At 54.6% G+C, this 112,769-nt stretch overlaps 11 protein-coding genes across 26 annotated transcripts; 6 read left to right on the top strand and 5 right to left on the bottom strand.

Annotated features, from left to right (window-relative positions):
- Positions 1-2,413: 2,413 nt before the first annotated feature.
- Positions 2,414-5,705, bottom strand: DAND5 (DAN domain BMP antagonist family member 5). The gene is made up of 2 exons (XM_060626875.1): positions 5,379-5,705; positions 2,414-2,659 (listed from the first exon to the last, which is right to left on the bottom strand). Exons 1-2 carry the CDS (start codon positions 5,703-5,705, stop codon positions 2,414-2,416), a joined length of 573 nt encoding a protein of 190 aa, XP_060482858.1.
- Positions 5,706-16,598: 10,893 nt separating this feature from the next.
- On the top strand, positions 16,599-18,844 carry GADD45GIP1 (GADD45G interacting protein 1). The gene is made up of 2 exons (XM_060630396.3): positions 16,599-16,985; positions 18,486-18,844. The coding sequence occupies exons 1-2, from the start codon at positions 16,636-16,638 to the stop codon at positions 18,802-18,804; spliced, it is 669 nt and encodes a 222-aa protein (XP_060486379.1). The 5' UTR covers positions 16,599-16,635; the 3' UTR covers positions 18,805-18,844.
- Positions 18,845-19,365: 521 nt separating this feature from the next.
- Positions 19,366-25,541, bottom strand: RAD23A (RAD23 nucleotide excision repair protein A). Its single transcript, XM_060630395.3, has 9 exons — positions 25,347-25,541; positions 23,805-23,966; positions 23,451-23,632; positions 23,257-23,312; positions 22,996-23,123; positions 22,671-22,749; positions 22,423-22,553; positions 20,220-20,384; positions 19,366-20,139 (listed from the first exon to the last, which is right to left on the bottom strand). The coding sequence occupies exons 1-9, from the start codon at positions 25,416-25,418 to the stop codon at positions 20,026-20,028; spliced, it is 1,089 nt and encodes a 362-aa protein (XP_060486378.1). The 5' UTR covers positions 25,419-25,541; the 3' UTR covers positions 19,366-20,025.
- Positions 25,542-27,438: 1,897 nt separating this feature from the next.
- On the bottom strand, positions 27,439-31,361 carry CALR (calreticulin). Its single transcript, XM_060630393.3, has 9 exons — positions 31,191-31,361; positions 30,721-30,822; positions 30,313-30,516; positions 29,779-29,873; positions 29,480-29,689; positions 29,287-29,400; positions 29,057-29,200; positions 28,310-28,402; positions 27,439-28,219 (listed from the first exon to the last, which is right to left on the bottom strand). The coding sequence occupies exons 1-9, from the start codon at positions 31,279-31,281 to the stop codon at positions 28,019-28,021; spliced, it is 1,254 nt and encodes a 417-aa protein (XP_060486376.1). The 5' UTR covers positions 31,282-31,361; the 3' UTR covers positions 27,439-28,018.
- Positions 31,362-32,623: 1,262 nt separating this feature from the next.
- Positions 32,624-42,337, top strand: FARSA (phenylalanyl-tRNA synthetase subunit alpha). Its single transcript, XM_060630392.3, has 13 exons — positions 32,624-34,673; positions 36,728-36,865; positions 36,948-37,046; positions 37,130-37,248; positions 38,178-38,270; positions 38,355-38,483; positions 38,560-38,675; positions 40,286-40,370; positions 40,466-40,565; positions 40,657-40,825; positions 40,928-41,005; positions 41,156-41,270; positions 41,941-42,337. The coding sequence occupies exons 1-13, from the start codon at positions 34,527-34,529 to the stop codon at positions 42,077-42,079; spliced, it is 1,527 nt and encodes a 508-aa protein (XP_060486375.3). The 5' UTR covers positions 32,624-34,526; the 3' UTR covers positions 42,080-42,337.
- Positions 42,338-45,775: 3,438 nt separating this feature from the next.
- On the top strand, positions 45,776-60,552 carry SYCE2 (synaptonemal complex central element protein 2). Of its 6 annotated transcripts, none has more exons than XM_078443339.2 (5): positions 45,776-45,884; positions 46,540-46,655; positions 57,414-57,588; positions 59,036-59,224; positions 60,378-60,552. In XM_078443339.2, exons 1-5 carry the CDS (start codon positions 45,870-45,872, stop codon positions 60,423-60,425), a joined length of 543 nt encoding a protein of 180 aa, XP_078299465.1. In that variant the 5' UTR covers positions 45,776-45,869; the 3' UTR covers positions 60,426-60,552. The 6 variants fall into 6 exon arrangements, with proteins under 6 accessions (XP_078299465.1, XP_078299463.1, XP_078299461.1 ...); XM_078443337.2 differs by having other exon boundaries at positions 57,378-57,588; XM_078443335.2 differs by having other exon boundaries at positions 45,802-45,884; positions 46,522-46,655; positions 57,378-57,588.
- On the bottom strand, positions 59,714-65,932 carry GCDH (glutaryl-CoA dehydrogenase). 3 transcript variants are annotated; one of them, XM_060630390.3, is made up of 12 exons: positions 65,809-65,932; positions 65,593-65,722; positions 65,473-65,508; positions 65,037-65,180; positions 64,824-64,886; positions 64,384-64,554; positions 63,545-63,674; positions 63,247-63,463; positions 62,616-62,719; positions 62,228-62,353; positions 61,741-61,901; positions 59,714-60,288 (listed from the first exon to the last, which is right to left on the bottom strand). In XM_060630390.3, the coding sequence occupies exons 2-12, from the start codon at positions 65,681-65,683 to the stop codon at positions 60,215-60,217; spliced, it is 1,317 nt and encodes a 438-aa protein (XP_060486373.3). In that variant the 5' UTR covers positions 65,684-65,722; positions 65,809-65,932; the 3' UTR covers positions 59,714-60,214. The 3 variants fall into 3 exon arrangements, with proteins under 3 accessions (XP_060486373.3, XP_081647871.1, XP_081647870.1); XM_081791745.1 differs by lacking the exon at positions 65,473-65,508; XM_081791744.1 differs by lacking the exon at positions 65,809-65,932 and having other exon boundaries at positions 65,593-65,800.
- Positions 65,933-70,322: 4,390 nt separating this feature from the next.
- Positions 70,323-74,081, top strand: KLF1 (KLF transcription factor 1). The gene is made up of 3 exons (XM_060630372.3): positions 70,323-70,525; positions 71,310-72,183; positions 73,398-74,081. The coding sequence occupies exons 1-3, from the start codon at positions 70,439-70,441 to the stop codon at positions 73,571-73,573; spliced, it is 1,137 nt and encodes a 378-aa protein (XP_060486355.3). The 5' UTR covers positions 70,323-70,438; the 3' UTR covers positions 73,574-74,081.
- Positions 74,082-74,702: 621 nt separating this feature from the next.
- On the top strand, positions 74,703-77,303 carry DNASE2 (deoxyribonuclease 2, lysosomal). The gene is given in 7 exon segments (XM_060630373.3): positions 74,703-75,078; positions 75,205-75,382; positions 75,472-75,550; positions 75,898-76,062; positions 76,152-76,349; positions 76,754-77,094; positions 77,097-77,303. Coding segments are annotated over 7 exon segments (1,098 nt in total). The 5' UTR covers positions 74,703-74,983; the 3' UTR covers positions 77,139-77,303.
- A 266-nt stretch (positions 77,304-77,569) lies between these two features.
- MAST1 (microtubule associated serine/threonine kinase 1) lies at positions 77,570-105,094 on the bottom strand. 4 transcript variants are annotated; one of them, XM_060630362.3, is made up of 27 exons: positions 104,944-105,094; positions 101,260-101,291; positions 99,220-99,308; positions 98,674-98,749; positions 96,729-96,807; positions 94,701-94,861; positions 94,445-94,520; positions 94,061-94,270; positions 91,499-91,600; positions 91,275-91,407; positions 91,129-91,196; positions 87,965-88,050; positions 87,667-87,875; positions 84,560-84,698; positions 84,308-84,440; positions 84,006-84,171; positions 83,803-83,904; positions 83,529-83,651; positions 82,952-83,061; positions 82,151-82,329; positions 81,816-82,066; positions 81,277-81,483; positions 80,832-81,061; positions 80,387-80,509; positions 80,132-80,268; positions 79,012-79,199; positions 77,570-78,908 (listed from the first exon to the last, which is right to left on the bottom strand). In XM_060630362.3, exons 1-27 carry the CDS (start codon positions 104,980-104,982, stop codon positions 77,650-77,652), a joined length of 4,707 nt encoding a protein of 1,568 aa, XP_060486345.3. In that variant the 5' UTR covers positions 104,983-105,094; the 3' UTR covers positions 77,570-77,649. The 4 variants fall into 4 exon arrangements, with proteins under 4 accessions (XP_060486345.3, XP_060486346.3, XP_060486342.3 ...); XM_060630363.3 differs by having other exon boundaries at positions 101,260-101,288; XM_060630359.3 differs by lacking the exons at positions 101,260-101,291; positions 104,944-105,094 and adding an exon at positions 100,922-101,230.
- Positions 98,911-111,424, top strand: RTBDN (retbindin). Of its 6 annotated transcripts, none has more exons than XM_060630383.3 (9): positions 98,911-98,991; positions 102,812-102,946; positions 103,750-103,848; positions 106,376-106,592; positions 108,804-108,978; positions 109,557-109,623; positions 109,720-109,830; positions 110,340-110,436; positions 110,976-111,424. In XM_060630383.3, the coding sequence occupies exons 4-9, from the start codon at positions 106,578-106,580 to the stop codon at positions 111,201-111,203; spliced, it is 693 nt and encodes a 230-aa protein (XP_060486366.2). In that variant the 5' UTR covers positions 98,911-98,991; positions 102,812-102,946; positions 103,750-103,848; positions 106,376-106,577; the 3' UTR covers positions 111,204-111,424. The 6 variants fall into 6 exon arrangements, with proteins under 6 accessions (XP_060486366.2, XP_060486370.2, XP_060486367.2 ...); XM_060630387.2 differs by having other exon boundaries at positions 98,915-98,991; positions 108,788-108,978; XM_060630384.2 differs by lacking the exon at positions 103,750-103,848 and having other exon boundaries at positions 98,915-98,991.
- Positions 111,425-112,769: the final 1,345 nt, after the last annotated feature.

Genomic DNA, 112,769 nt, shown 5'->3' with positions numbered 1-112,769 from the left:
CTGGATTCCCAGCTACCAGATCCAAGAACTCAGTTCCCAGAATTTAAAATCCAGGTCCGAATGCCCAGAATCTAGAATCCAAAAATCCTATCTTCCAGAATCTAAAGCCAAGGACCCGGAATCCAGATCCAAGAACCCAGAGCCCAGAATCCTCCTGAGAGCCGACTCCTGCCTTCCCCAAGCCCCCCACACTAGACCCTGGGCCACAGAGGTTGTCGAGGGCAAGGACGCTCTGAAGGCACAGGAGACAGGCCCTGCGGTGACCCCACAGAGCCCCTCCCAGCTGCTGTCCCCGTGTGTTCACACACACACACTTCAACAGGATCTTACAGACCCCGCGCCCCAAAACACACAGCCCGTGACCATCACAGGCACAACACCACACACAGCGTGACACAACCTAAAGAAAAGAACCGCCATAGGCTCCTCTCCCCAGCGCGTGGACGCATGGGGGCCCTCGCACCCATACAGCCTCAGCGCCACCCCCAGCCCCCACCCATCCCACCAGGCTCAGACACACAGCCACCATACCCAGAGATCCACAAAAACCCAGGACCCCCAGGGTGTTGTGCTCCGCGTCCAGACACGCTCACAGAATTGTGGAGGCTGTCCACACACGCGCACACACACACACACGTGCTCCCCCAAGCATGGAGAAGCCCCGTGCCTTGGCAGCCATGCAGCCCCTGGGAACGGGACCCCCGGGACAGGGCTTGTCGTGCACCCCCGTGCCCACCCCAGCCCTCCCCTGCCCGGCCGGCTGGCGGGCTTTAATACAGATGCCAAACTCATAATTGTAACTGAGGGTGACAGGGTCACCTTGAGCCCCAGATGCTCGCGCGGTGACAGATGGCGCTGGCAAACCTGATTAGCGGCCCCCGTGCCAGCGCCTGTGGCACCTGCATCCCTCGCCCCTCCCCCGCTCCCCCAGCACTCATTACCCACCCATTACTGGGCCTGGGGGGGCGGGGGCCGGCTGGCACTGCCCAGGAGGGGGCAGGGACTCCGGGGGCCCCCTGGCACCAAGGCTCCCAGCTGGCTCCCCGGCTGGCAGGAGGTGGGCACAGCTGAAGGGGGGGAATCAGGCGCCTCGTGCCTGCCAGAGCGAGGGGTGCCCGCGGTGCCAGGGCTGAGCTGCCCGCTCGGACTCTGCCTGGGGTTTGGCACAGAAGCCTGGAGGGAGGGGGGGAGAGTGCGCCCCCTGTGGGCCCCTGGTGACCCTGCCCCCCACCCGGGGCCCTTGAAGCAGGGCCTTGGGAGCTGGCCGCCTGGCCCGTTCCCACCCCTCTGTGCAGGCCTGTAGGGTCAGAGGTCGCAGGCTCCCACGCCCTGCTGGCCCATCTGTTTCCTCGGGTCCCCTCCTTCTGCTCCCCTCACCTGGGGCCTTCCTTCCTGAGGCAGGAAGAGGGCTGAGAGGGGCCTGGCCGCCCCCCCCCCACCCCGCCCCACACTCCGGGGGGCATTTGGAGTCAGCCCTGACAGCGCCACATGTCCCCACGTCTGTGCCAGACGAGCCCATCTGCCAGGGCCCCGGTTCCAGCCGCCCGAGCCAGGCTGCCCTCATGCGCTGCAGACCCTGTGCCCAGCTAAGGAGGGAGCACCCCTGACGCCCACACCCCAACACAGGGCCACCCGTTCCCAGGGAGCCCCAGTTGGAGGAACACACACACACACACACACATGCACACACGCACACACGCACAACTGGGTTTGGCCAACCTTTATGGTTCCTGTTCAATACCACACTGTGCGTGGGGCTGTGTGGAAACAAGGGAGCAGGGCAGGAGGGGCGCTGGGATCACAGGGGTCCTGCCTCTGACTTGGGGGGGGCCCAAGTCTCCCCCAGCAGCTATGTCTGCCTCCCTGTCTTGGTTTCTTGGGGGGGGTCCCTAGGACGGGGTCATCCCTGTGTCTCCTGGTCCGTGTGGGACCATCTGTCCTCCCTGTAGCTGGGAGCGTGTCTTTCATTCTAGGAGAGGAGGTCCAGCCTAGGGGTCAACGTTGGGTGCCACACTGTCCAGGATTCGAATGCCAGACCTGCCACTTACTGCTGTGGGACCTGAGCGAGTGGCTTTGCCTCTTAGAACCTCAGTTTCCTTCTCTGTAAAATAGGGCGATACTAACCCCCATCTCATTGGGCTGCTCCGGGGATGACGTAAGTCAGTGTGTGTCAAACGCTTAGCGCAGGGCCTGGTAAACTGAGTGCTATGATTATGAGCGGCCCAGCCCCACAGCTGGGGACGTGCCTGGTGTCCCTGGGAGCAGGGCAGGGATGCTGGAGACCTGTCAGGCTGTCCCTGTGTCCCTAGTCTCTTGACCCAGCGTACATGATCCAGGTTGGCATCTTTCTGGGCACGTCTGCCCCCATCTCCCCAAGATGTGCACATTTGCGTGTCCCTCCGTCATGCTCAGATCACGCCTTCGGGCTGCACTGACATCCTTCAACCAGCACAGCAGACGTCTTCATCCGTCGACGGGAGCCGGGGCCGCTCGCCCGACACCACAGGACCACGGGTGTCCAGCGTTTTCGAGTGGGCACACAGCTGTTGCAAAGGACGAGTGGGGTGGGGTCCAAGCCGGGGACGTAGAGGGACGAACAGTGGCCAAAGCAGAGGTGGTTTCGGAGGTGAACTGCCGTGCAGCCGGGCTGGGAGATCACCTGGGACAGGGAGATCAGTGGAGTGTGGGGCCAGAATGGTGAGAATAATCTCCCATCCACTCCCACCCCACCTCGAGAGGCCAGGTTCAAATCCTGACTGCCATCGGCTGGCTGTGTGACTTGGGGCAAGCTACCCAGCCTCTCTGGTCCTGTTTCTTTACCTGTGAAATTATGGAAGTTCAACCAGGAAAAAGAGAAATCAACCTACCCTTTTTGTTGTTGTTGTTGTTGTTGTTGTTGTTGTTGTTAATGTTTGTTTATTTTTGAGAGACAGAGCGTGAGCGGGGGAGAGGCAGAAAGAGAGGGGAGACACAGAATCCGAAGCAGGCTCCGGGCTCTGAGCTGTCAGCACAGGAGCCGGATGTGGGGCTTGAACCCTCGAGCCTCGTTTGGTGCCCCAATCTACCCTTTCAACAGAAAGGATTAATACAGGGAAGGGCCGCTCCTCCTGAGCAGGAGATGATGATGAAGGAGGCACCTCTCGGGATAAGGGATTGCAGAAAGGGCTAGCATTACAGGAACCTGGTGGGGATTAGACAGAAAGCCCTAGCCTCTTGCCTAGCACACAATAAGCGTTCAGTAAAAGTCCCCCCCTATGGGGGCCCCTGGGTGGCTCAGTCAGTTAAGCATCTGCCTTCAGCTCAGGTCATGATCTCGAGGTTTGTGAGTTCGAGTCCCGCGTCGGGTGAGCTCGAGCCCTGGTTCAGGTGAGCCCCGCTTCTCTCTCTCCCTCTCTCTCTCTCTCTGCCCCTCGCTCACTTGCACTCTTTCTCTCTCTCAAAAAAAAAAAAAAATTCCTCCTCTGGTCCCCTCCAAGTAAGTGGCTCTATCAACTCGCCCCAACTTCTCTGCTTAAACCCTGTGTTCCTGCCGCCCTGCGAGCCCCGTCCTCCTCAGTCATCCTGCCCCAGCCACCCCGGCCTCTTCCCTATTCCGACACAGCACCATGCCCACCTCTGGTCCACTGGTCCATTGCCCTTGCTGTGCCCTCCACCTGAGTTCATCCCAACGCATCTTTTCTCAGAGGCGTCCCCAAGGGAAATGTCACCCCCCTGGTGGTCTTTTTCCTGGGGCTCGTAGTAATTTATAGTTGTGTCTCTTCTTTTAATGTTCCTCTCCTAGAATACAAGCTGCCTGGGGACGGGGACTTTCTCTCCCTTGTTTATGGCTGTAACCCCAGCAGGTGCATCATAGCAAAAGCTAACACTTACTGACTGAACACTAACACCATGCCGGGACCCATGCTACTCACCTTAGGTGAACTCTCTCTTCCCACAATGCTACAAGCTGGGGCCATTATTGTCCTCATTTACTGATGAGGGAACCCGAGGCTCGGAGTAGTCCCTCACCTAAGTCCACACAACTGCCAAAGGGGCTGCTGGCCCCGAGAACACCTCTGTGCCACCCCGGGGCAGTTGCCGCTCTGGGAGAGGGTACACAGCTGGATCCCAGGCCAGGGGTCCCCTCTGCTGGGCACAGTGTGCGTGGCTGTGCGGGGCAACTGGGGCACAATTCAGGGCAAGGTAACTGGCCCCAGGCCATGCAATCGCCACCGTATCACCTTCGGCGAAAGTTTGCTGAATGAATAATGAGCCAAGGGGGCTTGGGAACTGACACCCTGCGGGGCATCGTTCCAAACACCTTGCGTGCATTCACATCTGTCATTAAGTCTGTTTTGCCAAGATAGGAAACGAGGCTCAGAGAAGGGAAACCACTTCCCCTGGGTCACACAGAAGTCATCAGTTAACTTGAAGCCAGGTACACGGAGCACCAAAGCCCGGGTTATAAACACATGGCGTGAATTCCCACAGCTCTTAAAGAGCACTGACTGAATGCCCATAACCATATCTGTCTCGTTCTGATGCCCAACAGCCCTTAGGAGGCAGGCACTATTATTCATTTAATCACTCATTCATTCAACAAACACTGAGTGCCCACCGCGTGCCTGGCTCTGTTCACAGGCCTGGAGATGGGGATACAGAAGTGAACAAGGCATAATAATCCGTGCTCTGCTGGAGAAGACATCCTAGTGAGGGAGACATGATAAATGCAACCACAAAATCAGTTTTACATGTTAGGCGATGAGGTGTACTACAGTGAGAAATAAAGCAGGAAAGAAGGAACAGGTGAAAGGTGTTGCATCTTTGAATTGTGTCTGAGAAAAAACCTGAAGGAGGGAAGAGAAGGAGCCACAGAATATCTGGGGGTGGGGGAGTGGAATGGCAGAGGCAAAGGGAGCAGCCAGTGCAAAGGCCCTGAGGTAGATGTAGCATTGGTGTGTCCGGAGAAAAGCAAGGTGGCTGGTGTGGCAGGAGTGAAGTAGGTGAGGAGAAGAGCAGGAGGAGGCGAGGTCGGGGAGGTGACAGGGCCTTGTGGGCCCCGGGAGGGACATGGCTTTGCTCTGACTGGAGTGGGAGCCGTGGAGGGCTCTAAGCGGAAGAAGGAGGAAATCTGACTCAGGTGTTCACAGGTGCCCTCTGGCCACCAAATGGAAAAATAGGCCTGGGGGAGAAGGCAGCCATAGAAGGGCGGGAGACCAGGATGGAAGCAACTGCATGGTTGGGTAGGAAAGGCTTAGGCCTCATCTTCTAAGGGAGGAAACAGGATAAGAGATGTTTAGGTGGAGGGTGCGAGGCCGGACCCAGATCTGTGCAGGACCACAGTCTGTGCTCTCCGCCAGTGCTGAAGCTCGGCCCTCCTCTCCCCCTGCCACCCTCACCTGGGTGAACGGCACAGCCTTGCACCTCTCCCGGGTCACTTCGTGCGGGTCCAGGGGCAGAGACATGGTGGGGGCCGCTTCCTGCCCCTGCTGCAGACTACCTCTCCCCAGCCGGCCAGTTTTCTGCAGGCCCAAGAAGGCCTTCCAGCTGCTGAGGGCAGAGGATTGTACCTGGGAGGCTGGGACCCCTCGGCCCAGAGCCCGGGTGTCATTGGTGGCAGCCCAGAGCCGAGATGGGGGCCCCTGGGGTCCGGGCCTCCCAAAGCCTGTGGGCAAGTGGGCCCCACTGAGCAGGCTCAGGAGAGCAATCAGCTGGCGGAGGAACATCTGTCCGTCTGTCAATCTGGGACTGGGCTCAGGGTCCTGGGCAGTCGACCCTGCTGTCTGGTGGGTGGAACCGAGGCCCTTCGGACCTGCTTTAAACGGCTTTCCCCCAACCTCTGCAAACCCACGGTGGGGAGGAAAATAAACTGAGGCCTGCTGGGTTCCCACCCCTCCCCCCACCAGCCTGGCGGGGGGAGGGGAGGGGCTGGGTCTCCGGGTGTGTGGGCCGTGGGGACTGGGAAAGGCAAGTCTGGAAACAGGGACTCAGGGGCACGATGCCTGGAGGCTCTGAGGGGGCTCCTTTCTAGGTCTGGGGCACATCCATCCCTCCGTTTAGCAAAATCAGACAATTCCAGCCAGGCCTCTCCGGTTTCAGCCTGAGCATTGCAACTTTTTTTTTTTTTTTTTAATTTTTTTAAATGTTTTTATTTGTTTTTGAGAGAGAGAGAGAGAGAGACAGAGACAGAGACAGAGCATGGGTGCGGTAGGGGCAGAGAGAGAGAGAGACACACGCACGCAGAATCCGAAGCAGGCTCCAGGCTCCCAGCTGCCAGCACAGAGCCCGACGCGGGGCTCAGACTCGTGAACCGTTGAGATCATGACCTGAACCCAAGCCAGACGCTTCCCGGACTGAGCCACCCAGGCGCCCCAGCATTGCAACTTTCTGGCTGTGCAACCTCTGTGAAGTCCCTTCACCCCTCTGGGGGCTCAGCGTCCTCTTTGGTTCCGGGGATGAATATAATATGTTATTAACTCTCCCTACCTGGTGGGGCTATTCTGAGGACTCAAAGGAGATAATTTCCGCAAGCAGCTTACAATAGAGGCTGATACACAGTAGAACCATGAGTAAACTATGATTAACTTCATTATAGCTGTTTTTCCTTTAGCACCTATTAGAGGCCAGGCGTGATTCCCAGCCCTGGGGACTCGGGTTGGGGGGGGGGGGCAAGACAGAAATGGGTTCTCGCTGTGGATGTGACACTGCAGTGCAGAAAACAGGCAGTACAAGATACGATGATGTCAGGGTCTGAAGTGTTAGGTTATTTAAATAGCATGTGCCTTACAGGAGTCAGGGCGGGGACTTCTGCCCCCCAGGGTGGTCAGAGAAGGCCTCCCCGAGGAGGTGACATTTTTGCAGAGCCCCGAGGTGGTGCTGGAGGCGATGGGAACAGCCCGGTGGGGGGTGGAGGCTGGAGGGCTGGAAGCACATGAAGAGGGTGGGAGCCGTGTCCCAGGCTTTGGAGCCCCGGGGACGCCTGGGTGGGGGGCCGGGCCGGGCCCTGGCACCCCCGTAGCCCCCATTTCGCACCCAGGCGAGGAGCTGCCGGCGCAGGGGCCGTGAGAAGCCGCACGGCCGGTCCTTCCCGCGCCCCGCGGGGCTGCGAAGTGCGATGGGGCGCGCTCGCCCTCTGGCGGCGGCTCCCGGGACTGCGCGGCAGCCGCGCCCAGGGCATCTGCCTCCTGGACGCCCCACCTGGAAGGTGCGAGGGTGCTTCCCCCACACCCCGCTTCATCCGAGCTCCTGGGCGTCCCCCAGCCCGCCCCCTCGAAGTCCTCTAGACCCAGCTGATGCCCAGTGCTAACGCCCCAAACTTTGGAGCACCGTTGACCTCCTCGCTTTCTCTGACTGCACCCGCCTCCCCCCATCTGCTATGACGGCAAATCCCGTCTGCTCCAGAATCTACCTACGATCCGTCCACTTCTCACTCCTCTCTTCGCCCCCCGCCCAGACACGGCCCCTGTTATTTCCCCGCTTGAACCAGTACGGCCCCTCCACCCTGGGTTGGTGCTCGAGCTCCCAGCACCTCTCCGCAAAGTCTGTTCCCCCCACAGCAGCCAGGAGGCGCCGGTGAGCACTTGGGTCCGGGCACTTCTCTTTGCTCAGAACCTTCCAGGGCTCGCACCTCGCTCGGGTGACAGCCAAAGTCCTCACTGCAGCCCACAGGTGTCGCCCGTCTGCTCCTATCACCACCACCCCTTCCTCCTCTTTCCCACCCTCTCCCCCTTTCTCACTCCCTCCAGCCCCTCCAACTGCCCCCGCCCCGGCCTCCTTCGCTCTTCTCCGGACTCACCAGGCATAATCCCATAATACTACACAGTGGTACAGGGCTAAGGAACCTCTTTTTTTTTTTTTTTTTTTTTTACACGGAAGGATATCCAAGAAAATTAAGTTTACAGGTTTTTTTAAATGTTTATTGATTTTGAGAGACAGCGTGCAGAAGCTGGAGAGGTGCAGAGAGAGACACAGAGAATCCCAAGCAGGCTCCCCACTGTCAGCACGGAGCCCCACACAGGGCTCAAACTCAGGAACTGTGAGATCACGACCTGAGCCGAAATCATGAGTGGGTTGCTTAATGGAGTGAACCACCCAGGCGCCCCCAAGAAAATTGAATTTAAAGAAATATTCGGATGTCTATTACATGCTGACCTTTTGGAGGAGCAGAGTAAGAATTTACAAGCTGGGGGTGGGGGTGGCTTAGTTGGCTAAGCGACAAACTCTTGATTTCAGCTTAGGTCATGATCTCATGGTTCGTGAGATCAAGTTCTGCCTGGAGCTCTGTGCTGACAGCACAGAGCCTGCTTGGGCTTCTGTCTCTCTCTCTCTCTCTCTCTACCCCGCTCATGCACTCACACACTCTCTCAAAATAAATAAATGAACTTAAAAAAAAAATTTTTTTAAAGAATTTACAAGCTATGGTTTACTTGTACTTGCATTAAAATTTTTTTTAATGCATGTTAATTTTTGAAAGAGCATGAGAAGGGCAGAGAGAAGGAGATATAGAATCGGAAGCAGGCTCCAGGCTCTGAGCTGGCAGCACAGAGCCCAAAGCAGGGATCGAACCCACCAACTGAGAGATCATGACCTGAGCTGAGGTCCCTGCCTAACTGATTGAGCCACCCAGGTGCCCCTGCTTGTATTTGCATTTAGAGTTTACTTGTATTTCCATGTTGAAAAGAGCAGCAAGGTTTTCCTTTTAGGGAGGGGTTTCACTTTAGAGTTTAAAAACCCTTTTAAGCATACAAAACCGAAACATAAGAAAAGAAAAAAGCACAAATGAAAGCAATCTATATACCATTGTCCTGCCCTTTGCTTTTTAGGTGAACTATTTCAGGCATTCAAATAAGTATAGGTAAAAAAAAATATGACACCCCTAAAACATTTTTAAAAAATTAAAAAAGGGAAAAAAAAGGGTGCCTGGGTGGCTCAGTCAGTTAAGCGTCCTACTCTTAATTTCAGCTCAGGTCATGATCTCACGGTTCATGGGCTCAAGCCCCACATTGGGCTCTGTGCTGACAATGCAGAGCCTGCTTAGGACTCTCTCCCACTCTCTCTCTCTCTCTCTCTGCCTCTCTACCCCCCACATCATGCACACTCACCTGCTCTCTCGCTCTCTCTCTCTCAAATGAACTTAAAATTTTTTTTAATGTTTATTTATTTTTGAGAGACACAAAGCATGAGCAGGGGACGGGCAGAGAGAGAGAGAGAGAGAGAGAGAGAGAGAGAGAGAATCTGAAGCAGGTTCCAGGCTCTGAGCTGCCAACACAGAGCCCGACATAGGACTCGAACTCACGAGCTGTGAGATCATGACCTGAGCCGAAGTCAGATGCTCAACCGACTGAGCCACCCAGGGGCCTTAATGACCTCATTTTAATTACTTTCTTAGAGATCTGACTTCTAAATATGGTCACATTCTGAGGTACTGGCAGGTGGCACTTTGACATGTGAATCTCGGGGGGACATGACTCAGTCCAACAAGGACTGATACATGTTACAATATGGATGTGCCTCAAAAACCTGCAAATGACACAAATTGTCACAAACGGCTCCATTTATATGAAATGTCCAGAATTAGGCAAATCCAGAGAGACAGAAGGGAGTTTACTGGTTGCCAGGAACTGATGGGAGGGGGGACTGGGGAGTGACTGTTCATGGGTATGGAGTTTCCTTCGGGGGCGATGGGAATGCTCTAGAACTAGATAGTGGTACTGGTTGCTCGATATTGTGAATGTACTAAATGCCACTGGGTTGTTCACTGCACATGATTGATTGTATGCTGTGTACATTTTAATTTAAATGTAAATTAAAATTTCAACTTAAGACCTGCCCTCAGGGGGCGCCTGGGTGGCTCAGTCGGTTGAGCCTCCGACTTCGGCTCAGGGCATGATCACGTGGTTCGTGCATTCGAGCCCCGCGTCGGGCTCTGTGCTGACAGCTCGGAGCCTGGAGTGTGTTTCGGATCCTGTGTCTGTCTGTCTCTCTCTGTCTCTCAAAAATAAGTAAAGCTTAAAATTTTTTTTTTAATTTAAGACCTACCCGCAGAAGCCTTACCCCTTCTTTCCCCCTTGCTCCTTCCCCCCCATCCCTCCGGCCTGTGCCATCTGGCCGCTGCTGTGTGCAAAGCCCTGGCCAGCAGTGGGGGTGGGGAAGCTAGTTTGTCGTTTGTCGTCAAAGTGCCTGCTCTTAACTTCTAAGCTGATGTTTCCCAGAGTGGATCCGAAACCTCCTGACCTGGTAGGAAACTGCTGTTCAGAAATCCTGCACCATTGTGGGGACTTCCTTCCTCTTTCACCATTGTAGTTATTTGTGCGTCTCACCCACAAGACTGTGAGCTTGTCTTTGACTTTGAGGTCAAAGACCAGTTATACTTCATTACCTGTCTCTTCAAAGGTTCAGGAAGTAGAGAAGGTGACCACTGAGTTAAACCTGCACGACAAGAAAGAGCCTACCATATAAAGATCTTGGGAGACAGTTCTAGGCATAGAAACAACAGAGGTGATGCAAAGGCCCTGAGGCCAGTGCGGGTCTGGGACCACGTGGCCCCTCCTGCCACCTAATGGGTCTTTCTGCTTCTTCATGTTGCTCCACTCAATGTCTTTTCTTCTCAGCAGCCAGAGGAGAACTATAAATCACATCCATCTCTTCTCTGCTCAAAGACTCCCCATGGCTCCCCATTGCCCTTGGAATAAACCATATTCCTCACCATGGCCTATAATGCCCGCAGGGCTGGCCCTTGCCTATCACTCTTCACTGCACCTCCTTCCCCAACCCCCTTCGTTCACTGGACCTCAACCACAGTAGCCATATGTCCCTTGGCAAATCCTGGGGAAAGACTTGGATTTCTTGGGCACTTCAGGGAAACCTCCTCTCGTGGGCACAGGGGAACACAGATAGGGAGGCTCACTGCAGGATTATTTCTGCAGTGGAGAAAAATTGGAAACAAACGTCCATCAAAAGAGCCTGCTGTAATAATTATAGTTTATTCCTACCATGAACGATATGGAGCACAGATTTTTTTTTAACTTTTTTTTTTTTTAACCACTACGCTCAGTAAGAAATATACTTCAAGGCGCCTGGGTGGCTCAGTCAGTTAAGCGCCTGACTGTCGATTTTGGCTCAGGTCATGATCTCACAGTTTGTGAGCTTGAGCCCCCTGTCGGGCTATTCACTGACAGCACAAAGCCTGCTTGGGATTCTCTCTCTCTCTCTCTCTGCCTCTCCCTGACTCACGCACACTCTCTCAAAATAAGTAAACATTAAAAAAAAAAAAAAATTGGGGCGCCTGGGTGGGTCAGTCGGTTAAGCGTCAGACTTCGGCTCAGGTCATGATCTCACAGTCCGTGAGTTCAAGCCCCGTGTCGGGCTCTGTGCTGACAGCTTGGAGCCTGAAGCCTGCTTCAGATTCTGTCTCCCTCTCTCTGAGCCTCCCCCATTCATGCTCTGTCTTTCTCTGTCTTAAAAATAAAAATAAACATTAAAAAAAAAATTTTTTTTTAAATAAGACACATACTTTATACTGTGAACCAGAAGCAGATTATATTTTCCAAAGAGACCTCGACGATATGCCCCATCCTCTGGGCTCTACATACAATCTTTTGTACGTGACCTTGAAAATCCTTTGATTGCATGACAAAGTCTTTGATCCCTCCCCTTGAACCTAGACTTTGTGACTGGCTCCACCAATAGAATCAAACAGAAATGATGTCATGTGACTTCTTTTTTTTTTAATTTTTTTAACATTTATTTTTGAGACAGAGAGAGAGAGAGAGAGAGAGAGAGAGAGACAGAGCCTGAGTGGGGGAGGGACAGAGAAAGAGACGGAGACACAGAATCCGAAGCAGGCTCCGGGCTCCGAGCCGTCAGCCCAGAGCCTGACGCGGGGCTCAAACTCACGGACCGAGAGATCATGACCTGAGCCAAAGTTGGATGCCTAACTGACTGAGCCACCCAGGCGCCCCATGTCACGTGATTTCTGAAACTCAGTCCTAAAAACGCCACGCACTTCGGCCTGGTTCACTTGGGACCCAGCTACCATGTGGTGAAGCAGCCCAAATTGGTTCACACGGAGAAACCGCTCTGCAGACTACTCCACCCAACAGCCCAGCTGAGACTTCAGCTGGTGTCAATGATGAGACATGAAGGAAGGAAGATGCCTGCCGAAGATTCTGGAGGCTAGGCGTCAGGTCATTCAACTTCAAATTCTCCCCAGCGAGGGCCGCAGAAAGCATGGAACAGAGACAAGCCCTCCCCACTGGGCTCCGCCCAAATTCCTGATCAATAACACTCTTTGAGCATAATCAAAACGGTGGTTTGGGGCCAGGTTTTCTTAGCAGCGATCACGACTGGAACATTAGTATATCCACATACGTATATGTGGCAGAAAGTTTTCTTTTACCAGAGGATACTTACCCTTACTACATGTGATACAATCTGGTATTTTTATTCTACTCTTTTTTTTTTTCCTATTAAAAATAACCACTCTACATTCATGTTCATGGAACATTATTCACAGCAGTCATAAGGTGGAAGCAGCCCAAGGGTATGTCGGTGGGCGAATGAACAGACCAAACGTGGTAAACACATACACCGGGATATTATTCAGTCTTAAAAAGGAAGGAAATTCTAACACATGCTACAATGGGGATGTTATTGAGGACATCAGTCTCCGTAAAATAAACCAGCCACAAGGGGACAAATATTACATGTTTCTACTTCTATGAAATCCCTGGAGTTGTCAGATTCATAAGAGACAGAAATAGAATGGTGGCTGGGGCGCCTGGGTGGCGCAGTCGGTTAAGCGTCCGACTTCAGCCAGGTCACGATCTCGCGGTCCGTGAGTTCGAGCCCCGCGTCAGGCTCTGGGCTGATGGCTCAGAGCCTGGAGCCTGCTTCCGATTCTGTGTCTCCCTCTCTCTCTGCCCCTCCCCCGTTCATGCTCTGTCTCTCTCTGTCTCAAAAATAAATAAAACGTTAAAAAAAAATTAAAAAAAAAAAAGAAATAGAATGGTGGGTGCCGGGCTGGGGGAGGGAGGAATGAGGAGTTAGTATTTAACAGGGACAGTTTCTGTTTTGCAAGATGACCGATTCCAGGGATGGATGGCGGTAAGGGTTGCACAACCATGTGAATATGCTTGAAGACACTGAATAGTACACTTTGTTACTTTTTTAAAGTAATCTCTGCACCCAACACGGAGCTCGAACTCACAACCCGGAGATGAAGAGTTGCATGCTCCACCAACTGAGCTAGCCAGGCCCCCCTAAATAGGACACTTTTTTTTTTTTTTTTTTTTTTTTTTTTTTTTTCAACGTTTATTTATTTTTGGGACAGAGAGAGACAGAGCATGAACGGGGGAGGGACAGAGAGAGAGGGAGACACAGAATCAGAAACAGGCTCCAGGCTCTGAGCCATCAGCCCAGAGCCTGACGCGGGGCTCGAACTCACGGACCGTGAGATCGTGACCTGGCTGAAGTCGGACGCTTAACCGACTGCGCCACCCAGGCGCCCCCAAATAGGACACTTTTTGATGGGGCGCCTGGGTGGCTCAGTCGGTTAAGCATCTGACTTTGGCTCAGGTCATGATATCCCGGTTCGTGGGTTCGAACCCTGAGTTGAATTCTGTGCTGACAGCTCAGAGCCTGGAGCCTCCTTCAGATTCTGCGTCTCTGTCTCTCTCCCCCCCCCCCCCCCCGCCCCGCGCTCTGTCTCTCTCTCTCTCAAAAAAAAACCCGAATAAACATTTTTTAAAAATTAAAAAAATAAAGTGATGATGATGGGGTGCGTGGGTGGCTCAGTCGGTTGGGTCCCTGACTTTGGCTCAGGTCACGATCTCATGGTTCGTGAGATCAAGCCCTACCTCGGGCTCTTGGCCGACTGCACAGAGCTGTCAGCAATCCCGGTTGCTTGGGATCCTCTCTCTCCCGCTCTCTCTGCCCCTCCCTTGCGCACGTTCTCTAAATAAATAAATAAAAATTTAAATAAGTAAGTAAATAAAAGATCTGAAGCAATCCAGTCAAATGTTAATATCTGTTAAGTCTGGGTGATGACGCATGTGACTGTACTCATCTGTCCCTGTGAAATAATTCGTTAACACTATAAGTGACAATGCATAAAGCGAGGCTCTAGGATACATCAGAAACTGACACAAGTTGGGGAAGCAGCTCAGTCAGGGGAGCGGAGGATGGGAGACAGGTGGGCGTAAGACTGCTCACTGCAATCCTTTTTGTTGCTTGTATTTTTGTTTTTTTTTCACTTGCAAAATATAATAAATCTACAGGAAAGTATGCAAGCCACACATACACAGCTTAAAAAATACTTATAACTCAGGCGTCACTGTAGCCAAGAAAGAACCCTGAATACAGTCTATCTGGAGAAAAGCAAACAGAACAGGACTGCCCAGCCCAATGACCTGTCACGAAGTGGCCCCCTCCCCTTCCCACTCTGCCACGTGACCCACCAGATGCCTACTTGTCCCTGCCAGAGGTATCCCACCTGGACTTCCAGAATGATCGCTGCTGCCTTGCTTTCATCGGTCACCCCTCAAGGTGCGCATCCCTAATGACACCACTGGCTCTCCACTTTCTTTCTTTTTTTTTTTTTTTTTTAAAGTTTATTTATTTTTGAGACAGAGGGAGACTGAGCATGAATGGGGGAAGGTCAGAGAGAGGGAGACACAGAATCTGAAACAGGCTCCAGGCTCCGAGCTGTCAGCACAGAGCCCCCGACGCGGGGCTCGAACTCACGGACCGAGAGATCATGACCTGAGCCGAAGTCGGCCGCTTAACGGACTGAGCCACCCAGGCGCCCCTCTCCATTTTCCACAAAAAGGATGACTTGTGAAAACTTCGCACAACGAAAAACACCCCCTTGTGAAAAGGAATTACGTGGGTCCTGCTTGTTACAAATGATGTCCCTGGGAATCACTCGCGTTGCTGTGGGCGGCTGTAGTCTCTGCGCTTGCATTCCTGTGTAGTATTCTGTTGGTTGAAACATCAAAACCTAGGTCTCCGTTCTGCTGTGAATGGACTCAGGCACCCGCTGTTTCCGGTTTGGGATTGATACATACACGGCGCTGTTACGAGCTAGGGTTCTTCTCCAGGCTTCCTAGTTCACTGCGCAAACTGCGATTCATGTGTGTGATAAAATACATGTAACGTAAAATATACCATTTTAATCATTTTCAAGCGTCGTGTGCAGTGCTATTAAGCACATTGACATGGTTGTGCAACCACTGCCACTCTCCAGCTCCAGAATTTTTTCGTCTTCTCAAACAGAAACTCCGTCCCCCTTAAACAGTAACTAACGCCCATTCTTTGTCCTGCCAACCACCATCTACTTTCCGTCTCTACGGATTTGGTTCCCCCAAAGGACCTCATATAAGTGGAATCACACAATATATGTTCTTTTGTGACTGGCTTATTTCACTCAGTATAATGTCTTCCAGATTTACCCATGTTCTTCATCCCATTTCCTTCCTTTTGAAGACTGAAATCCTGTTTTTAAAAAGTAGTGTTGGGGCACCTAGGTGGTTCAGTCGGTGGAGCATCCGACTTCGGCTCAGGTCATGCTGTTGCACTTAACGAGTTCAAGCCCCGCGTCAGGCTCTGTGCTGACAGCTCGGAGCCTGGAGCCTGCTTTGGATTCTGTGTCTCCTGCTTTTTCTGCCCCTCCCCTGCTTGCGCTCTGTCTCTCTCTCTCAAAACTCAAAAACATTAAAAAAAATTTTGTGTAAGTAGTATTTAATTTCTGCACCTTGATCAACCAATTTAAACTTTTAAGTATGAAAAATTAAATTAAAAGGCATAAAGTAACAAAATATTTACAATAAAATTTAAGATCGAATTTCTACATAAATGTCTTAAATAATCATAGAACTTTAAGTGTTTTAAATAGAAATTTAAACATTTTAAACAATTGTCTAGGTAAGGTTTTACATAATTCTTTAAAATAAAAATCTTGAGGGCACCTGGGTAGCTCAGTCAGTTAAGCATCAGACTTCGGCTCAGGTCACAACCTCACAGTTATCGCGTTTGAGCCCTGCACTGGGCTCTGTGCTGACAGCTCAGGGCCTGGAGCCTGCTTTGGATTCTGTGTTTCCCCCTCTCTCTGCCCCTCCCCTGTTCACCTTCCCCGCTCACACACACACTCTCTCTCTCTCTCTCTCTCTCAAAAATAAATAATCATTAAAAAATAAATAAAAATCCTGAAATAGTCAAAATCAAATTTAAAGCATAAAAGGAAGCATAACAAATATTTAATGTTATGAACAATAAGTATTTAAGATGAAATTTAAACATTTTAACGAATACCTTAGATTCTAAATATTTAAAATATAAAGTAATATGTAGTTTAAACTTCACATGGAAGTCATATTTTTTTAAACATTTCATATTTACATTGTAAAATGAAAAATCAAATGCTACTTTAAGAATATAAAATGAAAATATAATGCGATTTTAATAAATAACTGGTAAAAAAAAAAAAAATTCTAAACTATACTTGAAGACGGATAAAAAACTTTTTACCCCCTCCTCTCCCCAGCCGGGAGCTGGGGCCACGGGGACTCCCCCTCGCCCCGCCCAGCCCGTCTCCGGACCTCGCGCGCAGGCAGTGTTGTGGCCAGCCCGGCCGGCCCGCGAGGACCCCGCACAGCCAAGATGGCGGCGTCCGTGCGGCGGGCGCGCAGCCTGCTAGGGCTGGCGACGTCCCTGGGCCGGGGCTCCCGGGACTACCGGGCGCCGCCGCCCCCACGCCGCTCGCCAGGGCCCTGGTGGCCGGACCCGGACGACCCACTGACCCCACGCTGGCAGCTAGGGCCGCGCTACGCGGCCAAGCAGTTCGCGCGGCACGGCGCCGCCTCCGGGGTGGCCGCCGGTTCGCTGTGGCCCTCGCGGGAGCAGCTCCGCGAGCTGGAGGCCGAGGAGCGCGAATGGTGCCCGAGCCTGGCGGCCATGCAGGAGTCGCTGCGGGTGCAGCGGCTGGCGGAGGAGCAGAAGCGTCAGGCCAGGTGTGTGCGGTGGGGTGGGCGCGGGGCTGCGGGCTGTGCCCTCTGCGGCCGGGCGGATGAACTGTTGTGCACGGTGCTTAACTCTATCCAGCGTCCATCGCAGGGGGGTTTGCGTGCTGCATGTAGATTTACCTGTATGCTCACCTAGCTACAAGACAGATGTTTGAGTAACAATTCGTTTAGCCACTCATCAAATCTTTACTGAGGGCCTCCTGGGTAAGGCCTTGTCCCAGGTGCCGGGGCACAGAGCAGAGAACAAAACAAGTTAAGTTCAGGTGGGGGCAGAGAACCATGAGGAAGAGAGATAAAATTGAGTTAAAAGTGTGCCTTGGAGAGCGACTTTGGTTTGCAAGACCTCGAACCTCGGTCTCTGAGGACTTGATAGTTAGAGACTTGAGTGGCCAGACATAGCTGTGGGGAGATCGTCGGGAGAGTGTTACTGGTACTGGGAGTAGCTGGTGCAAAGGCCCTGAGGTAAGAATATGCTTTAAGAACTGCCAGGAGGTCAGTGTGACTGGGGAAGAGTGGGAGGTGATGGGGCCTGCAGTCAAGGGCAGAGGTCAGACTTGGAGACAACTCTGAAGAAGACCTGAAGGATGCAAGACCAGGGGCATCAGGACGGTACCACTTCCCAGAGGGAGTGGGCAGGCAAGTTGGAGGAGCAGGCCAGACACGTTCCTAGTTTTCATTGTTCATGTCCTCACAATAGCTCTAAGAGGAAGAGGGGATCACCTTCATTTTAGAGATGAGAAACCGAAGCTTGGAAATTTGGAATCACTTGTCCAGTCACCCACGCATTGAACAGTGGATCTAGAATGTGAATCCCAGGCTCTACCCCATCCCAGCGGGATAACCCTGCCATCAGGCTTCAGATCTTTCACCTTCACGTCTCTAATCTTTAAAATGGGGCTGTGCCGCTTAACCAGCTGAGCCACCAGGCGCCCGTGTCATTATTTTTCATCTCTGATAATATTCTTGATATTGAAATCTACTTAATCTGGTATTAATATAGCCACCTTGGGTTTCTTAAAAAACAAACAAATGAAATAAAATGGGGCCGTGCCTCACAACTACTCATAGGACCGGAGGGAAAGGTCCAATCCATTTCTTGCCTTTACAACTGGGCCTGGCATACAGCAGGTGCTCAAGTGATGTCTGTAGGATGAAAGCGCTGTGGGAATGGCCATACGGTGTGTGGCTCTGGGACGGCTCAGTAGACAGCTCAGTGAAATGCTGAGTTGACTCTGGGTCTCCTCCTGGGGGTTCTGGGGATCTGGCTCTCCTGTGCTCAAGATCACACGCAAGTTAGTTCCTCTCTCCTGCCCGTTACTTCAGTTGTCAAGGATTTTTCCCGACAGTTTTAACGAGCACCGTGTCTTCCCAGTTTTTCATCTCCGCGGGGAAGTCAATGTGGGCAGACTAGGGGGTGGGCTGTGGGCAGACGGGCGCTCCTTTTCTGGCTGGGCGTCGCTGTTCTCACCGCCCCGCCCTCCGCCGCAGGGAGCAGCTCGTTGCCGAGTGCATGGCCAAGATGCCACAGATGATTGAGAGCTGGCGGCGGCAGCAGCAGGAGCGCAGGGAGAAGGAGCAGGCGGACAAGGAGCGGCGGGCCCAACTGCAGGCTGAGGCTCAGGAGCGCCTGGGCTACCACGTGGACCCGAGGAGCGCCCGCTTCCAGGAGCTGCTGCAGGACCTGGAGAAGCAGCAGCGCAAACGCCTCAAGGAGGAGAAACAGAGACAGAAGAAGGAGGCACGAGCTGCTGCGCTGGCCGCTGCCACAGCCGAAGACCCGGCAACCTCCGTGGCCCCCGGTTCCTGACTGGTCTTCTCCCAATAAAACCTGCTGCCTGATGGCCCCACCCCTGATTTTGTCCTCCTCTCTCATCAGGCCCCCTCCTGGGCCCCCTGGTTCCTTCCCAACACCTGGGGCCAGGGAATCCCCCACCTTTCCTGGCTCTGCTCACTCGGGGACTCTGGGCCCTGCTAGCTCAGGCTTCAGGGGGAGAAAGAGAGACGCAGTGGGGAAATAATGGAGGAGCAGATGGCAGAGGAGAAGAAGGCTTCTGTTTACCAACATTAATCTCCAGTAATTAGCCAATTACTAAGGGGGGAAGTGTAGCCAAAACAGACTGTGGTGCTGATGGGGAGGGGGGGGCGGTGGGCAGGGAGAAGCAGCCCTTCCAAGGCTAAATTGGGGCTGGGGCCCACTGCCTGGGAACGAGCTGGCCTCAAAGGAGGGTGTGGAGACGGGGAGCCCCAGTCTGCAGAGGCTGACAGACCACTGCCCCTTCTTGGCACCGCTGTATCATCTGTGCCCAACCGGCCCCCAGACCCAGAGGAGCCAGAGTAGGAAGCCCCAGTAGGCACACACCACAGGACGAGCGTTTAAAACTTTATTCGCTTCAAAACCTTTATCAGAGACACGTTCTGTCCTGGGGTGGGGGTGGCCTCGACCTCCGAAGCAGCTCTGATGTTACCCCCTCCCCAGGCAGGACAAGCCAGGCCTCCTCCTCCCCAGCAAAGGGATGCAGGCCAGAGGCCAAGGCCAGACTAGGGAAGGGATCCTTAGGCCTCCCGAGGTGCTCACCCGAGATGGAAAGGTTGGGCCACTCCAATGGAGGATCAAAGTTTGGGGCTCCAGCTTCCCCTCACCTTGGAAGAAGGCGGGCGGGGGGGAGGTCTCAGGGGCTCTTTGGGGGAGGGGGAAGCAGGCAGCTGCCTCTCCATCTGGCCGCAGGGAGCTGGGACAGAGGCCAAGAGGGGCCCATCTGTCGCCTCCAGTCCTGCCAGTTTCTTGGAGCAGGCAGGGCTGGGGCGGGGGATCAGGGACAGCTGTCTGGCCTGGGTCTTCTCAGGCCAAGATGGGAATAGGAGCCACTTTGGGAGGGTGGGAAGTTGGTTTTTTTTTTTTTTTTTAAGGTTTTTGATTTTTTTTTCCACTTCTTAAATAAACATGAATATATATATATTTTTTTCTTTTATAAAACTTTTTGGAGCTGGGGGGGGTGGGGAGGTGGGGGGGGGGCCTGGCCTCCCTGCATCACTCGTCCTCAAAGTTCTGACTCAGGAGGAAGTTGGCTGCCAAGTTCTCGTTCTTTTCACAAGCGAAGTAGGCCTGGATCACCAGGCTCTCTGGGAAGCCCAGGGCCTTCAACTGTGGGAAGATGGGCAGGTGTGAACAGGGGGTGAGGGCCCGGCCCACCAGGGAAGTCACCCCTCAGCCAGGCCTCTCACCCTCTCTATAGCTTCCTTCTCCTGTGGCGTCACCTGGATGTAGTTCATCTGCGGAGCCTCCTCACCTATGGCGCCCACCTCACCCTCCACGTCCGAGATGTCTGCCAGCTCCCCGGGGGGCTCGTTCAGCATCTGGATGAACTGCTCCTGGTGCCGACTGATTTGCTGTGTGAGACGGAGAAAACGAGACTGTGACTCCTAGCCCTTGATGCCTTCCTCCCCAGGTCCTTAGCCCTTTTTCATTCATTCAGCAAATATTTAAAGGGTGCCTGTTCTGGCCAAACAGCAACATAATGGTGGATATAGGCCCCATCCTGGTGGAGCTGATGTTCCAGGGTAGGAAGATAGACCGTGAACAAGCAAATGAGTGGATAACGATTTACAATGTAAACAGTGGCCCCAGCATTTAGTAGGGTAAACGCTGGGCTAGAAAAAAAACATTGCCTGCCAGGAAAGGGAGGTCTGTGATCTGTAGGAGGGGAAGGGAAATTTCCTCCAGATAGAACAATTAAGTGCAAAGGCCTGGAGGTAGAAATGTACTTGGCAAATCCCAGAAACAGAAGACCCGTGTGGCATGAACAGAGTAAAAGAACAAAAAGGGGACAAAACAAAAGATGAGATTGGAGAAGAAGGTGCAGGGACCAGACCTGTGTTCTGCTTTCTAGTATGAGGGAACACCACAGTGATGGTTAAACAGCAAAAGATGTGATCCATATACTTTTAAAAAACATTAACTCACCCAGGTGTTCTACAACTCTATTTACGTGTGACTTTATTTATTTATTTATTTCTGGGAGACAGACACAGAACGTGAGCGGGGGAGGGGCAGAACGAGAGGCAGACAATCTGAAGCAGGCTCCAGGCTGTGAGCTGTCAGCAGAGCGTGAGGTGGGGCTCGAACCCACAAACCGTGACATCATGACCTGAGCTGAAGGCGGACGCTTAACCAGCTGAGCCACCCAGGCGCCCCTATGTGTGACAGTTTTTAATTTCAAGGCAAAGAGTGCTTTTTTAGGAATCTGGCTCCTGGTGCAGCATGGACCATGGGGCGGTGCAGAAGCCAAGGCCTGGGTGGTGGCTGCCAGGAAACCAGTTGGGAGATGAGGTGGCAGCCACAGAGGTTGGGAGAAGGGCTGGGCTGAGTGAGATGTTCTGGCAAGACAGGTGATGGGTGACCCCAGCAAGCCCCCAGGGCCTGAGGCTCAAGCAACCCCAGGCTGGTCCTTGCAGGGAAGGGGAGGCATGAGAAGAGGGTCTGCTCTGAAGTCTTAGACCTCTAGAAAGCACTTTTAGGAGTACCTGGATTGCTCTCAGTCAGTTAAGCATCTGACTTCCACCCAGGTCATGATCTCGTGGTTTGTGAGTTCGAGCGCCGTGCTGGGCTCTGTGCGGACAGCTCGGAGCCTGGAGCCTGCTTCCGATTCTGTGTCTTCCTCTCTCTCTCCCCCCCACCTTCCCCCCCGCCCCAAAATAAACACTAAAGAAAATTTTAGAAGGATCGTAACATTTGGAGGTCCAGATTGGTCACGTCGATTTGGGGGACATCACTGCCCAAGACGATATGCAGGGAGGACTAAATAAAGACAACAGAGGTGTGCAGCCTGTGCCCTACAACATCTGGGGAAAGTAAAAAGGAGGAGCCAGGACAAGAGACGGAGTGAGAAGTGGAGAAGCAGCAGACGACAGGTCTTAAACCAAGAGAGGGAGACCTTCACAGAGGATCCAGAAAACCCTGTCACACCCAGGGGCCACTGCCCGTGTGCACAGGAACCTTCGACGGCCGGGTGGAGCCTCGTTGAGCACAGTGGTCCCAGAGCCAACTGGGACACGGTGGTTCTGGGCAGTGCCACGCAACCCGGTGGGCGCTTATGATGCACCAAGTGTATGGAAGCCAGACACAAAGGACCCAGAGGCTGGAGGCAGACACACACCACACCAGCTGCCAGACTACTCCAAACTTCTGGCATCTGCCTCCATTAGAGAGAAGGACAACAGCACTTACACCTCACAGGATGTTTGGGAAAATTACATGAAACCAAGCAGAGCATCATACTGCCTGGAGCATCAGGGGGCATCAGACCTGCTTTCCAAACAGAGACTCCCACATACCAGGCCAGGCCAGGCTAGCTTTCTGGGGCTGTGACACCCGCACGGGGAGTGGAGGTGGTGCCTGCCCTGGCTCCCTCCACCCCCAGGGCCGCACCTGCAAAAGCTGAGGATTCTCCTGGCCCAGCTGCTGGAGCAGGGCGGGCAGTAGTGCTGGGTTCTGCTGAATCACCTGCCGCATGTTCTGGAACTGGGGCTGGTCCCGCAGGAACTCCAGGGGGTTCTCTCCTGCCGGCAGGAGGAAGGTGTGGGGTCAGACGCCATGCTGGACTCCCAGAAGCTCGCGAGCGGGGGAGTCAGATGCCTTGACAGACACCCCACATGCACATCTCCCAACCCGCTCACCTCCTTCCGTGGCTGGCTGCTCCGACACCTGGCTCTCCTGGACAGAACCATGTTCTGGCTCGGGGCTCCCAGGAATTCCCTGTCAGGGGTCCTATTTAGTTCTAATGCGCAGATTGCCCGCTGCCCCCCTCCTGCACGCACGGCCCTGCCCTCCCCAGGCCCACCCCACCCGCTCATGTCCAAGCTCCTGCAGGAAGCCTTTCCTGGCTGGAACCACAACCCCAAAGCTTCTGAGGGCAGGTTTTGCCTCTCTCACCACCCGTTAAGGTATTTAAGCCCGAGTACTCCCTTGAGGCCTCCCCAGGAGGCAGCAGCCCCACCTCACCGTGAGTAGATACTCCACGGCTCGGTGGGGGTTGTTGTAGCTGGCTCTCAGGGCGGCCACGACCCGCTCCCGCTCATAGCCCATGGACATGATCTCTGTCAGCATCGTCTCATACTCAGAGCCAGTCACTGTGGAAGGAGCAGCAAGGCCTGGGTCACCAAGGAAAGGAAAGGGCAGCTCCCAGGCCCTCCCACACCCACACAAGGCCCAGCTGCTGGCTGGGGCACCCAACTGCTTCTGCCCTGGGGACCACCCACCCACCTAGCGTGGATGCCGCGTCTTCCTCTCGCCCGCTGCTACCTGAAGAGGGAACAGAGCTGCAAATTCAAGAGAGAGAAATCGGACCCTGACTTCCGGTGCTTGCCCTCCCCCAGATATGTGGGAACATGTATGAGGGCGTTGGAATGTACTGGGAGGACAGGGCCCAAGTTGGGGCTGCTGCTCCCTTGCCTTACCCTGACACAGACTCCGGGGATGTCGTGGGGACTGATTCCTCTGACGGGCTCTTGTCCTCTCTGGCAGTAGGTGAGGGCTGGGACATGCCTGAGGCAGGGGCCGGAGGGAAGGATGTGGAGGACTCCGGGGCAGCAGTGGGTGAGGCCTCTGGGGGTACTGAAGTGCCTGGGCTAGTTTTGGCCTGTGACACCCAGAAAAAGGAGCAGGCATCAATATCCCTATCTAGCCCCAACATCCCATCCTGTCTCTGCCCCGCCCTATTCATAGCTAATCTCTCTGGGGCACACAGGCTCTTTACCAACTCCCCAGCTAATTCACCCACCCCCCACCCCCAACCAGCACACTTCACCCACCTTGGTCACCATGACGACTACGAAGTTCTTCTCGTCGATGCGATAGTCCCTGATGGGGACGTCATCACTCAGGATTTTGCCAGCATAGATGAGCTTCTGTCCGGCCACGGGGAAAGCATCACGACCCTTCTCAGCTTCTATCTTCTCCTTTAGAACCTTCACCTGGAAGGAAGGGCACACTCATTGCAAACCTCAAGATTCTTTCTTCTGGGGGCAGCGGGAAGCGGAGGGAAAGACACCACAAGCTTCGATGGCACAGAGGCTAAGCTTCATGGTCAAGAACACCAGATTCAAATTTATTTGCTCATCCCACCATGCAACGGAGCATTTCCTCAACACTTATGACATGCCGGGCGCTGTTCTAGGTACTGAGCACAGAGCAAGGAACAAAACTCATCCGAAGTCCCTGCTTTCGTGGAGATAACACTAATGTGAGAAGAGGGAAACAAAACAAACGTAACTTCAAAAGATGTAAAGTATGCTAAACATAGAAGGAAAAAGAAGTAAGATTCTTCACTGCACGCTGATGACAGCGCTCAGTTTTTCCAAAAACGCCTTACGTACATACTATGTATACACATCACTTATAAAACCTCATTGCTGCATAAAACAGGTATCGTTAGCCTTATTCTATACTTGAGGAAACACAGACACAGAGAAAAAATTAAGTAGCTTGCCCAAAGTCAAACCGTTGGGCTAGTCAAAAAATGAGTGCTTCTTCCTCTTCTACAAAAAGTGTACTTCGATGTCTCCTTCATGAGCTAGTTGTGCAAAAAGTACCAAACAGAGTTTAGACACTCAATATATTTCTTAGGTCCTAAGTCTCTTTTCAACTAAAAACGCAGCATAATGTTTACGCCACGGGCTCTCACCTGAGGCAAAACCAAATTTCAATCTCTATTCTGCTATTACTTGCTTTTCTAATGGTGACAAAGTTTTCTCATTCCTAAATTTCCACATCTGTAAAACGTGGTGGATAAGTCAAGAGTGCTCAAATGACAAGCCTGTTTTGCAGATTTAGTTAGATTAACACTAAAACGCTCAGCGGCTGGTAAAGAACAAACCACCAACCAACAAACATGGATCACTGAAAGTCAAATGGTTTATCATTTTCATCGTCACTGCCGTCACTACTTGGAATCTCCTGGTCACTACTCCCAAATTCGGCCACCAACGTCCCAAGGAGACGCCTGCAAAGCTACGAACTCGGAGCTCCCGTCCGGAAGAGCGTGGCCTGTCCGGGAATCGGAGCCAGCGGCTCCAGCGACCCGCGAGGGCACTGACATTGGAGACGGGGCCTGATGGGTGCCCCGGGGGGTGGGGCCTCGTCCAGAGACCGGCCCACAAACGCCATCAGCACGAGTCGCTGGGGGCTGGGCCGAGAACCAGAGGGAGGCTCGGGAGCCAGGCGAGTAGGGAGGGGTGGGCAGGGCCCTGCCCGCGCCGTCCACCCCGCCCCTCCAGTCGGGAGCCCGTCCTCCCCGCCCCCACCCACCCCCGGCCCCCATCGTTCCCGCCCCCAGGCTCCGGTCCGGCTCCCACCGTCTCGTCAGGCTCCATGCGGATTTTGAAGGTCTGCTGCTGCAGCGTTTTGAGTGTGATGGTGACGGCCATGGCAGGGCCCGAGCGACGCGGCGGCCCCGGGATCCTCACACAACATGCAACTCACGCCGCCGCCATCTTAGCGCCCAGCCGCGCCGCGAGCCGACCGCTTCCGGGGCAGGCGGTGCGCGCGCCGACCACCAGAGCACGTGACCTGCGCGCGCCCCCTTAGCCTTGGTAGGCATGCGCAAGAGAGAGAGAGAGAGAGAGAGAGAGAGAGAGAGAGAGAGAGAGCGAGAGAGAGCCCTTTGGCCAGGCATGCGCAGACTACAGTCCGCGCCCGGGGTCAGGGCGAGCCGCTTCTCAGTCAGCGCGCATAACGTCACGTGGTTTCCTGCGAGTGACGCCATGCCCGTTAGCGGTGACGTCATACAGCCACAAAATGGCTCCGACGACCCCACTTTCGTGCTCCTATGAGTTTGTTGATTACATTGAACAGTTTTTCATGTACTTATGGATATTTATATCTCTTCCATAAAAACTTCATTTTTGTCTTCCAAATGAGTTTTATTCTGGTCTGGCCACCCTCACAGGAACCCTTACTCAGGGCTGGAAAAAATACTCCAAAGGTCACCAACAATTAAATAAAAATTCGAGAAACCACATTTGGCTGCGGAAACAGGAACGACTGGCATTTTGTGGCCTCATTCGTTACTGAGGGAGAGTTGGATTTTGCGAATGAACCTACAGTACTAGTTCCTGGGTGCCCCATCTCTCTCTTACTCCTTCCCTGACCACTTTGTTCACCCCAGTATCCCCAGTCTGACCCAATTATTTAAGTAAACTTTCACTTTTCAAGGCCTCCCTACACTGAATACAGAATCTCTCCACCAACTTTTCCTGGATACATCAATTCTAGAGGCCTCCCAGAGGGGTGGGGCTGGACCACAGAACACAGTAGGGTAAGCATGGTGAACCATCCAATGAATATGGACTTGAAGGATTGCTTAGCCTAAGCTGAATATGGTGTTTTGTGGGACTGGTTGGAAGCAAGGTTGGGCTTATCTCCCAGTTACTAGGTGGCCTTCCCATCCTGAATCACTTCCTGCCTCCAAACCTGCTCTTTAGTTTCCAAGCACTCAACCCAAGCACAGCACCAGGCAGTTACCAGATACCTCAGGCATTGCTCAACTGTAACAAGGTCCTGCTGTTCTTCTCCTCTACAGCACACCAAGCCTAGATGTTTCCACCAGAGGGCAAGCCGTTGAGGACTTCTTGCCTCTCCCCTGCAACAAGGGACATGAGCTCCAGCCTACTTACAGGACTTCAGTGACAGCCTTGTGGTCCCCAACAAGAGATGGGCCTAGGAGAGCCTCAGAGGCCTAGACTTCCTTGAACGGTCATCTCTGTACCATCCCCCCCGTGGGACCATCTCTTTCCCTGCAAGAATTTAAAGACCACCAGCCAAGTATTTACCACCTTTGAACCTATATTCACGATTATAAAAGGAATGGCTTTTAACACCAGCTGAGACTTTTACAATGTGGTTAAGGGGCTCCTGGGTGGCTCAGTTGATGATGCACCCGACGGCTCAGGTCACCATCTTGCAGTTTAGGAGTTCGAGCCCTGCGTAGGGCTCTGTGCTGACGGCTGAGCCTGGAACCTGTTTTGGATTCTTTGTCTCCCTCTCTGTGCTGCCCCACCCCCCTCACTCATGCTCACTCTCTCAAAAATAAACGTTAAGAAAAAGTCTTTTTTTTTAAAAATAAGTATATATGGATGAGTGTCCAATGGATGGCATGAAATGGTGCTAAGGTGTGGGTTCATAGCCCTGCTCTATCTCTTACTGAATTCTGGCACACAGCCTCAAACCGAACTGGTATTAGAAACAAACACCAATTCGGTGCAGAGACTCAACGAGTTCTCATGTGGAGTATCTGTAATGGCACTTAACAATTGCTCTCCTCCGACTGGTTTGGGGTTGTGGGGGTAAACAACAACTCCTATCACCTTACGAGACATTTAATCAACACTTCAGCTGCTGAAAAATGAGCCTTACTCGAGTCCCATCCCCCAGAAGGAGACACAGGAGGAAGACACAAAACTTAATTTAATAGAAATTTTGTTTGTAGTTCTTACATTCTCAGTGTGACCCGAGCTGGAACCCACTGCCCCACCCAGAAGTGGCCCAGTCCTGGGAGGAGGGGAGGAAGGGAGGTGGTGGGTAGGGGTCAGAGCTCAGGCCCTAGGAGCCCTGTTCTTCCTCAGTGCTGGGGGGGGCTGGGGATGCCACCCTCTTCTCCTGCCCCCCTCTGGGATCCAGGAAGGAGAGCAGATGGAGTCTCGGGCCTGGGGCTTCTCCTCCACATTCCCCTGCCCCCTCAGGTTGGAGGGGAACTAAGGGATCTGGGGAGAGAAGGGGACAGAAGAAGGCAAAGATGTCAATCAAGAAAGAGGAGGATCAGGAATAAGGACTAAGGAGAATCAAAGACAAAACACCAGTTTAAAAAAAAAAAAAGGGGGGGGGGACAAAACCAAAATCCACCCCAAATCACAACCCGCCTGGAAAAAATGAAAGTTCTCCAGTCTCATAGAGACATTATTTGGCGCAGCCGGCTCTGCGGCGGGAGCGCTCAGGCCTCAGTCCAGCCCTGGAGGCGGTGGTGTGGCCCCTACAGCTCGTCCTTGGCCTGGCCAGTGGCAGCATCTTCCTCCTCCTCTTCCTCCTTCTCATCCTCGTCCTCGTCCTCCTCATCCTTGTCTTCCTCGTCTTCCTTGTCTGCCTCCTCCTCTTCCTTACGCTTCTTATCCTCCTCTTCCTCCTTTAGTCTCTGTTCCTCATCTTGCTTGTCCTTCATCTGCTTTTCCGCCGCCTGTACACACACCACACCCGTACTTCAGGGCCGGGCCCCCACCCACCAGACCTGCCCACCCCCTAGCCCAGGATCAGACCCTGGTCCCACCTTCGTGACACCCCAGGTCTCGTTTCCAAACTCCTCTGCATACGCCTCGTCGTTGGTGATGAGGAAGTTGTCAAAAATGGTGCCAGACTTGACCTGGGGGCAGGAGGATGGGTGGACGGGTGGTCAGAGGGGACAACACTCCCACCCCCTCTGTTCCCAGGACCACTACACAAGGCCCTTCACTTTCTTCATCTGTAAAATGGGGTCTCGGTCCCTTGTTCAAATATCTTTCCAGTACCTTCTACCACCCAGGCACCATTCTAGGCACAGAATATTTGTCAGTGAATAAAACGTCAACCTGGTCTCTCTAAAATTAATCTTCTTCCTTTGATTTTTTTCTAAAAGTCACATTTATTTATCCGTTTATTTATATTCTTTCAGCAAGCTCTACTCCCGACATGGAGCTTGAACTCACGCCCCCAAGTTATCAAGAGTCGCATGCTCCACCAACCGAGCCAACCAAGCATCGGGGAAACTAATTTTCTAATGGGGTAATCCAATTAACTTCTAGTTGTTGAGGACAGTTGAACAAGCTCCTTTGCATAAAAGGACTGAAAATGGTAGCTGGCACATAAATAAGCAAAACCTCAAAGAGAGTGCTATGAGCGCTCCATAAGACAGACCACGAAATTCTTCAGAAAAAGCACTACTTTTGGATCAGACCAGCTCGGGGTTGAATGCTACCGTCCCTTTCCTCCTGGGTGACCCTGAACCTGTGAAGTGCTCCAGGTATCCCCTCGGTCTCACCTGCCAGAGATCTAAGCCCAGGACAGCAAAGTTTTCATAGGCATAGATGTTGCTATCAGGGGAGTACTCGGGGTTGTCGATCTCTGGGTGGATCCAAGTGCCCTTGTAATCTGGGTTGTCGATCTGCCGGGGCTTCCACTCGCCCTGCAGAAGGGGAAGGTAACCAGTGGGTGAGTGGGGGTCAGCATACTCCCCACTGTGCGTCCCCCCAACCCCGCTCAGAGCCCCACCTTGTACTCAGGGTTCTGAATCACTGGTGGTTCCCACTCTCCGTCCATCTCTTCATCCCAGTCCTCTGGCTTTTTAGCATCAGGGTCAGGAATGTGCTCGGGTTTGTCCCAGTCCTGAAGGTACACAGAGAGGTCAGTCAACCCAGCTGTCCTCTACACCCTCCATGTAGGGAGAACCTGCCCAAACACCAACCTCAGGCTTGGAGTCTGTGGGGTCATCAATCTTGGCCCGCTCGTCCCAGTCTTCAGGCTTCGCAGCATCAGGATCCTTTATCTTCTTGGGAGGCAAGAAGTCCCAATCATCCTCCAAGGAGCCCGACTCCACCTGGCTGTTGTCGATCTTCACCTCATAGGTGTTATCCGGCCGCACAATCAGCGTATACAGGTGTGTGAATTCATCATCCTGAAGAGAGTGGGAGATGAGTGGCCCCGCCCACCAGGCTGGCCTCTGACACTCCCCTATCCGCCTTTTGTCACCACCCCCAGTCACACCTTGCAACGAATGTCCTTGTTGATCAGCACGTTCTTGCCCTTGTAGTTAAAGATGACATGAACCTTCTTGGTGCCAGGGCCACAGATATCCGGGCCTACGTGAAGAGTTGGTCCAGTTAGAACAAGAGGATGCCCACCGTAGCAAAGCTCCCCGCTCCCCCCCCCCCCTTTACAAAGCAAGACTTGGTTCTTAAATACAGATCTGCAAAGGGTCACAACACAGGAATCAGCCTCTGACGGGCTCTAAGGGGCCGTAGGTGGAAACTTTCAAAAAGGAAATAACCAACCAACCAACCAGAGCTCTAGAATCTGATACAGCTAATATCAGGAAATAACTACATAAAACACCACAAATTAACAGTTTCACACCAACAAATAACAATGCAATCCTCTCGTTTCCCCTCCCAAGGCCAGCCTCAACTACATAAATACAGTCCATATCCTCAAAACTACCTGTCACCAGCTTTAAGGGTCCTTGACATTTAAGTCTCCCTGTAACTAATCAGAGGTCAGCACCAGGGCGGGGCCCCTCACCAAACATGATGTTGTATTCAGAGTCTCCGTGCATGTCCGTCTGGTCCAAGCCCTCTGGAAATAGCTTCACGTAGCCGCCCCCACAGTCGATGTTCTGCTCGTGTTTTACTGTGAACTGCACCACCAGCGTCTGGCCCTTGTTGCTAAAGGGCTCAAATCTGGCCGACAAGGCATAAAAGCGGGCATCCTGGCTTGTCTGCAGCCCTAGCAAGAGACCAGAGTGAGGTCATGGCTCAGCCCCAACCTCCATAGACCCTAAGTATTGGCCGTACAAACCACTGCCCCTTCCTCCCCCCCTGCCCTGCTCATGGGGATCCCAGGCTGTGTCTGTCGTGTGCAAGAGCTTCCTCCAGGAAGTCCCCCTGAATCCGATCACCGCCCCCCCCCCCAACTCCGCCAGGCTCTTACCTTTATCCTTTTCCTGGTCACCGTAGAACTTGCCGGAACTCAGAACAAATTTACCAAAATCTGACTTGTGTTTGGATTCAATCCAGCGGTCAGTCCACCCCTCTAGAGGATCAAAGGGGCAGGCTCAGTGCGGCCGTACTGACCCACTCCACCCCCACCGAATATCTGCCAGTAGCCTCAAACTGCTGCGGATTGGAAAAGGGATAACCCCCGACTGCCCCCGCCCCAACCTCTAGTTTGACACTTCGGATGGCTTAAAGGATCCTCTGCCAAACCCTAACTCACGCCGCGAGAGTCCGCTGCACCCTCGACGCTCCCCAAGGGACACACAACGGAGGATCGCCTGCGGCTTTAGTCCCCGGAGGCCACCGTATTGGCCCTCTAAGCAGTAATTACAAGCGACAACGCAGATCTAGGCTGGGGGACCGCTTTCGTCGTCGCGGCGGCCTCGAGGCGGGACCAGGCCTTACCTCCGTCCAGAAACTGCTCCTTGAAGTAGACGGTGGGCTCGGCGGCGGCCAGGCCGAGGAGGCCGAGCAGCAGCGGCACGGGTAGCAGCATGGCGGGCCGAGGGGGCGGCGGCGCGCGGGCCCTTTAAACCTCTCCTCCGGCGACGACTCTGCAGTAGGGACGGACGCTGCCGCCGGCCGCGCATTTTTATACCCTACTGTCTCTCAAACCAACCTGGCCCGGCCTCTTGTCCCGCCCTCCGCACCTTATGATTGGTCAGTGGTCACGGCCCTGACTTTCCATTGGGTCCTTGTCGTCTGAGCAGGTTAGTATGTGCCTCGGAACGCAGGGTTCCCAGATGGCCGATTTCTATTGGCCATACAACTGGCCAATGAAGGACGACCACGCGTTGTGGGGGCCGCCCACCGATGTGGTGGGGGCCTCGAGCCCCTCTGGCCAGGTCATGTGACCAGACCTCGACCCAACCCCGCCCTAGCCCGCGCGCTTAGCTCCCGATCTGGGAGTTTAAAGAACGCGCGCGAGTGCCGCTGTCACTGCTCAGGACCAGGGTCCTGCCCCAGCTCGCCTTCTCTCGTCCCCTCTGCGGGTAAGGGTGGGCAAGGTTTTCCCAGCCACTTTCTACCCTGCAGTTGGGGAGCCCCTACTGACGCGTTCGCTCTCGCTCGCCCCCGCCCCGGGCCACGGTGGGGCAGAGGGCGCCTGAGCTCAGAGGCCGAGTCCTTGGGTCTTCACTTCGTCCCGGTGCCACAGCCTTGCAGGCCAGAGAGTAAAATGTTAGCTCTCTCCCCTCTGGCCCCTAGTGCCCTGGCTGCCTGTCAGACTGCTGCTGTGTGACCGGGGCAAGTCACTTAGCATCTGAAGACACAGGAGCCCCTAAGAGGCTAGGAGGAGAAATTTTGGCTAGGTGCCGCCCTACAAAACCGCTTTCAGTGCTGTTAGGGTTGTCCTGGGACAGAGGGAAGGAAGCCCAGAAGGCTCCAAGATGTGACTATAGGCTGTGGTTCCCAGAGTGGGGTAGGGTTGTTCCTCTAATTGCGGCCTCTCCTTTACCCCTCCCTCAGCCAGTAAAGGGGTCGCTGCCTGTGGTCTCCCACAAACGGCCTGGCTTTTGCAATTAAACGGCTAAAGAAGAGAGGATGGGGGTTCCGTTGGGGAGGAAAAAAAGAGACAGATGGTGGGGAAGATAAAGTCCAAGGGAGATGGGCAGGACCCCTGAGTCTAGAGTCTTCTGAAGCCAAAGGCACGTGACTGACAGTGACAGACACCATCTCCCTGCCGCAAGCTGCAGGAAGCAGGAAGGAAGGCTGGGGGTTTCCCAAACCCTGAGCAAACAGGCTCTGGACCTGGGAACGTGGGCTTGGAAGGGGGAATCCTGGCAAAAGCGGGGGGGGGGGGGGTGCTTTGGGGATAGTGGTGGGGACTCAACCTGACCCCCCCCACCAATCCCTGGTCATGAGGAGCCCCAATCTGGGGTGGCCGCTGCAGGCCTGCCACTGACCCTCCAGCCTTCCCTCCCTCCCGCCATATGTCACGCACACATGAGCTTGGTGCTTCCTGCTCGATTGTAGACACTCTGACGGTTTTATTCACTTTACCATCCCCCAATGTCTCTTGCAGCACCTGGCACCCGGCAGGCTTAAAACCTACTCGCTATGTGACAGAAAGAAGGAAAGGCTCTTGGAGGACTTCAATAAACAAAACAGGAAGAAAGTGCTTTGAAGCTAAGAAGGGACTTTGAGGGACACACATCCTGAATTTTTATCAGGAGCTTATCGTAGGGTCAGGATTGGGTGATGTGCGTAAACCCATTTTCCAGGCTCCAATAGTAATCGTGATGGTTAAATGAGTACAGGTGTTCTGCTTAGAATCGCACTTGTCACGTGCTCCACACAGTTGACTCTTAGCAAGTACGTGTACGTGCGTGGGTAGTATTTTCACTTAAATAACCTGCGTTTATAGCATCTCTATCCAGGCAAGGAAACAGGCACAGAAAGATTAAGCGATTTGGGTGAGTGGCATAAATGGGATTAGAATCTACTTACACTGCCTACTATAATCTCCACTGGCCACACGTGACGGTGGACCATTTGAAATGTAGCTTGTCCCAACCGAGATGTGCCACAACCGTAAAAGCACTCATCAGATTCTGGAGACTTAGTATGGAAAAAGAATGTGAAGTATTTCATTAGTAATTTTATAGTAAGTATGGAAATAATCATTTGGACCTGGCAAGTGTGGTAAATTCTTCCAATTAATTTCACCCACTCTGTTTTTGACACTGCTACTAGAAAGCTTAAAATCAGATTTGTGTCCCGCATTCTATCTCTATGGGCCAGAAGTGGTTTCGAGTATGCATTATTGCCCTGACATTGATCTTCTCCGGGCATTCGGGGATGGGGGGTGGGATCGGAGGTGTTTACAGTTTCTGGCACTATCTCTAGCAACTGTTTGTTGCTAGAACATACCACCCTCTGGAGCCTCCATTTTCACGTTTGTGAAATGGCGATGATGTCAATATCTGTATCAAAGTTTTTGGGAAAATGAAAAAACACACCTGAAGCACTTAGCACTGGGCAGAACACACAGGGATGTCCATGTAGGTTAGCTGCTACCTTGACTGTAACTATTTTTAGTTGACTCCCTCTCCCCTTTGTATATAAGGATAGTCCCTACCTAGTCTCCCTTTAAAAACTTAAAAGGGCGCCTGAGTGTCTTAGGTAAGTGTCTGACTCTTGATATTGGCTCAGGTCATGATCTCACAGTTTGTGGGAACAAGCCCTGCCGGGCTCTGCGCTGACAGTGTGGAGCCTGCTTGGGATTCTCTCTCCCTCTCTCTCTCTCTCTCTCTCTCTCCCCCCCCCCCCCCCCCCCACTGTTTGTTTTCTCTCTCTTAAAAATAAACACTAAAAATTAAGGGGGGGGACCTTAAAAGTAGTTGACCAGGGAATGACTGTCCCTGAAGCCCACCACCTACAGCCCTCCCACAGGCCAATACAGAAAGGCAGGGGGCTCCTGGGCACAGAGACAGAAGTCCAAGGTCACACCACCTGCTGGAGGTGGGGCTGGGTGACACTTAAAACAACTCTGTGATTCTGTCCTTGAGGTTTGCAATTTGGCCTCTCTAGTCCACCAATCACCACTATTCCAGCTAGGGTGGAGGTGGGCACGGTGTCCCTCCCACCCCCTAAGTTTCCAGCGCCACACTGAAGATGGCGGCATTCTGAGCCCGGCACAAGGTCCGCCACGCTCAAGATGGCGACACACACTCCCGGCGCCGGTTCCGGTTCCGGTTGTTCAGGCTCCGGCGGGATACGCCGAGCACGCTGGGCACAGCCATGGCGGACGGCCCGGTGGCGGAGGTGCTGCTGAGGCAGCTGGCGGCGGCCGATGGCGGCCTGGACAGCGCGGAGCTGGCGGCTAAGCTGGGCGTGGAGCACCAGGCAGTGGTGGGCGCCGTGAAGAGCCTGCAGGCGCTGGGAGAGGTAAGTCGGGCCCGTGATGCCTGGCCTTCTCGCTTTTGTACCTGCAGTCCTCTTGCCTGGAAGGCACTGCTTCTTGAGGAGTCCTTCAGGAGTCCATCCTGGGGTGCGCGGGCAGGGAGTCGGAAACAAGTGAGAGCCCGGGAGCGCTGACGTTCCGTTCGCAGTAAATGTCCATTGAGAGAGAGTTGGCGGGGGCGAGGGGCACGATGGTGGACCAGGAAGAGGCGGTCCCTGCCCTCGCGGAGATTGCGATCTAACGAGGGAGACCCTCAGGTGACCTGCAGAGTGATGGAGGGAGCACAGGCAACCCAGAGGTGACAGCTGGCCCAGCCTGGGGAGTCAAAGAGAACGTCCTGGAGGAGGTGGCAGCCGAGTCGGGCCTCTGCACTGAGGAGGAAACCTTCAGGATCAACGGTGGGAACGGGAAACAGGCGTAGAAAGGCATTAGTAGAGCCAAAACTTACAAGGCCTCGTAGGTCTTTATCTCATGGGGGTACTGGGGGAGCTGGAACCAGTCAGATGTATGTGCTGTCTGCATCACTTTGGGGAAGGATTGGCAGGGGCAGGACTGGTGGTGAGGGGAGGAAGGCAGAGGCTGGCACATCCCCAGGGTAGAGGGCATGGTGTCTGGCTGTAGGGAGGCGGGTGGAAGGGAGAGGGGATTCCTGGCAAGGCAGGGGGAGCGTGGATGAAGCCCAGCCTTTTTGACTTGGACAAGTGAAAGGTGATAGAGCCATAAGAGGAGGTTCCGAGAGGCCTGTAGGCCCCCCAGGAGGCTGGATCCTCAAGGCTAGGAATCAGAAAATATAACTGGGGTATGTATTCATTGAGCTCATATTCTGTGCCCCACTTTGGTCTCAACTTAATTTATCATCTAGTCCTTGCCATAACCGGAGGATGATAGGACTGTTACGCCCGCTTTGCAGATGTGACAGTTTCTGAGCACTGGTCGGTAACTTGATCAGCGTCATGAGAAGGGACAGGCAAACCTGGACTTGAAATTAAGCATTCAGGGGAGCCTGGGTGGCTCAGTCGAACATCTGACTTCGGCACAGGTCATAATCTCCTGGTTCACGAGTTTGAGCTCCACATCTGGCTCTGTGCTTACAGCTCAGGGCTTGGACCCTGCTTCGGATTCCGTGTCTCCCTCTCTGTCTCTGCCCCTCCCCAGCTTGTGCTATGTCTCTCTCTCAACAATGAATAAACATTAGCAAAATTTTTAAAAGACAAAGAAATTGAGTATTCAGGCTGCAGATCCTGAGGTTATCAGTGCAGGAAAGGTATCTTGGGTGGGGTGACAGTACCTTGTTTGATGTGGAATTGACTTGTGCTGGTCACAGAAGGTTAAATAGTGGCTATTTAATGTGGTTCAGTCTAACAGCAGAGATGGTAATAACAACGATAGGAACAGTGGTTAGGATTTATGCAGCACTTGCTGCTTACTGAATGCGTTACTTGTCAAGAAAACTTCCTGTGGTAGAGCCCATCACACCCTTCTCTTGTGGATAAGAAAACTTGCTCAGGGAAGTTTAACAACTTTCCCAAGTTCACACAGGGAGTGAGGAGCAGAGCTGGGAATTAGAATGAAAAGGGAGCTAAGCCCTATGGGCCCCAGCCGGCCTTGCCCCTCTTTACATGACCTGGACCCATCCTTACCACGGAGCTTTGGGTCCCTGTGTGTAATGTGGACACGGGGGCCCTTCTCTGACACTCCGGGCGCTGAGATGTGAACACGTCAAATGTGGAGACAAGTCAATTCACCTGGGACCTTAAAAATCTTTCTTGGATTCGAAAGCAGTCGGGTTTATTTTTTGGCTAGGTAGCATTCTTAGCACTTTACCTCGCTCTGGGATGTGTGAGCCATCTCTCATTATCTGCATGTTACAGAAGGGAAACTGAGGCTCAGCAAGGGGCAGTCACTCAGCTGGGAAGTGGTGCAGCTCGGATGTGAGGCAGGCTTCGGGCACTCTGCAAGCCCAGTGCTGCGGTGAGGGCGTGCGTGCCTGGCTCTGAACCCTGTCTCTGTGCGTGCCCCCTCACCCATTTCCCTGCAGATCATTGAGGCTGAGCTGCGTTCCACCAAGCGCTGGGAGCTTACCGCTGAGGGCGAGGAGATAGCCCGGGAGGGCAGCCATGAGGCCCGGGTGTTTCGCAGCATCCCCCCGGAGGGCCTGGCCCAGAGCGAGCTTATGGTAAGGGCCTAGGGACAAGGCCCAGGGAGGTGATGGGGTCAGGTGGCCCCATGCTCCACTTACTGTGGCCTCACTCCCCCAGCGACTGCCCAGCGGCAAGGTGGGCTTCAGCAAGGCCATGTCCAACAAGTGGATCCGCGTGGATAAGAGTGCAGCTGATGGGCCCCGTGTGTTCCGAGTGGTGAGTCCCCGCGTACAGGCGGGCAGGTGTGCACATGGGCACCTGGCCCTCACGGTGCCTCACCCCTGTCATCATCACGGCAGGTGGACAGCGTGGAGGACGAGGTGCAGCGGCGGCTCCAACTGGTCCAGGGTGGGCAGGCTGAGAAGCTGGGTGAGAAGGAAAGGAGTGAGCTCAGGAAGAGGAAACTGCTGACCGAAGTGTGAGTGGGTGCCCCCTTTCCATCAGCCATCACCTGTGTGGCCCCGGAGGAATGGGGGGAGGGCGCCGTCCTGCCCACACTGGGGCAGTGCCGTCAGTGTCCTCCAAGCTGTGTTTTACCCTATGGTTGTCAAGCACTCATGCCAGGTTCGTGCCGCCTCAGGGCCTTTGCTCATGCCACGAGTTCTGCCGAGAACTGTCTTCTCTTAAGCCAAGCTTGCGCATCACACCTGTGCCTGTGTGTCACCTTAAAGAGGCCATCCTGACACCGATCTCTCCCTTTGAGTTCCGTAAAAGCTGCTCGCTTATACTTTCCATTGTGGGTGCCACGTTTATTTCCTTTACGGCTCTGATTTCAGTGTCTGAAATTGATTGAATGCTGGGACCTGCACAGGCTGGGGGCTCTGCTCTCACAGGGCTGATGTACCCTTTGAGCAGGTACCAAGTGGCATAGTGGTGATGAGAACACAGACTGGAGGAAGGCTGCCCAATCCAGGTCCGGGCTCCTGGCACTCACTGGTTGGGTGACCTTTGCCAAGGCATTCGATCTTTCTGGGCCTCAGGTTCCCCATCTGTAAAATGACCTCTTTTCACAAAGTAGTGGGATGATTGCAGTGGAAGAGAAAAGAGCCTGGCACGGGATAAACCCTTGAGACTTGACCTATTATTCTTACTCAGCTGGGTGCTTAAGTACCTTGAACAGGTCCTGGCACATAGTAGATTCTCGTTAAGTGCTTGTTGAACGAATAAGTGAACGGGCACAGCAATGTAGGTGTGGGCCAAATAAGAGAATTTCCAGTGACGATAAATGTTGGGAAGAAGATAAAGTGGAGCGACCGAGTGGGGAGTGTTGGGGTCAGCCTCAGGAGTTCAAGGGAAGCCTCTGGAAAGAGGTGACAGTGGGCAACCCCTCCTCTCCTCTGGCCTCAGGACCCTGAAGACCTACTGGGTGAGCAAAGGCAGTGCCTTCAGTACCAGCATCTCCAAACAGGAGACGGAGCTGAGCCCAGAGATGATCTCCAGGTAGGGAGTGGCCCCAGGGACTGGGGTAGGTCGGGGAGGGAGGGCAGCCCTCACCAGGCCCCTGTGCCCTGCATCCTCTGACAGCGGCTCCTGGCGGGACCGGCCCTTCAAGCCGTACAATTTCTTGGCCCATGGCGTCCTCCCAGATAGCGGCCACCTGCACCCTCTGCTCAAGGTCCGCACGCAGTTCCGGCAGATCTTCCTGGAGATGGGGTGAGCACAGGGCCGGGGGTGGGGCCGGCCCAGCCACAGGGCGCAGGCCAGATGGTCAGGCTTCATCTCCCTCCAGATTCACGGAGATGCCGACCGACAACTTCATCGAGAGCTCCTTCTGGAACTTTGATGCACTTTTCCAGCCCCAGCAGCACCCAGCACGTGACCAACACGACACCTTCTTCCTTCGAGGTAGGTGGGGTGGGCGCCACCATCAGAGGCGCCAGGCCCGGGCAGAACTTTTTGGAGTGGCGTACTTACTTTACGGAATAAACTCCATCCTCGCTGTGGCCCGCTGGGCCCGTTGACCTCTGTGACTTCCTCCCACGTCCTGTCCTGCCCACTTCGTGGCCCTGGCCCGTGCTGCCAGGCAGCTCTCGGCCAAGGACCATCTTCTCCCAGGTCTTCGAGGTGGGCTGCAGCATCAGACCTCTGCTAACGTGTCACCTCATAGAGGCCACCTTGACGTGCCTTTGTCCCCCCAAGTTCAAAACATCCCTTGTCCCTAGTTTCTAAGCTTGGTTCCCATTTTTTTCTTTTTTTCGCAGTGCTTAGTACTGTCTGAAATTGAATGACTTTCCACAGTGATTGTCATCGTCCCGCACAGGAAGGCAGGGGAGGCCACTGAGTTGGGTGCCTGTTACCCGGCCAGGAGCAACAGTGGCATTGCTGTCATAGTTACCATGGCCCCCAAAACTTATTAAGTACTCACCATACGCCAGCCGCTGTTCTAGTTCTCCTGCCAATTGTAGGAAGTACCGCTGTTAGCTCTCTTTTATAAATGAGGAAAGCGGGGTTCAGAGAAGGAACATCGCCTGCCAGGGTCACACGGCTTATAAGCGGTGAAGCTGGGATTTGATGTCAGGCTTTTCAGGTGCACCAAAATGATGTTTCTGGAAAGGGATCTTAAGAATTCGCATATTCACACAACAAGTGATTGTTCGGCCTCTCCTGTGTGCCAGGATCTTTATTAAACACCTGGGTTACCACAGGGCACCTGGGTGGCTCAGTCGGTTGAGCGTCCGACTTCGGCTCAGGTCACGATCTCAAGCTCCGTGGGCTCGGGCCCCACATCGGGCTCTGTGCTGACAGCTCGGAGCCTGGAGCCCGTTTCAGATTCTGTGTCTCCCTCTCTTTCTGACCCTTCCCTGTTCGTGCTCTGTCTCTCTCCGTCTCAAAAATAAATAAAATGTTAAAAAAAAATTTTAATAAACACCTGGGTTACAGCTATGAATGAAACAAGTTCTTGCCCTGGTGAGACTTGCATCCTGGTAGGACAGATGTATGTCAAATCCCGAGTCCTATGTAAATGCAGTCATGCAAGGTGGCAGTAAACACAGTGGAACCTGGCATGGAGGGGAAGGAGCTGTCCATTTAAAATCATGCCTTTGTTTAAGTAAAGGCCAAAGGACAGAAGGGAGAGAACCATATCTGGGAAGGAAAGTTCCAGGAGAGAATGGCCAGTGCAAAGGCCCTGAGGCTGGAATGTGCCTGGTATGCTGACGTATCAGCTGGGAGGCCCTGTGACTGGAGGGAGTGATCAGTTAGGAAGGAATGGGAGGTGACAGGACCGCATCACCAGAGAGCGAGCTTTGTCATCTCCCCCCATCCCCCCCCACCCCCACCCCGAGGGAGACGGAGGGCTCTGGGCAGAGGAGGGATGTGACTGGGATGTTCGCCAGCACCCTCTGGCTGCCGTGGGTGGCGAGGGTGGGAGCTGCACGTGTTGCTGTCTGTCCTCTGTGCAGTGGCTGTTTGAGAAATGCTCCTTGACTGACCAGGTGATGCTCTGTCCTGCCCAGATCCAGCTGAGGCCCTGCAGCTTCCAATGGACTACGTCCATCGGGTCAAGCGGACCCACTCTCAGGGTGGCTACGGCTCACAGGGGTGAGGCAGGCCCAGGGCTTCGGGGTGTCGGGATGGGGGAAGAAGGTCGGGGACCTGAAGGCCACAACGTGGCCTTGCCATTTGTCCTCCTGAAGGTACAAGTACAACTGGAAGCTGGAAGAGGCCCGGAAAAACCTGCTGCGCACGCACACCACGTCCGCCAGTGCCCGCGCCCTCTACCGCCTGGCCCAGAAGGTGCAGCTCAGCCTGGGCAGTGGGGGAGGCTGGGGGCTGTCCTACCGACCTTCTGACCTACTCCCGGGCCTGGCCTGCCTGTCGCCCCTAGAAGCCCTTCACACCGGCCAAGTACTTCTCCATCGATCGTGTGTTCCGAAACGAGACCCTAGATGCCACACACCTGGCCGAGTTCCACCAGATCGAGGGTGTGGTGGCTGACCACGGCCTCACCCTAGGCCACCTCATGGGCGTCCTGCGGGAGTTCTTCACGAAGCTGGGTAGGCAGGCGGGGCCACGGTGGGCGGTGTTAGTGGGGCCGAGGAGGCCATGGCCGCCAGGCTCATCTTCCACTCCTCTGTTCCCCTGCTTCCCCTGCCCAGGTATTACCCAGCTGCGCTTCAAGCCGGCCTACAACCCCTACACGGAGCCCAGCATGGAGGTGTTCAGCTACCACCAAGGTCAGGGTGGAACCTGGTCCTGGGAGGGGGAGGGATGTCTCAGGCTGCCTATGCTCAGCCCGGGTCCCTTTCACTGCCAAGCCCACTCCCAAGCTCACTGCCAGACCCAGCATCATCCACACGATCTGTCCTGTCCTTCTGCTTCTACAGGCCTGAGGAAGTGGGTGGAAGTCGGGAATTCTGGGATCTTCCGCCCCGAGATGCTGCTGCCCATGGGACTCCCCGAAAACGTGTCAGTCATTGCTTGGGGCCTCTCCCTGGAGCGGTGAGTGCCCAAACCACTCAGGGTGTCTGACTTGACGGGCCCGGGGGCCTGCAGACCTCCAGCACCATCCATCTATTCACTCAATAAGCCTTTAGTGAGCATCTGCTGTATGCTTGGTCCTGTGCGATGAGGATGACAGCACACATCCCTGCCTCTGTAAAGTTAGGGTCGTAGTGCAGTGAAAAGGATGATAATTAGTAAGATACATAAGTAAATCGAACAGGTAAAGTCTGGAGTGTGTCTGAGGCCGGTAAGTGCTGTAGAGAAAATGCAGCAGGGAGGATTAAGGAGACATGGTTGTCAGGGAAGGCTTCAAGGAAGAGGCGGTATCTGAGCAAAGACTGGAGGTGAATGGAGTAAGCCAGGGGAATATTGGGAAGGGTGTTCAGTCAGCAGGAACAGGCAGTGCAAAGGCCCTGAGGCGGGAATGTGTGTGCTGTGTTTGGAGAACACTGAGAAGGTCCAGGTGGCTGGAGGGAGTGAGTCAGTAGAGTGAGATGAGATGAGGGTGGGAAAGGGGCAGGACACAGGACACGCCAGGGCCTCGTGAGCCCTGGCAGCAACTCGAGCTTTTAGTCGAAGGAGATGGGAGCCATCGGAGAGGGTGTGATCAGAGGAGAGCGTGACCTGACGTGGCGTTAAAACCGTTTCCTCCCCTCCCCGCCCAAAGCCCAACGATGATCAAATACGGCATCAACAACATCCGGGAGCTGGTGGGCCACAAGGTGAACCTGCAGATGGTGTACGACAGCCCCCTGTGCCGCCTAGACGCTGAGCCGGGGCCCCCACGGACACAGGGCACCGCATGACGTGGACCGCCCTGGGATAGCCCGCCTTCCCTGAGCCCCTGCCGTCCAGCCCCTTTGCATCCCTGCCAGTGACCCTCTCGTATTTATGAGGCCTCTGTGAGGCCATCCCCCCGTCCCTGGTAGCTCCTCTTTCCCCATCTGCCCCACGGTCCCGGGGGTGGGGGTGGGGGGGGCAGGTCGCAGGTATGATCTATGAAGGTGGGCCCTAGGGAGCCCTGCAGGCCAGCTGCTGGCTAATAAAGTGGGCATTTGTCCTCATACGGTGCCTTTCCTTAGGGATGGAGGAGTGTGAGGAGCCCTTGGTGTGAGGGGTGCTGGGTTGGGGATCCTGGAACCTCAGGAGCCCCTGGCTTGCCTGAGCCTGCTCCATCCCCCTGGGGAGGACTGGCTCCATCAAGCATTTACCCATCGCCTGGTGGTGCCAGGCTGTCCTCTAGGTGAATGGAACAGAAGCCCCCCCCCCCCCCCCCCCGCCCCGGGCGAGGGGCATTTGGGAGGGGAAGGTCAGGGCAGGTGCCAAGATTCCCCCTGGGAGCCCAGCATGGTGGGGTGACAGGGGCAACTTTAAAACACCGCCCCCCTCCCCTCCTCTTTTTTTTAAAGAGCAGTTTCTGGCGCACGGCAAAATTGCGCAGAAAGCATGGCAATTTCCCCGTATACCTTCTGCCCCCGCGCGTGCACAGCCTCCCTTCTGTCAACATCTTCGCCGCCAGAGGGGTGCATTTGTTACAATGAATGAACTACACAGTCACCCGCGGTTGGTTCATGGTTTACATTGTGGTTCATGCTCGGTGTTGTACATTCTCTGGGTTTGGACAACGTAAGATGATGTGTTTCCATCGCTACGGTATCGTGCAGAGTATTTTCACTGCCCTAAAAGTCTTGTGCTCCGCCTGTTCATCCCTCCATCCTCCCCCTAAAAAGCTGCTCTTTTTATGTTAGGAAAAAAATTCTCATAAGGGGTACCTGGGTGGCTCAGTGGGTTAAGCGTCTGGCTTCAGCTCAGGTCATGATCTCACGGTTCGTGAGTTCGAGCCCCATGTCGGGCTCTGCTGACAGCTCAGAGCCTGGAGCCTGCTTTGGATTCCGTTGTCTCTCTCTCTCTCTGCCCCTCCCCTGTTCGAGCTGTCTCTCTCTCAAAAATAAGTGAACATTAAAAAAATTCTCGTAAGGGGGCGCCTGAGTGGCTCAGTCGGTTAAGCGTCCGACTTCGGCTCAGGTCACTATCTCGCGGTACGCGAGTTCGAGCCCCGCGTCGGGCTCTGTGCTGGCTGCTCAGAGCCTGGAGCCTGTTTCAGATTCTGTGTCTCCCTCTCTCTCTGCCCCTCCCCCGTTCATGCTCTGTCTCTCTCTGTCTCAAAAATAAATAAACGTTAAAAAAAAAATTAAAAAAAAAAAAAATTCTCGTAAGGATTTCACGGGGGCTCAGAATAGGGAGATGAGTAGGACAGAGCTTCGTGAGCCCACATTGAACGGTGAGTGGGATCTCTGTTTCTGTGCAGATATTTTAAAGCAAATCTCAGCCTCCACGTTGCTCACCCCACATCTTCAGGGTCAGTGCACTTTGGAAATGTGAACAGTTGTATAACCATGAAGCCGTCGTTAAACCCAAACAGTTGGCAGCTGAGGCCGTGGGCTTCTCCAGTCCCAGGGCCTGTGGGCACCAATCTCCCAAGGGCTACTTGGTCGATTTTTTTTCCTTTATTTCAAATTAATTCACTCATACGGAAAAATACTCATTCATGCAACAAATGTGCACCTCCTGAGTCCCAGCAACGTCCTGAGCTGAAGACCGCAAAGCTGACTCAGGTCCCTGCCCTTGAGAGCTGGGGGGGGGGGGGGGGGGGGGGGGGGGGGAGAAGGGAACACAGGAGGCATAAACAGATAAATGCAGAAATGGAGGGAGAGGTGAGGCCACAGAAAAATGAAGGTGGGTGGGGAAGGTGAAGCACATATAATGTTAAAATTAAGCCTAACAGGCGCCTGGGTGGCTCAGACGGTTGAGCGTCCGACTTCGGCTCAGGTCATAATCTCGCGGTCGGTGAGTTCGAGCCTCGCGTCAGGCTCTGTGCTGACAGCTCAGAGCCTGGAGCCTGCTTCGGAATCTGTGTCCCCCTCTCTCTCCGCCCCACCCCTGCTTGTGCTCTCTCTTTTTCAAAAATGAATAAACATTAAAAAAAAAAAAAAAGCCTAACACCATCTGCCCAGGTTGGATCAAATCGGCACATTGTATTTGTTTTGGGTCTTTCACATTTTAGATCCATGTGCCTAATGGTTTGAAGAGCCTGTGGGCTTGTCCTATCTCCTTTAGCCAGCACCTTGCTGAGATTGCTCCCTCCTAAACTTGGTGTTTCTCATTCTCCTGTGTTTTTAAGCTTTTGCTATTGTATATATTATTTTCACAAAACATGGTTGGACTTTGCTTGTCTTCAGAAGTTACACAGACGCTGCACCATTAAAAAAAAATTCCAGCAAATTGCGTGTTGCTTTTGTTCCCGGTCAGTGTGTACGTGTTTGTGTGTGCATGCTTAACAGTAAATCTTTGAGATTTTTCTCAGATAATCCTCAAATCTTCAAATCTGGTGCTGCAGGAAGCTACATTTTGCTTACATTGTGGCTTTGCCACAAGATACTAGTGTTAGCTGCTTTGTATTAAACTATTGTGTTCCATAGGTTTTTCTCTGAATCCCTTACGGTAGTCTGACGTTTTAGATTTCATTGCCTCAGTTACAGGCAAGTATGGATTTTGAGATTGAGTGGCAGTTTTATGCCGCCCCCTCCAGCCCCTCTTGCTGGTAAGAGAGCCCAGATTCAAGCCACGTTCTCCAGAATGTAGGTGTCAAGATGTGTGCCCGTCCTTGTGTGGCAGGAGACAGAGCCCTGCGCAGGATCCCTGCTGCCTCTCCTACCTGGACACTATGCCAGGTGTTTCAGAGAGCAGGTCCACCTTACCAGTGAACTGGAGCAAAATCCTAACCCCTTGCTTCGGCTCCCAGCCCAAACCTGCCCAACATTGCCACAACCCCTGTTTCTCCCTCCCCACTAGGCCTAGCTGCTCAAGCACACTTGAGTTTGCTCCCCTCAGGACCTTTGCACTGCAAACGCCTATTCAAATCCTTTGCCCATTTTTAAGGGGGGGGGGGGTTGTCTTATTATCCAGTTGTAAGAATTCTTTGTAGATGCTGGCTGTGAGTTATGAATACATGTTTTGCAAATATTTTCTCCCCATCTTTGACGCCCCAAGTGTCCATTATTACTGTTATTACTACCATTGTTCGTAAGAGATATGGGTCCGAGTCTGTAAAGGCCAGACCCTACCAAGCTTTTAAGAAGCTGACGGTTTTAGAGTGCACAAGTAACTCTGACTCAAGGTGGCACTGCATAAACTTTTTCACTTAAGGCAATAGGTCACAATCAAAGAACAGCAACCGTGAGGCCTTTTTCTTGCAAAGATTTCACGGGACAGCCCGGGTGAAGTGAAACCTAAGCGCTAACGCCGAGACAGCTCGATGCCCCCCACCCACAGAGCGCCCAGGATCCTCCCTTCTGGGCACACGCACGCCCAGAGACCGCCCCCTCCTCCCTCCAGGCGGCGCCCGCTGCGCGCGCAGCCCCTGGGACGGCCCAACCGCGGATTAACGGCCGACTCCGCCCCGCTGCGCGCGCAAGTTCCCAGAAAGAGGCGGAACCAGGCGCGCGTGATGCAGCACGTGCCCGGGGGGCGCGCGAGCCGGGGGGCGGGGCCGGCGCGTGCGCAGAGAGAGTGAAGGAGAAGGCGGGAAAAGACAGGATGGAGCGGCAGGGAGTACGCGGCGTTTGTTGCCTTCGCGTGGGCGGCGGGCGGACAGACTGGGAACGGCCGAGATCTCGGGCTTCCCTGGCGGACCAGAACCCGGCCGCTTGCCTCCTACCGTCGAGGCCACGCCTCGCCCGGCCGGGCCCCGATTTCTTGACTGACTGACCCGGCCCTGACTGACGGACGGGGGGGGGGGGGGGGGCCGTGTGACTGACACGGGCCGGAAGGACAGACTTCCACGCATGGCGCGTGGCAGGAGCAGGGTAGAGAAAGTCTCAGACACCCAGGCGCCGCACCCTTTTCTTTTCTACTTTTTCCCCTGCCTCTTCTTCCACGAAGGACTCGAGCCAGCACACACACCCCCAGTTAGGAGCCCGGGGCCCCCAGCGCCCCTCCCGGAGCCCCTGCCCTCACCCCAGCCCGCCCCGGTCTCCCCGCCTCCGTCCTCCGGCGCTCCGGGCGCAGGGCCGTCCCAGCGCACGTCCCCGACCTCGTGGTGCCCGTCCCAGCCCCGCGCGTCTCTCCTGGGGGGGGGGGGTCCCCGGCCTTGCGCAGCGGCACACGGAGGTGCCCGGGGTCGAAGGGACGGGAAAGGGGAGGGGGGGGGTCTGACCCCTTCTCGCCTTCCCTCCTCTGGCCTCTCAAGCGCTGGCTGTGCTCACAGGTCGACCTGCCCCACGTAGAGTGCAAGGACCCGGAGCCACAGCCGCTGGGGGACAGCAAGGAGCGGCAGCAGGACGAGGAGAACCGCGAAGAGGAAGCCGGTCGGGGGCCAGCCAGGTGAGGAAGCCCCCCCCCCACCCCGGCCCGACGGGGTCCACACCCTTCTCGTTCCCCCCGCCCCCCCCCCCCGGTTCTTCCGCGAGCCCCTGCCGGTGTCTGCTTTGGGTGCCTTTGCCCCGCGGAGAGGTCGCGCACCTGCTACGCGCCCGGCATGGTGCAAAGCGCTGGGACACAGCCGGGAGCTGACACTCGAGTGGAGGAGACAGACTGGGGGGGGGGGGGGGGAGCGGCGGGAGCGGGAGGGGATAGGGAGAGAGTGCCGGTTCAGATCAGAGAATCGCGGAAGTCTTCGTGGAGGAGGTGACGAGTGAACCCTGAGGGTAGGCAGAACTGTGCGGGAGGAGCCCAAGAGGAAGCTGGTAAGAGAGACAGACAGGTAATGGGACTTCGGGTGTTCGTTGCCCGTGAAAAGGTTTGAAATCGGGGGACACGAGGAGACGACAAGCCGGGCAAGGACTGTTGTTAATAAAGCTTTATTGGCACATAGGCACGCTCGTCTGTGGCTGCTTCTGCCCAGTCGAGTTTTTGCGGCTGAGACCACAGGGCCCCCAAAGCTGAAAAGGTTTACTACCCGGACCTTTGTAGAGGTTTGCAGTCCTCTGGGCGAAGGCATTAAAAGTGTCCCTCTGGCTGCCGTATGTAGAGAATAGATGGGCGAGGGCAGGAGTGGAATCTGGGAGACCAGTGAGGAGGGAGTCAGAATCATCCAGGTGCCAGGTGATTCCAACGTGGCCTGGGGTGATCTGCTGAGATGATGAGAAGTCGGATTCTGGATATATTTAAGAAGGTTGGGGGGGGGGGCGCCTGGGTGGCTGGGTCGGTTGAGCGTCCGACTTCGGCTCAGGTCATGATCTCACTGTCCATGAGTTCGAGCCCCGCATCCGGCTCTGTGCTGACAGCTCAGACCCTGGAGCCTGTTTCAGATTCTGTGTCTCCCTCTCTCTCTGACCCTCCCCCGTTCATGCTCTATCTCTCTCTGTCTCAAAAATAAATAAACGTTAAAAAAAAAATTAAAAAAAAAAAAGAAGGTGGGACGGACAGAAACAGCTAAGGGACTAGCTGTTGGAGCCAAAGAAAGAGCGGCATATCAGGGATGACCCAGACAGCTTTTCTCTCGCACATTTCTTTATTCACTACGTAAGTTTCTTTATTGAGGGTCGTCTTTGGCCGGACGCTGATGCCGAGCATGCAGCAGTGAACAAATCGGAATTTCTGCCGTCCTGGAGCTTTCTTTCACTGAGCAGTATGCACTTAAAGTTCCTCTGTGTCTTCTCGTGGCTCGATAGCCCATTTCTTCCCAGTGCTGAATAACACTCCATGGTCTGGATGGACCGCAGTTTGCGCATCCGTTCACCTGCTGAAGGACGTCTCGGTTGCTTCCACGTTTGGGCAATTCTGAACAGACCTGCTGTAAACATTCATGTGCAGGTTTTTGAGTGGACCTGAGTTTTCACTTCCTTTGGGAAAATACCGAGGAGCACAAGTGCTAGATCAGACGATAAGAGTATATTTAGTTTTGCCATGGGGCGCCTGGGTGGCTCAGTCGGTTAAGCGGCTGACTTCAGCTCAGGCCATGATCTCACGGTTCATGACTTCAAGCCCCGCGTCAGGCTCTGTGCTGACAGCTCAGAGCCTGCAGCCTGTTTCGGATTCTGTGTCTCCCTCTCTCTGACCCTCCCCTGTACATGCTCTGTCTCTCTCTGTCTCAAAAATAAATAAACGTTAAAAAAAAATTTAAAAAAAAAAGAGTATATTTAGTTTTGTCAGAAACTTCCAAACTCCTTCCAAAGGGGCTGTGCCAGCTTATAGCCCCGTCATGAATGAGAGAGTGTTCCTGTGGCTTGGCATCCTCGCTAGCATTTGGTGTTGTCGGTATTTTGGATTTTTCACCATTTTAATAAGTGTGAAGTAGTATCTCCTTGTGTTGACTTAGAGTTTCCTGAGGATATACGAAGTCAAACAGCTTCTCATTTGCATGTTTGTCATCCATATGTCTTTTCTGGTGAGCTGTCCAGATCTTTTGCTCATTCTTTAATCTGGTTGTTTATTTCCTTATTGGTTGTTTTTTTGTTTTTTTGAGAGAGAGAGAGAGAGAGAAAGTGCAAGCAAGGGAGACGCAGAGGGAGAGAGGGAATTACAAGCAGGCTACACACTCCGCATGAGCCCAGCGTGGGGCTCGATCTCATGATCGTGAGATCATGACCTGAACCAAAATCAAGAGTCGGACACTCAACCGACTGAGCCACCCAGGTGCCCCTGTTTCCTTACTGTTTCGAAGAGTTCGTTGTATATTTTAGACCAGTCCTTTCTCAGGCATGTATTTCACAACGATTTTCTCCCAGTTTGTGGCCTGTCCTTTCATTCAGTTTGTTCACTGTGTCTTTTGCAGAGCAGAAGTTTTTCATTTTAATCAAGTCCAACTTACCAATTTTTTTCTGTTGATGTTATATCTAAGAAGGTCCTCTAGATTCTTTCCTTTGATCTCTTCCGGAAGTTTTATAGTCTTGTGTTTGACATTCAGGTCTGTGATCTAGTTTTTGTGAAAGTGTGAGATCTGTGTCTAGTTTTTTTTCCCCCCTACCGCTCTCCAGTTATTTCAACACCATTTGTTGTAAAGACTCCTTTCTCCGTTGAATTTTCTTTGCTCCTTTGTCAAAGATCAGTTGACTGTATATGTGTGGGTCTATTTCTGGGCTCTCCACTCTGTTCTCTTGATCTGTCGTCTGTTTGTTCACCAATAGCACACTATCTGGATCACTGCAGCTTTATAGTAAGTTGAGGTCAAGTAGCATCAGTCCTCTGCCTTTGTTCTTCTACTTCAGTATTGTATTGGCTATTCTAGGTCTATTGCTGAGCTGATTTTCTAAAAGACAAATTAATAATAATGTCATTTCAATTGGTGGCAAGCGCTGTGAAGAAGCAAAATAGGGTAAGGACCAACTAGAGCGATAGGGAGTTTGGAGTAGTCGGGGAAGTTCTCTAAGGAGGTCTCGGGAGAAGAAACAGCCGCGAGGCCTCGGGGGCCCATATATGCCAGGCCGAGGATGAAGTCTCTGAGGTAGGAATAAGCTTGGTGTGTTCACAAAACAGTGATAAGCCCAGCATATCAGGCGTTGTGATTGGCAGCAGGGATCCCCTGAGTCCACCGGGCAGATGTGTTCATACCCTCCCGGTGCTTCCATCTGACCGAGAGGCAGATGCCGAACAAGCACTGACAAAGAAGAGATTGGGGCGCTGGGAAAACATTTCCCCCGGGGGCAGCCAGCCCTGAATAGGGAGCCAGAGACGGCGCCCTTGAAGAAGCAGCGCTGAATCCAAAGGTAAGGGAGAGTGGATGTTGGGTGGCCATGGGGGTCGGGAGGAGGAGTTTAGAAGAGTTCATGCAAAGCCCCTGTGCGGTTCAGGGAGCGGAAGGCAGGTCAGTGTGGCTGGGTGTGGGTGTGGGTGTGGGTGTGGGTGGGAGTGCAACAGGAACACCGGGGAGAGCTTGGCAGACGCCAGGTCACAAGGCGTTGTGTCAGCTATGGACTTATTCTGAGGACTTTTTTGGTAATAACTTTATTGAGATATAATTCACGTGCTTTACAATTCACGAACTTACAATGTACAATTCAGTTGTTTTTAGTATATTCACAGAGCTGTGCAACCATCACCACAGTCAGCTATAACCTTTTCTTCGCCCCAAAAAGAAACCTTGCACCCCTTAACCATCGTCCCCTAGTCTCTGCATCTTCCCCAGCCCCCTGGTAACCACTACTTTCTGTTTCCATGAATTTGCTTCTGCTGGACATTTCATATAAATGGAATCCTACACTTATGTGGTCCTTTGTGACTGGTTTCTGTCACTGAGCCCAGCGTCTTCAGGGTTTATCCATGTATCAGAACTTCATTTCTCTATGCGGCTGAATAATATTCTATATTATGGGATCCACCACATTTTATTTATCCATTCATTGGTTGGTGGACATTTGAGTTGTTTCTGCTTTTTGGTCCTTGTGAGTAATGCTGCTGTGAAGATCCATGTACAAATTTTAGTGTGGACATATATTTTTTCATTTCTCTGGGATAGATACCTAGGAGGGGAATTGCTGTGGCAGAGACGTGCCATGTTCTGGTTCCTGTATTCCAAAGACACTGGCTGCGTTGTGGAGAATGGGTGGGAGGGGATGTGAGTGGACACGGGGAGACCTCCCCTGGAGGTAGCATCTAGCAGGGCAGATGGAGAGGAACTCTTGAGAGGGTGGCAGGATCATTGAGTGAGGCATGAGGAAGGGGAAGAACCAAGGATGCCTCCCGGCTAGTGTGCTACGAAACAGTGAAAATGCCCGTGTGTCAGGCATTGTGATTGGCACCAGGGACCCTCCAGCTGTGGTGTGCTGGAGCCAGCGCCTCCCAGCTCGAAAGAGCTGGTTCTACACATCTCTTCCCAACATAGCACTTAGTGACTTTTTGTTGGTAGCTCGCGATTGGCTATAGTGGGAGTCTGCACCATGGAAATTGGCAAGCATTACCGATCAGACCTTTTTTTCTCCCCCACAGAGAGCCACTTGCTAAGTGTTTACTAGCACACCGCTTTAGACTGGTTTCCAGCAGGTAGTGGTTTCGGTGGCAGAGGCAAGAACACGGGTTCCATTTTACTCTTATTGAGCTTGAGGTGACTGGGGACATGCATGCGAACGCATCCAGAATACAGCCGGACTTGCTGACCTGGAACTCAGGGTGGGACAAGGGACTTCAGGTGGACTGTGGGTGTCACTGTTTCAGAGACAGGGGCAGGGTGAGTGAGCTCACCTGGGGAAGGAGTGAGACAAGACCAGGCTCGGGACAGGACTCTGAGGACTCTGGGTATAAAGCCAGCTTCTCCCCACCTCCCAGATTCCTCAGTTGTAAAGCAGGCTACAAGGTGGGGTGGTTTCTAGATGTGTATGATCAATTCAGGACCAGAAAAAAAGAAGGAAATGACTGAAGTCATTTGCTTGATAACATCTTCCTGCAAATAGCATGTTTAGACCTGGATTTAAGTGACAGACACAGACAATAGCATATCAAAGACTTCATAAGTTCCATAGGAGCTTTGGGCCGAAAAAACAGATGGATTAGAACCGGTGCAAGGGCCAATTAATAGATCAGCAGCAGACACTCAGTGACATGATTAAAATGTGAACACATTTTGGGAGAGAAAAGCAGAATGTGAAGAATGGGTTCAGTAGCTTTGAGTCAAACCTTCCCCCTTCCTGGCTGTACTTCAGCAAAACCTCATTTTGCCCAAGCAGTGGAGATTCTGTTGTGTTCCTCCTTGAATGTTTGATTAGCTTGCCTCCCCTCCTGGGCCTGCCGCCTGCGGTGGTCAGAAGTGGCTGGCGGATTGTTTACTTGTATATCTGTTAGAGGCCACGGAGGGAGGGCCCCGCCAGCGGGCGGCTCTGGCTCAGACGCCTGCCAATCACAGCTTTACCTGGAGCGAACAGATGGTCTCTTTACTTAGACCCATTTCCTCACCGTTCCCGGGCCCCCTGCCAGCGCGGGCCCTACTCGGGAACTGTGTCCTAATCCTCACAACCGAATTTGGGACTCCTTAGGAGGACAGATCGTAAAAGATGAGCGTGGTAAAGTGTTCACAGCCCCCACCCCGAGTCTCCCCCACTCGACCCCTCTGCGGGCCATGCACACCCAGCCTGCTTTGTTGGGCCTACTTCCATTCTCTGGCATCCATCCAGAGTTGGGCAGCAGAAGCAGGCCTGGGAATGGGGGAAGCCAATGAAGAGGACACTGTGCATTTTGTTTATTAAAGTTAATTGGTGAACGCAGGCCCAGGGAAGCCTATGATTCATTAGCATCCCGATTAATATGCAGCTGCTGAGTATTAAGGAAAATGAAATGGAAAGAAGGAAATCCCCAAAGGAGAGGTTGGAAAAAATCAGGAAGCTCTCTGCAGACATCTGATGCAGGCCTTTGTCCCACCACGAAATTTGAATGAGATGAATTCAAGTGATTTTTCACCATTTGCATAGCTGCCATGAAGCCCGCTCCAGCCCCATCCCTCGAGCCTGAGAAAGGAGCGACTTTGAACTGTCAGCAGCTCCAGCAGCTTGTGAGCAATTACATAAAAAGAAGCACCTGTTTTTATCGTTGATTTTAATTTCAGGATCCTTACACTGTCGGGACAAGGCAACTATGGGTACAAGGAAGTTTGTGAGCAGGAATGTTTCACCTGGCTCTGGAAGAAGTTCCTTCCTTTAAGCATTCATTGAATATCTGTGCCGCCTTGGGGATGTGCAGAATGCAGTCCCCATCCTGACCGTGCACAGTGTGCTGGAAGGATTGAATGTGTATAAACCATGGGAGTGTTGTGATCAGTAAGCGGAGGTGCTGTGGGTGCAGTAGCAGAACTCCGAATGGTGAAGTTGTATGAAGGGAAAGTCATTTCAGGCAAAAGCTGATGGGTTTGGTGAAGTTGTTGAAGGTTCCAAATTGCTCAGAGTGGAGGGTAGAAAGGGAAGGTGGCAGCTAGGGCCCTCCCTGGAAGGCCCTGTGTGCCGTGCTAGGGAATGTACTTGATACTGTGGCAGGTGAGAACTCTCATAAGCTGTCAGGCAGGAGTAGGACATCAAATTGCAGTTCAGAAGGTCCCTAGGGACCGGGTGAGACATGATAGGTGAATTGCACATGATGGAGACGAAATGATAGATTTGGGAGAGATTAAGGAGTTAGAAAGGAGGGCTTTCTCACAGGATGTGGAGGATCAGAGAGAAGCTGGACTCTAGACTCACTGCTGAGTTTCTGGCATGGGAACTAGGTGGCTTTTGGTGTCATAGGAGGATGTTGATACCAGCGTGCAAATTCGAAGGAGTTTCAGATGCTTCTGGGACAGCTAAGTAGAGAGGGTCTGGAGGTAGTCAGATATGTTGTTGGGAGCTCAGGAGACAGACATGGACCAAGAATAAGCTTGAAGGTTGTGGTAGCTTGAAGATGGATGGTAATGAAAGCCCTTGCTGGCCATTCATTTATTCCATGCCCCTTTACTACTGCTATCATGAAGCGTAGGTGAGTGACACATAGCCCAGTCCCCCAGAGACTATGGGGGAGAGGCTAAGGTGCAGTCGGTGACACGGTAGGTGCTGTGTGCACGTAACTCAGCCAGAAGAGAGTTTCTAGAAGAGGCAGGATGTAGGTAGGGAAAAGGACTGCCAGGGCATTCCAGCTACAAGGGTGCCTTTGGGGAATGACAGGTTGTGCATTGTGAGGTGGTGGGTTAGCAGGAAAGGCCAACAGGGAGGAGGTTTGAGGGTTCTGGCTTCAGAGCAAGGATGTGAACGATGGTGTAAAGGGAAGAGAGCAGGGCCAGCAACAGAGCCTGGGGATGCCACGTGATGGGAATGGCAGGGAAGGGTGGAGTCAGAAGGTCAAGGGACTTATGGTCTGAGGTATCTTCCAGGTGCCACTGGGGACTTTGGCAGGAGACTCTTCATTTGAGAACTGGGGCAGGAACAAGTGGGCTGAGAAGAGAGTGAGAGGTGAGACATGTGCTCAGAAAGTGTCAGCAGCTCTTTCTAGAAGAGCTACGTGGCTGTGAAGGGGAGGAAAGAGGAAGGTGGCTGGCCGAGGGATAGCTGGTGTCTGAGGGGAGGGGTATGGGTATGTGTGTTGTTTTAATACGTAAAACTGGAGATGCCATGCCTTGGAAAGGGCCAGCCCAGAAGAGAGATCAAAGGTACAGGAAGAGGGCAAGGTGCAAAGGGGATTGGGATCAGGAGCCTGGCAGAGGCATGGAACCCTTCACTGACTGCCAAGCTGGGAGTTTGGAAAGAGGAAGGGTAGTTGTGGATGCATTTATGGGGGGTGCAGTGGAGGGAGTTATTGGCCTGCACTGTTTCTGTGTCTGCTCAGCCTGAGGGGAAGCAAGTGTGGGATCAGGGACAGGAGAATTATGAAAGTTTGGAATGACTTGAGAGGAATGAGAAGGAGGAGACCAGAGCACAGGCAGGATTCCCAGTCCTAAGGACTCCCAGAGGCTCGAGAGCAAGACTCTGCAGTAACCCTGTTCACGGGATCATGATTTCGTCCAATGTCATTCAAGTTCCTGAGTTTGAGAAAAATACAGCACTTGGTTACGAGAGTCAGGGTGGAGTTTTGGTGTGGGTGTGACACAGGGTTGAAGGGAAGAGCAACTGAGGCCCCCAGCTGGAGACTGAAGTAATAGAGCCCCTGGTTTAGGCTGAACAGGAGGGCAGTCAGTGCTTGAGGTCTCAGGGAAATCAAACGCCAGGTTTTCTTGAACCTGTGTCCCCAACTTCATTACCATCATGCAAAGCATGCCTGTCTTTTTAGGAGCCATCCATTTTGTGTTTTTCACATGCATCCAAATGTTACAAAAGTCTGAATGTGAAAATACCAGTGTGGGGGTGCCTCACAGTCTCAGGGTTGTGAGTTTGAGCCCCATGTTGGGTGTAGAGATTACTTAAGAATAAAATCTTAAGGGGCACCTTAAGTCAGTCAGTTAAGCATCTGACTTTGACACAGGTCATGATCTCATGGTTTGTGCGCTCGAGCCCTGCTTCTCTCTGTCTCTGCCCCTCACTCACTTGAGTCCTTTCCTCTCCCCCCCAAAAAATAATAAATTTTCTAAAAATCTTAAAAAATAAGAAAAAAGTGACAGTGTCCAAGGTCTGAATTAATCTTCTTTTGCCTCACTTCCCTGAAGGAAAGGAGTAATCGCAAGCTAAGGGGGTCATAAACTCCTTTGGTAAACCTTTGTCCTACAGTAAAATGACTTTTTATGAGAATGCTCAGGAAGCCTTTAGTTGCTCTGTTGTTTTCTAGTTGACATAAGTCTTCGCTATAGATCATCTGCCTCAGGGACACACTTTCCCATCTTGATAAATGCACGCGTGTCCTGCCTTGGAGGCTGGTGAACTTGTATGTTTTGTACAAAGCCAGAGGAGGAAAGAATAGATCAGATGGAAGGTGTCCTTAATTCATTCGACAAACAATGGAAGATTTACTATGTGGTGAGTGCTGGGAATTCAGAGATAAATAGGACACAGCCCTCTGGCGGGGGGGGGGGGGGGTGGGGAAGGGATGTGAGTTGTGACAAGCACATGCAGTGATAGAGACAGGCACAGGGTCCTGGACACGTTCTCAAAGGAGCATTGGCCTGGGCTAGGCCTCATAGGTCAAGTCAGAGAGTCAGCACAAGCCAATGAGGCAAGAAATGATCTGGCAAAAGGAATACTCAAGGGCCAGGACACAACTGAAGTCTTGGGCCTGGGAACTTTCATGCAGATGAGAGCTCTGGACACCCAGGCTCTTGTGCTTAGGGATTTTACTGTGCTTGTATCCTGAGCCAAATGAAGAGCTTAGCCAGTCAGGAAACCACCAAGAAAAAATAGTTTTATGGGGGAAGCATCCAAAACTCAAGATGTAATTTTCTAAGGAATCGGTGCCTGGCTTGTGGTCTTGGCTGACCTTACGGTTGCTCGTCACCTGGTGTGTTTAGGAGCTGCTCTCTTGGCACCTCTGAGTCTCAGCCATTAAGACCTGGGAGGACCTCAGAGGGTGAAGAAACTGAGGACCCCAGGGGCAGCAGGACGTGGGCTGCGAGTCAGGCCACCTGGGTGCCATACCCAGCTCTGCCACACACTGGCAGAGAAAGTGACATAACCACGCTGAGCCTGTGTCCTCAGCTGTGAGGTAGGTAAAGATGATGAGTGGACCAACCCCAAAGCATGGTCAAGAGGATGCAGCACAGGCGTTGAGCTTAGCACAGTGCCTGACAGATGGAAGGTGCTTACAGATCAGATAAACCAGAGGTGAAGGACAAAAAGAAATGGGGCCCAGAAACAATGATGCAAGTCCCCCTAATCCTGTTTAAAGAAGAGAGAGATTTGGGGCACCTGGGTGGCTCAGTTGGTTAAGCATCCAACTTTAGCTTGGGTCATGATCTCACCGCTCATGAGTTTGAGCCCCATGTTGGGCTCTGTGCTGACAGCTCAGAGCCTGGAGCCTGCTTCGGATTCTGTGTCTCCTTCTCTTTCTACCCCTTCCCCACTCCTACTCTGTCTCTCAAAAATAAATAAACGTTACAAAATTTAAAAAAACAAACTCTTGCAGGTCTTGAGAAAGCAATCTATATGCAGACTCCTTTTAAAAAAATTTTTTAAATGTTTATTTTGAGAGAGAGAACACACACAAGAGCAGGGGAGGGGCAGGGAGAGAGAGAATCTCAAAGCAAGCTTCGTGGTATCGGTGCAGAGCCCAACATGGGGCTTGATCTCTCGAACCATGAGATCATGACCTGAGCCGAAATCAAGAGTCAGACACTCAACTGAATAAGCCACCCAGGCACCCAATATATGCAGAATCCTTCTAGATTTTTACAGTCTCTGCCCGGATCTATAGTTGTTTATATACTATAAATAGTTTAACTGATGCTTATTTCAAAGCAGCAAGTGGTATAATGAAATGACTGTGGGTTTTGGACTCAGGCAAATCCCCCTGTTCTGGAACCTTAGGTGGATTTTGTTTGCACCTCTGGGTCTGTTTCCTCAATTATAAAATGAGGATACTGCCCCTGCCTCTCAGGGCAGTGTGTGAATGAAATAAACAAGTGTCGCCCACAGGAGACACACAACACTGGTTCCCCTCCCACCACAGAGCTAATTCAGATCAGCAGCACTCTCAGGAGAGCTTGGTGTTGACCTCAGTTTCCTGTACTTTCAGAAGTCAGGTTTCTAGCCCCTCTATCGCCACCTCCAGTGCCAACCGCCAGCTGATGATGCTAGAAGGGAAGTCAGGACCCTACTTTTCCTCTCTGGACTCGAGCATCGACATCCTGAAGAAGAGGGCCCAGGACCTGATTGAAAACATCAACGAGAGCAGGCAGAAGGACCATGCACTCATGACCAACTTCAGGGACAGCCTCAAGATCAAGGTGACAGATTCTCCCACACACTGCAAAGCCCCGGTCTGCAGGGAGAGGGAGTCCTATGTAAAGGGTGAAAGGGGAGGGAACGAGCTGCTGCTGCTAAGCGAACTGCATATAGTACCACATGACAGGGCCAGGATGAGGAATGAAGGTCCCTCTTGCACCCACAGCCCAGCCGGCCCTCTTATTTCATGCCAGTGCTAATGGCCAGGGGAGTAGGGACTGAGACAGAGCCTTCATTGTCACACCCATTTGTCCTCCAAAAGTTGAATGGTTTGTGGGGTGTCTGACTGGCTCAGTCAGTATAGTCTGCAACTTTTTTTTTTTAATGTTTGTTTCTTTTTTTTGAGAGAGAGAGAGACAGAGTGTGAGCAGGGGAGGGGCAGAGAGAGAGAGGGAGACATAGAATCCAAAGCAGGCTCCAGGCTCTGAGCCATCAGCACAGAGCCTGACGTGGAGCTCGAACCCAAAAGCTGTGAGATCATGACCTGAGCTGAAGTCAGACGCTCAACTGATGAGCCACCCAGGTGCCCCTATAGCCTGCAACTCTTGATCTTGAGGTTTTAAGTTCAACCCCACATGGGGTGTAGAGATTAGCTAAAATTCTGGGGCACCTGGGTGGCTCAGTTGGTTGTAAGTGTCTGACTTTGGCTCAGGTCATGATCTCACTGTTCGTGGGTTTGAGTCCTGCATTGCACTCTGCTGTCAGCGCAGAGTGAATTCTGTCTCCCTCTCTCTCCGCCCCTCCTGCATGCATTCTCTCTCCCTCTCGCTCAAAAATAAAAATAAACATTAAAAAAAATTTCTATGATCCCACTACCCAGAGGCTACTTTGTCACATTTTCTTTTTGAGAGACAGAGACAGAGCATGGCGGGGGCGGGGCGCAGAGAGTGAGAGGGAGACACAGAATCCGAAGCAGGCTCCAGGCTCTGAGCCGTCAGCACAGAGCCCGATGTGGGGCTCGAACCCACGAACTGTGAGATCATGACCTGAGTGGAAGTCGGACGCTTAACTGATTGAGCCACTCAGGCACCCCTGTTACATATTTTCTCACTAACTTGTTTGAGTCTGTTCAATATATATATACATACATATATCTGGGTGACTCAGTTGAGCATCTGACTCTTGATTTTGGCTCAGGTCATGATCTCACTGTTTGTGGAATCGAACCCTGCATCAGGCTCAACAGCACGGAGCCTGCTTGGGATTCTCTCTCTCCCTTCCTCTCTCTCTCTCTCTCTCTCTCTCTGCCTCTCCCCTGCTGTGCTTTTTCTCTCTCTCAAAATAAATAAACATTAAAAAAAATTCAAAATACAGGCAATTTCACCTCCAGTCACTGGAATTTTTTTACCATTTTTATAAGATATATTGCAGAAATCTTAGCCATTTAAAACAAATGTCTTGTGATGCCCCTTCCTTGATTTTCTAAAAATATGCCTTATTCTTTAAAAGGTTTCAGACCTGACAGAGAAGCTAGAAGAGAGGATGTATCAGATTTACAATCACCACAACAAGATCATTCAGGAAAAGCTCCAAGAGTTCACCCAGAAAATGGCAAAGATCAGCCATTTGGAGACGGAGCTCAAACAAGTGTGCCACACCGTGGAGACAGTGTACAAAGATCTGTGCATCCAGCCTGAGGTACGAGATATAAACTCCTGCATGGGGCCACCTCCTGAGGAAGGAGAGTTGTGGAGGCTAAGACGAAAGCAAATGTCAACACAAACCAAGTCTGTCAGCACCGTGCCCAGCCCTAAACCCCACAGGGGCCGCTGTCACTGCAAAACTCCTTCAGATGCTCTTGCCGTCTCACTGGTGGCCCCAGGTTCCCCTCTGCGGTGGTGTGTCTGAGCTGAGAAGCTGGACCGCTGTTATTTCCCACCACTGTGTGGTCAGCTGTGTGGTGACAGAAAGGACAAAGGCCTCTCTGTCTACAGCCCTCCGCCCTGGTCAGCACCTAACCAGGGTTATTACAGCAGAGCCCAAGACTCAAGACACAGGCCAGACCACTTGAGGGGGGGGGATCCCCACCACACGGCCCCACGTTTTTCCTGTGACCGAAATGACTTCTTGGGTGCTTACGAGTGGGAAGTGAGAGACATTGATTAAACATGGCCCAACACTGTGGGGTCAGACACGCAGACTCTTTATTATTCTCTCTTTCGCTTTCATTCTGCTCCAACCTCCAGCATAAGGCACTTACCCCCAGGATGGGAGGATCAGAGGGCACACGGTGAACTCTTGCTGTGGCAGGCAGGGGGCGGGGGGGCACGGGGAGGCGGGATTTGCTCAGTCAGACACCAGATCAGTGTCACAGAGACTGCTTCCATGTCACTCTCCTTCCCTCTCCCTGCTCCCCTGTCAAGAGAAGCTTCTGTTCCAAGATAAGTGGAATCCATTCCCATCCACAGTTAAAAGTGGGTTGAGAAACTTGGTACAGAGAGTCCCATCTTCTTTTTAAGGAACACATTTGAATGACTTCAAAGGGAAAATTTTGATAATTAAGAATCAGTGTCTCTCACTTCCCACTATAAAAATTGGCTCCATCTGCCACCTCCCTGAGTAAGCTCAGAGCGTAGCATTTCCCTGGGAAGGAGCCGGAGGCCATCTGGGCTCCCGGGTGAAGTGTGCTCACTTGCTGGCCGTGAACGCTTGGATCCCCGTGATTGCCCTTCCAAGGATCAGAGCGTGAATGTCGTGAGTGCCTGGACAAGACAAATACAGAGTTGGTTTGGAGTCTGAACAGCTCATGACTTCCCTTTAAAGTCAATCTTCATGTCTCTCCTCCCCCTAGGCTATTACTGCGGAAGACGAACAAACCCACAGAGATGGTGAGAGCTGACAGCTTCTGGGAGAGTCCCCTCTTAGGCTCAGAGGCCACCATTCAGGCCATGCTGAGAAAATTGTTTTTCACAGTTCTGTAAGGCATCTTGGCAAAAAATGAAATAAAATAAAATAATCCAAAAGTCCTTGTGCCAGACCCAAAACTTCAGCAAGCCCAGCTCTGGCCATCGGCCCAGCTTTGGCACTCCCTGCGCTTGGCAAATTCACCCCCTCCCCTGCACAGGTGGTTAAATGTTTGATTTTCAACCCATTCATGCTCCTTTCCCAGAGGCTGAGATTGCTGCAGAGCTCTGTGGGGACAGGTCAGGCCCTTCTTAGCTACAGATGGGATGGGAAAGCAAGTATCAGACAGATTGCTTGTCCCAGCTGATCTCCCCTGTCCTAAAGCCACTATCCCCGTGTCCCACATCCTCTGCTCTTAACTCTGGGTAACATTTTACAGCCCTCAGTGCTCTTATATGCTTTTCCTCAGCTTAAAGGGGTAGAAGGCAGGGATTACTGCCTCCTTCTTATGGAGCAAAATAAGTGTGTTTATTTCCTAAAGTGTATATCTGACCTGGTCCCTCCCCTGCATAAAACACCCTGAAGGCCCTCCTCTGCTTGTCCTCAGGGTCATTCCCACACCTCAACCCTCCTTCTTGCTTTTTCTGGAATGTCCCATCCAGAATAACATACAGAAGCTATTTCAAAAAAAAGAAAGAATAAGAAAAAGCTATTTCACTGCCTCTGCCCAGGGAGCTATACCTCTCTTAAGGCCTAACGTGCTCCCACTTTCTTCCCAAGATAAGCACCCGCCTCTTACAACTCCCCCTTTTTCTGCCTGGCTCATACTAGACTGTACTTTTTTTAATGATTTTTCTTCCATGTCTGTCTTCCCCAGGGGTTCTGGGCCCAGTGTTAGTCACAACCAGTTCCCAGGTGCAGACACCACAGCCTGGTCATGATTTATCTTTTTTTTTTTTTCTCTTAACATAAAAGGGAGTGGTGATTCCCGTGTGTAGCTGCACTCTTGCTCCCTGGCATCCACCAGCTCACTCTAGGCATCGTGCCCCACTCTGGGGATGCCCAAGGAGGTTGGAAGCAGTCTGGGGAGCACCCCTCCTCCCGAGCACCCTGGGGGAAAGGGCTGAGAGCATTTCACTTCCACAGTCCCAGTGTGAGCTACCCCTAATAAGAATACAGAGTGGGACTTGTCCCAGGTCACACTGCTAGTGATGACAACTGGGAGCAGGGCTCAGGCCTGCTGTCCCCACCCCCCTTCTCTAGACAGTGAGGCCGCTGTAACACTCCTCCCCACAGAGCCCCAGCCCTACCTTCATAGGTGTTCACAGACTCCAGGTTCATGACATGCCGGATCACGTGATACTCATCAGAAATCCCATTCCCCCCTAGCATGTCTCGGGCCTGGCGGGCGATATCCAGGGCCTTCCCACAGTTATTCCTCTTCAGCAGGGAGACCATTTCCGGAGTGGCCCTGGGAGTGGCACAGACATGGAACAAGTAAGGGGTCACAAAAACCTGACCCCAGGCATCCCTAAGCCCTGGGCAAACCCCCCTGGGCAAAGCCAGGGGAAAAGATTCCCCAAGTCACAGACACAGCAGCAGACACTGAACTCCCAGTTAGGGATAAGCGGGCAGTCTTGTCCCATCAAGGCCAAGAGGGCAAGAAGAGATAGGTCCCCAGGAACCACCAGGCAGGAAGGACATTTCTCCCCAGGGCCAGCCACCACCATGTCCAGGAGGGGCACGGCGTCCCTTCCTTGCTGCCTCCACCCTGCTTCCCCGATATGCGGCCCCTACTTGTCTTGGTCCTTTAAGCGGCCAAGCTGCAGGCAGGCGTGAAGGCCCAGCGTGATCTCAGTGAGCATGTCTGCCAGCTTCTTCTGAATCAGCTGGTTCCTGGCCAGGGGGGCCCCGAACTGGATCCTAGGCGGGCAAGTTCAGGGTAAGTATGAGCAAGTTCACGCCCCAGCCTAGGAAGCCTTCCCAGGCTGCCTCAGCCCTCGCTAAGTTCACCCTGGCCCTGTCATTGACTCAGCCCCTCACTGCTCAAAAGGACTTCCCAGGCTGTTACACCGAGTGAGAAACTTACGTCCGGTGGGCGGGGAATGGGGAGACACCAGTTGGGTAAGGGATGGAGCCCGTGCCCCCCCCCATCCCCAAGAGCCCTCCTGGCAACCCCACAAACCTATCCAGGGTGTACTGCCGGGCTGTGTGCAAACAGAATTCGGCAGCTCCGAGCACGCCCCAGGTGATGCCAAACCGGGCATTGTTTAGGCAGCCAAAGGGCCCCTGTAGGGTTGAGAGAGGGGCCTCAGCCCCACCGGGAGCTGAAAGGCCCTGTTCTCAAGTAGGGGGAAGCCCCCTCTCCAGACACGCAGTCAGTATAAACAGAGGGACTCAGGGCAGCCATTTGGATCCCACACGGTCCTGGCACCAGAGCTCATGCACAGCAAGTCTTGCTCGGCGCCTGCTCACCCTTGGTTTGCACGCAGTTTTACCCAGCCCAGGATCTGGGTTGGATGCTCAGGTCTAGGAGGTGACATAAGGAGACAAAAAGATGCACACGCATCAAAGGGTTAAACTGGTTCCGGACTGTGTGTGGCCAGGGCAGAGCCGGTATGAGCAAGATGGTCACCAAAGGGGCAACTTCCACACATCGGAGAGCCAAGTAGAACCTCTCAGAATCACTAGTGTGTGGGCTCCACAAGCACAGGGACTGTGTCTGTTCCCCAGCTGGGTCCCCGGCCTGGCGCCTGCCCAAGAAAGCTGAGCCAGCAGGTGACCTGATACCAGTTCCCAAGGTGGCCATTGCTCACCGACAGACCAGATACATCAGGCAGCACGTTCTCCTCCGGCACCTCCACACCGTCCATGACGATCATGCCTGTGGACGACGCCCGCAGGGAGAACTTGCCCTCAATCTTGGGGGCTGAGAGGCCCCGCATCCCCTTCTCCAGCAGGAAGCCCCGAATGCGGCCATCTTCACATCGAGCCCACACTACAAACAGGTCGGCCACAGGTGAATTGGTGATCCTGGGGGAGGGACAGGCAGTGAGGATCTGGCCACCTCCCCCCTGCCCCTGCCCACCTGCCTGAGACACCCAGACCCCTCACCAGGTCTTGGTCCCGTTGAGGGTGTAGCTCTTGTTAGATGGGTTGTGACGGGCTCTGGTCTCCATGCTGCCAGGGTCACTCCCATGGTTGGGCTCTGTGAGCCCGAAGCAGCCCAGGAGCTCCCCCTTGGCTGCAGGCACAAGACAGGGTCACAAATCTGCCTGTCCCCCACTCATCCCCTCAACTGAAAATTGTCAGTCTCTCGATCAAGCCAGGCCAAAGGCAGACCCAACCCTGCTCTCGTGGCACTCCCGGGGGGTATGGGGACAGCCTCAGCCCCCCAGGCCACAGTAACAATGCCACGATGGGGAGAGGCCGCCACAGGAGTCAGGAAGGAGTCAGATAATCTGTCTTAAAGTCAGTGAAAAGGAGTTAAGCAGGAGGAGGAAGGACGGAGAAGAGTGGTCCCAGCAGGGGGTACAGAGGTGCCAAGGCCCAGTAGTACATTCGGAGAATCCCAAGAAGCCGAGTCTGGCTGAGGAGAAGCAGTCAAGAGAGTGGCCAAAGGTGAGCTGGAATGGTCAGCAGAGGCCTACTCATGCACGGCCTTGTGGACTCAGTCAGAAAGTTAAGACTTTAAACTCTGGGCTGGGGATGGGGGAGCAAATTAGGAGGGAGATGACGGTGGTGAGAGAGGGGCAGAGTCGAGAGAGACCCAGGAGGGGACAGTCCGGATCAGACGGAGCAGCGGGGCCCCGGGATCTGCAGGGAATCTCGGTGGCCACTGGGGCTATCTTGCAAGTAGGGGAAGAAGGCAGGCTCTGGGGACAGTCCCATTCCCAAGTTCCAGACCACTGGGACGGTCTGGTTTCCGGCAGGCTCCACAGGCAGCTGCTCACCCAGCCGGGGCAGGTACTTCTGCTGCTGGGCCTTGCTGCCATAGGCGTAGATGGGGTGCATGACGAGGGAAGACTGGACGCTCATTGCTGACCTATAGCCGCTATCCACCCGCTCCAGCTCTCGGGCTAGGAGCCCATAGGCCACAGAAGAGACTCCAGCACAGCCATACCCTGAGGGGAGGGGAGGGAAGACAGGGCAACGGGAGACAAAGCCCAGTGTGACTCCTGGGGTCCAAGAGACGGAGCTCCATAAGGGAGCCCAAGGAGGGGGCACCAAGCTGGCCCTAGCTTGAGGGTTTATTCATTTTCCCTCGCAGCCACTTTCAGAAGGAGGCGTAACCGCCTCGCTTTGCAGATTGGGAAACTCAGGATCAGGGATAGGAAGGGGCTTTCCAGGACACAGTGGGGGCGGCGGCGTGTGGAGATAAATCTATCCCTACCTTTGATGGTGGGGCCCAGCACACCAAGCTCCCCCATCTCTGAGATGATCTCCCGGTGAAAAACTGCAAAGAGACAGATGCCCAAATTCAGGCCCAGCCCCAGCCCACTGGAGCCCCCATCCCAGCGGCACAGGAGTCCAGGGGCCCAGCTAAAGCAGGCAGAGCAGGTGCGCACGGTAGGGAGTGCCCACCCACCCCCGCCTGCCTGGGCACCTTCGTTGCGATTGGCCAGCAGGATTCGGGGCATGAGGCGCTCCTGGCAGTAGGTGCGGAAGGTGTCCCTGATGAGGATCTCATCCGCGGTCAGCTGCTCCTCCAGCAGCAGCGGGTCCCTCCAGTCAAATTCAGGACGTGAGGCTGGGACAGGGAGCAGAGAGTGGGGCCGGGCTTGACTCAGCCCAGCCCACCACCGCACCCTCCTCTCCTGGAATCCTCAGCCCCACTCCTCCACTCCCATCTGGCTCTGGTGGATGTGGGTTGCAGAGAAGACTGACAAGATGGCATTTCTCCGGGAAACTCACTGCCTCTGGCCCTGGCCACGCCCTGCCTCCCCGCCCCGGCAGTCGTCGATTCTGGGACAGAACCCACCCGGGGCAGACAGACAGCTGGACAAGGGCCGCAGGCGCCCGGCGCAAGGAGGGGTCCTTACACTTGGCCGCTCGGTTCTGTGTCTTCCCGCCCTTTTCTGCAAACACAGGACGGGAAAGTCACCCCGGGAATGTTCCCGAGCCTCCAGTTCCACCCTCCCCGCCCCCGACCCGGCACTGACCAGTTTGCGTCGCCGCCGAGCCCCACCCGCGCAGGAGGCTCAGGCCTGGTCCACGGCTCAGCAGCCGCCCGGAAACGCCTCTCAGGGCCATTTGAGCAGCGGACGGGCAAGCGGAGCAACCACGGCCAACCTGGAGGAGCAGGGGCGTCAGAGCGGCGTGGCTCCCACCGGCAGGCCTGGCCCCCGGCACCAATCGCCCCTCTCGCGGGTGCTTACCTGAGGCCTCCGCGCTCACCGTACGGTCCACAGTACAACAGGCAAAAGCTTCTGACCTCTGGAGGGGGTGGGAGGGGCGGATGCCGAATGGGGCCTCTCATTGGTGTGTGCTCGGACTCGGCTCCTCCACAGCTCTGCCTTTTAAATGGGCCACGGTAGCCTTGCCGGTGGAGCCAGCTTGGCCCAGGCCAAGCTTTATTAGCTGCTTTAAGAAGCAGAACAGGGAGGGGGCGGAAGGTGAGTGCTGGGAGCCAATTGGCCAGCTGGATTCCTGTTCTGATTGGCCCTAGGAGGGGGCTCGGCCTACACCTGATTGGTCAGTTGCAGGGGGCGTGTGCGGAGGGATTCTGGCGTTTAAGTGAGGCAACTGAGGCCCGAGAAAAAGAGTCCTGGAACCCAGACCTCGATGTCTCCTCTAATGGGTGCTGTGGGGGTGTGGGGTGGGCTCCAGCGGGCGATCTCAGTCCAACCTGCCAGTCTGTTCCAGGAAGTATGGGTAGCCACGTGTGACTGCGTGCGTGACTTGGAGTGATGCCATGCGCTGTGCTTCAAACGTCTACGTGTGTGATTGTGGCTCTGCATCTGTAGGTGCGTGTGCGACGTTGTGGGGCGGTTGACTGTGGGGCGGTTGTGTGCCACTGTAACTGGGGCTGTGGCTGTGTGCCTGAATGTCTGTGCATTTGTAAGCTGGTGTGACGGTGTTCTGTGTGATCGTGCGTCTGTATGTGTGACTCTACGTTGTGATGGTTTTCTCTCTAGGTGTGTCTATTATTTATGTGACAACACGGCTGGATATTTGTGTGTGTGTCTGTGTGGTTGCGTACCTACATGTGTCAGTGTGATTTGGCCTATGTGCACTTGTGTGTGATTGTGAGCGTGATACGAGTGTCCGCCTGAGTGAATGGCTAGGCTCACCCAGGTCACGTTTACGAGCATTTGTGCGATGTACATTTCAATCTGGGTGCACTGTGCTTAACCATCTCTGTATCTAAGAGGCACGTATCTACCATGACATGGCCTTTTCCCAGGTGGGGAAAGTAAAGCCCAGAAAGCAGAATGATCTTACTCAAGGTTACAGTGGGCCAAGTGCAGAGCAGGGACCAGCCCTGGGATCCAGGCCTCCTGGGAACCAGGAGGCAGGGGGTGGGCCCCTCCCTGCCCACCCAGGAACACATCTTCCCACATAGACACTCTGGGTAATTGTATGTGTGTATCGTGCCCTACCTGATGTATCGGCTCTAAATGACTTATGGGATTGCATCTGATCACTGGCCTGCATGTCCCCAAGTGCCTGGGGCCTGGGTGTCCCTGGACCCTCCCACTTTCTGGGCCCTTCTTGCCTTTATTTTTATTTTTTTTTAACATTTATTTATTTTTGAGACAGAGAGAGACAGAGCATGAACGGGGGAGGGGCAGAGAGAGAGGGAGACACAGAATCCCAAACAGGCTCCAGGCTCTGAGCTGTCAGCACAGAGCCCGATGCGGGGCTTGAACTCACGGACCGTGAGATCATGACCTGAGCTGAAGTCGGACGCTTAACCGACTGAGCCACCCAGGCGCCCCTTGCCTTTAATATCCAACTAAAACAGTTTGAACCCTCCTGTTCACGGTGGAAGGTTCTCTCATTCTTCTAGTCACCTCCCTCCTCCTGCAGCCAGTGGCCTCTTCCTTCCCCCAAAGCTCCCTGCCCTGGAGCTCGTGTGAGTGTTGGAGTTCTCTGATGCTCCGTGGTGTCAGAGGGTGACGTCAGTATACACAGCAGGAAACCCAAACTGAGGTTCAGGCCTTGCCACCTTGGGAAGTCCATCATTCCTCTTGGCCACATGCTCCTAGGGGACAAATGTTTCAGCCAAATGCTCCCCTCTCTCTGGACCTTTACCTTCTTGCCTTGCGTTTTAGAGCCAGACATGCCTGTTTAGTGCCTCATCCAAGGAGATTTCTCTCCAAGAGACACTCTGCTTTCCAGGAAACCACTGTAATTCCAGCCATGTTGTTTACCAAAGTGAAATTCGCATGACATAAACGAACCATTTCAAAGTGTACAATTCAGCAACACCTAGCACATTCACCGTGTTGTGCAACCACCACCTCTATCTAGTTCCAGAACATTTCCATCGCCCCAAGGAGACCTTGGACCCATTAGTGGTCCTCCCCATTCCTCCCCCCTCTGCTCCTGGTAACCACTAATGTTTCTGTCTATATGGATTTGCCTGGATATTGCAGGGACTCTTTCGTGACTGGCTTCTTTCACTTAGGTTCATGCACATGAATATGCATTAGAACTTCATTCCTTTTATGGCTGAATAATATTTCATTGTATGGATGGACCATATTTTGTTTATCCATTCATGTGTTAATGGACATTTGGGTTGTTTCTACCTCTTAACTATTGTTAACTGATGCCGCCATGAACTCAGTGTACCAGTATTTGTTTGAATACCTGTTTTCAATTCTTTTGGGTCTATACCTAGGCGTGGAATTGCTGGGTCACATGGTAACGCTTGTTCAACTTTTTAAAAAATGTGTATTTATTTTTGAGAGACAGAGACTGAGACAGAGAACAAGTGGGGGAGGGGCAAAGAGAGAGGGAGACACAGAATCCGAAGCAGGCTCTGGGCTCTGAGCTATCAGCACAGAGCCTGACATGGGGCTCGAACTCAAAAGCTGTGAGATCATGACCCAAGCCAAAGTCGTATGCTCAACAGACTGAGCCACCCAGGCGCCCCTCAACTTTTTGGTTAACTTTTTGAAGAATCATCAAACTTTTCCACAGTAGCTGCGCCATTTTGCATTCCCACCAGCAGCTTACGGGGTCCCAATTTCTATAAATATGGCCATCCTACTGGGTGCATTGAGCTGGCTTTCATATTACTTGCTTCCCCCTCCCCTTGTGATACATGATCATTTTTTGCCTCTTGTGCAATGCATTCATGATGCAGAAACTCTGATCGTGCGTCTGTGGCGATGTGTCTATGTCTGGCCCGGGTTGTGTGCTTTTCACTATCAGCATGTTTGACTTCATGTTGGTGCGGTTGTGTGTCTTTGACTGGGTGTGCCTGCGGGAGGCATTGGTAGCTGGGCAATTGTGTGACTAACTACAAACTGGGGCAGTGACAGGTGGCGTGAATACGTAAGGTTGCAGATTTTATATGATGCTGGGCATGATTGTGTCTGTGTCTGATGTTTAGCTGTGTGCGTTGCTACATCATTGTGTGTTTGTGAATGATTATGTGCCGGGGGGGGGGTGTTTTATGCTTTTGTGTCTGGAGGTGGGGGTAGTGTAACTGAATCTTCTGTAGCTCTGTGAGAACATATCCAAGGATATCTGTGTGTCCGTTCGGTTGTGGCAAAATCACGTCAATGCGATTGTGTGTTGTCGCGGTGTGTGAGTGCGTCAGCACCCGTCCGCGTGATTACGAATTCTGTGTCTAAGAGATTGTGTGACTACAACGTTGTGTAGCCAGTGTGGTGTATAGCTGTGGTTTGTGCCTGGGAATTGTGTGTCCGTGCGACGCACACACACACACACACACACACTTACACATGCCACGGGACTAGACGGTCCGTGTGACGGAGGAACCAGGAATTTGTGTCACTATGGAATTGCACATTGTGTGTGCATATGATTGTCAGCTGCGTGTCTGTGACGCGTGTCTGTATCATCCACCCAGCCTCCCAGGACGCAACACCGGAGGTCCCTGCCGCACAACCTTGGATTCCTCCCCCATGTGGGGCAGGAACCAAACGTCAGCCAGGCCCAGAGCAGGGGGGTGGCTGTGAGGGCCTCCTGTAGTTCAGGTACTTGAGTGTCCTGTTTCACGCAGGAGGGGAGGTCATCTCCCCTGCCCCATCGCATCAGAGCAATGGTGGCTGCGGTGGCCCCGGCCTTCACACACCCTACGCCGTGCGGCACCACGGTGGGGGCGGGGGAGGGCACGGTAGACAGCGGCAGCTGTTTGTCAGGGGGTCCTCCTGGCACCGGGCTCAGACCCTGGAAACTCACAATCCAGGCAATTTCAAACCAACCTAACCTGAAGCCCCAGCCCCCAACCCTCCTGCCCGTCGGGAACAGAGTTTGGCTCTTCTGGGCCCCCACCTGATAACAGCGTCCAACATCTGGGCCGTCTGATAATGCTCCGCTTGGCAAGGACTTCGTGCCAAATCCCGCCATCAGCAAGGTTACTGCTGTTTAGTGGGGAGGGGGAGAGCTACAAGGCCGTGGTCAGGGGAAAGGGGGTCTTGAAGCCCCTTCCCAGGATCCCCATTCTGTCTGTTATCCCCTCCTACAGGAAGGTAACTAAAAACAGACGCCCAAGTCTCTCTTTTTGTGGGGACTCGGTGCCTCACTTTACCCGACACCTGAACCCTCAACCTCAGAACCCCCAGCCCCTGAACACCTGACTTGGCTTTGGATACAGGGTCAGTCCTTAAGGCCCAGCCCCTAAGAAGGCTGAGATGAGGTCTGTTCCCCAGAAACGGTGACCCCCCCGCCTTGCCTGCCTCTTATCAGGGACTGTAGCCAATCAGCTGAGGGCAGAGAAGAGCCCTCCAAGGGGCCATTGGTGTCTCAGAGCCCACGAGGCCACGGAGGGAGAGGAGGCCTGAGGCCCAGGGTGGGCACCAGCCGGCCATGGCCGCAGCTGAGACCGCCTTGCCCTCCATCAGCACGCTGACCACCCTGGGCCCCTTCCCGGACACACAGGAAGACTTTCTCAAGGTGGGGCCAGGCGGGGTGTAGGTGGGCTGGCTGGGGTCCTGGGCTGTGGCTAAAGCTTGTGGGGGGGGGGGGGTCTAGTCTGCATCTTGCTCTGAACCTTACCCAAGGCTGGGGGTCCTCAGTCCAGGCCAAGGGTCTGAACCTTGTCTAAGAACCTATGTCCGTCATATAAAACTGAGGCTTGTAGGGGCACCTGAATGGTTCAGTCCGTAGAGCATGCAACTCTTGATCTCAGGTGGGTTCAAGCCCCACATTGGGTGTAGAGCTTACTTAAGACACAAAAAACCTGAGGCTTGGAGCTGAAAACTGCAGGGGTCCACAGTGAGCCCACCCCAGATATCGGGGGGGGGGGGGGGGCAGCAAATGCATATAGGGAACATCCAAGTATTAATCTTGGGAATTAATTCTTGGGGGGGGGGGACAGGGAAGGAGAGGGAGAGTGGGGAGGGTGGAACCGAGGCAAGGCCCCCCCTCCACCCCCAGCCTTCCATTCTTGTCTCTTCCACCCCTTCCCCCAAGCCTGAGTGTGGCTCCAGATAATGTCGGTCTTATCTTGGGTCTCCAGCCCCATCGACCTCTGTCCCTGGACTTGGGGGGGGGGGGGGCGCTAGAGCGAGTCTGCCCTGTAAGGGAGGGGGACAGACTGACATGACAGACAAGCAAACGAGACCCCTTTCCAGAGCCTCTGGCCAGTCTACCCCCACTAGGGAGTCGGGCCCCGTCCATCTCTGGGCAGGGTACCCTGATGTCCACCGAGCCTCACGCTACCGGCTCCCCTCCCCAGTGGTGGCGCTCTGAGGAGGTGCAGGACTTGGGTCCGGGTCCCCCTGATCCCACCGGGCTGCCCCTCCACGTGAGGCCGGAGTCGCAGGACGCGCCCAGGGAGGACGAAGACGACGAGAGGGACTCGGCTACCTCCTGGGATCTGGATCTCCTTCTCACCAATTTCCCGTGCCCGGAGCCGGGCGGCGCGCCCCAAACCTGCGCTTTGGCGCCGGGCGAGTGCCCCGCGGCGCAATTCCCGCTGCCGCCCCCGCAGCTGCCGCCGCAGCCGCAGCCGCAGCCGCAGCCGCAGCCACCCGAGACTCTTGGCTCGTACGTGGGCGGCTCGGGGCTGGTGGCTGGGTTCTTGGGTCCCGAGGAGCACCCGGGCTGGGCACGCCCGGCCCCCAGAGCCCCGGGCCCCGACGCCTTCGTGGGCTCCTCCCTGGGCCCGGTTCCCGAGCCCAAGGCACTGTCGCTGCAGCCGGTGTACCCGGGGCCAGGCGCGAGCTCCTCCGGCAGCTACTTCTCGAGGACCGGGCTTTCGGTGCCCACGGCGCCAGGCGCCCCCTACGGGCTGCTGTCCGGGTACCCAGCGCTGTACCCGGTCCCGCAGTACCAAGGGCACTTCCAGCTCTTCCGCGGGCTCCCAGCGCCTGCTCCCGGCCCCACCGCACCCCCCTCTTTCCTGAGTTGTCTGGGACCCGGGACGGCGGGTGCGGGACTCCGGGGGACCGCAGGAGACCCAGGGGGGATCGCGGAGGCCGCGCCATCCAAACGCAGCCGGCGATCGTGGGCGCGCAAGAGGCAGGCGGCGCACACATGCACTCACCCGGGCTGTGGCAAGAGTTACACCAAGAGCTCACACCTGAAGGCTCATCTGCGCACGCACACAGGTGAGGGAGCGGGCGCGGGGCTGGAGGATGAGCCTCGGGAGCAGAGAATGGCTTGGGGAGCTAGAAAACCCGAGCAAGTGGCGAGGCTAAAAGCGGAGCAAGGGGCAGGGCCGAGCAAGCTGGGAGCCGGCCTGGGACCTCAGGAGCCGGACAGGCAGCGGTGCGGGAGGCGGGCGGGGGCACAGAGACAACCAGGAAAACCTGAGGACCGTTTCAAGGAACTGATGACAGGTAAGACCTGGGCAGAGGACCGGCTAAGACGCAGAAAACCTGCCTAGAGGAGGGACTGCGGGGAGGTGACAAGCTTGGAATGCCAGCGGCGAGGTCAAAGACATCGGGTTCAGGTCTGGGGCAAGCGAAGAACGGAGTTAGGAGCCGGGACTATGAAAGGCCTGTTGCTCGGCACGAAGGCGGAGCCAGACCGTGGGGGCGTGGCTGGCACTCAGGGGCCGAGGCAGGGCCAGAGTCAGCTTCCGGTGCCTAGATGCAGAGGCCGACCCAGGAGGATAGAGACAATAGCTGGGAAAGAGGAGGGTGGGCACAGGAGGAGAAGCCAGGTCCAAGGATCCTAAAACGGGGGCAGGCCTGTGGAACAGAGGCTGCGGGGAGGAGAAAGGGCGTGGCCTCGGTTTAAGAGTCCGCGCAGAGGGTAGGGCCAACTGTACATTCCTGGGCGGGGACTCAGAGAGAGGAGCCAGGAGGAGCCTAGGGAGAGAATAACCCTCCTGCACAGGGCCTGGATTTCAAGACTCAAGGGCCAAGGCCAGGGGTAGAACTGGGCCAACAGCTGGAAGGTCCCCTGGCACAAGGTGGGGCTGGAACATAGGGAGCAGGGCCAAAGGACGAAGGCGAGGATGGCTTTAGGACTCAGGGGCATGGTAACATGACGCAGGAAACGAGGCCAGAGAGGTAGGGGACACGACTTGGGTCCAGGAAGCGAAAATGGGTTTGATGCCAACTGCAGGTACAGAGGAAGGGTCGGGGTCACAGAGGCTGGACCTGGGTGCAGAATCAGGGCCGTCCCCTGGGAGTGAGAAGGGCCCTCCCCTGAGAGGGAGAGCCTCCTTACATCTTGCGCCCTAAGGCGCCTCACTTGCCTCACCCTAGTACCCGGCCAAGGCTGAGCAAAGGAGTGGGGCCAAATGCAGAGGCAGACCCGGGGGCGGGGGCGGGGGGGCAGTAGTGCTCACGGCTTCCTCGCCCCAACCCCCCAGGAGAGAAGCCCTACGCCTGCACGTGGGACGGCTGTGGCTGGAGGTTCGCGCGCTCAGACGAACTGACCCGCCACTACCGGAAGCACACCGGACAGCGCCCCTTCCGGTGCCAGCTCTGCCCGCGCGCTTTTTCGCGCTCCGACCACCTGGCCTTGCACATGAAGCGTCATCTTTGAGCCCTGCCCCAACACTTGGACCTTCCTGGGGATTGGGGATGGAACAAGAGCAGATCCACGCAGGGTGGTTTTCCCTCGGATGGACCCTCTCCCGGATTCGCAGTCCCACAGATCCACCCAAAGATCAAGGACTGGCCCATAGACAGACCCGTGGGAGCCTCCAGCCAAAACTCCCACACGTCCTCCGCCACAGGGAGCCACACAGAGACATCCAGTGGTCACACAAACACAACGAGACAACCCTCCAAATAAATGGTCTCGGTTGGACACTCAGACACTTCGGACAGAGAGACAGACCCTCAGAGAGCTGGACCCTCAGACCAGTTTACAAGACACCCTGGCCAGTGGGAGTTGGGGGTTGTGGGGTGAGGCTTCCCAGAGACCCTGGGCCTAGCAGGGGACTTCACATCGTGACTAATGAAGCTCTGCATAGTGCCTGGATCTGCTGTGAATGGTTATGGGTCCTGTACCAATGCCCTTCCCAGATAAAGGTTCAGCGTTGGCCTGACTTTGTGGGTTTTGGGTGCTGGAAGACGGGAGGAAGCTGTATCCTCAGGGGTGACATTGGGGGCCGTACACACCTTCACACCCTCATCTCCTAAACTTCAGCGATCCTTCTTGGCACTGTAGGCTTTGCCGCCCCTCACCACCACACCCCAAGATCAGGCTACATCGCCTTTATCTCCTCCCTTGAGCCCCAGTTATATTCACTGGGACCGTCTCCCGCTGTTTAAGAGCCCCTCGGCCCGGTCCCGGAGTCTCAGCACCCTTCACCCAGACAGGATCCAATGTAATTCTTTGACTAGCTCAGGGGACCCCGGGAGAACATGTGGAATGAAAAGAGAGAGGATCAGGAGCACAAGCGCCCCTTAAAAGAGCAAAGGTCACAAGAGTTGGACCTCAGATTGTAAAGCAAGAGAGGAAAAAATCCAAATTTGCGGCTAACCCAGGAGCCGGGGAAGGAATGGGGTCCTGGCGGAAGAGTGTGGTTTGAGACTAGCCCGAGGAGAAAGAGACGGAGGCGGGGCCTAGCGGAGGGATGTGAGCCATGATTGGCCAGGAGAAGAGTCGGAGGCGGGACTCGGGAAACCACCTGGCCACCGGGGGCGTGGCCTGAGCCGAGGCAGCAGGGGTAGCGTATCTCGGGTTGAGAGCGCCGGAAGCGGGAAGCGGCCAGGGGCGCCTGAGGGGAGTGACCTTCAGAAAGGAAGCACCGCCCCCGGAGCGCCCCTAATTGACTTTCAAATCTCTGCTTCTCATTTGGTGGGCGGAGTCTCCATCCTCCTGAGGTCCTGGCTGGAGTTCCCAGGCTGTTTGGGGAAGTGAAATTTGCCTAGGGACCGGCCCGGCCCAGCTCGTGACCTGGTGCCCCGTGGTCCCAACGCAGATTCCTCGACCCAAGCAATCGCCATGACCACGCTGACCTCGCTGCTTCTGGCCGCGCTGCTGTGGGTCCCTGTAAGGACCCTGACCTGCTACGGGGACTCGGGGCAGCCTGTGGACTGGTACGAGTGCGCAGGCGCCGACCCTCTCCCGGGGTTGGCCTGGGGGTTGCTGCACACCTGGGTGAATGAAGCCTGGAGTTTCCTCTCTTTTCCTCCCTCCATTACTGTCCATTCCTCAACTTCAAGGTTCGTCGTCTACAAGCTGCCGGCCGAGAGCGGGCCCGGGGATGCGGCGCAGAGCGGTCTGCGATACAAGTACATGGATAAGGACTCCGGGGGCTGGCGCGATGGCGCGGGGCCCATCAACAGTTCGGCGGGGGCCGTGGGCCGCAGCCTCCTGCCGCTGTACCGGAACACCAGCCAGGTGAAGGGGCTCCTGGGCTGGACCTGGGATGGGACTCCAGGGCCCGAACTGGGGGAGAAACTTCACGTTGCCCCGTCCATCTCCCCCAGCTCGCCTTCTTGCTATACAACGACCAGCCACCTAACTCCAGTAGGGCTCAGGACTTTTCCAGTCGGGGACACACAAAGGGTGAGGCCCGGATTGGGGCTGGGGAAGAGCTCTGGTTTTCCCATGCATTTTCCCCAACCCCTAACCTAACCCCTAACCCCTGATCTAACCAGAGGGGGGGCGGGGGTCGGTGCTCTGTCAGACTCTGGACCTTTGCTTCCTCATTTTATATTAACATGGTCTTTCTTTTTGACTATGAGAATTGACAGCTGCGGAAAGTGAGCTAGCTCAGCAGTGATCTCCACACTGCCCACATCTTCTCCAGGCCCCCCCCCCAAAAAAAAAAAAAAACTGAGGCTGCTCCTGGTGGTACATGTGTTTGTTGGGATGCCTTAAACAGTCCTCCTGAACCCTATCTTCTGGTTTAGGTGTGCTGCTCCTGGACCAAGAAGGGGGCTTCTGGCTGGTCCACAGCGTTCCTCGCTTCCCTCCACCTGCCTTCTCTGCTGCATACAGCTGGCCTCCCAACGCCCAAATCTATGGGCAGACCCTGCTTTGTGTGTCTTTTCCCCTCACCGAATTCTCGAAGATTGGTGAGTGTGGACAGGGAGGCAAAGTGAATCCCTGATTCCCAGGCCAGAATGTGGAATAGTCCCTCATTTTCTCCACCTTTGCCCTCCAGGCAGACAGCTGACCTACACCTACCCCCTAGTGTACGACCACAAGCTAGATGAGGCCTTCGCTCAGCAAGTCCCCAGCCTGGAGAAGGTGGTCAATGGCCAGCATGTTCTCCGAGGCCCCTGGAACAGCAGTGTAACACTCACATCCAAGGCAGGGGACACCTTCCAGAGCTTTGCCAAATTTGGAAAATTTGGAGATGGTGAGTCCGGAGATGGAGGGTTGCCAAACTCTTTTTCTGCAGAGGGGCTGTCTAGCGTGTCCATGGCTGAGGGCAAGTCAGGAATAGGGACTAGGACTCTTTGGGAGCCACAATCAAATGTTGGTAGACAACCAACAGACCTGGTTCACATATTGGTGTCTGGCTATGTGGTGTGTGATTTAACCAGAGCCTCAGTTTAACCCATATGAGAAATGGGGATACTGATAAAGGATTGTTACAAATGAAGCAATGCACATAAAGCATTTGGTAAGGGCTATAACTTTTAATGTTATAATTCCCTGGGTTTCCAGGAATTGACAACTGAGGAAACTGAGCTCAGAGAGGGGAGATTGGCCCTAGCAATGACCCTGACCCTGTCCATGCCCTTTTTCCGTCCTCCACAGACCTGTACTCTGGCTGGTTGGCAGAAGCCCTTGGCAGTAACCTGCAGGTCCAATTCTGGCAAAACTCTCATGGCATCCTACCCTCCAACTGCTCCAGGGCCCAGCATGTGCTGGATGTGACTCAGATAGCTTTCCCTGGGCCAGCTGGGCCAACCTTCAGTGCCACAGAAGACCACTCCAAGTGGTGTGTAACCCCAGAGGGGCCCTGGGCCTGTGTGGGTGACATGAATCGGAACATCAGAGAGGAGCACCGGGGTGGGGGCACGCTGTGTGCCCGGCTGCCGGCCCTCTGGAAGGCCTTCCAGCCTCTGGTGAAGGCCTGGAAGCCCTGCAGAGAGAACAGAACCTTCTTTCCAGGAAGCCCAGTAGAGCATGTAAGAGCTAAGGCTCAGGAGCCAGTTGGGACCTGAGTCTGAACCCCAGTTCAATGCCTTCCTAACTGTGTGACCTTAATTATGTGCCTTAACCTTTGACTCAGTCTACTCATCTGCAAACTGAGAGTCACAATACCTGACTCAGGACTGTCGAGAAATAAAAAGAAATTGGCGGATGGGGCTGTTAACTTTTTTTTGTCTTCCAGTGGACGCTGGGACTCCAAACCACCCTGCAGCCCTTCTCTCCCTGAAGGTCGGGGGGCAGCTGGCACATAAGTGAGACCCGAAGTGGGACCACAAGGACGGGTCCACCCAAGACTCGCCTCTCCTCTTTTTGGTAACCAGGCCTGGAATTCCGTCCCTCAAGACGCACACAGGCAAGGGGGCTAAAACCCGATGTCTTGCCCCGCCAGGGGAGGTGGGGTGAGCCCCAGAAAGCTCACACAGCACAGACACACTTTATTTATATGTGTACATATGTATACAGGTGGCTGTACAGAGCAGAGCCAGCGGCCCCCTGGGCTACGGGCCCGGAGGCGTGGGGCAGGGCGCACCTTTTTTGGTCAGGCCTGCTGGGGGTATAGCGTCAGCAGGGCACCGGGAGGTCAGCCCCGCCTCAGGCTTGGTGGCTGGGGCCGAGAGGGAAGCGGGTGGAGCTGGGGGCCCTGCACCGCTGGACCCATTCTTTGTGGAGGCTAGGGAGAGGGCCTGGGGATCTGGGGAGAGTTTGGGGGAGGTGGGCTTGGAGCGAGGCCCGCTCAGCGTGGTCCGCTCCTCCACCACCTCCAGCACCCAGCACTCCCGACCCCGGGGGACCTCAGGTGCCGGAGGTGCCAGGGACGTGGATTCCTGCAACCCCTTGGAGTCTGCACCAGGAGGCTGGGGCGTCCCGGCCTTGGCCCCGGGACGCACAGGCTCTACGACAATTGGCACCGGGGGTGTGCCCGCCTCACCCGAACTGCTGCGCCTGCCGGTCTCATGTTCCTGCACCGGGCTCAGCGCGGCCTTTGCCACAGCCCTGGCCACCCCACCCGCTCCATCCTCTGTCTGCACGCTCTGGTGCCGTGTACCGCTGGCATCCCGCTCCAGGGTCCGGCCCCCGGGAGTTGTCGCGCGGGGTGGGGTGCAGGCCTCGGCACCCCCGGGGGACTCCTTCTCCTTACTGGACGCCGGCGGCCTCGGGGCGCCCTCGGGCAGCAGCGGGTCCGCGCCCAAGCTCAGGGGCGACTCCTGGCGGCCCAGGCGACGAACGGCGACCTGCCGGGGTGCGCCAGGACCCTCGACGGGGGGCGTCTCGCCGTCAGATTCAGCGAGGCTATGTAGCGCCAGCTCGCCGTGAAAGTCCTTGCGGAAATCCGGGTGGCCGACCTCTAGGCTGTGTTTGCGCAGTGCGCCCTTCTTGTCCGCGCCCAGCGAGGCTCCCAGCTTCTCCGCCGACTGCACGCGTTTGAGGAGAGGCGAGCGCGGGGGCTCTGCACTCTTGGGGCGCGGGCGCACCACCGGCGGCGACGAGTGCAGCTTCGCAGGGAAGCTCTGCGTCGTGTGCGAGCTGCCCACCGTGTGGCCTGGCAGCGGCGGCGGCGACGCCTGTGTCGGGGACGGCGTGTGCGCCAGCGGCGACAGCGGGATGTTGCCGGCCGACTTGCAGCGCGCAGAGCGGTACTGGCGGTGCAGTTTCGGCGACAGGCCGTGCAGCGTGCTGGGTCGGATGTGGTGCGACGCCGACGACGCCGGCGAGTTGGGCGTGCTCGAGGCCGGCGAGCTGCTCTGGGAGGAGGCGCCTGCGGACGGGCGAGAGGGGCTGGAGCGCGCGGAGGGCACCGCCAGGGCACAGCCCCGCCACCCTTCGCCGCCTGGCCCGCCGCGCGCAGGCGCAGAGCGTACCTAGGTAGGCGGAGTCGGGCGTGGAGCGGTAGCTGTGGGTAGGCGAGCGTGCAGGCAGCCCGTGCGTGGGCGAGCCCGGGAGGCTGTCGCTGGACGAGAGCGACCGATTCAGCGACGACAGCGAGCGGCTAGTGTGCAGCAGGTTTGACTGCTTTGTGATCTTGCGGAAGAGGGAGCTGCGCTTCTTGCTGGGGGACAAAGAGGGGGCCACCTACCCTTCACCAAATTCCGGGACTCCCGGCTTCTCCCACTTCTGGGCCGCACGACCGCCCACCCTTCCTGGCCCCTCCCTTCCCGGCTGCAACCCACCTATCAGAACCAAAAGAACTTTCCTGGCCGCTGGTCCCATTAGGCTCCTCCCGCCTCAGGCTCCACCCATTCCTTCCTGGACGCCCCCACCCCAAGCTAGGAAAACACTCCTCAAGACCAACTTTAAAAAAAACAACAAACAAAAAAAAACCCCAACTTTTTTCTGGCCCGCCCACCTCTCTAGCTCCTCCGTCTCCAGCTACAGTCCACCTGACAGGGGCTGGGAGAAATTCTCCTGACCCAATTTTGTTTAGCTCCTCACTCGAATCCCCCCTCAACGACGCATCCAGGACAAACTCACTGATCGAAACACGACATTCTCCCGGCCCCGCCCACCTCTCCTAGCTCCTCCTACCTAGAAAGGAAGAAATTACCTCCATTGGCCCAGTCTTGCCTAGCGTTCTCATTTCACCTAGAAATCCCTTCTCCCAGCCCTCCCAGCCGTCTAAATACATCCAACAGGTCAGGACCGTCCCCTAGATGGTCTCCTCTTTAGTTGACAAGTGCTGGCGCTGCCCACCTTCCAAGGTTTTCTTCCCAACCTAGAAACCTGGCACAGCTTCCTTCCCTGGCTTCTGCCACTTGCCCAGCTCTTCTTTCTCTGTCCTCTTGTTTTTGCTGCATGGCCTCGACCGGCCACTTTTCCTGGCCACTTCCCTCCTCAGGTCCCCACCACCTCCCACCTTAGCCCCGCCCACTGCACACACACACACACACACACACACACACACACGCGCGCGCGCGCGCGCGCGCCGCGGGTTTCCTCAGCCCGCTGTTTAGAGCCCTGCCCAAGGCATTTGGCCCCACTCACCTCTCCTGGCCCTCCTTGGCAGAGGGCCGCTTGTTCCTCCTAGCCATTTTGGCTTTGTAGCTGCTGCGCCGGGCAGGGCCAATGCGAATGGAGGTATTTTCGAAGGGTGTTGTAGTCACTGCTACCTTATTGCCACTCTGGGGGTTAGAAAGGGGGAAGTGCTCTGCTGGAGGCTGCTCCAGAAGCTCCAGTTCCCCAAGATCTCTTCACCCTTCCCCCACCCTCCGGGCAGGGTGCTCCCTCCCTTGCACTCACCTTAAGGATCAGCTCGACGACCTCAGGATGCACCATGCCGTGCACAGGCTCTCCGTTCACGTGGGTGATGAGGTCACCAGCACAAAGCCCTGCTTCCTGGGCTGGGCCCCCCTCTTCCACGTGCTGGGGACAGGACACCCCGTAGGGGTAGGGTCACAGGATTGGTAACAAAGAAAGCTCCCTGAGCTTCTTGCACCAGGCACCTAGCTCTGCGTGCGCAACAATCCTCGTCACACCTTGTAAAATAGCAATTACTCTCCCCGATTTACAAATGAAGAAACTGAGGCTCAGAAAGGGGAGGGAGAGTACTGGTCACAGAGGAGTCTTACCAGGCTACCCATTTCTACAGTTTGAGCAGTCTCTCATCCCCCGGGGGGGGGGGGGGACTTCTCTCCACCCACCCACCCCTCATCTTGGGACATAGACTCCAAGCACGAGCGCTCACCCAGACAATGTGATGAACACTGTAGACATCTGAGTCACCCATGTAGACGCGAATGGCACGCAGCGTGAAGCCGTACTTCTTGCCAGAGCGTTGGATGGTGATGGGGGAGCGGAGCCCACTGACAGCCGGTGAGTAGTCCCGGCTGGGTGAGGAGTCCCGTGAGGATGGGTTGGAGGAGAGAGATCGTGGGGACATGGGGCTGGCCAGGGGTGAGCTTCCATGGGGGTCCACTGCAGACACAGAGCCAAGGTCAGAGATTGGGGCCGACTCAAGACACATCTCTCCCTGTATCTGCTCCTCCTTCCTCCCAAGTCACAGTCCCGGGGTTCTCATTGGTCCATCCCAGAGCCAATCATTGTGGACAGGGAAAATACAGTGTTTCCATCGGCCTCTCCTGGCACAAATGGAGACAGCCCCTCCCCTGCTATGTGGAACCCAAGGTCACCTGCAGGAATCATGACGGACAAAGCAGTGGCCGAAGCTGACTTGATGACTTTGCCCCCAGTTCGAGAAGGCCTCTTCTCCACTGCGGGGTCTCCTGACAGCTGCTGGTGCCGCGCCCGGCGCAGAACCAGGTCATTGGTGGCCCTAGGGCCTGATGAGTCCCCATCCTTCGAGGGTGGGCAGAGGTCACCTGGGCGTGGGCGGTCAGCTGCAACAGAACAAGTGGGTTAGGGGCCAGTCCGAGGCCACGGACTTCTGCGAGCTGTTCCCTCTGCCTGGAATGCTCTTCCCCTTCTCTCTCTTACTTGTGAGTTTCATGAAAGCAGGTGACATACCCATTTAGCACAGCTCCTGATACACAGAAGCGCTCAAATACATTTGTGGACTGAGAATGGAACACGAGGTGTTCCCCATGTTGATGAGAATCCCAGGCTGGAGTGTGAAGAGTGGGTGAGATCTTGTATAAACAGCACCACGCTCACTGAATGCTCAATATACGGTCACTGGGGAACTGGGGAAGGCGGCGAAGGGGACACTCACTGGCCTCGGGGTCCCCAGCGCTGGGGGTGCCGTCCCCATGAACCGCCTCTTTGGCGGCTCGCGCATCCAGCGAGCCTGGGGGGTCGGAGCTGGGCCGGGGAGGCCTGCGCATCCGGGCCTCATCCTCGTCCTCTTGAGGGGCGCTGAAGCGGCTGGGCTCTAACAATGCAGAGAAACGGCGGCGCGCGCCCAGCGGGGGACTGGCCTCCCCTTCTAGGAAGCTGGCCTCAGAAGCCGAGAAACGCTTGCTGCTGGAAGGGGTGGGGGTGGGGGGGTGTCAGAGGAGACACGCCCCTTTGGGCCCCGTCCCCAAACCCATTCCGGTCCCTGCTCACATCTCCGGGGAGCCCCCTCTCCAGGTCTTCTCGCGCAGGGTCAGGCCTCCCAGGCCCTCCCGCTTGCCGGCCGCCTTGTCCTCTGGGCCCTTAGCGCTGGGCTCCCGCTTGCCGGGCCCCGCTGCCGCCACGGGGGTCTTGGGCTCGTGCTGCGACAGTTGCTCCATACTGCTATACACCTGGAAGGGCAGACGCTGGGTGGTGGGAGGCAGGTCCGGCCCGGCCCCAGGTCCCGCCTCCGCTCTCGGGCCAATGCGCTTCCCGCTGCCGGACCCGCCCAAACTACGCTGCACCTGCCCACGGCCGGGCTCCGCCCAGTTCTGGGAAGTACCCCGGCCACCTACAACTCAATTCAGGCCCCGCTCCACGGTTAGGCCCTGACCCGCCCGTGCCCTCAAGAATCTGTTCTTGCCCCACCTTCCTAGGCTTCCCACAATTATGTCTAGTCTCGTCCAGGCGAGGCCTGCACCCCCTTCCGCTCTTTCCCCAGGCGAGATCTTGCCCAGCCTTGCCCCCGCCCCCACTGCGCATCCTCCCAGGCCCCAGGTCCTGACCCCGCCCCATTCAGAACTAGCCCAGCCCCACCGCGGGCTTCCTTTCTACAACTGTCCGGGTTCCCGTTAGATTCCACTGGAGGCCACGGGGGCAGTCCCAAGACCCCCATGCTGCCGCCCCCGAAAGCCTTATCGCTCCCGGATCTCTTACCCCCTCAGTGGCTTCCCCGGCTCGAGACCTGGGTCCCCACCACCATTGGCCCCGGCCCCCCGGGTCTCACCCACCCCTAGCCCAGCCTCGGCCCACCTTGCTGAAGCGCGGCGAGCAAGAGGAGAACTGGCGTATTTCCACGGGCTCCTCTTCTGTGGTGTCGTCCTCATCATAGGAATTCACGTGATGATACCTGTCTGAGCGGGCTGAGGATTGGGGGGTGGGCCATAACCGCAGGCAAGGGTCCACTCCTCAGATCAGACACAACCCCCACACCCCGCCGGAACAGGCCTGCAGGCCTCTGCCCCACTCCCCGGTCGGACTCGGGCCCCTCCCCCAAGCTGGGGCCCAGCCCCACTCGCAGAGGCTCCAGAGAAGCCACACCTCCAGATCCCACCTTCAACCCCGGGCCCTACCTCATCCTGGGTCCTAGCACCGCCCACTGGACCGGGCCAACTTGAGAACTCCTCCCACTCCAGGACCCATCCCTACCCCGGCCTCTTTTCTTACCCTCTTCTCAGGCTGAGCCCCACCTCTACGCCAGGCCAAGCCTCCCAGCAATGCACACCCCCACCACAACCTCAGCCCTCTCGTCTGGGAGGTCCTCCAGCCGGCTGGGGTCCCCGCCAGGGCGCTCTCACCTCACCGGATCCCGCCCCCTGTCCCTGCTCACTGTCGAAGTAGCTGGTGTCATCCTCGGACTCCAGGTGCGGGATGAACTCGGCCTTCTGCCTCAGCAGTCCTGTCCAGTCCAGGTCTCGAAAGAAACTGTGCTGCTTCACCTCAAAGGCACCACCTGGGGAGGGAGCAGGTGGAGTGGGGAGGGGAGGCGGTCCCGGAGGGGCTGAAGGCCAGCCCAGCAGACAGCCCCAGACCGCGGCCCTGGGAGTCCTGCTCTCTGACAGCGGCCCCCCGCCCTCAGTTTCTCTGAAAAGCAGACCCCTCACCTGCCCCAAGCCGGACCAAGGGGTTGGTCTGCAGGAGACTGGATATCAGGAGCTGGGCATCCGAGGGCAGGGCCTCGTCCCCCTCTGGCCACAGGATGTCATCTGCAGAAAAGGCAGGCCTGGGGGTCACTTTTTGGAGTCTACGAGGCCTTGGGGTGGCCCATGACCCCACGCCCCCTCCTGCCCACCACGGAGGCACGCACCGCTGATGACCTGTCCGAAGAGTTCTTCGGGCGTGTCTCCAAAGAAGGGTACGCAGCCCACCAGGAACTCATAGAGAATGATGCCCATGGCCCACCAGTCCACCGGCTTGCCGTAGCCCTGGCGCAGGATGACCTCGGGTGCGATGTACTCTGGGGTCCCACACACCTGGGGGCAGGCCGTCAGCCTGCGCCCTGGCCGCAGGAGGGGCCTCGAGGGAGAGCCGAGCCCCCCACCAGGCCCTGGGCCCCGCGGTTCTGTCGGGTCACTCCACCCACGGTGACCCCCATGCCCGCACACACACCTGTTTGTCCAGGAACTCCCGGGCGTCCTTCTCAATGTGGCCTTCATACAGGTTGGTGGTGAGGCTCATAAGCCCCATCTTGGAGAGGCCAAAATCCGTGAGCTTGATGTGCCCCATAGAGGTGATGAGTAGGCTGCAATGGGTGGGGGGAGGGGAGGGTCTCAGAAGTGAGGCCCAGGTCCACTCCTGGCCCTCCCATGCCGCGGCTTCCCGATCAGCAGGGAGGCAGTGATGGGAAGGGCCAAGGCTCACTTGTCAGGCTTGAGGTCACGGTGAACGATGCCGTAGTTGTGCAAATACTCCAGAGCCAGCACCGTCTCGGCAAAGTACATGCGCGCCATCTCCACAGGCAGCGCCCCGATGTTCTTCAGCAGGGTGGCGCAGTCCCCCCCTGTGGGGGAAGGAGTTGGCCCGTGTGAAGAGCGAGGCACCCTCAGCCTAGAGCTGAGCCCTCAACACGCACCGTAACATCGAGTCCTCACCTCACATGGCTCCCATTTCACAGCTAAGGAAGACTGAGGCTCAGAGAGGGGCCTCCCTCTCCCCGGATCACATGGGGAGTGCCCTCTACCAGGCTTCTCTCCTCCTCTTAGCCATCCTCCAAAGTTAATATGATCAGCTGATTTCACAGGGGAGGGGACTGAAACTCAGAGAGAGGTTGGGTCGCGCAAGGAGTCGATGCTGGAGGATAGATCTGGCCAGTACAAAAGCCTGACTTGTTTTTTCCCCTAAGATTTTAAGTAATTTCCACACCCAACATGGATGGGGCTCGAACTCATGACTCCAAGATCAAAGGTCACATACTCTTCCAACTGAGCCAGCCAGGCACCCCAAGCCTGCCTGCTTATTGACTGAATCTGGAAGCATATGGCTCTTGATCTCCTGGAGTCTGAATCTTGATGGTCTGGGGCCTTAAAATGTAGATTCCTGGCCCCCACCCGATTGACTGTAAACAGCATTCGTGTTTTGGTCTCCTAAGATCCGTTCCTCCTTCCTGTTACAAAGGCTGGGGTTTCTTCCAGGCGCAGCAGCCAGACCAGCATGTAACCCAAGTTGCTTCAGTGAGTCAGTCCCCGACTGACTTTCCCTTCTATTTTCACAAAGATTGCTGATCTCATAGAATGTAAACTGGGATCGGCTGGATAGCAACTCTGCTACATCAGAGCCTGTCTAGAGGGAAGCTACACATGGAAGAACAGGGTCAAGAGACGAAGAGATTCCTGATGACATAGTTTGAGCACCCAGATACAGCCATTCCTGAAGGTGGCATGATTTTTTTTTTAATCACAAGTCAACAACTTCCTTCCTTCCTTCCTTCCTTCCTTCCTTCCTTCCTTCCTTCCAGCTTGAGCCAGGTTTAGCTGGGTGTCAGAAACTGACAAATCAGACTCCCTGAGGGTGGGGCCCAGGAATCTGCATTTGGCCACAACCTCAGGGAATCCTGACACACACTGATGCTGAGAACCAAGTGGAATGACTTCCAAATGAGACTTCGGGGCCGGGCCACACTCAGGGGGCGCAGGACCTTAAACTTGTGCGGTCACCTCCATCTTGGTCTCCTTGCCTCTGCCCTCACTGCAGCAGCTGAATGGATATTTTAAAACATAAATCAGATCACATCCACTCTGTTTAAGACCTCACGGCCAATGTCTGCTGCACCTGGAATGAAATCCAATGCCATTCGGGGCTCTGCAAGGCCCTGCATGCCCAGCCCCGTCACCTGCCGATCTCCCCCGCCCCGCCCCGCCCCGCCCCGCCCGTCTCCCCGTGGCTTTGCTCACTTGGCTCCAGCTTCCCTGGCCTCCTCACCGCTCCTCCAAATCCAGACACCTTCTCACTTAAGAGCCTTTGTGCTCGGGTTTCCTCTTCCAGGCCCCTGCCTCTTTGAGCCTCATGGTCCCTGATGGCATCCTCGCTATATGAAATCACCTGGCCTCCTCTGTCTTGTTTTGCTTGTTTATTGCCTGTCTGCACAGACCAGAATGTAACCTCCATGGGGGGAGAGGTGTGCCTGTCTGGGTCCCAACTGCCACCAGCGCCTAGTGCGGCCTGTGGCATGAGGAAAACGAAGAGGGGACATCTGTTGGGTGAACGGATGGTTGACTGAGGCTTGGGGGCAGCATAGAGACCCTGCGTGTCCCAATAACCACAGGATGTGTGTTTCGGGCAATGGATGAATTAATATTTGGGTGAATATAGGCATGGATAGGTGGATAAGCAGGTGAAAAAATACACTGGTGGCTGGCTGGACAGAGAGTAAACAGATGGGTGGATACATGGATGGATAAATTGTGGAAGAACAGAAGGAGAGAGCCAGGTAGGATAAGGGGGCTGCTAGAATGCAGTTGTGGATGGATCGATAAAAATATGGACAGCAAATGGGTGTATGGACGATGAAATAGGTGCATAAATATTGGTGGATAAATGAGTGTCGGATAATGGTGGGTGAATAAGTGGATGGGTGAATGAATGGCTCGATGTATAAAAAGACGGATGCATGAAAATAGATGTGCAAGGCAAAGAGGGAACCCCAGTATAAACTGGGGACTTCAGTTAATAATCACGTATCCACGTTGGTTCAATTGTAACAAATGCGCCACAGGAAGACAACGGGTAAATCGTAGAGGAAACTGGGAGGAAAGGGGGTTATCTGGGAACTCGATGTACTTTCCAGTCAGTTTTTCTGTAAACCTAATATTCTCTAAAACATGAGCTCTGATAATTTTTTAAAATAGATGTAATGGATAACAGATGTATGGATGGGCAAACGGAGGGATAATCAAATGGGTGTATGAATGGGATGGACAGATGGATGGATGGATGGACGGACGGACGGACGGACGGACGGACGGACGGATGGACGGACGGATGGACGGACGGATGGACGGACGGATGGACGGATGGATGGATGGACGGATGGACGGATGGATGGACGGATGGATGGACGGATGGATGGACGGATGGATGGACGGATGGACGGACGGATGGATGGATGGATGGACGGATGGATGGACAGATGGATGGATGGATGGATGGATGGACGGATGGATGGATGGATGGATGGATGGACGGATGGATGGATGGATAGACAGATGGATGACGGATGGGTGGGTGGTGGATGGGCAATTGGATGGATGTACTTATACTGAATGAAACCAAAGCAGATAGATAGACAAACCAATATGCGGCTAGATACAAATAAACAGATGAGATGGATAATCAATGGCTGGATAGATAAATAGGTGGATAAACATACAAGTGGAGAGTCAATTAGGTAACTGAGGCTCAGACAGGCCACCGAGCAACCATGACCAGCGTGCATCCCCCCATCTTCCCTGCAGTCCCACGGGCAGCCACACCTTCCACGTATTCCATGACCATGCAGAGGTGGCGCCGGGTCTCAAAGGAGCAGAACATGCCGACCACAAAGGGGTTCTCGGCGAAGGTGAGTATATCCCGCTCCACAAAGGCCTGCTGGATCTGGTTGCGCAAGATCAGGTTCTGTTTGTTTATCTTCTTCATCGCGAAGCGCTGCCTCGTCTCTCGGTGCCGCACCAGGTAGACAGCGCTGCAGGGGGAGAGAGCGAGGACCGGCCATCACCTCCGAGACACCCGGCCTCCGCCACCCTCCCCCCGCCAGAGCCCCGGGTGGCTCACCCGTAGGCACCATTGCTTATGAGCTTGATGGTCTCGAAGTCATTCTCTCCGGGTGGTTTCTTAGCCTTGGTGGTGGCGCTGCGGCCCTGCAGGGGAAAAAGGGAGACCACCACCACCATCATCACAAGACTAGAACTCTTATCCCATTTTACACATGAGGAATCTGCGGCACAGGGAGGGGGTGGATGGATCCTTCGTCAAGTGCCACAGTGAAGGAGTAACAAAGTCAGGCCTGGAACCTGATACTGACTCTGAAGCTATATTCCTAACTTTTTTCCACTAGGAAAGAAGCCTACGAAATGATCACCTTCCTATACAAAAAGCTACCAGAAATCAATAACAAAAAGCCCACCAATGGAAGAGAAAATACAGACAAGATATGTGAACTACAATCAGAGCTTGTAACCATATGAAAAGATGCTGAACCTCACATAGAGTGGCTGAAGAGCAAATCAAAACTACCCCAAGATACAGTTTTTCACCTGGCAGACTGGCCAAAAGGATCCAAAAAGCTGACACACTCTGGGTGAAGCTGTGTTGGAACAGGTACTTTTATACCTTCCTATCGGGTGTGTAAAATGGTACAACCTCCATGCAAGGTACTCTGGCATATAAAAAGAAGTGCGCGTTCCCTTTGATCCAGTAATTTCATTTTCGAGTTATTGCTACAGATATGCATGTGAAAAATTACATATGCATCACCTCGCTCATTGCAAGATTGGAAGCGACCCATATGTTCATCTTTAGGAAACTGGTTAAACACATGAGAGGCATCTGCGTAAAGGAATACTGTGCCACTGTTAAACAGCAAGGAATCGCTCAGTACACTGATCCAGTATTTTATTAAGTGGGGGAAAAAAGCAAGGAGCAAAATGTGCTGTAAGTTTTTTGGCAAAATGGAGCTATCTAATCGTATTTAGGGGGTGCTCAGTAGCACATATACTAATATTTGGGGGGGATATAGGTCAATGGGGGGACAAGAGTGGGTGTAAGATATTTCTCTGTACACGTTTTGTGAAAATTATGCTTATTTTTCTTTGGGACAAAGAGATTTATCCCATAAGTATTTCACAAAAATGTGTGATATGAAAATGTTAGATTTGTATGCTCCTAAGAACGTAGTCTAAAAACATCTGACCCAAAACTTGACAGAATTACAGGAAGAAATTGCTCAAAACAAGGATTTCACACATATTTCTCAGAAATGATTAGATTAACCAGGCAAAAAAAAAAAAAAAAGAAGAAGAAGAAGAAAGAATAGGGACGTGGAAGATTTGAATCACTCAATTGACAAGTTTGATTGAATGAAATAGGTAGAATCCTACAAACAACAATTAAAGATAAATACCTTTTTAGAGTTTTAGAGTTTTGAGTGATGTCATTCCATTACCTATTCAAAAAATTAAACAAATGGCACGCATAGTGAGATTCTGTTCAATATATAGATAAAGGAAAGATGTGCGTGTGTGATGTGTGTGAATTCATAGACACAACTTGAAACAAAGGTTACGAATTCAAATGCCTTAAGGGGCCAGGCGGGGGGGGGGGGGCGGGCGGTGGGGGGCACCATGCATGACTGGGGGGCCAAGTGCCCCATATCCTAGGGGCAAGCGCCCCCACTTAGAGCCAGCTGGCTCCACCACGGTGTTATCAGAACTTCCAATTTTTCAAAAGAAGGCCCAAACCCAGATTGTGAGTCAAGATCTTCTCATCTCTAGATTTTGCTGCAATTTGAAAAAACAAAAACAAACAAACAAACAAACAAAGCACTGCAGAGTTCAGAGAAAGCACATGTGCGGCCACCAGAGCTGGCAGTCTCACAGAAGGAACATCTGTCAAAGCGTGGCTGGCTTAGAGGTGGGACCACGGCAGTTTTCACTATGTTAAGTGGCTAATGCAGAGACGTCCAACCGACCCAAAACCCCACGCGGGGTTCCTCACGATCCACATGACCAGCAATTCTGCTCCTGGCTGTGCACCCAAAAGGACCCAAACGGTTATACACACATGTCCGTGGCAGCACTTTCACTTTCAGGCAGCAGCCAAAAGAGGGAACAACCCCAACGACCATCAAGAGACAAAGGATAAACAAATGCAGAAGACCCATCCAATGGAATACGATTCAGCCATAAAAAGGAACCAAGCGCTGATTCATGTCACCACATGGATAAACCTTGAAAACATTACCCCGGGCACAAAAGGCCACAGAGTGAAAGTAAACCTATATGGAATATCCAGAAATATATATGAAATACACATTGAGGCCAACTATGAAATTTACATGAAATATCCAGAATGGGCAAATCTGTAGTGTCCCAATTCAGAGGTTGCCAGGAGGGTCGGGGGGAGGGGTGGGCAGGGAGAGTGGGAAGTAACTGCTAGAAGTGAGGGTTAGGGTTATACCTTATTGTGAATATACTAAAACCCACTGAATTGTTCATTTTAAAATGAATGCTTAAGGGGCGCCTGGGTGGCTCAGTCGGTTAAGCATCCGACTTCAGCTCGGGTCATGATCTCGCGATCCCTGAGTTCAAGCCCCGCGTCGGGCTCTGGGCTGACGGCTCAGAGCCTGGAGCCTGCTTCCGATTCTGTGTCTCCCTCTCTCTCTGCCCCTCCCCCATTCATGCTCTGTCTCTGTCTCAAAAATAAATAAACATTAAAAAAAATTTACAAAAGGGGCGCCTGGGTGGCTCAGTCGGTTAAGCGGCCGACTTCGGCTCAGGTCATGATCTCACGGTCCGTGAGTTCAAGCCCCGCATCGGGCCCTGTGCTTACAGCTCGGAGCCTGGAGCCTGTTTCGGATTCTGTGTCTCCCTCTCTCTGACCCTCCCCCATTCATGCTCTGTCTCTCTCTGTCTCAAAAATAAACGTTGAAAAAAAAATTAAAAAAAAAAAATTTACAAAAATGAATAAAATAAAATGAATGCTTAAAATGGTACGTTTTAAGTACCATGGGTACATGGTTGGATTATGTATATTTTACCATGAAAAGAGAAAAGGCCCACGGAGGAATGGCGATGGTTAACCCAGTTCACAGATGGGGAAACTGAGGCTCGGACCAGGGACCAAGAGATCCACCCAGCCTGAGGACACAGGGCCAGGAGGTGAGCCCTGGCCTGTCCTGCCGAAACCAGAGTGCTGACCGCTGGCCCTCTTGGCCTTACCTCAGAGAGGTCATCCTGCTCCGGTGTATTGGAACCACCGCTGTCCTGTTCCTCCAGGTGTACCACGTCTAGGAAGGGGCTGAGTGTGAGCGGAGGCTGGGGTCCTGGTGGGTTCACCCCAGCCCCCTGCACCCACCAGCCAGCACCTGGAAAGGGGTCACGGGTGAGGCCCAGCTGGCGGATGATGTAGCGGGGGATGTCAGTCTTGACAAGGTGGCCTTCCTTGGCGTGGCCCTCCGCCGCCTCCAGCAAATGGTAGAACTCCTCGGGGTTGAATTCCTGGGGCAGGGCAGCAGCAGGCTCAGGGTGGGCTCCAACCCTCCCCCAACCCCTACCCGCTCCCCTCCACCACCACGTCCAGTCCCCTCACCAGGCACTCCAGCAGCCTCGCGGGGCGCGAGATGATGATGAGGAGCTTCTTGACCAGCTGGGTGACGAAGGCAACCTCCATGCTCTCTGAGCGTTCATAGGCCTGGGGCGGCGGGCACAGTGGGGGTAGCTTTCACGGGTGCCCCGGCTTCGGCCAGGCCCCTCTCCCCACCCCACTGGGTACACACTGTTGCTGTTGTCCCATTTTACAGGTGAGAAAACTGAGGCTCAGGCCACACGGTAAAAAAATGATAATGATGGTAGCCAATGTTGTCCTAAAACCTTCTCTCATTCATCTTCAAAACAGCCTATGCTCCAGGCCAAGTTAGAATCCCTCCACCCCGGGCATGCTTTCCCCTCCGGTCCCTGTGTGGCTACCTGATCCGTGTCTAAAGTCGCACCCCACCTCCTGGCTGTGCCCTCAATCCTCATTAATGACCGTACTCTGCTTTTCCTGTTTTCTATCCCATGAATCCCCTTCTACCAGGCCACATGTTAATTTCTCTATTGTGTCTATCAAGGCCAAGACTAGGGTGAGGCAATGAGGCACCTCACCCTGAAGCCAAAAATCTCAGTCTTCAAGGTAACTAAGATTTTAATGCAGGATGTGAAAAAAGCATGCAAAAAAAAAAAAAAATCCATGATAAGCAAAATAACAAAATTTAAGGGAGGATAGGATCTGTTAGGGTTGTCCTGAGCCACACTGGAGCTTGAAGCAAAAGGGAGGAAGTGTGTGGGAATCTGTACATGTTTTCTCAGTGATTAACAGCTTTAATAAAAATATTGTTGGGGCGCCTGGGTGGCTCAGTCGGTTAAGCGTCCGACTTCGGCTCAGGTCATGACCTCATGGTCCGTGGGCTCGAGCCCCGCGTCGGGCTCTGTGCTGACAGCTCAGAACCTGGAGCCTGTTTCGGATTCTGTGTCTCCCTCTCTCTCTGACCCTCCCCCATTCATGCTCTGTCTCTCTCTGTCTCAAAAATAAATAAAACGTTAAAAAAAATTTAAAAAAATATTGTTGATGATTAAAACCAGAAAAGTAAAATTCTAACAAATTCTGGTTTGATTATAAATAAAATACTCGAAATAATGTTAAGTTTTAATATACCCACTTTTCAATTTTTCCAATAATTACTTTAATATCCTGAGGGGGGGGGGGAGATTAAATACTTGTCTCATCCCAGTCCCAGCCCTGATGCTTTTCATCTTCTGACTCTCCTTATTAGAATGTCAGCTTCCTGAGGGCAGGGACTTTTGTTTGTTTTATTTCCAGGGAATTCTCCAGCTTCTAGGCCAGTGGGAGGCCTGGAACAGATGCTTAATAAATATTTGTGGAATTAATGAATGAGCAAATTCCCTTTTTATAGCAGAAGGACTGAGGCACAGAGAAGATAAGTGACTTGGCAAAGTCTCCACAGTAAGTGATGAGCTGGATGTGAATCTGGGCCGTTTGGTCTGTGCTCTCAATTCCTACGAATCTAGTGGCAGAATCCAGACTCAAACCAGATCTGATGATGAATCCCATAAGTCAACATACTGCCCTTTAGGTCGGAGTGGGCGCCTAGAGCCCAAAGCCCTGTATTCTGGTCTTTGTGCCCTTATCCAACATCATTCCCTGAAGACAGTACAGTCACTTGGCTTCTGTGCTCCCAGAATTTCCCAGATTGCTTTCTCACCTCAGGGCCTTTGCATGTGCTGTTCACCCTGCTCGGCACACATTCCCCCCAGCACTTCTCATAACCGTCACTTCCTCGTTATTCTTGTCCCAACTTCAATGTCACCTCCTCTGGGGAGGCCTTCTGGACCTAACAAGGGAGTCCTTGACACTCCATCTGATTGCCCTGTTCCATTTGCTTCATAGCCCTAAGCATCAGGTGAAATCACCAAATACCTTGATCTGTTTCCATGTTTCCTATCCACCTTCCACATTAGAATATCAGCCCCAAGAGGGCAGGGATATTTCTCTAGTTTGTTCACTGTTGGGTTCCCACTGCCCCAGCACACAGTAGTTGCTTAATAAATGCTACCCACTGTCATTGAGTGAAGTGGGGGTATCATCTTGTTTACTTTCATTCATTCATCCATGGAACCAAAATTTATTAATCACCTATTGTGTGCAGGACATCGTGCCAGGCATCAGGGCCGCAGCAATGAACAGACAACCTCATCATCCACCCGTGGGACTGACATTTGAGCAAGTGAGACAAGAAAGAAGATAAAGAAAAATACACAGGAGGACGGAAGGGGCTAAGTGCTAAGGAGAAAACTAAAGAGACAAGAGACGGTGGGTCGTGGGCTTGACATTTTAAATAAGGGGGTCTAGACGCCACCTGAGATGCTGATATTTGAGTAAAGACCCGAAGGAGGTGAGGGAGGTTAAGTCCCTGCCTCCCCCATCACTCCGGACGAGCACCACGTCCTTCCACTGGAGACCACGTCTTTCTCTCCCACCCCTGAAGTCCCACGGCGGCGCCCGGCACGTGGTAGGCGCCCTCTGAACGGAAGTGGGGTGAAAGAAGGCGTCGGGCCTGACCGAGCCAGCGCCCCCCGAAACACACACACTCACATCCTGCAGCAGCTTCTCCAGGTTCTCCTGCAACTCGTAGAAGTACACGGTGGTGATGAGGCCGTCGCGGGACTTGGTCAGGCAGTCCCGGGCCAGCTCGATGATCTGGTGGTGGATGAAGCTGAGCACGCCGTCGGCCAGCGGCAGCACGCTGTCAGGTTCGTAGGCACGGGCGAAGTCGCGCAGCTTCTCCTCCATCTGCGCGGTGGCCTGCGAGGGGGACAGAGGGCCGGGGTGCCGGCGCGGGGCTGCGCCCGGAGGCTGTGGCCGCCGGGAGCCTGCGCTGCGCTGCGCGCGCCGGCCACCAGGGGGCGCGCGGAGCTAAGGCGAGCGAGGGCTCCCGCCGCCCGGGCCTCCCCGCGGCCGCCCCCCGCCCCGCCTCACCTTCGGGAACCTCTCCTTGTAGACATGGTTCATCATCACGATCTCGTTGTCGTAGGAAGAGGGGGAGCGCCCGGGGCTGCGGGGAGAAAAGCGCATCCTGTGCAGCCCCCAGCCTCCGGAAGCAGCCAGGTGTTAGATCCCACCCCCGCTCCCCCGTAAAACTTCACCCGTCGTGCTGTCACCCGTTTAATCGCGCGGGCAGAGGTCTCACGGGACACGACCACCAACTTGGGGTGGAGGGAGGTTATCTACCCACCTGAGGCTCCGCGAGCGGGGCCGCACTGCAGGAGAGCGGCGGCCACCATCTTCGTCTGTGATGCTCTCGGTGCTGCCGAAGTGTTTGGAAAGGAAGTGGAGCTCATCCACGGTGGGCTGGTAGGGCAGCTGGTGCAGGCGCTCCTGGGAGGAGCAGGAAGACTGGGGGGAGGAGCGGGGCCGGGGTCAGAGCCACCGCAGTCCCCCCACAGCTCGCGACCCTGGGCTGGGACTCCTGGGGGCTGATGGGCCCCTGGGCAGGGTCGGGATCAGGACCTGGTTTATGATCCTTGGATCCCAGGGTCCAGGTTGGGACTCCTGGAGATAGACAGGGGGGACAGGGACAGACACGGATGCGAACTGTGACACACACAGATGTGGCCAGTGGGAGCCTGTTAAAGCCTGAATCAAGTCATATCCCTCCTCTGTTCAGAACCCGCCGTGGCTCCCACCTTAGTCAGTATGGACCCTGAAGTCCTCCTCAAGACCCACAACGTCCTGCAAGATCTGGTCCTGTCTCCCTGCCATCACCTCCGCCCACTCTCCCCATCAGTTACTGGGTCCAGCTGCACAGGCCTCCCGGATGGTCCTTGAACCAGCCAGGCACACTCCTGCCTCAGGGCCTTTGCATTGAGGGGCCTATGCTCCCTCTGTCAGGAGCATATCACTACAGATCACTCCTCCTTTACATCTTTGCTTAAATGTCACCCCTGTGGGTGACATTCACCCCTCTGAACACACATCCCTCACCCCCTATCCCTGCCTTATCTTGTTTCTTCTTGCTGTATTTATCTCCTGACTTACTATATCTTTATTATTAATTTTTATTGCTGCCTGCTCCTTGAGGGCAGAGACTTGGCTCTCCTTGGTCCCGAGTCAGGGTCTAGCACGCAGTCGGGCCAACACAGACCCGCAGATATCAGTGGAGAAACAAAGATCTCCACTTGATTCTGCAGGCAGAAGGGTCTTTTGAAACGTTTACGTCACTCACTCCCCATCCCACCAGTATCTATTAAAATAATTTTTTTCAATGCACATAACGTATGATCTACAGAACCACAATGTCAAATAGCTCAGGCTGAAATTTTAGTAAAATTTAATATAAAGCAAAAAAAAAAAAAAAAAAAAGCCTTTGTATGGCTTCCCATCACATTTAGAATAAGATCCACTGCCCTGCCCTGGCTAAGAAGCCCCAGCATGACCAGGGTCACTGCCTACCTCACCCTCGTTCCTCCACTTCCACCCCAAAGCTCCAGTCACTTGAGGTTATTTTCAACTTTCAAATGCAACAAGTTCTCTGTCGCCTTTGGGAGTCTGCGCATGCTGTTCCCTGGCCCTCTTCGTGAAACACCCCTCCTTTCCTTCCTCCACCTGCCAAACTCCTACGGATCCTTTGTCTTGGCTTCAATTCCACCTCTTCCAGGAAGCCTTCCTTGACCCTCCCCCCCCCCCCAGCTGAGTCAGGTGCTCCCTCCTGTTATCACCTTACCTGGTGCCACTCCCAAAACAGCTCCAACACCCTGTATTGTAAATATCTTCTTACCGGTCTGTCTCCCCTCATGAGGGCTGCATGAATCCTTGGATCCTGGCCCACCTTATAGAGCCCACCCACCATATGACAGCCAGTCGCGTGATAAATGTCTGCTGAACATCATACCAATGGAGGGATGAGTGGACCAGAGACACAGGCAGAAAAGGGGGCAGGTGGAGGGAGACTTTGGGTATTGCGGTGGTTGAGCAAATGCACTCTGGGGGAAGAGTGTGCTGGCCCCGGCCAGCGGAGACCCTTGGCAGTGGTTCGACCCGTGAGCCTTAATACCATTATCTGTAAAATAAGTCGGCGATAGGCAGGACCCCCAAGAAGATATGTTGAGGGTGGAGAACAGGGCTTTCAGGGGGACCTGTAACTTGCCAATAGATGGACGGGTGATACCTTGGAAAACTAGAGAAACCCAAAACCCTCATTAAGGCCAGCGCAACTGCTGGCCTGGGTGGGGGCTCCCGCCCACTCGCCCACCTGCCGACTCACCGAGACGGTGGAACTGGGTGTGTTGGTGCCATAGCCGGACGAAGGAAGTGAAGCCAGAGACCAACGGCGTCCGTCCGCCCTGGAACCCAGCCAAGACGCTCAGAGGCTGCTAGGCCCCACTGGTTCCCCCCCTCCCCGTCCTCAGGGTGTGAGGGAAGCTACTGGCCACCACTAGGGTAGGGGCTGGGGGTGTATCTGTGCTCTACGATTCCGAAAGGCCCTCAGAGCCACAGAGGTAAGGAGGAAGTCTTCCAGCCGGGCACCAGGGACCAGGAGCAAAGATCAGGAATCCCCAAAGCTGCCCCATGATAAAGTGCTCAGACTGAGGCCACTTGAGCCTTCTCGGAGAAGAAGGGCCCCTCTTTTTCAAATACACACGCTGCCACATCCTCCCACACCTGCTCACTCACACACAGATACGGTCACTCCCACAGCCACACCCACTAGTGTTAGTGTGACTCGTGTGGTTGAGATCACACACTGACAATCATACACCTTCACGCGTGACTCCTCAACGCGGACACACACACACAACCCCTGACCCGTACACGGGCCCAAATCGCACGCTTCCCTACACGAACACACCATCACGCATGCAAACACACACGTACACACACACACACACACGAACACGTACATGTAGAGATGGAGTACTCACACTCTGAAACAAAGACGCACACTCCCTCACACACGTTCTACTCTGCCACGTTCACACAGACACATTCGAGAACGCTCACGCACTCAGTCACACATTCAAACTCCCACGCAGCCACACATTCATTCACACTCCCACCAGATTGCACACTCACATGGAAACGTACTTGGAAGGGCATGCTCTCTCACGCATTCACACACATTTACAAATGCACAGGGATACCTTCACACACGCTCACACTTGCACGCCGATGCACGCCCCCGTGGGCATATGTGTGGGCAGGGCCGCCTCACACGACCACAGTCTCACAAGCCTACAATCACACATCCACATCAGCACAAAGATTGCATATCACAGGGACACACACTCCCAGGCATTAGCCTCCCTCCGGGGGGCGGGGCCCTCCTAGCCCACCCACCATGCAAGCGACCAGATCAGGTTCCAATCTTAGAGCCCTTTTCTGGCTCCCTAATGCCTTCAGCCGAATTCCGCAGCCAAGGGGATCTCTCCGCAGCCACCCCAAGGAGGCATCCTCTGTCCCCACAGTCCTGCGTGACACCAGTCTTTGCAGTGATCTGCGCTCTCTGGCCCGCCACCCCAACTCCACCCCGAGGACAAAGACTGTCATTCACCCCTTATGCTCAGCTCCCAGCTCGCACCACGTGTTCAGACAACGTTTTTAGAATGAATCAAGTTCAAAGAAAAAGAATCCCGCCCAAACATCCTGGTGACTCCCAGAAGTTTCTCCAAAACGCATCGGAGGAATCTCTCTGCCTCCCCCAATTTCGCCAAAGGCCCCAAGAAAATTCATTCGCGACATTCTAGAAACCCTCAAAGATCCCCGTAGGGAAACCTATGATTGCTCCTCTCGGGCCCTGGAGAAATAGCTCTAGGTGCCCTTTCTCACGTTGGAGACCAAAGTCCCTCAATGGGCATCTTGCAGTCTGCGCTTGCGCACTTCATCTCCGTTCCCTGTCCTGTTGCTATGGAAACGCCCGGCCTGGAGCTAGAGGCTGGGGAGACTGAGACCCTGGGCTCAGAGCGCACGCGCTTTCGCTCCGCGGCAAAGGAAGTCCCACTCCCCCTTTGATTCCGAACAGGCGGTTGGCCCCGCCTTCTCATAGGCCCCGCCCCTAAGGCCTGGCGCTTATTCCCGCTGGGACGCTGGGGCACTCTGCGGGTCCCTCAGGCCCCGTCTCAGGTGCAATTAGGAGGGGAACAGATGGGGGCCCAGACGGTGGTTGGGGAGGGTCCGGCCAGGGTTCTAGGGCCCTGGGGAGAGGGACTCACCTTCGGGAGGAGGCAAACGAGAAGTGGGCGGGGGTGTTGGGGGAGAAGTTGCGGGGGCTGTCCAGGGGACTGCTACCTGTAGCGGAAAGAGGGGGATCTTAAAGCTTGGTATGGGAGGCAATCCCACCAGGCCGCTCAATCCCCAAAGCGGGTTGCCAACAGCAGCCCTTCCCCTGTTTAGTCTCGTCCCACCCCCGTATGAGTGGGCCACGCTCCCTTAGCTGTAGCCCCGCCTCTCTAGACTGTTTTGGTTATGGAGTCAGCCCAGCCCCCCTTCAGGCCGATTCTGTCTACATCTGAGATGGCCCCGCCCTTCAGGTATGGTACCTCCCCTCAACCCCAGCCTCTTCACCGTCTTGCTCCGCCTGGGCCTCCGCCCCCAAAGGCCCCTTCAGCCGATTGACCACTGCCACACAAGATGGCCCCGCCCTTTGCCCAATCTGGGTCCTCCTCTGTTCAGTCTCCGCCCAATCCTGCGGCACGGACACGCCCCTGCCCCGTAGCCACGCCTCCTCTAGTCTGGTCCGCACCCACCACCTGTCTCACCCAGGTGTCCAGGCAGTGGGGAGTGGGGTCGCGGCAGCGTGGGCGAAGTGCTGGTCAGGATGAGGCTTTTCCGGTTACTGGTGCGGCAGCTGCGGGGAAGGCGAGGCAAGGGGACCGGGCCGGGCCGCAGCCCAGTGAGTTTGTGAACCCAACCAGCCAGCCACCTTCCCATCTCAGATCCCCGCCTGTCTCCCATCTGTGTGTGCTTGGAGGTGGCCCCAGAGGATTGCTCAGAGGAGGAGGTGATGGAGGCCTAGGCAGGGCTGCGTATGGGAAGGGATGTGCGTGTGGCACGTGTGTGCAAAATTACCTGTGTGGATCATGTGAGGCCGTGACCATGGGAGGCACGGCGTCAGTCATGGAATGATAGGAGCGTATATTGTCTTTGGGGCTGTGCGTGACATCCTCCGTGTGTATCCACGTTGGCGCCCAGTGTGTGAGTTCAGCACTGGGTTGGGTTTACCTTATGTGATAGGACCTGTACCTTTTGTGTCTGTGTGAAACAGTGTGCCATGCCACTTGCCCATGACTAGATGTGCCATTGTGCGTTAGAGCGCGTGCGTGCATGATTTTTGCTACATGTGTCTATGTCTTTGTGAGGCATTCTAAGTCTGTGTGATACCCTGCCCTTGTGTATGTGTGTGACATTCCCCGTGTGTGTCCACGGGAGGCATCTACTGTGTGTGAGTTTCATACCCTGTGAGCCTGCCACCATGTGTGACATTCCCTAGGTGAGTCTTCTCTATGATGCGGTATGATACTGTGTATCTCTCCGTCTTGGCGGGATTCCCTGTGTCATTTATTCTGGCATCTGTGTGACACCGCATGTGATAAGCTTAGGTGATATCATGTGCTGTGACATTCTTGGGTACATAGATGTCATTGCCATACATGTGTCTGTGTGCGTCCTGGATGCCATAATCGTGTGTGTGTATCGTCATGCATGTGACATCGTCCTAGATGTACACAACACTGTACCTGTTGGGCTGTTCATCTGTGTGTGACGCTGGGGGTGCCCCCCTGAGTCTGGGTGGGCATGACTCTGACCCACGGCCACTGTATGCGTGATGGCTCCAGGGTGTATCTGGGCCACTAGGGCTGTAATGTGTGCATGTGTGTGACATCATGTCCTACGTGACGCTCTGTGTCACTATTTTCCGGCTGAGGCTGTGTTCTTGGTGGGGGGGTAGTTTGTGCTATGATAAAGCCCCCCCCCTTTCCTTCTGCCCCTCGGGATCCCAGATTGTGAAGAGGGAGCCCCCAGCCCCTCCATTCCCCTCACCCCCTGCCACAGTGACTGAGCACATTAGCGAGGCCAAGAACACGCGGCATGGGGGCGGGGGGAGGCCAGGCTGCGGCTATTGTTCCGAGGGTGCCAAGTCCCCCACCCTCCCCTTCTTCCCCTACCCCCACTGGGTTGCCGGAGCCCGCAGCGCCAGCAGACAAAGGCGCCGCAACACCCCCCCCCCAACAACCGGCGCAGCCTCCTCCCCCCTGCAGCGGTCCTCGCCGGCGCACAGTGCCCCCAGTCTCGGCCCACACTGTCCCCCAATTCAGCCCCATCCCCTGCAGAAGGCGCCTCACGGGCACCTCTGGCGCAGCTGGACGGGGTGCAGCATCCCGGGCCCCGCCCTGCGGCAGCGGCCGGAGGGGCGGCTTTAGTGGGGAGGGCCGGGTCAGGGTCTGAGGGATGGGGTTCTACCTCTTGGTGCGACGGAACATACTGCCGCCAGGGAAGGAGGGCATCGAGAAATTGGAAAGCGCTGTCCAGAGGGAGTCAGACATGACCCGGCGGCGGCGACATGGTGGCAGGTGCGGCAGTGGCGGCGGCGGCGCGGGGAGCGAGCGCGCGGGGCGGAGGCTGGAGCCGCAGCGGGCAGGGGAGGGCGGGGGAAGGGAGGGCCGTGCCGCTGCCGCCCGCCAGGAGGGGGCGCTGCTGCTCACCAGCGCTCCAGGCCCCGCCCGCGCGCGCGCGCCTGGCGCCCCCACCCGGACTCGAAAAGGGGCGGCCGGCCCTGCGCATCTCTCCCCAAGGCTCACCTGCTGCTTTTCCGGGGCAGAGGCAAATCCTTCTAGAAGGCAAGGGGGCAAAAGGATAGAGGTCAGAGTGGACCAGCAGCTGCTGTCTGCAAGCCCGGTCACCCCCGGGAGCGGCAAAAGTTGGGTGGGACAAGCTACTCATCAGCATCCTCACCCACACCTACGTTATGCACGGAGGGCGGGGCTCTTCGGGGGAGAGGGTACCAGAGTGATTTCTCTCCCGACCCCAGACACCAGCAGAGCCCAATATAGGACTCCTGAGTTGGCACCTCCATGTGTGTGTGTGCAAATCAAACGGGAGCCTATGTGGAAAATATTTCTTGAGCACCTGCTGTATGCCAGGCCCTGTGCTAGGCACTGGGGACACAGCAGCAAATGAGGAAAAACCTCCTGCCCTTTTGGGACTAGCATATAAAGAAGGGAAGCAGACAATAAACAAATTAACACAGAAGTAAACACGATAATTTTAAACAGTAATAAGTGTCATTAATAAAATTAAGGTGATATGATGCAAAATGGCCAGGAGGAGGACACAATAGTCAGAGAGGGCTGCTCTGGGGAAGTGACTTTTAAGATAGTTATTGAAAAAATAAGAGCCAGCCATGGAAGAATCTATGGAGAGAGCATTCCAGGTAGAAGGAACTGCCAAGGCCCAGAGACAGGAATGAACTTGGTATGTTCAAGCATGAAAGTTGAATGAATGAATGACTCCACACCCCAAGGGTTCTACCCCACTCCCAGACAGATTCAGTGTTGGGGGTGGGATAGTTAGGGTCGCTCAAAACTGAAATTTGCAATGGGAACCAGACAATGGCCAAGTGGTCTTTTCTGATAATGGTAATGATAACAATTGCTAACTATTAACTTTATGTGTCCAGACCAGAAGAAGGTTGTGTTCTGTTTGTCAAGCACTCGGGAAGCCACTATAGGGATTAAAAGTTATGGAAGTCTGTGCCCTCTTCCCAGGAAACCATCGGGCAGAAGGAGTGCCACCTTCCAGCCAGTTCAGTGTCCACAGGCCAAAGTGAATAAAGGAGGCTGGGTAGGGCTGCAGATGGAAGATTCTGGTGAGAGTTTCAAAAGCCTTTTGGTATGGACTCTAACCAGGAGAAAATGAGTTATGTTCTAGATCCTTTCTAGGAATTCTGAAAGCAGAAAGCCCTGGGTTCAAAGCTCAGATTTGCCTCTTATAACCTTGGTAAATGACCTTCCAACACTCCAATGACCTTATAACCTTGGCAAATGACCTTCCAAAGAAGGTCCAGCAGACCTGCCAACAGATGACTCTGTGAGATGATTCAGGTGCCTGGCACCTTAGCATGAGGCCTAGCACATAGTAAGCACTCAATAAATATTAGGTCATAGGAGCAGGAGTTATTATGAATGGACATGCTGCTTGACAGAGGATGGGCCAAAGGTACCTCCCACTCCCATGGACAGAGGACAGACATATGGTTGGGGTCAAAGAGAACACTGTCCAGATCTCCAGCCATGCTCCCCTGAGCCACGGGTGACCAGAAATCCATTCCAGGTTTTCCCTCTGTTTTTGCAGGATCAGTTTGAATGAGGAGCAGCTGGGACCAGCCGGCTGGGTGGGACGACCGCAATGGCCCAAGCGAAATCTAGACCTGGATTTTTCGGCCACGGAGGCCAGGATTCCAGATCCGGGTACACTCGGCCTTCGAGGGTGAGCCCCTGGGGACCTTGAAACACCTCCCAAGTAGTCCTCGAACCTAGCCCCATTTGCTAGCGCTCCTAAATATTCTAGAATAGAAGTAAAGGGCAAACTGGAGAGGTAGGGGATTTGGATCCTTGCGTCAGAGTAAACAGACGCCACCTCCATCACTAGCTGCAGAGACGCTCTGCCAAGCAGATTCTGCTTCTCCCAGTGGTTGATGGACGGCGCTGGGGATGGGCTTTCGAACTCAGGATGCTGTTCGTATATACGATCCCAGCTGCACACAATTGGAGGCCCTCGGGAGCTCCGCAGTTGTGGGACAGCTCCTAGGGGGTTGCATCAGTGGGTGGGGGTGTATCCAAGGCAGCGAAGTGGTTAATCCCGCCGGAAAGGAAGAGGTAGGGACAGGACTCCGGCGGGATAGCACAGACTAGGGGTTGCCTCAGGAAGGAACGGTGGGTGAGTGGGAGGATCCCAGGCTGGGGGCGGGGTCTTGAGCGTTGGAAGGCCCGCGTGGCGATGAGCCAATGGGAGTCGGCGCTGGCCCGGAGGGCGGGAACACACCGTCTTGTAGGCTCCGCCCCTTACCGCCCTTTTCCTGGGGACCCGACGGCGCGGACCCAGTCTGGCTGCTTCAGCACCTGCTCTGGCTTTGCCGCCCCTTCCTCCCTTTTCCCACAACCCCTTTTCCCACCCCAGCACTAAAACGGGTGGGAATCCAGGGAAGTTCTCAAGAGCCCAAGGCTCTTAGATGGAGCCATTTGGGCTCTGTTCGAAAGCAAATTAGCTTTCCAACCCAGTTCTGTCTCCAGCATCCTCCAGACACCTGGGAAGTCCCTCCTATCATCTAACTCCGACTTTTCCTGCTGCAGTGACGGATCGGCTTATCTTGGTCTCCAACCTCAGGGATGGTAGGTTAGAGGAGTCCAGAAGTAGACCCTGGATGAGGGTTTGAATCCTCCCCTTTTTTGTCCAAGCTCCAGGCTAGGAAGTAGCCTGAGTCTGGAGCCACCTAGGCTTTATCTAAACTCCTCCAGATTATGTAGCGTGGGTCTGGGCTCCAAGGAGGATCAGAAGGACCAGACCCCAGGCAGGCCTTGAGATGAAGCTTTGATCAGTTTCCTCGCTGGGGTCAGTTTAGGGACAACATCGAACCCTCGTATTAACCCTTAGAAACGCAGTAAGAAGATAGTAGAAAAGAACTCTTCTCAGCTTCAGAATCCCCACCCATCTTGAAGGTGGGAGTTCCTGACGCCTGGATTTCCCCACACTCCACCATCCTCAGTGTCCCACTCTGTGCAGTGGACTCACTTCCGCGCCTGCGCAGCCTGGAGACCAGTATCTTCTAAGGCTGCAAGGAGCTAAAAATCGCTCCCGCCCACCCACAAGCTGGGCTGGACTTGAGGATCTCGCGGGGGGGGGGGGGGGGTAGTGAAGGGAGGAGGAATGAAGAGTGAGGAGGAAGGCTGTCTAGGGTGTCTGTCCAATTAGGGCAGTAGGAAGAATCCTGGTGGCTGGGCAGATGCATGGAGGTCGCAGGGGTTCCCCATGCCTCAGAAAGGGGTTCCTGGGGTGCTGAGGGGCGAGGCTGCAGTATAAACATGTTTACTGCCTCTGCGGCGCCGGTTGCCCCGAGGGGAGCGAGCCCTGGGGCACTAACTTTGCTTTGCGCCCCCTCACCCCCAGATTGGCGTTGAGCCAGGGCGATGACTTCGGTCCCAGCCCCCTCCCCCTCTGGCGGGCCAGGTGCCCCTCAGGCTATCCTCGAGGGGGAGCGCTAGGCTGCACCCCCTCCGTCAGCTCCCTGGAGCCCCGGGCGGCGCCTGAGGGGCGGGGTCGCCAGCGCGGCGGGACGCGCGGCTACCGAGTTCCCCTCTGGTAGCGTCCCGAGGCCGTGGGAGGGGGCTCCCTGGCCGGCCCGGGCGCAAGTTCTCCCGCCCCCTGCCGGGCCCCGCCTCGGGGCTCCGACCCCTTCACCGCCACCCGGGACCGGGGCTGCCGCGTACCTGCAGCCTCCGGCGGCGAATCAGGCCCGAATCGTCCATGGCGGCGGCGGCTTCGGCCCCGGGGAGGGAGGAGGGAGGTGGCGGTAGCGGCGGCGGCGGGAGGAGGGAAGAGGGAGGGAGTGAGAAGCCGCGGGGACCGCGGCGGCGGCGGCGGCGGCGGCGGCGGCGGGTGGGGGGGGGGGGTGGCGGGGGCGGAGCAAAGTGGGGCGGACCCGGCGCCGTCACTGCGTCTGGGCGCCCGAGCCCGGCCTCGGCCAAGGCTGCCCGCGCTAGGGGGGGCGGGGGGGGAGGGTAGGGGCGGGAGGGGGTAAGCTAGGGAGAAGCTTCCATATGCCCCCAAGGGAGCCAAGCTACGAAGAGACACCTATGAGAAGAGACACTCCAGGAGAGAAACATGCCCATGGAGAGACTTTCAACCCAAGAAACACCCAAGGGAGACAGACATTCTCACTAAGATATATTCCTTATGCGGAACCCTCCCCCCTCCTCGCAGCGACCCCCTCAGGGAGACACATTCCCATGGATTGATAGTCTCCACGGGGACGCCCTCTCCAATCAGGAACTCTCCCCTCACCCTGAAAATCATTCCTAAGACAGATGGTCTCTGAGAGGTGACGCTGCCTCTCAGAAGCCCCCTGCTGCCCCCAAGAAGAGACATTTCCGCAGAGAAAAATCCCCACGGGTGAACGTGGGGAGCCTAGTGAAGACACCCCCAACGAAAGACCTCCTAAAAGCCATATTCTTTGTGGGAAATTGCCCCCACCCACGAGACCTCCACATCCCGAGAAGGTACATTCTTACAGAGTGACATTTACATTGAGGACACCCATCCTCGCGGGAGATGCTCCCAAAGAAAAACATTTTGCATGCCTATAAGCCCCCCTTCCCAACCAGAGCCTCTTTAGGGAGTCCTGCAGCCCCTCTAACGACCCCCTCCCTCACCGTCAGGATTAAGTAGCCAGGCCAGGCTGCGCTATATTTATAGGGGCGATTAGCTGGTAGTTGGGGAGGGGGGCAGCTGAAGCGATTTTCACACACACACACACACACACACACACACCCGCAGTGTTCCTACACCCGCATAGTTCCAAGCCGACTATGCTTCCCAGAGTTGGTGCGGAAAGCGTCGGTGACCTCCCCACTCCAAGTCTAGGCTTTGGGGGGGGGGGGGGGGGTAGGGTGGGAAAGGGGCTTCCCAAGGGTCCTGGCCCATAATTGGCCAGGAAGGCCCTGGAGGGCGCGGTCACTGAAGGAAGCGACCCCTGCCGGCCAATGAGGGGGAAGGCAAGGCAAGGTCTAGGTCCAGGTGTTCCCCAGACACTTGTTTCCTCATCTCTGTGCCTTTGCCCGAGTTATTTCAACGTTTTTCTGTTTGTCGGCATGTTTGTTTGCCATGTCGCTGAGTCTGTTTCTCAAAACTTCTCTGTCAAAGGCCCAGACTCCGCTTTTGTCACCCCTTCTAAAGCTGGCTTCGTGGGAGCTCTCCGTGGTGCTGATCTCATGCGCTCCTGTCCACGGTGCTGAATTCCGAGGGCAGCGTTGGGGGCTGAGGTCAGGGGAGAGAAAGGATTGGCGAAAGGCATAGCCCAAAGCCTGGACATATCTGACACACGAGCACCCTGGCCTACCCAAAAATGGACAAGAGGAAGGTGAGATCCACTATATCTTGATTTCTGAAGCCTATAGGACATTAGTGGGTGCCCATTAGGGGCCAGGAGACAGCACCTCCTAAATGGCTCATTTACTCAACACGTACTGAGCACGCACTATGTGCACAGTAGTGTTTTGAGATCTGAGCGTCCCATAGTGAAAGAGACAGACAAAAACTCTGCATTAGCCTGATAAGACAGGGAGATTTGTGGTAGTGGTCATTGCTCACAAAAACACATGTGCACACTACAAGCACAGGCACACACACCCGCTACACATATATACACGAACACGAACATACCAACACATGCTCAGGAAACAGACTCACATACACATAGTTACACACTCTGCAAATATGTACTTGTCAAAAATACACACACATACAAACATATTATCTGCAAACACAGACTCACACACAAATACATACACATTGCAAATATCCACTTAGCAAACACAGACACACTGAATCCTTTACCAACACACTAACACAGAATGCAAACACAAAATCAGCAAATACAGACACACACAAACACATATACACATCAACTCACACTCTGCAAAGACACACGTATGCAAACACAGTAGTGTTAGAAAACACAGATATACACACACGCAGCGAATACAGACATACAGACAACATGTACAAACACTCAACAAACACAAGCACACACACATCATACCAAAACCAATCTCAGCTCAGCTACACACAAACTCTCCTCCAGCACACACAGTATCCTTCCGACACAACACATGAACACACACACATACTCACATACCCACTGCAGGACTGCTCCTCTCACCGACTCTCCCACTATAATGTTAGCTCTGTGAGGCTGAGATATTCATTTCTTGGTCACTACTTCATCCCCAGAACCTGGCACACAACAGCTGCTCAACAAACATTTGTTGAATGGATGGGTGAATTGAGGGAATGTTTGTAAGAAACTTGCATTCACAGAAACTGCAGAGAAACACACACATACATTTCAGATGCAGACACATACTCTCTCCACACATATAAACACCCTTTTGTGTTCACTAATGGTCAACATTCATGGCCAAAAACCTTTATCCACTGACTTATCCACAACATTGTCACAGGACAGCCATCCTAATCCTGCTTCCCCGTCCTTCACATTTATTATATCTGACTCAATTGGACACACTTGGCTTGAGATACATACAGGCCTCCTTAGCCAGATTTTGCACACACACACACACACACACACACACACACACACACACACACAAAACCACTCAACCAAGAGTCACACATACCATAACCTCACCCAACAAACACACATGCTTTACACACACACAGCCATACAAACACACTCTCATCCAACACATATACACACAGATTGAGTTTAAGCCACAATCTCAACATAATGCTCAGTGCAAGGATATATACACAGCAGTCCCAGGGCCACCGGCCTTTGGTCAGCTGGGGCAGGGGGTGGGGCCATGGGAAACTCCTCCTCTGCGTCAGACCACACCCCCTCTGGCTGTCACTCTTTCTTGCACTTGACCCTGAGGTGTCTCAGCAGCGCCCTAGACCTCAGTTCACTTAACAGGTGAGGGGTAGCCCAAGAGGGCAGGGGAGGGGAGGGAATTGTCTTGTCCCTACAGACCCTCAGCTTCCCCTACCCTGGGGCTTTTGGATTCCAGCAGCAAAACTCGAGTCCTGCCACAGCCAAGCTTGGCTCCAAAGGGCCAGCCATAGTGGAAGCCCCTAAGCCGATTGTGGGCCGAGAGAAGGTGACCATGAAAGGGGCCAGCAGGGATCAAGAGGGAGGGAGGAGACTGGGCAAAAGAACAGGAGGAACCGCTGGACAGAGGAGGGAGATTGAAAGAGCTGGGGTGTCCCTTTAGTTCTGAAGACAGCGGGAGTCACCTGAGGGTTGACAGGGTGGGAGATCCTGCTGGGTGTGAGGGGGAGGGGAACTGTGGTCAAACCAGAGGATGGGACGCATTGGGCCTAAAGGGATGGAGGGGACATGAGTCTGGTGGGAGAGAAGGGGCTCCTGGGTCAGAGGCATGACTTGGTGGCCCCCTGGGATTTGGAGGTCCTTGGTCATTGCCTCATCAACTGCTCATTCTCTGTTCTGCCTTGCACTGTCTCCTGAGTAGGCATCAGGAGAGTGCCACCTTGAGCTTCCAGAAAGGGACAACCAAACCTTACCCCATACCCCAGCTTACTCTTATCTCAGGTGGACATGGCCTGCAGGGGCCACACTCGACCCAGGGGCCTGCCCTGGGCCCTAAGACTGACCCTGGTGTGGATCCTGCTGGGGTTCTGTGGAGGGAGCCACCCACTCCCAGCTCTGTCCCGGAGACACCATAGGCTGGCGACCGATTTCGGCACAGTCCAGCTGCACCTTGCGGGTGAGCACTCCAGACCCTCCCTAACTTCCAACGCCCAGGAAATCCCACATCACCACAGCAATACCAGACTTTCCTTCTGAGAGGGGCTTAGGATGAAGCACGGGCTGGGGGAGGTGGGCAGTCGGGGCTAGTGCCGAAGAATAGTAGTTAAAGTGCACTGATTCTGGAATCAGACTGCCTGGGTTCAAATCCCAGCTCTCCCACCTCATAATTGTGTGACTCTGAGCAAGTCACTTAATCTCTCTGGGCTTCATGTAGACCATGAAAAAGGGAGAGAAATAATAGACCTACGTCATAGTGTTGTGAAGGTGTGTATGTAAGCATATGAAAACGTGTACCACTATCAGGGACATAATGAACGATAAGCTGATTATAATAAGCCATCATTTTTATTATTACTAGAAATTTCATTTGGATCCCAAGAGAAGTGTCTTTATTTTTTATGTTTGAGGGGCCCTGACATAACTGGGGTCTCCCCTGTTCAAGGGGCCCCCAGGCCTTAGTTCCCCAATCCTACCTGAGGATCTAAGACCCCACCTCACAGGAGTACCCTTCTCCATGGTCCTGTTGTCCCTCAGAGATGGACACGCCAGAGGCATCGGACCCTGGGGCGGTCCCAGAACGCTGTGGGGAGCCGAGCCCTGGGTGAGTACAGTACCCGCCAGCGTTTCGTTGTGTGTTTTGCTTCAGTTGGCCCTGCCACATCCTGACCCAAACGAGCCTGTCTTTCCCGATGTTCAGGTGCGAATCCTTCCTGGGACATCTCCAAGCTGCCCTCCAGAGTCGCTTCCGCCTGCTGTTACTGGGGATACGCCAGGCGCAGCCGCTCTGTTCTGAGCTCTGCGATGTCTGGTAGGGGAGGTGGGGCACGAGGGGCGTGTCCTATGGTTTGGGCGGGACCAAAGGAGGGATCTGCAGCTTGTGTTTGAAGGGGTGTGGCCTGCCTCCAATAAGGCCAAGGTCTAAAAACGAGTTTAGAGGCCAGGTAAAAAGGGACGGGGCCTGTAGAGGACCCGGCTTTTAAGATTGGCAGGACGGAGGCGTGGCCTTCCACGGACCTGGGGTTTTTTAAGGGGCGGGACCTCTTGCTAGAAAAGAGAGCTGAAAATATTGGGGAACGTAAGAGGCTGGCCTGAAATAGATGGTATGAAGTCTGCAGGGATGAGGTCAATTGTGACAGAGCCCCGGGTATGTGTGGAGAATATAGGGTAGGGTGAAATCTGGAGGACAGCGTCTGTTGGGGCGTGGTCCTAAGAGGCGGGGCCTGGGTCTGGGGGCGGGACATACACTGAGTGAAGCCTTGGAGGGCAGGATCCCAACAGAACTCGACTGCCCACCTTCTCTCCACACACCATCCGTAGGTTTGCCACCTGCGAAAGTGATATTACCTGCGGCCCAACTTGGCTTCCATTCCCAGAAAAGAGGGGCTGTGAGCCTGGCTGCGCTACCTATGAGCAGGTGAGCTTGAGACAGAGAGTGCGGGTAAGAGACTGGGACCTCCCCTTACTATGTCCTGTCTTAACCCGCCTAGGGCCCGGAGTCCGGACTGGCACTCCCAAGGCTCCTGTTCCCACTCTTCCCCCTTCCGCAGCACAATCTCCATAGTGGGATACGTCCGTATGCTCCCTAGGGCCCATTGAGTCTAGATTTGGCCTCCCCAAGGGACCGTCTCTGCTCTAGGCCCATCCACAGTTCCCCCTGGAAGACTCAGAAGCCCGAACTACCTTCTCTAAAGCCCCAATCTTAATTTGACCCTCCCCCACCCCAGCCCTGGGGCCCAGGAAGGATAACTCGCCCTCCCCTGTACTCCGCTCCTGCCATGGCCCTGCTCCCACACTCCCGGGAGGACCCAAAGCGGGTAACTGCCCGCACCTAGGCCGCGCCTCTGCCCTGGCCCCTACTTGCAAAGAAACTCGGGGACTCTAGGTTTCCAAGGCCACGCCCCTGAATTGCCTGGACCCCGCCCACTCGGGCCCTAACCCCACCCCTTTTCCCAGACCTTTGCCGATGGGGCAGACCTTTGCCGCTCAGTCCTGGGCTACGTGCTGCCGGTAGCAGCTCCTGGCGCGGATCACTGCCTCAACATTTCCATCTCGGTACTGCCGGGTCGCAGACACGAACGGAGGGCCCGGGAAATCAGTTTCCCGCGGTCCCGCCGCTCCCGCACCTGGATCCTGGATGCTGCGGGCAGCGGGAGTGGTAGTGGAAGCGGCAGCGGCCCCTAGGGGGCGCTGGGCCTTGGATGGAAGATGCGTCCCTTCCCCCGACCCGGCCCAAGACACCCAGAGAGCCACCCCTCTCCCTCTCTGCTTTCTAGTTTCCAGAGTCCTGTCCTTCCTTCTGGAGTCCCAGAGACTAGCCCTTCTCCAGGTTATTAGAGAAATAGCCCAACTCTAGCTCATTTTCCCCTCTTCCCCCACTGAATAAAGTCGCCAGCTCGAAAGCACTGTGATGTGGCTGCTTCTTGGGGAAACAGGCGGGAAGGACAGCTGCCAGAAATGTCACTTCAGAGGCCTCAGGTCCGAGAATTAATAAGTGATTCACACTAACATGTAAATGACAGCCTATATTGTGAGCAATTTCATAACTTGGAATATCCGGGTGTCAGAAACAGAAAGGGGTCCAGAAGAGGGGCTGACAAGGGCAAGAGGTATGCTCCCCAAGTGTGTGCCACGAGGCCCAAGAAGCTCCTTGACTTGTACAGACCTCAAGACAAGCTTCATGGCCCTCCCTTCTAAGCAGACCCAACAGTGGCTGGCATAACACCCCCTTCCTTCTTCCTCCCTTTCTTCCAAATCCCAGTCCTCGACCTCAAACGACTTGACTCATTTAAAATCTGGGATGTAAGCATTACTCCTAATCCTCCTCCTCCTGTACACAGGCCCTATGACAGCCTCAGTTTCCTCACCAGTAAAGCAGGGGCAGTGTGCCTTTTAGTTCTGTTCAATAGGACACCATTGACGGATGCCTCCTGTTCTGAGTTAGGTAGATCAGGCCCATTCTCTGCCCTCCAGGAAGATGGGACAGAAGAGAAATGCCTCACTGGGAGAGTAGCAGGCCTCTTTCAGAAGCAAGAGAAACTCAGTTCAAAGTATCTTTAGCCAACAGGGATAAGCTTCAGGATTGGCTGTATCTAGGTCCTTAAATGTTAGGAATCTATCTGTATCTTTTTCTTGGCTATACTTTTGGACAGGATCTCCTCACAGTAGCTAAGATGGACCAGTAACTACATGATTCCAGTGGGTCTATTTCTTTCTTTCTTTTTTGTAATTTTTAAAAATGTTTATTCATTTTCAAGAGAGAGAGAGAGACAGAGCACAAGCAGGAAAGGGGCAGAGAGAGACGGAGACACAGAACCTGAAACAGGCTCCAGGCTCTGAGCTGTCAGCACAGAGCCCAACAGGGGGCTCGAACCCACAAGCTGTGAGATCATGACCTGAGCTGAAGTCAGATGCTTAACCAACGGAGCCATCCAGGCACCCTTCCAGTGGGTCTCTTTCTATTTCTCTGTAAAACCAGCAAAGTTTCCAGTGCTGGCACTCCGTGATCCAGTTTCATTATGAGCCCATCACCAAACCAATCGTGGTGCCCAAAGGTGGCCTGATAATCTGAACCGTATGGACTGAGGATGGGGAGGAGTGGTCCCAAAGGAAAATCAGGTGCTGGAACCAGAAGGGAAAGGAGTGCCGGGCAGGGAATCAAGATATATTGGCCACAGAGACTGAGGGCTATGACCCTGACTCTGTAGTACGTCTACCAGGGGTCACATCCCAGTTCTACCACTTACTCAT

The sequence above is a fragment of the Panthera onca genome, chromosome A2, assembly GCF_046562875.1.
Source record: "Panthera onca isolate mPanOnc1 chromosome A2, mPanOnc1 haplotype 2, whole genome shotgun sequence".
Lineage (NCBI taxonomy): Eukaryota > Metazoa > Chordata > Mammalia > Carnivora > Felidae > Panthera > Panthera onca.
Note: the sequence above shows the minus strand (reverse complement) of the source record. Positions and strands in the feature narration are given on the sequence as shown.

Coding starts and splice junctions, on each gene's coding strand:
- DAND5 (XM_060626875.1), bottom strand. CDS start 5,705: ATGTTCCTCCGCCAGCTGATTGCTCTCCTGAGCCTGCTCAGTGGGGCC. Junction 2,660..5,378: donor AGGCTGTGCCGTTCACCCAG/GTGAGGGTGGCA, acceptor TCCCTGTCCCAG/GTGATCTCCCAGCCCGGCTG.
- GADD45GIP1 (XM_060630396.3), top strand. CDS start 16,636: ATGGCGGCGTCCGTGCGGCGGGCGCGCAGCCTGCTAGGGCTGGCGACG. Junction 16,986..18,485: donor GAGCAGAAGCGTCAGGCCAG/GTGTGTGCGGTG, acceptor CCTCCGCCGCAG/GGAGCAGCTCGTTGCCGAGT.
- RAD23A (XM_060630395.3), bottom strand. CDS start 25,418: ATGGCCGTCACCATCACACTCAAAACGCTGCAGCAGCAGACCTTCAAA. Junction 23,124..23,256: donor AGACGCGGCATCCACGCTAG/GTGGGTGGGTGG, acceptor CTCCTTCCACAG/TGACTGGCTCTGAGTATGAG. Junction 22,750..22,995: donor CCGTGGAGTATCTACTCACG/GTGAGGTGGGGC, acceptor GACCCCTGACAG/GGAATTCCTGGGAGCCCCGA.
- CALR (XM_060630393.3), bottom strand. CDS start 31,281: ATGCTGCTACCCGTGCCGCTGCTGCTCGGCCTCCTCGGCCTGGCCGCC. Junction 30,517..30,720: donor TGACCAGGAAAAGGATAAAG/GTAAGAGCCTGG, acceptor GTCTCTTGCTAG/GGCTGCAGACAAGCCAGGAT. Junction 29,401..29,479: donor CCACAGACTCCAAGCCTGAG/GTTGGTGTTTGG, acceptor GTGTACCTTCAG/GACTGGGACAAACCCGAGCA.
- FARSA (XM_060630392.3), top strand. CDS start 34,527: ATGGCGGACGGCCCGGTGGCGGAGGTGCTGCTGAGGCAGCTGGCGGCG. Junction 36,866..36,947: donor TGGCCCAGAGCGAGCTTATG/GTAAGGGCCTAG, acceptor TCACTCCCCCAG/CGACTGCCCAGCGGCAAGGT. Junction 38,484..38,559: donor CAGATCTTCCTGGAGATGGG/GTGAGCACAGGG, acceptor ATCTCCCTCCAG/ATTCACGGAGATGCCGACCG.
- SYCE2 (XM_078443334.2), top strand. CDS start 46,118: ATGGCGCGTGGCAGGAGCAGG. Junction 46,139..46,521: donor TGGCGCGTGGCAGGAGCAGG/GTAGAGAAAGTC, acceptor TGGCCTCTCAAG/CGCTGGCTGTGCTCACAGGT. Junction 57,589..59,035: donor GGGACAGCCTCAAGATCAAG/GTGACAGATTCT, acceptor ATTCTTTAAAAG/GTTTCAGACCTGACAGAGAA.
- GCDH (XM_060630390.3), bottom strand. CDS start 65,683: ATGGCCCTGAGAGGCGTTTCCGGGCGGCTGCTGAGCCGTGGACCAGGC. Junction 64,887..65,036: donor GCTGGCCAATCGCAACGAAG/GTGCCCAGGCAG, acceptor GTCTCTTTGCAG/TTTTTCACCGGGAGATCATC. Junction 63,464..63,544: donor CTCAACGGGACCAAGACCTG/GTGAGGGGTCTG, acceptor TCCCTCCCCCAG/GATCACCAATTCACCTGTGG.
- KLF1 (XM_060630372.3), top strand. CDS start 70,439: ATGGCCGCAGCTGAGACCGCCTTGCCCTCCATCAGCACGCTGACCACC. Junction 70,526..71,309: donor CACAGGAAGACTTTCTCAAG/GTGGGGCCAGGC, acceptor TCCCCTCCCCAG/TGGTGGCGCTCTGAGGAGGT. Junction 72,184..73,397: donor TCATCTGCGCACGCACACAG/GTGAGGGAGCGG, acceptor CCAACCCCCCAG/GAGAGAAGCCCTACGCCTGC.
- MAST1 (XM_060630359.3), bottom strand. CDS start 101,004: ATGTCTGACTCCCTCTGGACAGCGCTTTCCAATTTCTCGATGCCCTCC. Junction 91,601..94,060: donor TGGAGAAGCTGCTGCAGGAT/GTGAGTGTGTGT, acceptor CCGCCGCCCCAG/GCCTATGAACGCTCAGAGAG. Junction 79,200..80,131: donor GCCAAGGAGGGCCAGGAGAG/GTGAGTGGGGCC, acceptor TTTGTCCCCCAG/CAAGAAGCGCAGCTCCCTCT.
- RTBDN (XM_060630382.3), top strand. CDS start 108,058: ATGGGAAACTCCTCCTCTGCGTCAGACCACACCCCCTCTGGCTGTCAC. Junction 109,624..109,719: donor TGTGGGGAGCCGAGCCCTGG/GTGAGTACAGTA, acceptor CCCGATGTTCAG/GTGCGAATCCTTCCTGGGAC. Junction 109,831..110,339: donor TCTGAGCTCTGCGATGTCTG/GTAGGGGAGGTG, acceptor CACCATCCGTAG/GTTTGCCACCTGCGAAAGTG.